General features: G+C 64.7%; 17 protein-coding genes across 19 annotated transcripts in view; 7 read left to right on the top strand and 10 right to left on the bottom strand.

The window, feature by feature from the left end:
- CHLRE_01g053700v5 (uncharacterized protein) overlaps window positions 1–8,861 on the bottom strand; it is a 10,322-nt gene extending 1,461 nt beyond the window's left edge. The window contains exons 1-14 of the mRNA XM_043059011.1: window positions 7,755–8,861; window positions 7,536–7,608; window positions 7,300–7,379; window positions 6,847–7,044; window positions 6,655–6,730; window positions 6,420–6,465; window positions 6,221–6,283; window positions 5,922–6,037; window positions 5,581–5,746; window positions 5,006–5,394; window positions 1,139–4,837; window positions 901–1,015; window positions 210–718; window positions 1–43 (exon numbers count right to left, since the gene is read on the bottom strand). The exon at window positions 1–43 is cut by the window's left edge and continues 1,461 nt beyond it. Coding sequence (XP_042928925.1) covers window positions 1–43; window positions 210–718; window positions 901–1,015; window positions 1,139–4,837; window positions 5,006–5,394; window positions 5,581–5,746; window positions 5,922–6,037; window positions 6,221–6,283; window positions 6,420–6,465; window positions 6,655–6,730; window positions 6,847–7,044; window positions 7,300–7,379; window positions 7,536–7,608; window positions 7,755–8,071 — 5,890 coding nt within the window. The 5' untranslated portion in view covers window positions 8,072–8,861. The remainder of the gene's footprint in view (window positions 44–209; window positions 719–900; window positions 1,016–1,138; window positions 4,838–5,005; window positions 5,395–5,580; window positions 5,747–5,921; window positions 6,038–6,220; window positions 6,284–6,419; window positions 6,466–6,654; window positions 6,731–6,846; window positions 7,045–7,299; window positions 7,380–7,535; window positions 7,609–7,754) is intronic.
- A 4,578-nt stretch (window positions 8,862–13,439) lies between these two features.
- On the bottom strand, window positions 13,440–15,216 carry CHLRE_01g053600v5 (uncharacterized protein). The gene has a single exon (XM_043059010.1). It carries the CDS (start codon window positions 14,906–14,908, stop codon window positions 14,405–14,407), a length of 504 nt encoding a protein of 167 aa, XP_042928924.1. The 5' UTR covers window positions 14,909–15,216; the 3' UTR covers window positions 13,440–14,404.
- Window positions 15,217–15,311: 95 nt separating this feature from the next.
- On the top strand, window positions 15,312–21,187 carry CHLRE_01g053550v5 (uncharacterized protein). The gene is made up of 12 exons (XM_043059009.1): window positions 15,312–15,715; window positions 15,790–15,998; window positions 16,194–16,751; window positions 16,903–17,412; window positions 17,508–17,639; window positions 17,763–18,087; window positions 18,181–18,386; window positions 18,516–18,738; window positions 18,900–19,060; window positions 19,175–20,045; window positions 20,203–20,530; window positions 20,726–21,187. Exons 1-12 carry the CDS (start codon window positions 15,553–15,555, stop codon window positions 20,835–20,837), a joined length of 3,798 nt encoding a protein of 1,265 aa, XP_042928923.1. The 5' UTR covers window positions 15,312–15,552; the 3' UTR covers window positions 20,838–21,187.
- A 4-nt stretch (window positions 21,188–21,191) lies between these two features.
- On the bottom strand, window positions 21,192–24,274 carry CHLRE_01g053500v5 (uncharacterized protein). The gene is made up of 7 exons (XM_001689748.2): window positions 24,053–24,274; window positions 23,624–23,891; window positions 23,391–23,457; window positions 23,021–23,145; window positions 22,747–22,843; window positions 22,439–22,499; window positions 21,192–22,269 (listed from the first exon to the last, which is right to left on the bottom strand). Exons 1-7 carry the CDS (start codon window positions 24,152–24,154, stop codon window positions 21,973–21,975), a joined length of 1,017 nt encoding a protein of 338 aa, XP_001689800.1. The 5' UTR covers window positions 24,155–24,274; the 3' UTR covers window positions 21,192–21,972.
- Window positions 24,275–24,441: 167 nt separating this feature from the next.
- Window positions 24,442–37,831, top strand: CHLRE_01g053450v5 (uncharacterized protein). The gene is made up of 20 exons (XM_043059008.1): window positions 24,442–24,653; window positions 24,782–25,100; window positions 25,184–25,336; window positions 25,401–25,449; window positions 25,785–25,837; window positions 25,930–26,405; window positions 26,564–26,807; window positions 27,006–27,347; window positions 27,602–28,291; window positions 28,419–31,534; window positions 31,754–31,860; window positions 32,007–32,585; window positions 32,734–33,541; window positions 33,821–34,123; window positions 34,342–34,504; window positions 34,678–34,927; window positions 35,095–35,241; window positions 35,404–35,603; window positions 35,841–36,266; window positions 36,433–37,831. The coding sequence occupies exons 2-20, from the start codon at window positions 24,869–24,871 to the stop codon at window positions 36,657–36,659; spliced, it is 8,565 nt and encodes a 2,854-aa protein (XP_042928922.1). The 5' UTR covers window positions 24,442–24,653; window positions 24,782–24,868; the 3' UTR covers window positions 36,660–37,831.
- A 3,880-nt stretch (window positions 37,832–41,711) lies between these two features.
- Window positions 41,712–48,177, top strand: CHLRE_01g053360v5 (uncharacterized protein). Its single transcript, XM_043059007.1, has 14 exons — window positions 41,712–41,851; window positions 42,008–42,074; window positions 42,231–42,310; window positions 42,564–42,729; window positions 43,005–43,137; window positions 43,405–43,591; window positions 43,857–44,045; window positions 44,368–44,503; window positions 44,932–45,072; window positions 45,325–45,501; window positions 45,752–45,920; window positions 46,221–46,825; window positions 47,104–47,215; window positions 47,538–48,177. The coding sequence occupies exons 1-14, from the start codon at window positions 41,744–41,746 to the stop codon at window positions 48,157–48,159; spliced, it is 2,892 nt and encodes a 963-aa protein (XP_042928921.1). The 5' UTR covers window positions 41,712–41,743; the 3' UTR covers window positions 48,160–48,177.
- An 84-nt stretch (window positions 48,178–48,261) lies between these two features.
- Window positions 48,262–51,367, top strand: CHLRE_01g053350v5 (uncharacterized protein). The gene is made up of 2 exons (XM_043059006.1): window positions 48,262–48,333; window positions 48,387–51,367. The coding sequence occupies exons 1-2, from the start codon at window positions 48,316–48,318 to the stop codon at window positions 50,109–50,111; spliced, it is 1,743 nt and encodes a 580-aa protein (XP_042928920.1). The 5' UTR covers window positions 48,262–48,315; the 3' UTR covers window positions 50,112–51,367.
- Window positions 51,368–51,539: 172 nt separating this feature from the next.
- Window positions 51,540–56,071, bottom strand: CHLRE_01g053300v5 (uncharacterized protein). The gene is made up of 8 exons (XM_001689747.2): window positions 56,056–56,071; window positions 55,275–55,896; window positions 54,974–55,072; window positions 54,521–54,658; window positions 53,953–54,095; window positions 53,220–53,550; window positions 52,641–53,003; window positions 51,540–52,426 (listed from the first exon to the last, which is right to left on the bottom strand). Exons 2-8 carry the CDS (start codon window positions 55,878–55,880, stop codon window positions 52,250–52,252), a joined length of 1,857 nt encoding a protein of 618 aa, XP_001689799.2. The 5' UTR covers window positions 55,881–55,896; window positions 56,056–56,071; the 3' UTR covers window positions 51,540–52,249.
- A 140-nt stretch (window positions 56,072–56,211) lies between these two features.
- CHLRE_01g053288v5 (uncharacterized protein) lies at window positions 56,212–60,847 on the top strand. Of its 2 annotated transcripts, none has more exons than XM_043059005.1 (9): window positions 56,212–56,381; window positions 56,712–56,888; window positions 57,244–57,350; window positions 57,683–57,892; window positions 58,219–58,335; window positions 58,888–59,059; window positions 59,250–59,303; window positions 59,753–59,858; window positions 60,155–60,847. In XM_043059005.1, exons 1-9 carry the CDS (start codon window positions 56,354–56,356, stop codon window positions 60,507–60,509), a joined length of 1,326 nt encoding a protein of 441 aa, XP_042928919.1. In that variant the 5' UTR covers window positions 56,212–56,353; the 3' UTR covers window positions 60,510–60,847. The 2 variants fall into 2 exon arrangements, with proteins under 2 accessions (XP_042928919.1, XP_042928918.1); XM_043059004.1 differs by having other exon boundaries at window positions 56,712–56,924.
- Window positions 60,848–60,901: 54 nt separating this feature from the next.
- CHLRE_01g053250v5 (uncharacterized protein) lies at window positions 60,902–77,848 on the top strand. The gene is made up of 40 exons (XM_043059003.1): window positions 60,902–61,250; window positions 61,369–61,397; window positions 61,917–62,022; window positions 62,154–62,241; window positions 62,806–62,999; window positions 63,375–63,476; window positions 63,732–63,852; window positions 64,065–64,090; window positions 64,233–64,333; window positions 64,602–64,636; window positions 64,833–65,004; window positions 65,348–65,476; window positions 65,654–65,807; window positions 66,010–66,183; window positions 66,475–66,564; window positions 66,798–67,190; window positions 67,405–67,638; window positions 67,844–68,158; window positions 68,270–69,113; window positions 69,279–69,580; window positions 69,782–70,134; window positions 70,300–70,599; window positions 70,738–71,032; window positions 71,321–71,443; window positions 71,657–71,787; window positions 71,971–72,043; window positions 72,254–72,333; window positions 72,518–72,628; window positions 72,990–73,123; window positions 73,353–73,431; window positions 73,692–73,791; window positions 74,083–74,145; window positions 74,389–74,488; window positions 74,796–74,923; window positions 75,108–75,236; window positions 75,592–75,654; window positions 75,931–75,976; window positions 76,236–76,325; window positions 76,526–76,620; window positions 76,849–77,848. The coding sequence occupies exons 1-40, from the start codon at window positions 60,996–60,998 to the stop codon at window positions 76,939–76,941; spliced, it is 6,450 nt and encodes a 2,149-aa protein (XP_042928917.1). The 5' UTR covers window positions 60,902–60,995; the 3' UTR covers window positions 76,942–77,848.
- Window positions 77,849–78,011: 163 nt separating this feature from the next.
- CHLRE_01g053200v5 (uncharacterized protein) lies at window positions 78,012–84,834 on the top strand. Its single transcript, XM_043059002.1, has 11 exons — window positions 78,012–78,685; window positions 78,794–79,877; window positions 80,283–80,408; window positions 80,762–80,807; window positions 80,964–81,287; window positions 81,536–82,232; window positions 82,386–82,558; window positions 82,761–82,858; window positions 83,113–83,209; window positions 83,433–83,488; window positions 83,721–84,834. The coding sequence occupies exons 1-11, from the start codon at window positions 78,466–78,468 to the stop codon at window positions 84,217–84,219; spliced, it is 3,420 nt and encodes a 1,139-aa protein (XP_042928916.1). The 5' UTR covers window positions 78,012–78,465; the 3' UTR covers window positions 84,220–84,834.
- Window positions 84,835–84,927: 93 nt separating this feature from the next.
- CHLRE_01g053150v5 (uncharacterized protein) lies at window positions 84,928–90,922 on the bottom strand. Of its 2 annotated transcripts, XM_043059000.1 has the most exons (16): window positions 90,526–90,922; window positions 90,284–90,366; window positions 89,972–90,094; window positions 89,601–89,780; window positions 89,312–89,335; window positions 89,060–89,110; window positions 88,757–88,917; window positions 88,476–88,593; window positions 88,282–88,332; window positions 87,952–88,137; window positions 87,644–87,781; window positions 87,295–87,414; window positions 86,999–87,106; window positions 86,570–86,848; window positions 86,312–86,404; window positions 84,928–86,064 (listed from the first exon to the last, which is right to left on the bottom strand). In XM_043059000.1, exons 1-16 carry the CDS (start codon window positions 90,662–90,664, stop codon window positions 85,870–85,872), a joined length of 2,049 nt encoding a protein of 682 aa, XP_042928915.1. In that variant the 5' UTR covers window positions 90,665–90,922; the 3' UTR covers window positions 84,928–85,869. The 2 variants fall into 2 exon arrangements, with proteins under 2 accessions (XP_042928915.1, XP_042928914.1); XM_043059001.1 differs by lacking the exon at window positions 89,312–89,335.
- A 1,216-nt stretch (window positions 90,923–92,138) lies between these two features.
- CHLRE_01g053100v5 (uncharacterized protein) lies at window positions 92,139–97,291 on the bottom strand. Its single transcript, XM_043058999.1, has 6 exons — window positions 97,075–97,291; window positions 96,604–96,883; window positions 96,378–96,471; window positions 95,760–96,055; window positions 94,870–95,119; window positions 92,139–94,655 (listed from the first exon to the last, which is right to left on the bottom strand). Exons 4-6 carry the CDS (start codon window positions 95,930–95,932, stop codon window positions 94,245–94,247), a joined length of 834 nt encoding a protein of 277 aa, XP_042928913.1. The 5' UTR covers window positions 95,933–96,055; window positions 96,378–96,471; window positions 96,604–96,883; window positions 97,075–97,291; the 3' UTR covers window positions 92,139–94,244.
- Window positions 97,292–97,339: 48 nt separating this feature from the next.
- Window positions 97,340–99,451, bottom strand: CHLRE_01g053050v5 (uncharacterized protein). Its single transcript, XM_043058998.1, has 3 exons — window positions 99,070–99,451; window positions 98,447–98,877; window positions 97,340–97,671 (listed from the first exon to the last, which is right to left on the bottom strand). The coding sequence occupies exons 1-2, from the start codon at window positions 99,137–99,139 to the stop codon at window positions 98,510–98,512; spliced, it is 438 nt and encodes a 145-aa protein (XP_042928912.1). The 5' UTR covers window positions 99,140–99,451; the 3' UTR covers window positions 97,340–97,671; window positions 98,447–98,509.
- Window positions 99,452–99,505: 54 nt separating this feature from the next.
- Window positions 99,506–105,403, bottom strand: CHLRE_01g053000v5 (uncharacterized protein). Its single transcript, XM_043058997.1, has 15 exons — window positions 105,003–105,403; window positions 104,764–104,846; window positions 104,487–104,609; window positions 104,120–104,299; window positions 103,539–103,589; window positions 103,224–103,384; window positions 102,938–103,055; window positions 102,734–102,784; window positions 102,394–102,579; window positions 102,087–102,224; window positions 101,771–101,890; window positions 101,454–101,561; window positions 101,020–101,298; window positions 100,757–100,849; window positions 99,506–100,614 (listed from the first exon to the last, which is right to left on the bottom strand). The coding sequence occupies exons 1-15, from the start codon at window positions 105,286–105,288 to the stop codon at window positions 100,420–100,422; spliced, it is 2,172 nt and encodes a 723-aa protein (XP_042928911.1). The 5' UTR covers window positions 105,289–105,403; the 3' UTR covers window positions 99,506–100,419.
- A 46-nt stretch (window positions 105,404–105,449) lies between these two features.
- CHLRE_01g052950v5 (uncharacterized protein) lies at window positions 105,450–111,761 on the bottom strand. Its single transcript, XM_043058996.1, has 8 exons — window positions 111,179–111,761; window positions 110,863–110,981; window positions 110,456–110,720; window positions 109,992–110,210; window positions 109,312–109,811; window positions 109,103–109,160; window positions 108,853–108,963; window positions 105,450–108,641 (listed from the first exon to the last, which is right to left on the bottom strand). Exons 1-8 carry the CDS (start codon window positions 111,314–111,316, stop codon window positions 106,551–106,553), a joined length of 3,501 nt encoding a protein of 1,166 aa, XP_042928910.1. The 5' UTR covers window positions 111,317–111,761; the 3' UTR covers window positions 105,450–106,550.
- Window positions 111,762–112,013: 252 nt separating this feature from the next.
- On the bottom strand, window positions 112,014–122,281 carry CHLRE_01g052850v5 (uncharacterized protein). Its single transcript, XM_043058995.1, has 8 exons — window positions 121,897–122,281; window positions 121,415–121,540; window positions 121,036–121,164; window positions 120,597–120,753; window positions 120,296–120,333; window positions 119,987–120,044; window positions 119,394–119,640; window positions 112,014–118,768 (listed from the first exon to the last, which is right to left on the bottom strand). The coding sequence occupies exons 1-8, from the start codon at window positions 121,897–121,899 to the stop codon at window positions 114,328–114,330; spliced, it is 5,199 nt and encodes a 1,732-aa protein (XP_042928909.1). The 5' UTR covers window positions 121,900–122,281; the 3' UTR covers window positions 112,014–114,327.
- Between the last annotated feature and the right edge of the window lie 4,712 nt (window positions 122,282–126,993).

The raw sequence follows: 126,993 nt of genomic DNA, 5'->3' as shown, positions 1-126,993 counted from the left end.
CGCCTGTGACGGAGCCGTTCTTGAGGATGCCGTGGACAGGTACCTAGCCGCCGCCAGCAGGGGATTTGCAGAGGATGGAGAGAGTCGGGCGTCAGCATAGCGTCAGCAAGCCGCGCCCCTTCGCTTCACATCCGCGGCGAAAAAGGGCACAGCCACTGGGCCACAACCACACACACCCCACATGCAGCGGCCGCCCCAGGGAGCCTCACCTGCGACAGTGTGGACCCGCGCCGGCCGTTCGCCAGCTGCTGTGGTGTGCCCCTGCGGGCGGGGCTGTTGGCACCCAGCCCCGGGCCCAGAAGCCCAAGTCCACCACCCGCCAGGCTGGATGCAAAGATGCCGCTGCCTGACAAGCTGCCGCGCCGCTCGCCGCCTGCTGCTACCGGCAGCAGCAGGTCCGCCGCACTGCTGCTGCCCATCAGTACGCCACTGCCGCGCCGCGAGGCCGCCTGAAGCCGCGCATGCTGCTGGGCGCCCCACTTCAGCGGCTCTCCCTGCTGCAACTGGTTCTGCAAGGCGCCGCCGCTGCTGCTCCTTCTCCTTGCCGCCGGTTCGGCACCAACCCAATGGTCGATTGACACGCCGAGCACGCTGCTACTGCCGCCGCCACCACCTGCGCCGCCGCCGTCGCCCTGCTCCGCCGCCGCCGCCAGGTCTTCCAGCCGCTGCAGCCGGTCATCCGCCACCGCCACCTGCTGTGTCAGGTCCTCGGCCCGCACTGTACATACGGCGGTACATGGTACAGACAAGGCGGTATGATCGGCATGCGTTGAGCGGCATGGGAGAGCAAGCGCATGGTGAGATTACCATGGTGGAAATGGCAGGGGTGGGCGACGCCCAAACGTGTTTCCTTCCCTGTGCTTCCCCGAACATGCCACCCACAATTGATATCCGGATCACCTGTGAGGTTGAGCATGCTATCCCGCACGCTGGACAGCTTCCCATCCACCACCGCGCACAGCCGCGCCAGTGCCGCCTGCACCTCCCGCTGCACCAGCGCCGCTACCACCGGGACCTGCACGCAAGAAGAAAACAACCGGTGCGGGCTTTAGTTGTCGCCTAAATCTCGCGCTGAACCGGCCCGGGCTATGATCATACATCAAGCTGTAGTCAACCTACTGGGCCCATGCGCGCTTACCTTGCCGGGGTCCGCCCAGAAGTCTGAGAGCTGCGACTGCAGCGCCAACGCACGTGTGTTCGCCGCGGCCAGCTGCCGCCGCAGCGCCTCCACCTCCCGCTGCCGGCGCCGCTCCTGCTTGCGGCGCCCCTTCTGCCCAACCCCAACAGCGCCCGCAGAGGTGTCGGACGAAGATGAAGTGTCCGACCAGCCGCCGTCCTCGGCCGCTTCATCTCCCGACAGGCCGTCACCGATGCGGTAATCGGCTTCCTGGTCCTGTGCCGCCTGCTGCATTCCCACACTGCTGGTACGACCAGAGCGGTTGCCGCTTGGGTGTGAGTAGCCTGCCGAGCTGCGGTGCGTTATGCGGCTGCCGATGCTGCGGCGAGAAATCAGCCCCTGCTGCTGCGACGGCTGTGCGGGATAGAGGTGCGGTCGGTCCATGCGATGGTGGTGGGCGCCGCCGTGAGGCGACGGCAGCGCCGACGTGCGTTGCTGGAGCTGGGAGGCGTGTTGCTGCATCGACGAGGGTGTGGGAGACAGCAAGCCGCCCATATCAAATGCGTACCGTGCGGCGATTCCGGCGGCATCAACACGGCCGCGGCTGTGCCCGCTGGGTGAAGCAACGGGTGCGCCAGCTGGAGGAGGTGCGAGGGCTGAGAGCCCCGTCGCGGACAGGCGAAATTCGAGCGGCGGCGGCCGACTTGACGTGTAGTGCTTCAGCGGGGAAAGGGGAGAGGCGGGCTGCAGCGGGGCCGGCAGGGAGCCGGGCGGCACGTAGCCGCTGCCTGTGGTGCGGAGCAAAGCTGCAGGGGCAGGCTGGGCGCCACCATACGCCACAGCTGCATTGGCTGCGGCGGCGGCCGGTTGCAAATCGGTTGCAATTTCCAGGCCCTCAACGTAAAGCGACGGCAGCATAGAGTTAAGAGCGTCGCTGGAGTTAGCTGCTGTTGCGCCGCCACCGCCGCCGCCGGCAGTAGCATCCCGCGCCGCGCCGCGAGGCCCGGCGGCTAGTTGGGCCCTGCTGCTGCCATTGCCGTGCGCTCCCAAACCGACGGTGGTGGTTGCGGCGGCTGCCGCTGCTGCCTTGATGTGCTCCCATACCTCATCAATGGAAAACGAGGACCGCTGACCTACTGTTGCCCCGGTCCCCATCCCGCTGCCGGTCGCTCCGCCACCGACACGGGGCGACGCCTGCTGTTGCGGGCGTCCGCTACCTGTGCCCATTGGAGACAGTGGCCCGGCTGTCCGTCGCTGCTGCAAAGTCCGCCGTTGGTTACCAGCCCCGTTCCTGGCAGGCGCGTCCTGGCTTGCGCCGCCGCCGCTCCCACTCACCCTGCGGGCTTCGCCTCCAATCGCGTTGCCCTCTCCATCAGCCACCACGCTGTCCGGCTGCGGTACTGACGCAGTGGGCGACTGGATTGCAGCAAACGGCGATGGCATGTCTACTGCTAGCTCGTTTGCCAACGATTCCCAGCTTTTCAGCGCGCCGCCGCCTCCACTTTGCGGCGGCCGCTGAGGCGGTGGCGAAGGCGCTCTTGCTGCCCTGACCAGTAAGGCGGCTTCTTCAGCGCCCAGAGGCGCCGGGGGAACAGCTGCGGGCTTTCGATCCATCTCTAGCTCCTCAAACAAGGAGTCGATCCAGAGCGATGCACGCCGGGGCCGATGGCGAGACTGCTGCTGTCGCAAGCGTTGCTGATGTGCGACACCCGATGTCGGCGAAGCGAGCTGCGCCGCCCCTGCCCGCCCATTTGGGCTCGCCAGCGATGCCGCACTTCCACCAGCTGCTGCCGCCAGCACCTCGGCAATGCCCGGCGCCTGTGCCGTAGCCGCCGCAGGGGCAGCGGCGGAACGCATTGGCACGAACCCGTTACCCGAACCACCAGGGCTTCGCCCGCCCGGGCTGCGACCGCCGCCGCCACTGGCAGGGCCAACCGGCGAGAACGGCCCCAGGTCCGGCGGCGCGGGCGCAGGCGCTGCAAGGCCCCAGCTGCCACCAGCGCCGATCATCCCCAGCCCGCCCGAAAGCGCCATGGACAGAGCTGTCATGACGGATGGCTGCCGGAGCAGGTTGCGCGGCAACTGCAGCATATGTGCTGCTGTAGTCAGGTGCAAGTGCCCGGTATTGCTGGTGGTGCGGCTGCCGCCGCTGCTGTAGATCTGCGGCGCGGGCAGCTGCTGCACATGTGTGAGCGGCGGCGCCACAGCCGCTGGGCCGTAGCTGCTGGTGGTGCTGCCTCGCCGGCTGCGGCTCGACCTGTCCACTGGGCCGCTAACAGAGCCAAAGGCGGCGGCTGCTGTTGCCGCACTCATTGCTGCTGCCGCCGTCGCCGCCGCGTCACGCCCATCCTCAGGTTCGCTTCCATCCGCGCCGCCATCGGCTGCTGCTACAGCTGCCAGCGCTTGCCGCTGCGCCGCGGTGGACAGGACCGAGCCCACTGAGCGCTGCGCCAAGAGCCCTGCTAGCGGCTGCAGCATGCTGGGCTGCCGCCGCGCGAGGCCACTCCAGTTCGACGACGGTGCACGTGAGGCTAGATCAAGACCCAGCGACGTGCCTGTGGCGCTGGCTCTGCTGCCCATGCCGGACAGCTGGAGCTCGTCATCGTCCTCACTGCCGCCACCGTATCCGTCACCCGCAGAGTCTTTGCACTCGGCGGCTGCGGCTGTGGAACTTCGCCGGGAGGAATGGCGGGTGTGGCCGCCGTGCCCCGCGGTTGCGCTGCTGCCGGCAGCGGGATCAATCAGCTTGGTCTGGGAGGCGCGGCGGCGGATGCTGTTAAGGATGCGGGCACCCAGGGACGGCGACTGGGTTGCTGAGGGCTGCTCTTGCAGCGGCGAGGGCTGCTGTACGCTGCCGAGCAGCTGCGGCTCCGGTGAAGGGCCGCGGCTGGGGCGGCCCACAGCATCCCGCACCGCAGCATCAGCCGGCTGGGCGTCGCTCGGCTGCTGGAGCTCCGGTTCCGCTGTGTCCACGGCCGCAGCAGCAGCCGTAGAGCCGCCGCTGCTGGTTGCAGCCGCAGCGGCAGCTGAGCGCGGAGAGCGCTGCGCCACGCCAGCAGCAGCGGTTGCGGCAGCGGCCTTTGCAGCCTCCACCTGCTTCTTCCTCCCCAGGAACGACACTAGATACGTCTTTCCCGACGAAGCCTTGCCAGCGGTGCTACTGCTGCCTTTGCCGCTCCCCTCTGCAGCACTGCTGGGCTGTTCCCTCGCCTCCGCCACAGGGCCGCCTTTGCAGCCGCCCACTGCCCGATCGCTGCCACAGTCATTAGCATCGATGCCGCTCTTCCCAAACGCTGGGCTGACCCAGGCTGCTGCTGAAGGCGGCAGCGGCTGCATCACAGCCCGCGGGTAGCTGCGGTCGCCCGCGCCTTCCTCGCCGCCCTCGTCCGCCCAACCGGCCTGCACTGCACCCTCGCCACGTCGGCCGACCTGCTGCGCCTTAGCTGTCCTAGACAGCAGGGCCTGCCGCTGGCGTCGTCGGAGCACCGCACCGGAGCCGGGTCCAGCACTGCTGCTGCTGAAGTGGTCGCCCAGGCCTCCGCCGCCACCTCCGCCGCCCACGTCCGCATCCAGGCGCAGGTGTCCCTCCTCGTCCGCATAGCCACCCAGCACCGCCAGCGCGAAGGCCCACAGGTTGCCTGCCAGCTCGTGGTCTTCAACCCGGCTGCGAGACCGGTCCTTGACCAGGGCAGCGCTCTCCGGGAAGTCCTTCATCGCCTCCTGTCAAGGGCAAGGGTAATGGGCGTGAGCGGTTAATAGTCTGAGCCCCAAGTGTCGGTTGTCATTTGGAAGGCAGGGCCAGCGGTCATGTCACACGTACGTGCGTACGTGGCGACCAAACCACACACAGACCCACACACACGGGCGGGCACGGGCGCGGACACTCACCTGCAGCTCCCAGCGGCTCAACATCAGGACGTCACAGGGCCGAAGTGAAACCGCCCGGTGTGGCCGGGGGTAGTGCGCAGCCATCAGCCCGAGCTCTCCAAAATGCTCGCCGTCTGTGAGCATCGCCGCCAAAACCCCATCCGGACCTACAAGCCCCACCGCGCCTTTCCAGATGATGTACATGTCGTGTCCCACGCTTCCGAGCTCGTAGATGACGTCCCCGTGCATGAAAAGTGACAGCCGCAGCTTTTGCGCCAGGCGCCAGATGAAGGGCCGCTCGCAGTAGGCGAAGAGCTGCACACGTGACAGCACGGGGCCGAAGAGCTCTGCCATGGCGCTGCCGTACAGCCCCACTGGCAGCTCCTGGAGATAGGCCACGCCCTCGGAGCCTGCACGGGTGAAGCAGCAAACACATGCGTGAGACAGTCATTGTCAGATCCCTGCCGTACACACGCTTGTCCCCACCCGGCACGTACCCTGCCCGGCCTGCATCCCGCCCGACCTTCAACCTCCTACCCACTGAGGAGCCGCGCTCAAGCCGGGCAACCCGCTCACATACAGGCACTGTTGCTTACCGGGGTGGTGGAAGGTGGCGAGGTGGTCGAAGAACTCGCCCACCCGCTCGCGCACGCCGTGATCCACTCCGCTGTAGCGCAGCGCGTCGTTCACCTGCGCCGCCCGCTGCTTGTGCCTGGAGGCTGTGGCAAACATGTTTGCGACCAGGAGCGTCATGCTCCCCACCTGTTTCATGAGGCAGGAAACAGCAGGCGCCAGGCGTGGTGCGCGGTGACAGGCATGCAGCACGTGGCTTCAACATACATTCACGCGACTCACATGCCCGCGGCCAACAGCTTGTGGCTTCCTAGCCCCGTTTCTGCTTAGCTGCACAGTGCCCCACGGCAGTGGCTTCACGCACCACAATGGCGTAGAAGAGCGTCCCCAGGAAGAGCAGGGCGGTGACCAGCACACGCTCGATGTTGTTGTAGGCCTGAGGCTTGTCGCCCAGGAGCAGCAGCAAGGACTGGTAAAAGCCTGGTGCACGCGGCGTGGCGGGAAGGCAAAGCGGTCTTAGGGCGGTGAGGAGCATGGAGCAGAAGACACAGCTAGCTCGGCATGTATGCACGTGCGCTCGCGGCGCTGCCCCTTGCTGTACTACGGGTGCGTCTGGGGTGTAGCTGGTAACAGCCTGCCCAACTACATATTATTGAAACCTACCCAGCAGGTAGTGCATGCCATCTGAGCAATCCTTGCACTCGTTGGAGAACATCCACGGCTCGCCTGCGTTGGCGTGGAGGTCGCAATCATTGCAAAGCAAGTGCCGGCAGGCTCCGCACGCGCAACGTGATTGCTGACATGCCCGGCGGTCACGCTGCTGTGTGCGTCCCGGTGGGCGCCGATGCTCCTCCCGAATTACCTGGGATGGCGTCGCTGAGCAGGTGCCACAGGCAGCAGGACCAGTGCTGTGCGAATCATGAAATGAAGTGGGGTAAGGGCCTAAGGGGGTAAGGGAGCGACATCTTGGAGCGGCGTGTCGTAACCAGTATGTAAGATTGCTACTTACTCCTCCCCGGCCCCAGCCCCGGCCCCAGCCCCGGCCCCCGCCCTGGCCCCAGCAGTTGGCCCTGAACCGAATCCCCGCCCTAGCTCACCGCAATGAACAACATGAACACCACCAGGCGCATCAGGGCCAGCGGGTTCATCAGTCGCCCGCTGCTGCGGATCAACCTGGTGAGGGTCGGCAGGCAGGGTCGCACGCAGCAGTAAACGGTAGCTAACGGTGATAGACCTCATTGCAAGCTGGGCATGCGGCCTACCAGTCTCATCATATAACCCAGACTCACCTGGTGTACTTCATGAGGTACACCAGCTTGAGCAGCACCAGCAGTATGACGTACTGGTTGGCGGGGCTGGACGTGACCATGCGGCCGTACGGCAGGCACGCGATCACGTCAACCGCCAGGCGCCCGCTGCGCGCATAGTGCGCCATCACCCGCCGGCTGTCCCGCACCACATCACCCTGCGCCGTGATGACGGACGTCCTGCAAGAGCAGCATGTATGGTTGTGACGCGCAATCCATCCTGGCTTCAGGTACAGTTCGGTGCGTGTGGCATTCCGCGGCACTGGCACTGCAAGCAGCTAGCGGCAAGCAACAATGAAGATGGCTGCTCATAAATCACACGAATGCAGAGCATGTGCATCGCTCACGCCCAGGGCGCACCCACCTGTGCCAGCTAACCAAGTCAGCTAGCCAGCCAGCTAGCTCGCCCAGTGCAAGGGTTCTGCCGTAACCCACCTGCTTGTGACCAGTATGTCCGTGGCCAGGATCGCCATCACCACCCAGCTCAGGCCATGGATTACGGCGTTGCCCCGCACCTGCAGAATGAAAGAGGATCCTTTGTGACGGTCATGGGGCAATATGTCTTGGAGCGGAGCAGAAGCACGCACGCACTGCGCCGAAATCCCGCCCTGTAGCCGGGTAATCCCGGCCCCGGGTTACCACGCACACACTGGCGTGCAGGGCAGACTCACTTGGCTGAAGGCTGCCTCCATGGGCACACAAGTTGCGATGTAGACCACCGTCACCAGCATTACAGCGTCCCACCTGTGTGCACACGATGGAAACCCCAGGGCGCGTGCGTCGGTCCCGTGCGCGCACAATGATCACCCAGCCATAGAAACGACCCCAGAGACGCCGCAGACCCGAATGCTGCTTAACATCAAGGCACGCTGCGCATGTACGACACTCACGCGACGCGCCCTCGTGATGCCGGGTGCATGACGGGCAGGGCCCAGTCCAGGAAGAGCAGGGGGTTCAGGCCCCGCGCCTTGTGTGCAGCCCATCGCCACAGCTGCCGCCAGCGCCAGCGCTGCGCCACGCCCTCCAGCCGAATGGAGCGGCTGCCGCCTGGCCCTGCACCAGGACCGCCAGCCGCCACCCCGCTGGCCTGTCGGCTTGGGCCCAGCTCAGGCTGGTCGCGGCGCGCACTGGCAGGCCGGAGCGGGCTGCTGTCTTCGACGTCCAACTCCATAAATGGCCCTGCCGCCAGAGCTCCTTGGCGTGCCATATGGCTATGACATGTTTCCCGTCGAAGGCGTCAACCACTGAGCCAAAGCCAGGACCTCATGACCTGCGCCTAGCAACGCAGCGCGGCGCGGGAGGACCACGGGCGCAGCGTGAACTTGCGCGAGGACTTCTTTTGGCAACCTGGGAAACCTTGTGCTGCCGACGCCAGTTGGCACGTTACCCTACAAAGCTGAATGCAAGGCTGCGCGGTATGGCCACAGACGGCGCCAAGTCTGCCCAATGTTGCTGCTCTCCAACGGGCTGCTTTGCTGCGGTGAGATGGTCCAGATTATGCATCCTATATGCGTCTCCATTATGATGCCCAATTGCGGTTAACCGCCCAGTGCACGTGTAGAAAAATAAAGGGACGCCCGCGTGAATGTTGGTTTGCTACTCGGCTTGTCCGAAAGAATTTGAAGCCAAGGCAAATACGAATTCTCACCGTATATATGCGCAGGTCATTTACCAGCGCGCTGCACGGGCTTGGCTGGCTTCGGCTTCATTGACACAGGCGCGGCACCATAGTATTGTGGCGCGTTGACGTCTATTACTTGATCTTGCTGGTAGTTGGAAGGTGGCGCCAAGTTGCCCAGCCAAATCAAGTGGGAGCGCTTTGGTTGAGGCACCCGTTGGGCTTGTGCCTTCACTAGTATTAAACGACAGTAGTCAGGAAAATTAATATGTAAGTTACCACATCAAACCGCACCAAGTAGCACTCAGGCCAAAGAGTGCGACCGCCCATGCGACCGCCCTGCTTTGGCTATGGCACGCTTGCGCCACGTTGCTTGATTGGTGCATCTGTGTGCTCAAAAATGGATCAGCAGGGAAGATAACACCGGGACACAAGTCACGACACAGCGTCGGTTTCCAGCTCGCACCCAGGGGGTTTAGAATGCTCACAGTCGTACCCTATGCTCAAAACTATGGAAATTTAGCGTAGCGCTACGCATGTGTACTTTGAGTTTTGTCAGGGGTGGTCTGGTGAGGAAGTTCTGGGCTGCCACAGTTGTGTCGGTCGGGGTCCCAGTGAGGGTCCGCTAGGTTTCGGGAGCCCATCCTGGCGTGTTATGGGAAGCGCCCCACAAGCAAGACTAGGAGCCACATGTAGCACCACGTGGATCACAGTATGTACGTTATGCCGTGATAGCACAAATAAAGCGGTGGGGGTGCAGACCCTGGTGCAAACTTGTGTGTTCTGTCGTGGACATTTGCACTGCCCCCACATTCGACACGTCCGCACTAACATAGCGGGGCTCTCAAGCCCTGGTGCGCATGCATTCACGCCCAACAAGGCTGCCGATGCACACTGTCCAAATGGCAGAGAGTTGAACGGGGAGTGGGCGGGGTCGAGGGGATTTCCGTGGAGGCAATCCCGCCGTGCGACCGTCCGACCAACGAAGTCTCAAAACCGAATATCAATGGCACAGCGTCATAGCGCTCGTCAAGAGGAGTCGATAGGCACCACTTTGGTAATATACTAAGGGGTTTTCACCCCTGAACAACAAGGTTTTGTCCCAGGTGGGGGCGGTCGTCATGTTGTGCGTTGGTGCTGCCGCCAAAAGACCTAAACGAGATGAGGGGTGTTACGCGGCGGTGGGGCTTTGGCGGGCTTCGGCTTGGCTCATGTGCGTAACACTATGAAGGTCGGCAGCCAACCAGGGGGCGGGTGTTGTTTCTCTGGGTCGCAGATGGCCCTTCGCGGCGTGGGTACGGCGTGCCCCCGCTTGTCGGGCTGTCCCTTCAATTGTAATCCGCATCCATAAGGGGGTTCCCGGGGATTTCAGGGCCTGGGTCTGGCACTTTGTTTTCTACCCCCCCTGTTTTCGACAATTCTTTCATGTTTATGTTTAGCTGTCGTGCTGGTGGGGGGCGATGAGATAGGGTCAAGGGCAGGTTGGTGTAGTCCTGTACTGAGTGTACTCCCCGTAGTGTGCAGCGTATTCCCAGAGCCCCACATCCAACGTGCAACGTCAAGGCATGAGCGCGTGGCTGCCTGGCTGGTATAACACCGGAGTGAATGAGTTACTGTACCGCAATATCGTTGAATTGCTGGCAGGCTGGTAGTTTGCTGGCGCGCATTCCTCATGCTCAGTTTAGCCATCGTGCTGGCGCTGTCATCATACGCACACCCCTGTCAGTGCTTGGGGTACGGGCGTCAGCTGCACCCTATGGGACCTCGCCAACCTGCCTTAAACCTGTCCCATCACACACGCACACCCCTGTCAGTAATCAACGTACGGAAGACATTACCTCCTGTTGCGGTTTATCCGTTCGGGCTAAGGATGCCCGAAAGGCTAAACCGCAACAAAACGTGTACTCCGTGGGGTGGAGCGGGGCGTTGCCGCGTGCTGCTTCGGCGGCGGCGGCTGCGGCGGAGCCCTACCCGGCGAGCTCGGACTCTGACGACGACAGCCCACCGGCGGCGGCGGCGGGTGTTGCTGTACCGCCGGCCGGTCTGCCGCGTCAGGCAGCAGCTGTGCAGCCGGGCGTAGTAGGAGCGCAGGAGCCGGGGGAGGCGCCGCAGCAGGGCATGCCGCAGCAGCAAGGCCCAGACGGCTCAGAAATGCCACAAGCAGCGGCACAGCAGGTGGCGCAGCCGCTATCTAATACCAGCACTGTTAATACTGATATTAATGACTCAGCGCAGCAGACCACCTCAGTGCAGCCAGCGGGCGAGGCCGCGGCGGCGGGTGACGGAGCTGACGCTGAGGGGCAAGCGGAAGCAGCCGAGGCAGCGGCAGCCGCCGCTGCGGATGCGCTGGATCAAGGCGGCGGCGACGGCAGCATCCAGGCGGGCAGCGCGCCGCCGGAGCAGCGGCGCTCTGGTCGCGACCGGCAGGCGCCGGAGCGCCTCACATACAATCGGCTTGGCACTTGCAGCGTGGTGACGAAGGCGCAGCTCATCGCGGTGGCTAGCAAGCTGCCGGATGTGGACCCTAGCTGGCCTGGCGGAGACGAGCCCACGTATGAGCAGGTGCGCGGCCGCAAGGACTTCACTTGGTGGATGGAGGCGATGGCCGCGGAGATGGACCAGCTGGCGGCGCTAAGCGTGTATACGCTGGAGGTGCCGCCGCCGGAACAGAAGGTGCTGGGCGTGCGCTGGGTGTTCAAGATCAAGCGCGACAGTGCCGGGCGGGCGGTGACGTACAAGGCGCGGCTAGTTGTGAAGGGCTACCAGCAGGTGGAGGGACGCGACGTCTTCGAAACCTGGGCGCCAACGGGCAGGCTGGCGTCCGCAAGGATGCTGCTGGCCATCGCGGCGGCGTTCGATCTGGAGCTGCTGCAGCTAGACGTGACCACGGCCTTCCTGTACGGCGAGCTGGAGGAGGGCGGGCCGGTGATCTACGTTGATCAGCCGCCGGGCTTCCAGCTGGGTGGGCCTGGCGTCAAGCTCCGCCTGCGCAAGGCGTTGTACGGGCTGCGGCAGGCGCCGCGGGCCTGGTACGCCAAGCTCAAGGAGGCGCTGGGGCAGTGCGGATTCGTGGAGTCGGACGCAGATCCAGGGTTGTTCGTCAGGCGTGCACCCGCCGGCGACATCTACGTCATCGTGCACGTGGACGACATGCTGGTCGCCGGCAGGTCCAAGCTGCAGCTGGCGTCGTTCAAGGTCGCGTTCGGCAAGCGCTTCGCCATCAAGGACCTGGGCGAGGCGCGCTACTACCTCGGCATGGACATAGTGCGCGACAGAGCCGCCCGCACCATCAAGCTGTCGCAGCGGCAGTACACCGCCGACGTGCTGGAGCAGTTCGGCATGGACCTGTCGGCGCCGGTGTCCACGCCCATGCTGGAGGGCGAGAAGCTGCTGCGGGCGTCCAACACCACGGTGGAGCAGCGCCTGCTGACCAACGCGCTGGCGGCGGTGTACCGCTCGCTGGTGGGCTCTCTGATGTACCTGGCCAATTGCACGCGGCCGGACATCGCGCTGGCTGTGGGCTGCCTGGCGCGGCACATGGCGACGCCGACGGAGGCGCACCTGCAGGCGGCAAAGCGCGTGCTGCGCTACCTCAAGGGCACGGCGACGCTGGGGCTGGTGTACAGCGGGGAAGGGCTGGTGCTGTCGGGCGACGCCCGCTACGGCGAGTTCGTGCTGGGCTACGCCGACGCCGACTACGCCGGCTGCCTGGACACGCGCCGCTCGACCACCGCTTACGTTGTTCAGGCTAACGGCACGGCAACGGCCTGGCAGTCCAAGCTGCAACCGACGGTGGCGGCGTCCACCACTGAGGCGGAGTACATGGCGGCGGCCAGTGCAGCGCGGGAGATGTTGTGGCAGCGCAAGCTGATGTCGGACTTCGGCGTGCTCGGCGACAGGGCCACCATCCTGCTGGGTGACAACCAGGGGGCGCAGGCGCTGATCCGCAACCCCCTACACTCGCAGCAGTCCAAGCACATTGACGTGCTGTACCACTTCGTGCGGGAGCGCGTGGCGCTGGGCGAGCTGGAGGTGCGGTACGTGCCGACCGCTGAGATGGTGGCGGACATCCTGACCAAGCCGCTGGGGCCGGCCAAGTTCCTGGAGTTGCGCGACAAGCTGGGCCTCAAGTGAAGGGGCAACGGAAGGACGGGGAGTCATGCAGGCATGTGTAGATGAGGGGCAACAGGCGACGTGGGGGTTGAGTAGGGTAGAAGAGAAGCAAGGGGAAGCGGGGGAGCTTTCGACACCCGCAGTGTCAGCGCTTTCCGCTTGCTAGGGGCATAACATGCTTGGTCGCATATCGCATGGTTATGTGTAAGGTTACGGACGGGAGGTATGATTGCGTGCGTGCAGACGTGTGCGTAGCGTAATAGGACAAGGTGACTTCAAGTAAGAGGGCGCTATGCGTGCGTGGGCAGGAGCGCCATGACTAAGTGCAATTGTGTGTTATGTGCCGGCGTTAGGTGATCACTTGTTCTGGTGCGCGGAGACGCGACCAAGTTACGCTTCATGAGTGTACACATGAGGGCGTTGCAGGCTTGGAGGTGACGCGAGCTAGCGTACCTGGGGATTCCACAGCATGAGTCTGGTGGACGAGTACGGCAGGGCTTGGAACTTATGACTATGACAGGAGGCAGCTCTCTAAGCTGGTGCAGAGCTGGCATTCATCTTCGATTGTTGCGAGACGGTAGTGTTGCCGTAACGGGGGCCAACTGGTGAGTAGCTGGTTGGGTGAGATTGGCTGTTTGCGTTATCGTTGGCGGTTTTGCCCGTGGTTGTGGTTTGCTTTGTTGATAGGCGCTTCAGTGGCTAGTCAGCTGTTGGTGCTAGAACGCTGCTGTCGCAAGGATAGGCTGTGTTAGGTGCAGCCCGCGGGGGAGTGTTGCGAAGGGGCCGTGGACTTAGAGGGTTTCGGTCTGCCCCTAACCCCATGCGTGTCGAGTGCGATGAGGGCTAAGCCGCTATAGGGCCGAGAGCAGGCCCACCTTAGCTAAGTCACATAGAGACGATCATTGCGAGAGGATACAGGACCGAAGCTACCGTGTCTGTATGCCTGAGCGACTGCGTCCCGTGATCCCACGTCCCAAGTGCCCACTACTGTGCGTATCAGCTATCACACAGCAGTCTATACTACGCCTATTAGCTGCACTAATGACCTAAACGCAACACCTCCCGGCGCTGTTACGCAACGGGCTCGACGTGCGCCTCTGGAAGCCGTATCGAAGGCCACATCGCACACAAGAACTGCAGCAGGCCCGATGGCCATCACGGTACGCGACGCTGCAGCATATGCACTGTTGCAACTGGAATGCCCAAGCCGGCGCAGTACGGTAACCCAGATACGCTCTATGCGTGAGCCTCACCAGCCCAAAGAAGGACCCGCACAATACCAGTCCCCAATCAGGCCAACCCTTCATGTGTAAACGCTCTCATGCCACGACGCGGGCGATGCGTGTAGTCCTGACCAACTCGTACAGCTCGATTGACCCTGTCCACCGTGCCTGTCCCGCCATTGTGCAGGCCAGCCCTGCGCTAGCCGCATTAACAGACCAGCGCTTCTGAGTTACTTATCAGCAGCTCATGAAACAACCTGCAACGCCATTCCCGCACAGTTCCTGACCTGCTTGCAACGATGGTCCTGATAACATGACGCTTGCACCCCGCCTTTGACCCTGCCTATGGTACCTCTAATCCAACACGTGATGCCCGCCAGCGCTATGGATGCGATACTCAGTACCACGCCGCACAACAAACGGAATGGCCTTACTAGCAACAGCACCCACACACGTCAGCAGGTCCAAACAGTGATGGCCTCTTTAGAAAACGTGTCAATGTGCCAGCATTACAGCCCTTATCGCACAGAGTGCCGTGTTCCTCCAAGCTCTGCCGCGCCCAACTCTGGTCTGCTACCTCAACTCTTTACGAAGCCTTCTTTGCTGCTGCCTTCGGCTTCGCTGGTACCGCATCCTTGCCGGCCGCGGCAGAAGGTGTCACCGCCGGGGCCTTGGCCACCGATCGCTCCAGCCACGACAGCTGCCCGTCCGCCGTCCGAGGCAGCGGGAAGTACAGGGCCGGCTCCAGCGGCGTCCGCCCTTGCAGCATGGCGCGCTTGACCTCCGCTCGCCGCTTCACCAGCTCCGCCTCCACTTGCCGCAGGCGCAGGGCGCTGTCTGCATCCGCGGCAGCCCCCGGGGTAGCCGGCGAAGACGCGGCTGCAAGCGCCTCGGGCAGCGGCTCCACGCTGACGACACGCCGCTCGCCGCGAGGCCCGGGCTGGGTGTCGACCCGCACCTTGCCCACACCCGTCGCGAAGATCGTGTGGTCGCGACCGATGCCCACGTTCGCCCCCGGATGGAATTTTGTACCACGCTGCCGCAGGATGATCATGCCGGGAAACGCGAGCTCGCCAGCCGTGAGCTTCATTCCCAAGTTCTTCGGTAGGGACCCAACACTCTGCTTAGCCGAGCCTCCGGCTTTCTTCGTGGCACTACGGTTGTGCTGGAGCTGCGCTGCATTCTCGATGACTAGACCTGAGCCCACGGAAGCCCGATGATGCATCACGAGTCCCGCATCACCGAAGAGAGCAGAAGCGCCGAGGAGCGCATCAGAGCAATGACGGCTACTTAGAAGCATGGAGCGTGCAGCGGATGCGCCATAGAGCATGGAGAGACCGAGCGATGGCCCCAACATAGGTACAGGTTCTGCTATCGAATGTTTTGCTATCGAATGCCCACGTGTTAAGGATAAGCCAGCGTGCGCAGTTGGAGTTGCCAAGTTGGATACAGAATGAGAAACACTGGATTCAGTCTGCAGGGTTTCTCATTCTGTATTCACAGGCTGGGCTCTATCATCCTCATACACACAGTCCGATACGAGCTTGTGGAAATAGCTGAAATGATATGTGAGAGAGAGCAGGCCGCAGTGACAGCCGTTCGCAGTTGACCCTTGACTTGCGAAATTAGCGGCTATACAACATGGTACAAGTAGCACGTAACTGTATTAGTGTCTTAGACGACATCAAGAGGGCTGGCAATGACGCCACGGCTTTTGCAGCGGAAGTGGCGAGCATGGCGACCCAGCTGCGCGAGCTGCGGCCCCTTCTTGTGGAGCTAAGCTTGCCAAGGCGGCTCGTGACAGATGGGGATCACGAGTCCGCTCTGCAAGCGATTGATTTGGCTCTCCAAAAGTTCCTTAAGGGTGCTGAGAGGTGCAGCAGTGCCGGCCCGCTAGGTAGGACTGCCGAGCGTGCACCTGGGGTTACCTTGCAATACACCGCGCTAACCCGTTACACGCCCCAAACACAGAAACTCTACTCACCGCGGGGCCACTGCACCTCGGAATGGTTGACGCTTGCCTGTGCGTGGGCAAGGCGCTCATCCCACTGCAGCGCCCGGAGCTGCCGACAGTGATTGTGGCGCAGGCCAAGCTACTCGCTACCGAGCTCGAAAAGACAACACCGTCCTTTGCATCCCTCCGACGGCTAGCTACAGCGCTCTCTGAGCTGCAGGAGGAGGTGGGTGGGTTCGCGACACAGCTGTCCTGTGTCCCTCCGTGCCGGCGGGCCCCGAGCGGCTCGCAGCCTGAGTCCCAGCCGTCCCCAGCCGTTCCCCGGAACAGGCCCTTATCCTAGTTCGCTACCCGCCACAACATTGGTCTCAACAGCGCGCACCCATGATGCCTTCCTAACCTTCTTCCTGTCGCCCCGCAGGCGGAGCGCGCGCGGCTGGGCGCTGGCGACAACGGTGCCTTCACCGCGCTGGTGACGCGGCTGACTGTGCGCTGCCCGCGCCCCCAGCTGGCCGCCGACGCAGCCTTCCTGACGGAACAGCTGCAGCAGGCCGCGGCGGCGGAGCGCAGCGTGGAGGCACATTTCTTCCGGCTCGCCAGCACCGTGGTTCAGGCGCTGCTGCCGCCCGCGGCTGCCACGGCGTCGCCTGCTGCGCGCGGGGCCGCGGACCGCGCGGCGGCCAGCAAGCGTAGCGGCACCCCGCGCCGCTCGTCAGCGGCGGCGGCAGGCGAGCGTGCGGAGAAGGCGTTAGCGGCCGGTGCGGCGTCGTCCTCTCGCCGGCGGCGGCTGCAGCTGAATGCTGATGAGGGCGGCCAGGCGGAGCCGTGCGCCACCGAAGCAGCTGCAAGCGCCTGTGGTGACGTCGGGGCAATGGTGGACAGGCTCTGCAGCAACTCGGCGTCGCACCTGGAGCGCGTGGCGGCGCTGGAGGCTCTGAGTGACGCGGTGAACGGCCCGCAGCACAAAGAGGCTGCTGAGGTAATGCACTGCTAGGCGGTTCATCTAGCGGCCCCGTGCTGGACAGTAATGTGCGGCGCGGGCCAGGGATGTAGGGGACGGTACGTGCAGGTCCCGCGCGCCCCCTCATGAGGTTGTACACCCTTTTGCCCCCGTCCCTGCCCAACAACAGGCGCTGGAGCGAGCGGGCATGGGGCAGCTCCTGCGCCTGGTGGTGAGCAGCAATCGCGCCGTCCGCGCCTCCACGCTGCGGCTGCTGGGCGAGCTGCTGCGGGCCGACCCGGACGGCCGTGCCCAGCAGCAGCTGGTGGCGGCGCGCGGGCTGAGTGTGCTGGTGCACCTGGTGGTCACCAGCTTGGAGGAGGGCGGCCTGCAGCGCAGCGCCGTGGCAGCAGCTCTGGGCGGGGGCGAGGCGGGCGCAGGCGCGGGAAGCGTGGATGCGCAGCATGTGGCGGTGGTGGCTGCGGCCTCGCCAGCAGGCAAGGGCATGGGCGCAGGCACGCCGAAGAAGGGGCATGGGGCAGTGGAGGCGGCATCACCGCGGCCGGAGCCGGCGTCACCGGGCCCCGCGGCAGCTCCTGGACCCGTGGTGCCCGAAAGGGACGAGTCGGGCGTGTCGGAAGAGGAGCTGTGTGTGCTGGCAATAGCCCTGCTGCGACATTTGCTGTGCGGCCCACACATGGTAAGCACGCGGCCCAGCCGCATCTGTTGCGCAGCGTCAAGAGGACGTCTGCTTAGTATTGAGTTGCTGGACGTGCGTCGCCAAATGGATTGCAGGCGGAGCTGATGTCTGCAGGGGCCGTGAAGGCTCTGTGCCGCTGCGCCGCACTGCCGGGCGGCGGTCGTGTCGCGAGTGCTGCCGTGATGGCTTTGGCCGACGCCGCTCAGGACGGCGCCGCTGCAGTTCAGGTAGGCCAGATCAAGCCAGAGCACGTGCCAGCATGGCCACGAGCAGCCTGTCCGCAATGCAGCAGCGAACGTGAAGTAAGTTCTGTCTGCGAACGCGAAGCAATCCTGTATGCTTGCACGCAGATGCTGCACGAGCGGCTGCTGGTCACGCTTGCGGACCTTGCGCTGTCGCCCCGCGTGTCCGAGGCTGGGCTCGCCTTCGCGTGCTTCGCTTCGCTGATGCAGCACCCGGGCAGGCTGGCAGCCGGGGGAGCAACGGTCGTGTGCAGCAACGGCAGTAGCAGCGCCGCCAGTAGCACGAGCGTTGACGGTACTGCCGGGGGGACTGGCAGCAGCCCGCAGCAGCTCTGCGTGGAGATGGGCCGGGCGTGTGACGCGGCCAGTACGACAGTCCTGTTGGACCTGGTGGCGGGCGACGTGGGCGGCAGCAGCGACACCGGCGACTGGCGTGAGTTGGGGATGCGATCGCGGGTCAGGATCGTGGACATGGTTGCGTAGGGATCACACAGCCACGGCTTGGCATCCTGTTTGCAAACTGCAGGGTCCCTTGTGCCGGCGGCGATATATCTTCTGCCCGCGTGCCTGCACTCGCCCGACAACCGCGCCGCGGCGCTGCGTCAGGGCGGCGCGCTGCGCCGGCTGCTACGACCGCTGGCCGCCGGCGATGCGGGTGCAGCTGCAGTCCTGCGACGCCTTGGGAGCAGCCTAGACCAGACCAAGCCGGCGGTTGTGCGGCTGCTTGCGCAGGTACGCGTGCCCTCAACCTCCGAAGTTGTGACTTGAATCCTGTTGCATGTATATCCCATGTGTACAAGTCCTTGCTGGCCTCTTAAAGTCGAATTTCTAGGTGTACCCTGCATCGGACTTTGTCCACAGGCGCTGGTGGAGAGCTCGCCTGCCGGTGCTCGCAGCGGCGCCGGTGCGCAGCAGAGCGCGCATCTGGCGCTGGCGCTGGCGGATGTGTTGCGGCCGGTGGGCAGCCGCGATCGCGCCGCGCTGCGCTGGGCGGGCGAGGCGTGCAGCGAGGCGGAGGGCTGCGGCGCGGTGCGGGCGGCCATGGACCTCACCACCAGCACGGACGTGTCGTGCAGGACTGCGGGTAGGTGCCACCCCTTGCTGTTATGACTGGGCCCAGCCGGCTGACGCCGTCGCAGCTCTGAGCCCGACCCGCGATCGCTGCTGCAGTAGCCATCCATTGCAGCTTTTTCCTATCGGTTGTGCACCGTGGGTTTCATGTGTCACCTTGATGGCGATGTGCAGGTGTGGCGGTCCTGCATGCTCTGACAGTGTACGGCAGCACCAGCACGCGGGCTGCCCTGGGCGCTGCGGGCGGCGTGCCGGCGCTGGTAGATGCTGTGAAGCTGGAGGCCAAGCCACTACCAGAGCCGGCGCTAGCCCCACCCATCTGCTCGCCGCACACGGTACGGCGCACACATAGCTTCATCCTCCCCAGCACACATCAACTTGCACGTTACGTAGAACCACTGGCAGTGGCGCAAGCTTGTTTGTTGTGTGGTGTGCCGGCTGGCTTGCAGGTCGGCCACGCGGCGTCAGAGGCGCTAGCAGCGCTGGCTGGCAGCGACAAGATGCGGCGCGACATCTGCGTGCAGCTGTGCGCCTTTGCCGGCTCCAGCTCGCTGGGCTTGGCGGCGGCGGCTTGTGGCGCGCTGCTGCTGCTGTTGGCGGAGGTGCCGGCGGCGGGGCCCATCCTGGCGGAAATGGGCGTCATGGAACCGCTCGTGGAGCAGCTGTCACGCAGCCCCGATGCCAGTGCCAAAGGAGGCCGCGACCCTTACCGCATGTCCGTGGCGCTGCAAGGCGGTGCCGTCCGCGGCGCAGGCGGCGGCGCTGGCTCTAGCACTGTCAGCAGCAACAGCAACAGCAGCCAGGGCGCCGGCGGGGAGGATGTGTTGGAGCTGGTGCAGCAGCGTGCCGTGCGGCTGCTGTGGGCGCTGTGCCGTGGCGGCGGCAGTGCGGTGGACGCCGCGGTGGCCGCGCGGGCGGCTCTGCCGCTGCTGAAGCGCGTGGGCCCGGCGCTGGATGTCGCGCTGCGCGTGGAGGCCGCCGCGGCGCTGGGGACGCTGGTGCGCAAGAGTGCGAGCGCGCGCGACGAGGTGGTTGCCAACGGCGGTCTGGCACTGCTGCTGGACCTGGCGCGGGGCGCGCCCACGACTGTGCCGCTGTGGGAGGACGGCTGTGCCGCGCTGGCGGCGCTGGTGGCGATGCATGCGCCCACACGGACGGAGGCGATGCGCGTGCTGCGGCAGATGCTGGTGCGCGGCCCCACGCGGTCGGAGGTGGCGGCTGCGGCGGTGGTGGTGGCGCGCATGGCCACGGGGCCGGCGGGGCGTGAGGCAGCGCTGGCGGAGGACGTGGTGGAGCCACTTGTGCGGCTGCTGGGCCTGGGTGAGTGGGTGAGGGGCTTGGGCTTGTGTGAGTGCGGGTAATGGTTTGCAAGCTGCGCCGCATGGGTAAAGCATAGACTTTGGCAAGCATAGCAAGGACATCAGCACGCGATACTGTTCGCCGTGCGCCGTTCAGTAAGGGGCATGCGCATATGCAGGCGACGACCGCACCAAGGCTGCGGCCGCAGACGCCATCTACCACCTGGCCGTGGCGGGCACCGTGCAGCTGCCGCCTTGCACCGCGCTGCCCAACGGCGGCCCCATTAAACCGCGCGTGGCGCTCATCCGGGCTGGCGCCGTGCCGGCGCTGCTGGCGCTGCTGGATGCGCCTAGCGAGCCGGCGGCCGCTGCTCCCGCATCACCTGGCCCTGCAGCGGCTGCGGCGGGCGCGGAGGCCGGCGGGATGCTGCCGGTTGCGGTGTTGCTGCCGGTGGTGGAGGCGCTTGAGTGCCTCGCGGGCAGCGATGAGGGCGTGCAGGCCATCAAGTGAGTCGTCACACAAGTCGGGGGTGCAGCCTTACAGGGCTCCTACAAACTCTACTCACATTATAGGGTTCGGTGACAGCAAACTGCGGCAGCGCCCCCACTTGCCCATGCGCTGCGCTTTTCTGCTACCATACCGCATTCATAAGGTGTGTTGCCTTCTGTGAACAAAGATCTCATGCTTTGGCTGCTGTGCAGGGCTGTGGGCGGCGTGCAGGTGCTCAAGGACACGGTGGCTCGCGGCAAGAGGCGCCTGGTGCCGCCCGAGGTCGCCAAGGCCGCGTCAGACGCCCTGCTGCAGTGCATGTGAGGGGTGTGACACACGACTGCTGCGGGCTGCTGGCAGAACCTCATTCGCTGCTAGGCAGGCGGTCTCATGCGCATGACACCAATCTTCTGAGCCTTGCGGACGCTCTTTTTCTTAAATGCTAGGCAGGCCCTCGCCCACGGCCCAAGGTGTGACAAACCTGGCGCTGTACTCTGTAACAATGCATATGCAGGCCAGTCCGTCACAGGGGTGGTCTGTCAGTATTGTACCGCTGGCATGAAGCATGGGATCTGCTGCCTGGTGTGCCGCCGGGTGTCATGCGTTGATCCTTAGGGTTGGAGAAGACCGCCCATCTAAAGGAGCCTGGAATGGCGCAATACTGAGCACGATCCGCATTGCCGTGGTCCATTACCAGTACCGCCTGATGAACCATTGACTTGGATATTCTTTCGACAAGATTCCAGGGAAAAGAATGGGCTGCGCCCGAGCCACGGTTCCCGTCCAAGGCCGCAAGCGTCTACCTCATCAGCCTTATCTCCCGGACATCGATTTGTGCAGGCACCGCCCACTCCAGCCGCGTCCCGCTGTCAAGCACAAGCGCAGCAGAAAGCAAAGCAAACAGCCAAAACTCGGAGCGTCGGAGTCATCACAATGCCAAACAGCGGCAGCCACTCGATTGACGAGGTACCCCACCCCGTGCCATGCTGTGCTCGCCAGCAAAGGCTGCTACAGGCCGGGCATCAACCTGTCGCTTCTTGGGCGGCGACGTGCTATCCTCCTCCACGTGGCCTTGCCTGCTCCATCTATTTATCACTTTATCTGCTACTCACATGCACGCCGCCACTGCTTTGGCCCGGGGCCGCTCGTTTGTATACATGTAAAGCAAGCCCCATTATTAGATGCCCATAGTCTTCGACCAAGTACGGTACCCAGTGGCCACAGTTCAGCACCTACGCCTAATGCAAACCGAAGCGTGTGCAGTGTGTCCCAAGCCCCGTGCGTCCGCCCACCAGCAGCGTTGCCAACTACGCCATGGCTCCTTCTATGCACGGTATTGGGTTGATTCCAACCTGGCAATGCGCCAATGCCCCAACCTAGCCCGTTTAATTTATCGTCATCTACATCAATCCTCATGCTTCAAACAAACACAGCATAACCCGCTTTAAACCCATCACGCTCATTTCCCACTCGCACTCGCTGCCGCCTCGTTCCGCCGCTTTATCCGCTCCACCACCTCCACCGGCAGCGCCCACGTGGGGTCGATGGCGGCCAGGTTGGGGTAGCCCATGAGCGAGAGGCCGGCGATGCCGAAGAAGGTGTGGTAGACGTCGGCCATGTCGTCTGGCCGGTCGCTAATGCCGCCGTCCTCCTCATCTTGGCAGTCCAGGATGAAGGTCGTCAGCGCGGAGCGGTCGATCCAGTGCAGGCGGCCCAGAATGCTGAGGCAGGACAGGCACCACCAGGAGTAGCACACCTGTTTGGTGGAATGGTGGGGGAAGATGGGCGTGTTTGAGGTTGCGGCTTTGAGAGGAGGTGCGTGGGCTTCACCGCAGCTCACAACCGCAGACATGTGTCTGAATTAAGAGCGTTGGCAGCTGCTGCCGGTTATGACAGAGCTTTGCGTGCGTGGCGCCACGACTCACGTCCTGCAACTTCTCCGGTCTGCCGTTCAGGCCGCCCGACTTGGTCTGCCGTTCGCACAACCTGTGTGTACGGACAACACATGCGCATGCGCACAATGCTCGGCTGTCACAGCAAGGCCACTTGGCAAAAAGCAATTGCTGCTGAAAGCTCACGGCCCGTACCCAATCCAGACTCGGCACCCCGTTCACACATTATCTACCCGAAGCCTCCTTCCAGCGAATCACACGGTGTCAGAGAACGCTGCATTTTGGACAGTGCGACTTAGTGACGCGGACATCAATCACGGTGCCCGTCCCTTGTGTCTTACCACCAGCAGAACAGGTCTCGGTCCACCAGGTGCAGCGCGTTGGCCAGCGACAGCGCGCCAATGCACGTAAACACCTGGCCCGCATGCGACTCGTTGCCTGTGCAGTGACGGCGGGCGGGACCGGGCGGCGGGCGATGCATGGAAGGCATTGGAGGCGGCTGAGTTGAGGGATCTCGGGCACCAGCTGACCCGCTAGGGCTACACAGCTGACCAACAGGCGCTGCTTGCCGCCAGCTAAGGGTCCTGCAGCGGCCCCGCCCTCCACAGCCCGCACCTGGCGTGCAGCCGAACCCGCCATCGAAGTTCTTGCACTTGGCGATGAAGTCCAGCGCGGAGGGCACGTTGATGGCGGCGGTGCGGCCCAGAATGGACAGGCACAGCAGCGCGCAGTACGTGAACCTGTTGGCGAGTTGGAGCAGGTGGTGGTTTGTGTCCAGGCTGGAGTAGAGGGAGCACGGTAGCTAGTCTGCTCTGAGTCGGGCAGTATGGGCACGTCCGGAGAAACCGCAGGGGCAGCAGTACGGTAGTCGACACAACGATTGTATGCAGATAGGGTAGAGACTGAAGGAGCTTTGGCATCACCCATCTGCGTACCGTCTAAAGGGTGACATTAACGCATGCTGCTCTGTTGCCCGGCTGCTCACCTGGTGTCGATTTCGCCCCAGGCATCGCCTGCGAAGGAGCCGTCCGGTCGCTGCAGGCCGGCCACGTCTGCGCGTTGTCGCCCGAAACAAGGGGACACGGTCACGTTGCCGCGAGTGGTGCACACGGATACCTGCCGACATCCGCTCAGCGCGGGTTATTTATGGAGAGCATGGCGCCGCCTCCTTTTCGCAAGACCCGCACGTTCCCCAACCCCGAACCCGGGGCTACGCACATGCCGCAACCTTGTCCGCGTCCACGTCATCCAGCCTGTCATACAGCGCCAGGATCTGTACTGCGCTGAGCGTGTACAACAGGTGCGGGTCGTTGCGCTCGCTGCCGCCGAAGCCGCCGTTCGTGTGCTGACAGCGCATCACCCATCCCAGGATGGCGTCGCGGTCCATATCTCCTAGCCGGCCCATGAGGTACATGGCAGACAGGCCCCAGTACATGCCACTCATCCAAAAGTGCTCCGTGGCCACGAACTCGAGCTTGTCGGGGGTCTGCAGAGCAGCCACCAACCAACAGGTGCCATTTGTTGGCACGTCCCAGTTCTAGCACACCCGACCAGACACGGCAAGGCAGCCAGCACACCCCTTGACATCCCCAGGCACAACTGTGACTTTTGATGTTTGCCTCAGCTTGTTACGCGAACGAAGCTTACATCCCAGAGCCGGGAAAAAGACTTGATGTAGGTTGCATGTTTGTCGACGAGAAGCGTGCTACGTGGTCCCGCCTCAGCGGGACCAGTGCCAGCGGCTTTCATTTTCTCCTTGCACACGATTAAGATCGTTGCCGTAAGGGCACGTTGCGTTGGCTTCACCTTCGTCACCGTCACCCTGAATGGTCTGTGCTTTAGGCACTAAGCCCTCCCTAGCGTCTCATGTAATTAATACCTGGTGATATATTTTGATAAACGCGGTGAAACACCGGGGAAGTTCCCAAACGCAATGAGGGATGGGCTCACCTCGCTTCTGCCAGTGAGGCCTCCGAGGCGCAGGGGCATACGAATACATTCATAGTTTGCTGCAAGCACACAGCTGAGTAGGAGTTAATTTATTGAGTGCACGGACAAGGCCAAAATGCCGCTGCGGAATTGTTAGCTGCACCTCACATAGACAACTCAATAACGGCTGAGCACGAAACGAGTTGATCAAAAACACGTTTGCTTGTGTAAAGCGAAAACTTGAGGGCGAGCACTAACCGGCCGAGAGCGTGGGATTCGCAGCGCGAGCACGCTAAGAGTTCAATTCAGCTTCTCTCAGGTCTGGTATCATGGAGCTCTTGACTTTTTGGTCGCCGTGTGCCCATTGAGTTGAGACTGCATCTGATAACCACGTCGTTTGCCTTGTCTCTGAAGGATTGGCCTTTCGTTGCTTTGACTTGTGCATAGGCCGATCAGCGCTGGCTCAGAGGAGAGGGTAACACGACTTCGGCTTTTGGCTGGGAGCATGGCACCGGGGTGACTTCGGCTAGGAGCATGGCTGCTTCTCAGCCAGGCGGACTCCCGCGCCAGGGCCATGTCCCAAACGGGGTGGGCTCTTTCCGCAGAGATGGAGCCGACAGGCCTCCTCCAGGGGCACCCGCAGACACGGACGTGGACGCTGCAAATATTCTTGAGGCGTGGGACAGAGCTCGAGCAGCAGAGGATGCCAGCGTTCATCGGGGAGGTGTTCTGCACGAGCAGGCGCCAGGGCCGGACGGCGCAGCAGGTGCGCCCGGGGTGCCTCTACACAGCGGTTGCACACAGTTTTTTCAGTGTTCCAAACTGGCTTTATGGCTGGATGGCTTGCAGGCTCTGGAGCGGACGAGGACGGGCTCGGGCAGCTGCGAAAGCATGGTCCTGGGCCTGAGGACTTAACCAGGGGGCTTCTCACGTCAGTGCGGCACGTTCACGCATCGAATCAGGCGGCTAAATTGCGCTTGACATCGATCGACGGGCGGAAAGGTGCGCACAGTTTGTGAAATAACTGTTACACATGTCGCTCATTTCCCAGCTTTGTGGGGCGCAGGGTTGCCGTCCGTGGACCCCTCCAGCTCTGAGGCGTCGCCTAGTGACAGGTGCGCACAACCGTTACGCCCGGGTCGTAATAATGGGGTCAGCGGTATGTTTGGTGAACGATGGGGCCCGATGGTATTCGGAGTTGCTTTGCGGCCTCTCGTGCGCCCTCGTCAAACGTTGTCCTGGGCACGGGTTGGTGCCACTCGTGTATGCTGGGGCGGAGGAGGAGGGCTGACCGGTAAGAGTCGGCGCAGGCAGAGCCCGGGGAGTCGGGGGGGAGCAGGTGCTGCGGTACCACCCGGTGACCGCACCCTGATTGACGACACGCATTCCGGTAGCATTATCGCCATTGGATTAAATGACGCTTACCGACCCTCTCATTCTCTACGTACAGGGTCCGGCAAGCCAAACAAAGACGGAATAGTTACTCTGTGCCGCAAACGCCGGGTGAGTGCTGGCGCGTTACAAGCCGCCGAGTTTCTCTAGGACCTCGCTGCCCCCAGGCCTCACCGCTCCTCCGGCCCTTGCCTTGGTCGCAGGCCTGCCGCTTGACTTGCTGCTGGGGCCGGGGCCATCGGGCTCCGTCAGCCAGCAGGGGGCGCCGGCGCTACGCGGCGTGGACTCGCCGCGCACGGCGCGGCGACCGCCGACGCGGCGGGCCACGTTGATGGACCTGGCGGACGCTGCAGCGAACCCCACAGCGCTTGCGCACCCAGTGCCCAGCATGTCGGGCCAGGTTGTGCAGCCGGGCGCGGGGACGCCAACTTGGGCATCGCCAGGCGCGCTGTCGCGCGGCTCCAACCAGCCCGGCTCGCCGCCGCCTGGCTTTGCAAACGGGCGGGATCAGCCAGCAGGGCCCAGTGGCCAGCACGGGCCAGCAGGCGGTGCAGGTGCTGCAGGGGATGGGGCGAGCTCGGATGGTGCCGGCATCCGCCGCAAGTTACTCCAGATGATGTCACTGCAGCGGACGAAGCAGCGCTCCTCGGCGCATCCTGCAACAAGATCTCTGGGGCAGGTGGGTTGGAGTCAAAGCTGCTGGACTGTGAGGGCTGGTAATGACGTGTGTGTTGGTATTAGGGCGTCCTAACAGTCATGGTGCATGGTGGGTATTGTTGCCGGGTCTTGCTTGGCCTTCGCCATTGCACATTGATGTTATGTTTCGTGTGTGCACAGGATGGCGTGCCGCATGAATCCGAGGATGAGGAGGACCCCTTGGCAGCAACGGCGGCGGCGGCGGCGGCAGCAGCCAACGCTGCAACAGCAGCGGCGGCAGCATCCGCAGCCGCAGGTGCTGCAGCAGCGGCGGCGACAGCGACAGCGGCAGCGGCGGCAGCGGCGGCAGCCAGCAGCAGCGGGGCGGCAGGGAGGCAAATGCCGCACGACTCGGACGAGGAGGACGTGGACGTGCGTGCTAGCGGTGAGCGGGCAGTCTCATTCGGGCAACGTCCGATGGACAAACTGTACATCTAGCTACAGCTATGCCATGGGGCGCGTTGGGAGCTTAATTCTTGGGAGGACAGCGTGAGCGCAGCCGTGGCGATAGCATGCTAGCCACGGCGCATTCATGTGGCATGACATGATTGTGTTGTAACCGCCTCTTTTCCCACACCCGCAGGGTCAGCAGCGGGCGTGTCGTGGGGCATGGGCGGCGGCACGGCGGGACCCAGTCCCAGCGAGCTGCGCATGATGGGCGCCGCCACCAGCGTGTCGTTCAAGAAGAGCACCATGAAGCAGGGTGTGCTGCGGCCGCTGTCCACGCTGCCGCCATTCGTGCCGCGACTGTTCATTGAGGACATCACGCTCAACCACGAAAAGTACCGGGGCTTTGACGCGGCGGGGCGAGACCTGACGGCGGCGTCGAAGACGTTGCAGCCGTCCATCATCGAGCTGCAGGCGTCGGTCATGATTGCGGATGTGACCGGTTTCACCAAGCTGACGGAGATCCTATCCAAGAAGGGTGAGGGGGAGAGCGGGGGGCTATGGGCAGGGGGGGGCGGGCGGCTGTGACGAGCGCGCACGCGCAGGGCCGCTGGCGCTGGTGCTGGCGCTGGTGCCGGCGCTGGTACTGGCAACGGCCCTCCCTAGTATTGATGGCTTGGCGGCGCGGTCGTGTGGTGTGTTGGCACGAGCACTGTGGCAGCGGTCGGCGCATCTTGCTTGGCTGCGTCCCGACCCCGTGCCCTGTGCCTGTGCGTGTTGACACGTGGACAGGCACGTCGGGCGTGGAGCTGCTCACCACCTGCATGAACAACTACTTCACGCGCGCCATCAACATGATCATGGCGTACGAGGGCGACGTGGTCAAGTTCGCGGGCGACTCGATGATCTGCCTCTTCTACCCCAACGAGCACGAGCGGCGGCACCCCGACAAGGGCCTGCGCGCCTGCACGCTGCGCATGGTGGCCTGCTCCCACCAGCTGGCCACCAAGCTGGGCCACATGCGCATGAAGATGAACGGGCAGGTGGAGCCGGCGCCGCCGCCCACGCCCGACCCCACGCCGCCGCTGCCGGCGCAGCCATCCAACCTGCTGTCTTCGCCGCTGTTGTCGGCGCCGCCGGGGCTGGGTGCGGGGCCGTCAGGGGAGGCGGAGCCGGTGGACGGCGTGGCGGGGACGGACGGGCTGCGGCACAACAGCGGGCCGATGAGCGGCGCGGCGGCGGCGATGGGGCGGCGGCTCGGGAGAGACTCGCCGCGCAGCAGCGCCACCAACCAGCCGCTGGGGGTGCCGGGGGCGGGCATGGGCGATGAGGGCAGCCCATCCACGGCGGATACCTCTGGGCGGGGCGGGGACGACGCGGCGGCGGTGGCGCGCAAGCGCGGCAAGAGCTGGAGCCTCATGGCCAACCTGCTGAAGGGCACTCGCGGCGGGGGCCGGAAGAGCGAGGCGGCTATGACGCCAGGTGTGTTGCCAGTGTGCTCGCAGCCTGTATGAGTTGCATAATGGGCCGCGCATGCTACTTGCCATCCAGGCGCCGCTGTCCTTTTAACTCGTGTGTACTGTCGTTTGTCATGCCTTCCTGTGCGTAGCGTCCATGTCGCCAGCTGGATCCAGCGGGCCATCGCGCGCGTCCTTCGATAAAGGGGAGAAGCCTGGGACCAGCCGCATGTCCGCGCGCGAGCGCGCCAAGACGGAAACGGGGCTGGGGTTGGCGCTCCGGGGCAGCGCGGGCGGCGGCGGCAGCGGCGGCGGGACGGACAGCAGCGTACAGGGCGGTGCAGCCAGCGGCGCCGCGGCGTCGTCGCAGCCGGCCGGGCTGTGGGCGGGCGGCGAGGGCGTGGTGCGGCGCGAGCTGTCGGTCGCTACCAAGCTCAACCTGCCGCCGCCGCTGCGGCCGATGCAGGGGCGAGCCAGCCAGACGCTGTCGCCGCTCAACGTGGCGACCAGCGGCGGCGCCGCGGCCCCCAGCAGCGTGCCGCTGGCGCAGGGCGTGTACCCGGGCAGCGGCGGCGCCCTGGCCAGCATGGCGCTGGGCGCCGCGGCCGGCACCGGCGCCGGCACGCCCGGCGGCTCGCCGCGCAGCTTCACGGAGCAGGCGGCGGGCAGCGGGGGGTCGTTCCGGAAGCCGCCGCTGGGCGCGCGCAGCGAGCGGCGCATGGCGGGCAACCCGCCCATGGTCAGCAGCAACGCGCCCACAGGCGACTGGCGCTCCAAGCTACAGAACCTGAGCACCGCCATCGTGCAGGCGCCAGGGCGCTTGGAGGAGGACCCGCTGGCGCCGCAGCGCAGCCGGCTGAGCGAGAGCGCGCGCGCGGTGCGCTGGGACACGGTGCAGGAGGAGGTGGCGGCGGAGTTTGCGGAGCAGGAGGAGGCGGTGGAGGAGGACGAGGACGAGGAGGGCGAGGGGGACGAGGGGGAGGAGGAGCCGGAGGAGGACGCCAGCTACCCGCCCATCCAGGCGGAGGCGGCGTCGTCCATGTCGGTGGCGGGGCAGCCCATGAAGTCGCTCATCCTGGGCTCCAGCGGGCCGCACACCGCCAGCACGGACGGCAGCAGCACCCCGTCCGCGGCCGAGCGCTCCTACAGCCCAGTGGGCAGCCAGAGCTCGGGCGGGCTGGGCGGGGCGCGTGCGGCGGGGCACGCGGTGGACCTGCGGCGCAAGCTGCTGCTGCGGGCCAGCCACTCGGAAAAGGATGAAGCCAACGGGCGGCGCAGCCTGGGCGGCGTGGGCGTGCCGGCGCAGCCGGAGGCGGCGCTGGGCGCGGGGCCGGGGCCGGTGGCGGAGGGCGCGGAGGAGTACCGCGCGCGGCACCACAGCGAGGTGGAGCACCGCGAGCGCGACGGCGGCGGCGGCCGCTTCATGAGCAAGGTGGTGAGCTGGTTCAGCGCAAACGCGCGGAACCGCAACTCGTACGTGGACTCCTTCTCCAACGTGGCGCAGCACCAGGCGTCGGGGCATGGCGGGCTGGAGGGCCACAGCGACCCGCAGGCCGGCGCCGGCAGCCAGCCGCCCTCCGCGCCCGCCTCCGCCTCCAACTCGTTCAACTACACCACCGGCCTGGCCTCGGGCATTGCGCGCGTGCCGCCGCCCAACATGGGCGTGGGCAGCGGGCCGCTGGGCAAGGGCCCGCGCGGCGACCCCATCATGGACGAGGTCAGCAACTCGCGCCTGAGCCTCAAGGTCATGACCAGCGCCGGCAGCGTGTGCGTGTTCCACGTGGGCGGCGGCGTTGACGAGGTGACCGACCCCACACTGCCCGAGGTGCCGCGCTGGGAGTTCTTCATCGGCGACCGGCCGCTGGCGCCGCTGCTGGACGTGAACCAGCGGCGGCGCTGCGTGAGCCAGGTGGCGGCGATTGAGGACCAGGCGACGGCGGGCAGCGTGGTGGCGGGCATCGAGGTGGTGGAGCTGATCCAGGGCGAGTGGGAGGTGGTGGCGCTGCCGGACAGCGTGTGGCGGGTGGTGGGGCCGTCGGCACCGGGCGCGGCCGCCAACATGCGGTCGAGCCACACCAGCGTGCGCACGTCGCACACCTGGCACACGCGCGCCGCGGACGTGGGGCCTCTGGGCAGCAGCGCCATGATGGCGATGCCAGCAACGGTGGAGGCGGTGCCGGAGGGGGGGGCGGGGGCGGAGGGCGGCTCGATAGAGGACCTGAGCACGCTGCACGGCATGCGGCAGGCCAGCTCGGGCACGGGCCAGAACGGCCCCGCCTCAGCGCTGCTGGGGCCGCACGCCCGGTCGCTGGGCAACTCGCAGAACGGCAGCAGCGACCGGCCCACCAACGGAAGCGGCAGCGCGCAGGCGCCGCCGCTGCCGCCGCCGCACCCCTCCCACCTGCAGCAGTCGCTGCTTGCGATACGCAACTCGCACTCGGACCGGCTCGCCGCCGGCGACGGCGCCACCGCGGGCGCCGCTGCCGCCAACGGCGATAACATGGAGCGCACCAACAGCGGTCCGGCCGGGCCCACCGCCAGCAACACCAGCCAGCGGGCGTCCAACTCGCATGGGCAGCTGGTCGCGCAGACCAGCGGCTCCCACACCGCGGGCGCGCCGCCGTCGGGCGCGATCGTGCCGGCCGCCGCCGTCACGCCCAACGCCAACGCGGCTGGGCTGGCGGCGGCGCTGGCGGCGCTGCCGCCGCGTCTGCGGCACGAGTTTGTGAACCAGCCGGAGCCGGTGCAGCGGCGCATTGCGGGGCTGCTGCGCATGCACGTGCTGGGCAGCGTGCGCGTGCGCGTGGAGGCGGGGCACCTGGACTTCATCAACGAGATCCGGCCGCTCACGTGCATGTTCCTGGGCTTCCCCAGCCTCATGCAGCCGCTGGACGACGTGAGCCACAAGGACCAGGTCAGCTGCGTGCAGTTCGCCTACACCAGCGTGCAGGCGGTCATGCGCAAGTGGGACGGCTCCTTCCTGCAGTTCCGCAGCGACGAGAAGGGCTTCGTTGGCATCTGCGCCTTCGGCCTGCCGGGGCACACGCACGAGGACAACCCCACGCGCGGCATCCGCGCGGCGCTGGAGCTGGCGAGCGTGATCAAGGCGGGCGGGCACCGCTGCAGCATCGGCGTCACCACCGGCGACCTGCTGTGCACGTGCGTGGGCGCGCGCAAGCTGCGCTCAGAGTACACGGTGTTCGGCGACGCCATCAACCTGTCGGCGCGCCTGATGGTCAAGTGCAAGAAGGACGCCTCCATGGGCGACGTGAGCGCGCGGGCTTGGGAGCGGGCTGTGCCGGGGACAGGGCTGCGCTGCGAACGGAACGGCGGAGTAGCGGTTGGTTGCTATTGCCGTCAGGTCCACCGCTTCACCCCCTACTTCACTTGCTGTTAGGACCCCACTCCGCAAATCCCATGTCCCCACCCCCAAGATTGCCTGCCGTCTACCGTTTCCTTAGCTAGTCGTAATGCAACCCCCCTGCAGATCCTGTGCGACGAGCCCACGTACCTGCGTGCCAAGTACCAGGCGTCCTTCATCGAGCTGGAGCCGCTGCCCGTCAAGGGCAAGGCGCAGCCGGTGCAGGTGTACCGGTGAGTGCGGCGCCTGTTTTGTGTGCGTGTGTTTCCGGTTTGCTGGTTGGCTGGCTGGCATGGCGACCAAGCGCAGAGAGTCCTGGATGGACAGCAGGCAGACGCGGTGGGTAACGTGACAAAATGCGCCCTTCGTCACCTCACAGGGTTGGCGCGCACGACGCCACGGCGGAGGCGCAGGCGGCGCAGCAGCGGCGCGAGGCGGCGGAGGTCAGCAGCGGCGAGCGGCCTCTGATTGGGCGCGACGCGGAGATGACGCTGACGCTCAACCACGCGGCCAGCATGATCAGCGGCATGTCGCACGGCGGCATCATCATCATTGAGGGCAACACGGGCATGGGCAAGACCAAGCTGCTGATGGAGGTGCGCAAGAGCCTGGAGCGCATCAACGCCGACACCTCCATCTCCAGCCGGCCCGCCTTCCACATGGTGTTTGGCATGGCGGACACAGCCAACAAGTCGCAGAAGCTGCACCCCTGGCGCCGCGTGTTCCAGGAGCTTTTCAGCCTGGACCTCAAGCTGAAGAGCCTGGGCTCCGGCAACTCGCCGCCCGGCTCCGCCACCAACGTGTTGGGCATGAGCGGCGGCAGCAGTCAGCAGAAGCGGCTGGGCGCCGGCACCAGCGCCTCGGGCCAGCAGCAACCGCAGCAGCAGGGCCGGCGGCGCGGGACGGAGGACGGGCCGGGGCATGCCATGTTCACACCGCTCGGCGAGCGGTTGAGCAAGTGAGTCAGCCTCGCATGCGTCTGTCGCCGGATGTACTGCTTCGCACTGTTCCACGTTGCACGTTCGCATGAATGGGTTGCACATTGCTGTCACCATCGTCTCAACCGCCCCGTCCTCAACTTTCCCCACCTCCTGTTTCACCCCCAGGGTGCCCAACTACGACACCGAGTGGCGCCAGCACCTGGCCGAGCTGCTGGACCTGCCGCTGCCCTCCATCCCGCTCGGCAGCCTGGAGGCAGAGCAGGTGCAGTACGTGGCGGCGCTGGCCGCACCCGCGCCGCAGAGCGCCGGCGCCGGCGCGGTGCAGACCACGCTCTCCCTCCCGAGCCATCCGCCGCTGCTGCTGGGGCGCGAGTCCACAGACGGCGAGACGGGCGACCACCCGCTGGCCAACGGGACGGCATCGGGCGCCATGCCCCTGCTGGGCGCCGTCAGCGACCCGGCGCCGCTGGGACCGGCGGCGACGGCGACGGCGCACGCGGGCAGCATGCTGCGCGCGCCGGGGCCCTGGAAGTCACCCAGCGTGCGGCACGGCAGCATGACCGTGTCCGGCGCGCCGCCGGTGCTGCTGGACGCGCACGCGCACGGCAGCACCATCAACATTGCGGCCGCGGCCGCGGCGGCCGCCGCCGCGAACGCCGAGGTGCCGCCGCCGCCGCCGCACGCGGGCACGGTGTCGGCGGGCGGCACGCACGGCGGCGCCACGCACAACAGCCAGGTCGGCGCGCCCATCCGCAAGAACAGCCTGAACTTCCTGGTGCACGTGATGCAGGAGTTCATCTCGCTGTACGGCCCCACGCTGGTGCTGCTGGAGAACCTGCACGACTTTGACACCTGGTCCTGGCAGCTGCTGGTGAAGGCGGCCGAGGTGCTCACCACCGACTGCATGATCCTGGCCACCACGCGCCCCAACGACCTGCCCGCCGTGGGCGCCAGCCACCACCTGCATGGCAAGGTAGGCCAGCGTGCAGCCAACGGGCGCGACGCGGGGTGCGGGCGGGCTGTGTGCCATCGCACGTTCGGAGTATTGTACGTGTGGCCCAGCACAGCTCCAGCCTCCGCATTACGGGCCGGCTCACCTTACACCTGACCGCAACGTGCGGTGCTGTTCTCCCCGCTCCCGCTTCTTCTGAGTTAACCATAATTGTACCCCCGCTCCGCTCCGCGAGTTTGTCTTGGTTTGCTTTAGTTTGGGCTGATACCAATGCTTGCAAGCCACCTCCTCCCGCTGCAGGCCGCGCTGTACCAGAAGGTGGCCATGATGTACCGCCACCTGCTCAAGCTGCCGTCCGCCACGCGCATCGTGCTGGAGCCCTTCAACTTCCACCAGACCAAGAGCCTGATGCAGGTGGTTGCGGACATCAACTACCCGGACCAGTACGTACTGGCGGTGATGGAGAAGACGGGCGGCATGCCGCTGTACATCGAGAAGGTCACCGAGTTCCTGTGCCAGAGCCAGCGGCCCTGGCTGCCGGAGCAGGGCGGCGAGTTCTCCGCCAACGTCAACAAGATGATCCGCAACCTCAACTTCCAGCAGGTGAGCGGCGGGTGGATGGATGTTGGATGGGTGAGGGCGGGATGAGGCCGGAACAGGCTCGGCCAATCCAGCAGCGGTTCCAACTCAGGACTCTCAGCCCATGCGGCTGGGTGCCCGGTGCTGTTGCACCGTGCTCGCGTGTGTGTGTGACCTGTCTCAGCGGGCTGGCCGCCTCACTCTTTTGTCTCTCCGCCCGCCCGCCCGCCCGCCTGCCGCAGGTGATCATCGAGCGCATGGACCGGCTGAAGCCCGGCATCCACCTTACGCTCAAGGTGGCCAGTGTGATGGGCCAGTGGGTGGACCTGGACATCCTGCACAAGTTCTACCCCATCAACAAGAGCAAGGAGGAGCTGCGCGCGCACCTGCAGGAGCTGGAGCGGGGTGAGTGCTGTGCAGGATTGTAACTGGGAGGAGGCGGCCAGGAAGGGCAGCGGGGTTCGTCGCTTTTGAGCGTGGCGCACGCAAACGCGCTGCAAAAGCCCACAGTGCTACTGTTCCATCCGACGCCAAGCCTGACCTCGACCACCGCACGCCGCCTCCACCAAAACGCGCAGGCAACTTCCTGAAGCCCACGGACGCGGAGGGCGTGTGGGAGTTCAACATGGTGGAGCGCGACATTGTGTACGAGGTCATCCCGCACTACCAGCGCCGCCGCCTGCACGCCAAGCTGGCGCAGGAGCTGGAGAAGAGCCTGGAGGAGCAGCACGTGGCCACCCTGACCACCATCGCCTACCACTGGAACCAGGCCTGCATGGGGCACGAGGTGACGGAGGTGGAGTGCTCGCTCAAGGCCATCGAGTTCTGGTGCGTGGGGTCCCGGAGACTGGGAAGTAGGGGAGAGGTCTGGAACGAGGGGTACTGTGTGCATCCGAGAGTCACGGATCCGTCCGCCAGCCAACTAGTGGCCATCGCTCACACGCACCCGCTCCTCGCTGCACCGGCTTTGCTCGGCTCTGCTTGGCTCGCTGCAGGCACCGCGCGGCCGAGGCGGCCTACAGCGGCAGCAGCCTGATGGAGGCGCTCAAGCTGTACCAGAAGGCGGCGCAGATCGCCGAGATCCTGGCCGAGAGCATGGGCGGCTCCGTTACTAACGGCAGCATCAACGTCATGCACAAAGGGTGAGGAAAGGAGCGCATTTGAGAGCAGGAGGCATCGGGCAAAGGTCTCGGCACAGCTTCGCGAACTCCTCATTGCCCAGAGAAGATGTCCTTTCGGGTACCAAAATTCCTTCCCTCCTACTGACTAACAAGCACGTGTGCTGTTTCCTCTTGGCCCTGCAGCCGCGACCGCCACGGCGACGGCGGCTCGGGCGGCAAGGACGCGGACGGCGGCACGGGCGCCAGCACCGACGGCCGCATCGACGGCACGGACCAGTCGTTCACGGCGGTGGGCAGCGCGTTCAAGGGCGCGCTCAACTGGGCGCTCATCAGCCGCCTCAGCCGCAGCCAGTGGGAGAAGTCCATGGCGTCGTGCTGCCTGGGTGAGTGGGAGCGGCAGGAACGGGGCGCAGGCGGCGCCCAGGGCCGATACCACGACTGGGATGGCGCGGCGTCTTTGTCGTGGGCCGCGCTGTGCGTTGTGTCACGCGCGTGAAATGCGTTTCGTGCTTCGGTCATCGTGCTCGTCAGCCCAGACAGCCCGCCGCTGTGCCGTGTCTAACCCCAGTTCTTCCCTCCCCTCGCACCCTTTGCCCCCCTACCCTCCCGCGCTCCCGCAGGCATTGTGCTGCAGCACCGCTACGAGTTCAACACGCAGCTGGAGTACTGGGACACGGAGGACTACTTCCGCCTGCTCACCGAGCACGCCATCCGCGGCCTCATGCTGCTGGGCGCCCCCCACCCCAAGGAGCTGCTGTCGGAGGCCGGCAGCCGCAACACCGCGCTGCTCAGCCGCGTGTTCTGCTGCTGCAGGCCGGGCGGCAGCGGCCGCGACTCGCCGGAGCGCGGCGGCGGGTCGCAGGGCGGCGGCTGGGCGACGGGGCTGGTGCTGGCGGACAGCGAGGTGCAGGAGATCCGGGACATCCTGCTGGTGCTCATCATCGCGGCGGAGCACTACAGCCTGCAGCACGACGGCGGCGAGTACACGCGCCTGCTCACCTTCTGCAAGCGCGTGTGCAAGTTCTTCAACAAGTGCAGCGACTCGGGTGCGTGCGTGGCTCACCTTCGGGGGGGTTCGTCCTGCCGGTCCTCAAATGCTAGCCGCCTGGCACACGCGGCCACGCACAGCATGCTATGCTGCCACCCCCTGTCCAAACCCGCCTTTTTGCCAACCTTGCATCTCCCCATCTCTCCCCATGCACCCGCGAGCAGGCACGGACCCGTTCCACGACATCCGCGACGCCTGCTCCAGCCGCATCAAGAACTACAAGGCCAGCCGCGCCATGCAGAGCACGCTGGACTTCGGCATCAGCCAGGAGCCGGCGCTGGAGGCGGCGGCGGCGCGCAACGCCGCCGGCGGCCCCATGGTGGGTCCCGAGCTCAGCCGCGCGGTGCTGGGGCTGCAGCGCCCCGGCACGCCGGGCCGCTCGTACGCCTGAAAGCGTGTGCGGGCGGGCACCTGGGTTGGTTGGCCCCCAGGAGGAGCTGTGATGGCACCTGGGGGCGGAAGAGGGGGGAGCGGTAGCCGCGGTGAAGGCACAGCCGTGGCGGCGGCGGCGGCGGGCGGCGGCGGCAGTGGCGCGTGGCGAGGATGGGGTGCATCGGGCACCAAGGAAGGGCGCCCGGGACGGGGGGAGGGCATCAGCGGACAGAGCTTAGTAGAGCGTGCCTGCGGGCCGAGCAGCGGGAGAGGTAATGAGCGATGCGCGGTGATCACGCATTTGAGTACTTTAAGATGGAGGTTGCGCGGGTAGCAGAGCGCGCGTAGATTTGCCACTTCATGAAAGCTTGAACACACATTGTAGGCTTGTAGCCCAAAGGGGCGTGCTTGCGCCGCAGGACCGATGTGCTATTACAGTGAACGCCAAATGAATCATTGTCGGGTCGTGACTTTGGTCTACCCCATGACTACGCTGTGTGAGCGTGCGTGCGCGTGATGTGTATCTGTGTATGTGTGTGATGTGTATGTGTGACGTGTACTGTGTGTGTGACGCTTGAAACGGCCGTGCGCCAGGAGTGGAATGCATGTGCATTGCGTGGGAGGTGGAATGGCGGGGTCTGTGAGCACCTCTGCACATTACAATACTTGCAGGAATGGCCGCGAGTGCGGAATGACCCCGCGAGTGGGGGCTTCGACAGGGCGCCGCAGGAAATGGGGCAGTCATCATGAGCTCGATATAACTGTGTGGGTGATTGAGTCAGGCCCGCGGCTGTATTGGGAAGCCGCTAAGCGCAGACGGGCGGCAACTACGCAACTGATTTGGGCGCGCGTGCAAGGGGTAAGAATTGATTTGGGGAAACGGCGGGCGAGTTCCGCTGCTTTCGCAAGATGGTGTGTGCGGCGGCGAAGACCTCGCATGCCTGAGGCGGCGCCCGACAGGCCACTCGGGGCTCAAGGGGCTTGGCCCTTGGAGGTGTGTGTGTAGGTGCGCGCAGTAGACTGGCGCGCGTCGGACCAAGCGCGCGTATGCAGGCCTAGGAGCAGAGGGGGTTACTACCGGCTTTTACGGCTGGGCCTGCAGAACACAGAACAGGGGGCCCGGCTGTAGCTGGGCCGTGTGCAAGCGCAACGTCGCTATGCCTTCGCAGGCTGCTGTAATTATGCTGCCGTGCATACGGATTGGGGTTTACTCGTCCGTGTTTTGCAGTAGGCGACTCAACTACGGTACTCATGCTGCGCGCTTCGGCGTCACTCATGGGCGCTGTAGCAGCGGCGGTAGTAGGTATCCGCGGACGGCTGCAGCCCTGTTGACCCCACCCCCACCAACCCACCCACGAAGCTTGAGCGTCCTCGTCAGGTTAGCGTAGCGATTGAGGAGCCTTGGACACGGGTCTTTTTGGATTCAGGTCATGGAACCCTGTTGCAGGCGCGATGTGGAGCACGTGCGTGCGGTACCGCGGCCGATCCAGCTGGAGGGCTTGCGGCATCCCCACGGCCCACGTAACCCACTACCCAGTGCCTCCTAGTTGCGTGGGACGACCAGGGAGACGTGCCGTTGCACAAGGCCCCCCAGAATCTGGATGCAGGCCGTGCAGCCACGCCACAAGACATGGTGTGTGCAGTGGCACCCCTGGCCTACACGGCATGCCTCACTGTGCAGCACCGTGGGCCTCGCTGCGGGCCTTCCGCCTTCAGTCTCTGGACATTGTCAGCTGGATGCTGTTACACGAAGGTGAATAATCTTAAATAATATGTTGTTGTACGGTCAACATGTCAAGCCCGGTTGTGGGGGTGGACCGCCCACAGGCGGGGGCATGCGGCGGGTAATCGGGGGGGAGGAGCCTGGAGGAGTGAGCTCGAGGGCAAGGCGGCCATGGGTAAGGGGCACAGCAGGGGTGCGGGGTGGCCAACTCGGCCCATGTGATCGGCAACGGCCGGCAACCGCCCCCAATTCCCAGTTGCGACCAGGCCCCGGCCCGATTTCTTTGCATAGACCAATAAGGGGCACCTCATAGAAGACCCCTGGCGCGCCGGGCGACTAGTTTACTGGCCTTTGACCGACGTTTGAAATTCACCAAGCAATTCTGCAGCCTTTCCCTTTTTGGAGAGCCCGGCGCGCCAGGAGCCCTCCATGTAATCATATAAACTAGATGGAGCCATTATCTGGTCGCGGGCGGGTCCTAACACTCTGCTTGGCGCTACTGCTGCCGGTGGGACGTCGGCCTCATGCTAAGTTGCCGGGATAACGGAAATGTCCTACTGGAGCCTGCATAACTAGGATGGGCTGCGTCTCATAACAATATGTGGTGTCAACGCGACAAATCAAATGCGCATTCGGGTCAGGACACACACGGAAGCTTGCACAACCCCCGAATAGGCATCTCAGATACATATGGTAGCGTATGAGCCAGGCACGCAACATGCAGCGGCGCCAACGCGTATACAACTCTGTGGCGTAGAATTTCAATGCGCGGGATCAGCTGGGGCTGCAGCCCGCGGCTGCCAGGTGCGCCATATCTGCTGACAAGGTTAAGAATGAGAGGTCCCAGGGGTCAGGGTCTTCGATACTAGGATATTGGGAGACATGCACGATGCATGTGTGCATTTGCGTGCAGGAGAAGCCCTTTTCCCGTTACACTGTCCAAATAGGCATCTACCATATTGTAGCAAGTGTCAAGTTGTATTGTCCTGTCCGGAGCGCGGGCGAGTGCTATGAAAGGCTGTGGCGTAGGTGCGGGGTGCTCGTTCGCACCTGGTTTCCGGTGTTCCTTTGACGTTTGTTTGGCCTCCTGCCCCCCGTCTACAGGTCCTGGTATGCAGTATGTCGAAGCATGGTGGCAAGAAGCACAATTGCTGCCCCACCTGCAACGCCGCGGCACCGGTAGCGTGGACACTGGCCGAGGGCGGGGCCGCGGACGGGGCGGGGGCCGGGGTGGAACAGGCCGACAGGACACCAACACCCAGCCCATGGATGTTGACGGACCTGGCGACGTGCTCATGGCGGCAGCGCCGGAGCCGGAGCCCGAGCAGCTGCGCACGCAACCTAAGCGTGTGCGCTCTCAGCCCAAACGCCTTCAGGCCATGTCTCCTGTGAAGCCGGTTGACAAGCGCAAGCGCTCATGAGCATAGGTCTCTCAAATGCATACGCACCTGCAGTGCTGTGTTCTTGTGCATTTATTCGGGATGTGACGCAGGAGCCGCAATGTGGTATGCGCACATACACCACAAATAAGTAACATAGTAGTGCGCTGTACGCGATATGATGACTAATACTGGGTCGGGTCTGGCATGAATCAACCGCTGCAGTGAGTGCATGACAAGCAGGGTTGGCGCACGTCTTGATGGCGGGGGCGTGCACGTGATTTCGACGGGGTTTCTGTTACGCAGCTGTACATGTTTGCTGCCATTTTTGCACGCGGCGTACTAGTGGCCCCTCTGTACATCTGGAATGCAACCGTGAACTGGTGATGTGGGCTGTGTCAATCGTAGTGGCCTGACCATGTATGTACACGTACGCGCTGATTGCGCCCCGGATTCTAATAAAAGTGCCATCATGCTTTTTCATTGCAGTAGTAACCCAAAGGACGCACGATGTGGTCTGAGGAGTGAGTGAGGCGTAAGGGTGTGCCCCGTTCGAGGTGGGGAGGCGCTGGAGGGAATGGAGAGGTTACAGGGCAAGCAATAAAGATGTATGGGAGTGTGTTAGAGCTATGTGTGTGGATGCATGCAAAGGGCGCCTGCTCGCCTGCAACGAGAAGTGCTACGAGCATGGAGTGCAGCATGGGCAAGGCGCCCAGGCACCCCTGCTGTGCAGGGCACGCAAGCAACGGACCTGGTTTGGGCGCTCAACTTAGCAAGCCAGCACTGTGAATCCATTATGTAACCAACAAGCTCCAGACGCATCAGCCGGGTGCGCGGGGATGGCTTTGTCGGTCTCGGGGGAATGAGAGGGGCACAGTGCCCAGCGGGTAACACAGCCGGCACAGGGGGGCGCGAAGTTGGCGACGTCCGGCAAGGCCGTCCTGAACCGGCCCCACTTGTTTTATGCGCCCAAATTGATTATTACATGCCAAATATCAAAGCAGCGTCGGCGGCTGCTATTGCGCAGTCTTGCTTTTGAACTCCGGCTTGAAATTGCACCTCGCCGGTCGCATGGAAGCCCCTCCCTGCTTGTAGTAGGCCCCCGAAGTCCTGGAACAAATCTGATTCAGACCTCCAGTACATAACAGGTCCATAGGCTGCTATCGCGCAGCTCTCCCTGCCTCAAAGCCGAGGTTCCAACTTGCGTCGGCAAGCATGTCGACCAAGCATGTCGACCACCGTCATATAGTCGCCCGGCGCGCCAGGGGTCTTCTATGAGGTGCCCCTTATTGGTCTATGCAAAGAAATCGGGCCGGGGCCTGGTCGCAACTGGGAATTGGGGGCGGTTGCCGGCCGTTGCCGATCACATGGGCCGAGTTGGCCACCCCGCACCCCTGGGGCACAGCGTACCTGTATCCCTTAGACCCTTACCGCCTTACGCACGACTGGCTTCCCGTCATCTACACTCGCGCGGTTCCTAGTCCCACGACTGGATAGAGGTCCCCCAGCGTAAATCGAGGCAATGGCCACCTGGGACTGCGCCTACACTGCGGGCCTCACTGCGGGCCTTCCGCCTTCAGTCGCTTGACATCGCTCATGATTGTCAGCTGGATGCTGTAACACGAATGTTAACATTCTTGAGTATCATGCTCACATCGTTGTCACACATTCAAGCCCTGGTGGATGGAGCGCCCACAGGCGGGGGCAGGCGGGGTGTAATCGGGGGAGTTCGGGGGGGAGGAGTGAGGGCAAGGCGACGCTGAGGTGCATGGGCAAGTCAACGCTGTGATTCCACCCCCCATCAAGTACTGCTCTGTACTCACGTCTTGGATAAGCGCATGATCGCTGCGACGACACAAGCGTGCGTGCAACTTCGCAATTGTTATTATCGCGTCGCTGTCACTGTCGGCGTCGATTGCGCTGGACGGGGACATCAATGTCAGCATAAATCAAACTCTACTCGGCTGATCGCTGTGCATCCTGTGCACAACACCCAGCGGGATGAGAACGGGCCGGGCGCCTGAAATTGGGGGGCCGAAGCCCAGCCCGCCGCGTCAAGGAGCTATTTGGTGGAGTGCAGCACCGCCGCTGCCATCAAATGCGGACGAGGTGTGTGTGTGCGTGTGGTGCGGCACTGGTGACACGCCTTGGTGGCCGTGTTCAGCCCATGCCGCGTGCCGCTCCTCGGCGAAGCAAGCTGCACGCGCGCCCCTCAGCAGCTACGCTCTTGCAAACTACGCTGCTACGCTATCCCCCGTGCGACAGGCTGCTTCGTCGCAGGCCAGCCGCATCTCTGACGCGCAGCTGAAGGACTGGCTGAGCTGCACAGCAGGTTCGGCGCTGGGGCAGGGAGCCTGGGCTAAGGGCTGGGTGCTGATGGGGTCTGGTAGCTAGGTGCACGCCTTCGTGGTGCGCACAGCTACTTCCTAACACGGGCCTTCCTGACACGGGCCTTCCTAACACCGGCCTTCTTAACTCTGTCATGCAGGATGGAAGGCGCTGGAGCTGACCTGGGGCGCACTGCAGGGGTGTGAGGTGACGCACGAGCAGCTCAAGGTGGCGCTGCAGGTGGGTGTGTGGGGGGTGGGGGTGGGGTGGGGGGCGGGGACGGGGTGGGGGTGGGGTGGGGGGTTACTCCAAACCCCGACTTAGGTAAGAGTGAGGGGATGGGGTGGGGTTGTCTTCACATTCTCAGTCAGACGCCTGTGACACGAAGTGGGTGGAGACAAACAACGACGCACATCCGGCACTGAGACCCCTGTTGGCTTTACTTAGGCGCTGCCTCCACCCCCTCCTCCCCCTCCTCCCCCTCCCCCTCTAGGCCTCCATGGCCGAGGCCGCCCGGCTGGGCGCCCGGCGTCTGGTGGTCCGGCGGCTGGACGTGGACGAGGTGCTTGGGCGCTGGGGGCTGGGGCTGGCGCTGGCGGCCTGGCCCTGCTTCGGCGCCCTCAAGCTGCAGGAGCTCAACCTGTACGACGAGGCCATGGGTGAGGGGGGGGCTGGGGCGGGAGGGGGGGGGCAAGGGGGGAGGGGGCAGGGTGTGTGTAGATACCAGCCCAAACTAAACCGAAGTGGGGGGAGTTGGGTGCAGAGTGAGGCGTGCGGGGTGAGCGGTGTGGGGCGCGGGATGGGGGAACGGGGGTAAGTGGAGAACGTGATCGTGTCGGTGTAGCTGGGTTGGAAATGACGTGCATGATACACCCCTCCCTCTCTTTGCCTCCTGCTACTTTCAACCCCACCCCCACCCACACACACACTGCAGCCCACCTGTGCGGCGCGCTTCACTCCGCGGAGCACCTGCGGCGCCTGGTGCTGGACACGGTGTGGGCCAGCGCGGGCGGCTGGGCGGCGCTGGGCGCGGCGGTCAAGGTCAACACCAGCCTCACCAGCCTCAGGTGTGGGGGGCGGGGGGGGCCGAGGGGGCAGTGGGTGGGACCGGGGGTGGAGTGTGGGTTGGGGTGGGGTGGGGGAGGGCGTAGTTCAGTCCAGAACCCAAAACAACCCATGGCCGACCCAGAACGTGTGGGGTGGTGTGGTGTGGGGTGTTTGCCAGTCCCAACCCGACGCAAGTGGGGGATTCGATTACCGTTGAATGAGGGATCGGGCCCACTTCTCTTCCTTGCATTCCCCCCGTCCACACCCAAACGCGCCACTGCCTGCAGGCTGCGCGACTGCGTGGCCTCGGAACCGGGTGGCGGCGGCGGGGCTGGGGCTGGGGCGGGTGGTGGCGGCGGCGGTGCGCTGGGCCCTCTGTGTGCGGCTCTGTCGGACCAGCAGGGGCAGCTGGCGGAACTCAGCCTGGCACACAACCCGCGGCTGGGGGAGGCGGGCGTGGCGGAGGTGTGCAAGGTGCGTGTGGGGCTGGCAGTGGGTGCTAGGGTGTGGGGTGTTGGGGTGTGGGGTGTGTGGGGTGGTGGGGTTGGTGGTCTTCACCATTCGCACCAGGAAACATGAGACGCGCAGGCCATGGCAAGGGGGGGGGGGTGATGCGGACAGCCCCATTCACCCTTCCTCCCACCCCCGTCTGCAGCCTTCAGTGCGTCCTGTACCGCTTTTCCAACCAATCTTTGCAACCCCCCCTCCCTCCCACCCCTCCTCTCCCGCCCCCCTCCAGGCGCTCATCCGCAGCATGTCCCCCGGCGGCGGCCCCGCTCTGCGCCCCACCCGCCTGGCGCACTTGGACCTGTCCCACACCGGCGCCGGGCCGGGCTGCGTGGCGGGGCCGGCGGGGCTGGCGGCGGCGGTGCGGGCGGCGCGGTCGCTGCGGCACCTGGACGTGTCACACAACCCGCTGGGGCCGGAGGTGGGGCGCGGGCGGGGCTGGTGGGTGTGGGTGGGTATGGGTGTGGGTGGGTGTGGATGGGTGTGGGTGGGCGGGTTGGTGGGGTGCCCCAATAACCTCGCACCCGGCCTTGTTGCCCGCACCGCTGCCCCTCACTTTCTTTACACGATGACGGTCTGCCCAATGTGTGGTAAAGCAAACATAAGCGAAGCCCGCCAAAGTGTGTGTGTATGTATATGTGTGGGTGCGCTCTGTTCCCGGTTTCCGTCTCTCATCCCGTGTGCAAACGCAAACGCTGTGTGTCCCCGGTGTGCAAACGCAAACGCGCGGCCCGGTGCCGCAGGCGGTGCGGGAGCTGTGCCGCAGCCTGTCGTCCGCGCCGCACCTGACCCGCCTGCAGCTGGCGGGCACCGGGGCGGACGACACCGCGGCGGAGGCCCTGGCGCGAGGGGCGCTGCTGCTCAACGTCAGCCCCGCAGGTGTGGGCTGGGTGTGTGTGTGTGTGTGTGTGTGTGTGTGTGTGTGTGTGTGTGTGTGTGTGTGTGTTAAAGAGAACAAGTAAAACATTACGCGTAGGACAGTGTGTGTGTGAGAGAGTGTGTGTGTGTGTATGTGTGTGTGTGTGTGTTAAAGAGCACAAGTAAAACATTACGCGTAGGACAGTGTGTGTGTGTGAGAGTGTGTGTGTGTGTATGTGTGTATGATTGTGTGTGTATACCGGGGAGGGCACTGGGGAGCTGTCTAAGAGAGCCGCCTGTCGAGTATGCCGTATGCCGCGCGCAACTGAGGCCATAGGTCGAGATGCGTCTTCATGATGTCAACTTGTGTGTTATGTACTGGTGGGGCGTGTGTGTATACGTGTGTTATGTACGTGTGTACGTGCGCCCCTTTGCAAACGCCCCCGCAGGCGCCTGCCTGTCCTGCCTGGGCCTGGCGCACAACCGGCTCACGGCGCGCGGCGCGGCGGCTCTGGCTGCGGCAGCGCGGCGGCCGGGCTGCAGCCTCACGGACGTGGACCTGGGCCACAACGCGCAAGTGGGGGAGGCGGGTGAGAGAGCGCGGGGGGCGTGGGCGTGGGGGCATGGGTGGGGCGTGGGTGGGTGTGAGGTGTGGGGGTATAGGGTCGGGAACGCGGGTGTGGGTGCGCGTGCTGCCCCCACGCACCCACCACCCACCAGGTGCCATCCGTACGCAGTTACTTTCACCCGCCTCGACTGCTGCTGCCTCCCTCTACACCCGCTACACTGCGCCTCCACCTCCTCCTTGACGCAACGCAACGCAACCCCCCTAACCGCCGCAGGCGCCCGCGCCTGGGCCGAGGTGCTCACCTCCCCCGGCGGCGGCTGCCGGCTGCGGCGCCTGGTGCTGTCGGGCTGCGAGGTGCCTGACGCCGGCGCCTACTGCCTGGGCGCGGCGCTCAAGGGCAACGGCTGCCTCGCCGAGCTGGGGCTGGCGGAGAACCACATCTCCACACGGGGTGCGGGGGGAGAGGGAGGGAGGGGATGGGTGTGGGTGGGGGTGGGGTTTGGCGGTACAGCATTCAGACATCAAGGGCAGGGGGAGGTGCGATGACTTGACGATGTGTACGCCTTGTGTGTGTATATGTGTGTGTTTGTGTGTGTGTGTGTGTGTGTGTGTGTGTGTGTGTGTATGTGTGTTGGGTACAACGAAATAGCAGCAGCTAACCAACCGGTTTGCAGCCTAACCACCACACACTGCCTACGCAGGTGTGGCTCTGCTTGCCGAGGTGCTCAAGTCCAACACCTCCCTCAAGCTGCTGGACCTGGGGCTGAACGCGGTGGGGCCGGTGGGCATGACGCCCTTCGCACAAGCCGCCGGGGCTGCAGCAACAACAACATCAGCGCCCGCAAGTGCGGCCGCCGCGGCCGGCAACGGGTGAGCGGGGAGAGAGGGCAAGCAAGGGGCCGGCAATGTTTCGTGCGGTAGTTTCGGGGCTTCGCACCGCAGCCCACCCCGCTGTGCCTCCGCTGCTCTTGCGCGTGCCTCATGCGTCCATGCTGTGGCGCCGCCTGCCCACACTGCGCCGTCTTGCTGTCGCCCTCACCCGTCTAGGCATGCCGCCAAACCCCACACACTGACCCGCACCCGGCCCGCCGCCGCGCCTACCCCCGTCGGCACTTTCATCCTTGATACACAACGTTTGCATGAATGGCTACCCCCATCCTCACCCTGCAGGCACGGCGCCGGCACCACTCACACCGGCAGCACCAGCAGCTGCGTGGTGAAGACCGAGGTGCTTCGCGAGTACCGCGCAGTGGAGGCGGTGAAGAACAGCGACGGGCCCTGGGAGGCCGAGCGGGCGGAGCGCCAGGCGGAACGGCGGCGCCAGGCGGCGGCGGCAGCAGCCAACCCCTTCCTGGACTCGCCACCGGCGGCAGCCAGCGGTACAGGCGCGGGCGTACGGCAAGCGTCGAATCCGTTTCTGTCGCCGGCGGCGAGCTACGTGAACCCGTTCCTGGATCCGCCTTCGGCGGCGGCGGCGGCGGCGGGGGTGGCGGGCGGCGTGGCGGCGGCGGCGCTTGTGGGCGATGCGGAGGCGGCGGCGCGGAACCCGTTCCTGTCGCCGGAGGGCTCCTACGTCAACCCCTTCCTGTCGCCCACCAAGCCCGGACCGGCGCACTCGGAGGCACACCTGGACGATAACCCCTTCCTGTCGCCCGCGGCCACATCGCCCGCGGGTGATGGCGGGCCGCTGGAGGAGGGGGAGGGGGAGGGGGAGGTCGGGGGCGGCACGGCGGGCCGGCAGCGGGCGACACGCGTGGTGACCCGGCTTCAAGGAGGTGGGTGTTGTGCGGGGCCCGCGGGGCGGGTGATGGAGGCAGTGGGGCGGGTGAGGGGGATGGTGGGTTTCGTCCTGTGTGCGTGCGTGCGTGCGTGGCTGTATGTGTGTTTCTGCATGTATGTGTGTGTTGCGTGGTGTGCACATGCGTATGTTTGTGTGTGTGTGTGTGTGTTGTGCGGGTGTACCGTATGTGTTGATGATGCAGTGCCTCATCGCTGGCAGACCCTGCGTTGCATATGTGCCTGTGTGTCTGTGCGCCTGTGCGCGCCTGTGCAGGCAGCGGCGGCGGCAGCCGGGGCAGCCGGGACAGCGGGGTCACGGGCGTGTACGTGAGCAGTCGCTCCACAGCCGACTCGGCGGACCTGGTCACAGACACGGACATGCGCATGTGAGTGAGGGATGGGGAGGTTGTGTGCCCAGCCCAACGAAATACGGTAGTCTCAATTGTCGAAGAATCGCCGCCAGCTGGAGGGGGGAGAGCTACGGCGGGCGCGGGAGGGAGGGCGATGCCGGTTGAACTATGGGGGCAACGCGTGCCGACGTGCCGTCGCCTGCTGAGGGTGGCTGGGGAGGGGGTTTGCCCGCTGCGTGCGGGCCGCGCCCGTGTGCGCCCACCCATCCCTCCCTCCCGTGTGCTCCCACACGCACCTCCGTGCCGCCCTTCCTTCCCACTCCCCCTCCTCGCCTCCTCGCCTCACCCCCATTGACAGGGTGGAGTACATGCTTGAGACGATGGGCTTTGCACCGGGTGCACCCCACCTCCACCACCACTATCAAGATGACCTGAAGCAGGAGCAGGCGCTGCAGGGGCAGGAGCAGGCGCTGCAGGTGCAGGGCGCCGCGCCGCCGCAGCAGCTAGAACTAGCGCCGCCGTTGGCTCCTGGACCCTCCGCGGTCCTGCCGCCCCAGCCGCCTGCGGAGCAGCAGCAGCAGCGGCCGGAGCAGCAGCAGCAGCAGCCGGTGCAGCAGCAGCAGCAGCAGCAGCAGCAGCAGCAGCAGCCGGCGCAGCAGCAGCAGCAGCCGGTGCAGCAGCAGCAGCAGCAGCAGCAGCAGCAGCAGCCGGCGCAGCAGCAGCCGGTGCAACCAGCCGAGCCCGCAGCAGCAGCGATGCCCCCATCGCACTCGGCGTCAGACAACCCCTTTGCCGCACCACCGGCGGCAGCCGACCATCCGTTCGCGAGCGACAACCCGTTCTTTGCAGGCGTGCCACCGGCACACGCGGTACCCCCAGCCGCCCCACACCTGGCGCCGCCGGCACACCACCAACACCACCACCAACACCAGCACCACCAACACCACCAACACCACCAGCACTTCCTGCTGCGTCAATAGCCCCTGTGCCGGCTGTGCCAACACCACCGCCTGCACCGCCGCCTGCGCCCGCGCCGGCCCTGCAGCAGTCCGAGCCATACGCCATTTTGCCCGCGCCCCAGCCACCGAGCAGCACCGGCAGCACCGGGAGGAGCGGCGCTGGCGAGCATGGCGAGCATGGCGGCAGCGGCGCTGGCGAGCATGGCGGCGGCGGCGATGTCGGGTCCGGCGGCTTCCGGTCGCTGCAGGCTGCGGCAGCCGGCGGGGCGTCGTCAGGGCTGGGCGGCGCGGCGGCACAGCAGGACGGCGGCAGCAGTGGGGGCGGTGATGCGGGTGCTCTGCAGGGGCACGGGTACGGCAGTGGGGCAGGGGCAGGAGCTGGGTGGGGCGCCGGCAACGGCCTGGGTGGCGCCAGCAACGGCGCCGCAGCTACCGGCACAAGCGTGGTTGCTGGATCCCTGGGTGGGAAGAGGGTGGAGGCGGCGGGGGCGGCATGGGAGGCGAGCAGCTTACAGGCTGGCTTGGGGGCCGTGGCCGGCGCCGCGCCAGAGGCGCTGCTGACAACACCGGAGCTGCAGCCGACGAGTCAGCAGGAGCCGGCAGAAGTGGCGGCGGTCGACAACCCCTTCGCCGGGTTCGAAGTGGGGGCCTCGGTTGCTGGAGGCAGCGGCGGCGGCGGCAGCAGCAGGAGCCAGGGGGCCGTGCCTGCCACCACACCAGAGGCCGCGGCGGAGGCGGCAACGCCGGCTGCAGCGCAGGAGAAGCAGGAGCAGGAAGAGGAGGAGGACGACCTGTTCTTCGGACTTGGGGTGGGGCGGCAGGCGTCGTCTGTGTCTGTGACCGACGAGGCGGCGGCCGAGCTGCGGCAACAGGTGGAGCTGCCGCAGCCGGCGGCGCCGCCACCAGAGGCGGTGCCCAGCGCTGTCGATGCGGCGATTAGTGGTGGGCCCACTGGAGGGGCTGCTGAGCAGCGGCCACAGCAGGCGCAGCTGGAATCACCCCAGGCGAAGGCGGGGCCGACGCAGGCGCAGGCGGGGACGACGCAAATGGAGGCTGCAGAGACGGCAGCAGCTGCTGATGCGACTGCTGATGAGGCTGCGGCGGCGGCAGTGGCGGAGGCTGCTGCTGAGGCAGCTGCACAGGCTCAGGCGGCGGCTGCTGAGGCGGTGGCGGCTGTGGCGGCGGCTGAGGCGGCGGCGGCGGCTGAGGCTGCTGCTGAGGCGGCGGCGGCTGAGGCTGTTGCTGAAGCGGCGGCGGCTAAGGCTGCTGCTGAGGCGGCAGCGGCAGCTGAGGCTGTTGCTGAGGTGGCGGCGGCTGAGGCTGCTGCTGAGGCGGAGGCGGCGGCTGAGGCTGCTGCTGAGGTGGCGGCGGCTGAGGCTGCTGCTGAGGCGGCTGCTGCTGATGCGGCAGCAGCTGCTGCTGCGGTGGTTGAGGCTGACGCGGCGACAGCAGCCGCTGCTGCTGCTGAGGCTGTTGCTGCTGCTGCTGCTGAGGCGGAGGCCGAGGCGGAGGCGGCGGTGAGCGAGGGCGCCATTCCGGACCTGGACGACCTGTTGGGCCTCAGCTGCCTCAGCGGGCCACCCGCAGCAGCGGACACGCAGCAGCAGCAGCAGCCACATGGCCCTGCGGCTACTGCTGCTGCTACAGCCGATGCGGATGCTGCTGCGGGTGCGGTGGGCCCCGGGGCGTCTCCGATGGGAGGCGGGTTGATTGACGATGATGACTTCTTTGGACTGGGCGTGGCGGCGACTGCACCGGCGGTAGCAGTAGCATCATCGGCAGCGGCAGTAGCGCATTCGGCTGTGGCGCCTGGCGGCGGCGGCGGTGCGGTGGAGGACCCCTTCCTCGCCTTCACAGACGACCTGCTAGGCGGGCTGGTGAGCTCGCAGCCCCAGGGGCAGGGGCAGGAGCAGCCAGCGCTGCCTGTGGCGGCACAGCCGGCAGCACTCGGGGACGATCCATTTTTGTTGTAAGGAAGGCCAGTGTATGTAGAAAATGCCTGTACGTGCCGCTGCGAGACCGCGGGTGATGCCCCGGATGGGAGGCGAGCCAGGAGGGCATCCGCCGGGGCGGCCGCAAGCGCCTGAAGCAGACCAACCGGGTCTACCACTCGGGACGCGCCATACACGGGGGGTGCGGGAAGTTGATCACCATCAAGGCGGCGGTCTCGCAGCCCAGCAGCGGGAAGGTCGCGGTGCGGTGCAAGCACTGCCACGCGACCTCCTCGTTCAGCAGGCCTGAAGAAGGTGAAGGAGGTGATCGACCTGTGTGACAGTGAGTAGCGTGCCGGCCAGTGGGCGGCTATGGTGAAGGGGGTGGGGAGGGATATTGCAGGGACGGGGTAGGGGGGCATGGGGTTTTGAGGAGCGAGGCAAGGGGTATTCGGATGCGGGATCAGGTGCGGGATCAGTGGCAGGACAAGCAGGTGCGTTTCGACGTGGTTCTTGCGTGATTACGGTACATGGTGTAGTGTGAGATTTGGCTGAGGTGTGAGGCCAGGCAGGGATGTCGATGAGCTTCGGGCGCTTGGTTAGGGCTCGTGTTCGACCCTGGTGCGTGCTGCCATCTGCGGGCGTGTGGGCTTTCATGCGACTTCGGGTAACCCTTGGGGTGATTACGTATATGCAGTTACAGGGGGGGCGCGGGCGCGCAGCGGAGTCCCAGCGGGCAGGTTGTGGTGGCTACTGCTGCGCGCTGCTGTGACGAAGCCGCGGTTCCAGCCCTTCAGCGCGCGCTAGGTCGTAGGTTTGTGCGCAGCGGAATGCGGGTAGTCGCTAAACTGGGGCCGACTGGGGTTGCTGTAAGATGCTTAACAATGTTGGTGCATTGTTGGTGGGATGTTTCTAAAAGCTCTGCCATGTCCGGCACGCACGCCGCGGAGTGCGTGCATGCGGGTGCCACGCTCCCGTGGAGTGGGCTGGGCAGGGGACTAAGTGTGTGTGTGTATCACGCCGACGCCGCCCCGCAAAACCAAGCAAGGGCAATCCGCCCGTGCCGCCCTCTCCAGCCCCTCCGCGCCTGCCCAAGCCAGCTGCAAAGCCTGGCGGCAGAAGCCCAGCCAAACTCCCATACACAAAACTTTCTGTCTGATCAGACGAGTCGGGTCGTGGGGCTCGTTGCTTGGTCCTGCTCTCGGAGTGGCATGGATTGGCGAGGACGCGAGGTCAAGAGGCAGGCTTGCAGGGGCTTGGAGGCAGCGGAGGGGAGTGCTGAGCTGAAGGGTAACTCACTGGATGGCGGGGAGGGGCGGAGGGACGGGGTCGGGCGCACATGCACGCGACGCTCCCATGCGCCGTCCTGCAAACCTGCCTGCCATGTCCATATGCTTGTGAGGGTGCTTGGTGCAAATATATAGCGCGAGATGCAAGTGCTCGTCACAAACTAGTGAGTGCTGAGGAGGAGGGAGGGGTTTTCACGGTATGCCCCTGCCCCACAAACAGGTCCCAACTCGCAGGGAACCGTCGCCCGGAACACGGCGCACCTGCATCTGAGTGTTGCAGAAAGAAGGGGTGCACGTGTGCAGTCGCAATACGGCAGTGCCTGTCCTGATTGACGGCAGAGACCTCCGTTCGTGTAGCAGACCGTTAAGGTGCGTGGGCTACAGCACGCCTGGTCAGTCACCAAGTCATACACGGACTCATCACGTGTTCAGGGTGCAGTGCTAAGCACATCTCGGGCCCCATGTATGGACGCCATGACGCCCCACGCTGTGCCCAAGACACAAGTAAGCATCCGCTCGCTCGCTACGTACTGGATAACTCCTGCTTGTTTGAAGGCAACCCAACTCCCTGTCCATGTGTTGCATTACGCAAGCCTTCAACGCAAGCAACTCAACGCACTCCCAACATGGGCCAGCGAGCGCCAAGCCGGCCTTGTCCTCTCCTCGCTCAACACCACTCGCTCCCACCATGTACTCGCCTTCTGACCCCCAGGTATCCCTAACTGCCCATAGCTCGTCTGCCTCCAACCACAACCTCACCAACCCGCTTCCTGCGCCACCACACTCAAATATCACGCAGCAGACTGCCATACTACTTACCCCAATTGCCAGCCCTCACAGGTATGACACTACCCCACCATTAACGGTGCTCCCACGCTATCCTGCTACCTACTACCCCCAGGCCGCCGGCAGCTGCTGTGTGATGCAGTGCACATTGCCGCCGCCCAGCAGCACCTCACGGCTGTCCACACCCACCACACGCCGCCCGCCGCCGCCGCCGCCGCCGCCGCCGCCGCCGCCACCGTACACGGCCGTGAGCACCTCCAGCGCGGCGTCATCGCTACGGCGCTGCAGGTGTGTGTACACACACACACACGGGTACACACACACACAACATGGGGCGGGCATTCGTTTTCTTTTAACACAACACACACAACATGGCAACATCAAATGCATGTGCAGGCACACTTCAAAGGATTGCTTCAGCGGAAATGTAAGCAATGAGCAGTGCAATGGCCCCACCAAGGCTCCGACAACCCAGCACCAAACTGATGCCGCTCACCTGCTCGCCGCCAAACAGCGGCACCACAACGCCGCCATTCACAATGTAGTGGTTGATGTACGACGCCGGAAGGCGGGCGCCCGCCGCCATCCTGCCGCCGTACCCGGCAGCCGCCGCCGCCGCCGCGACGGCGGCGGCGCCGCCCGCCTCCTCCCTGGTGACCTTGAGCACAGGCAGTGGGCACGGCACGGGTACGACACGCAGCTTGCGGCCGCGGGCGTCGGTCTGGTCTGCCAGAGCCGCGAGATTCTCGGCGGCTAGTCTGGTCTGGTCTGGGTCCTGGTCTGGTGAGTCGCACCAGGCCAGCAGTACCATGCCGGGCGCGGCGAAGGCCGCGACGTTGTCCACGTGTCCGTTGGTGCCCTGTGGCAGGTGGTTAATTGTTGAGGGCGGGGGGGTTGGGGGCTTTGACGATGTTGTACGTTTACAATGTCAATTCGCTCGTGCTCCCCCCCTCCCCCCCTCTCCTCACCTCCCCCCCCTCCACCCTCCTCCCCCCCCCCACCTTCCCCCCCTCCCCTCCCTCCCCTCCCACCCTCCCCCTTCTCCCCCCATCCCCCCTCCACCTCTCCCCCTCACCTCCTCGTCTCCCGCCATCCCGTGCGGCAGCCACAGCACCTTGTCCGCCCCCAGCCACTCACACAGCATCTCCCCCACAGCCGCCTTCCGCGACTCCCGCTCCACCCGCCGCCCCAGCCCCGCCTCGTCAGGTGCGCCGCCGCCGCCGCCGCTGGTGGCCTCTGCCGCTGCTACAGCCGCTGCTACAGCCGCTACGGCGGCAGCGGCGGGTGCGTCTGCGGGTCGGCCCAGGGCCAGGCTGTCCAGGGGGTGGGGGTGGCGGCGGCGCCAGGCGGGCGGGGGCAGGGCGCGGGAGGGGTGCAGCAGGCACTCCTCCGTCACCAGCAGCGTGCTGTGTACGGCGGCAGGCGTGTGTGTACGGCGGCAGGCGTGTGTGTACGGCAGGTGTGAGTGTGCGTGTGTGAGGTGGGGGCGCACATGTACGGTGAGGTGCATGTGTGGAGACAGAGAAATGGAATACGGCCAGAAGCAAGCAAGGCGGCGCCACCGCAGCACCGCAGCAGCATGCACGGGCACCGGGGCTCTCAGCACGGGCAGGTCCACACGCGACCTCACACCCACCAGACCACGTGCACCGATGTACGGCGTGTGGAGCAGGTCCCCAACCCCGCCACCCCAGCCATTGCGCCCGGCCGCATCTGCTGCCGCGTCCCCCAATCCTCTGCCCCTGCCCCCCCCCTGCCTCCCCCCTTGCCTGCACCCCTGCCTGCCACCCTCCCCCCCGCTGCCTCACCCCTCTCCATCCGACAGCACGGCGCCGCCCTCCAGGTGCAGACCTGGCGGCGCCCGCCACACGTGCTCGCGCCGAACCACGTCCGGGTGCCGAGCCGGCAGCGCCCGACCCGCCGCCCGGTCCAGCGACCAGTCCGGCATCAGCTGCAGACGCGCGTACGCGTGTGTGCGTGTGTGTGTGTGTGTGTGTGTGTGTGCGTGTGTGTGTGTGCGCATGTTAGGAAAGGCACATCGGATGCACACGCGTGTGCACCAGCCGCCAACCCCCATTGCGCATGCCATTCGCATGGGGGGGGGGTAGATTTCTGAAGTGAAGGCGTAAGGGGGGGGGGCGCTGTGGGCCAGACTAAAAACATATGCCCTTCAGTACAAGTGGCAAGAGACATTGCGTACATACACATACCGTACACACACACACGGAATAAACTCATGACGACAAACGTGTCGAACCCACGGTGGGGCTGGATGCGACACACAAAGCCAAGCACACACGAGGAAGGGATGGCAGCCAGGCTCACACACGCGAATGCAACACCCACGCACAGACAGCCCCGCACGGTGGCACGCACCGGGTGTTCCTTCAGCGGGGAGCCGTAGCAGTTGTAGTCAAAGTGCAGGGCTCCCACCTCCCGCCGCCGCCGGCCGCCGCCACTGCTACTGCCACCGCCGCCGCTGCTACTGCCGACGGGCACATCCCGCACCAGGCACTGGGGGCGCGGGCACAAGGGTGGTCCGGCCTCAGCCTCAGGTGCTAGATAGAATCGTTCGACGAGGAGGATGTTCACGCTATCATTAGGTAGTTGCTGGTCCCGCACACCTAACACATAGCCGCACCTCACATAGCTCCTGCATCAGTCCATCACACAACCGCCTGCCTGCCTGCCTGCCGCCCAACTGCCCCAACTACCCCAACTTCCCAACTGCCCCGACTGCCAACATGCACGCGTGCTCCTTCCTTGTTGCTCCTCCCTAACACACGTGCACACACACGCGCGCACGCACCCGCCCACCCACGCACCCACCGTGGGCCCCCAGTCCCGAGTCCACACGTCGTTAGTGCGCGCCTCTACCAGCTCCACACCCGACACGCCGCGGAAGGCCGCCCGCGCCTCCGCCCGCACCTGCAACAACCCACGCAACACGACGCATGGGCTGATGGGAGTACACACAACTCAAGTGACGCCACAGCTGCTGCGAGCTGCTTCTTCCCACCCAACCCACCTGCATCCACCAGCACCCATCCACCCAAACCCACCCACCGCCCCACCCACCCACGCCACCAGCACCCAACAGCATCCACCAGCACCCCCGCCCCCACCTCACCTTTGGGTCCACCAGCATCCACACCTGCTCGAACTGCGCCACCGCCCGCGCCACCGCCGCCAGCTGCTGCTGCGCCGGCCGGGCGGCGGCGCGCCACAGGTGCGGGTCGTGCGGGAAGGCCATCCACGTGCCCGCGTGCGGCTCCCACTCGCCAGGCATGCGGAACCCCTGAGCCTTGGGCGTGTCCCGGCCGCTGCTGCTGCTGCTACTGCCGCTGCGGTCGTCGCTGCTACTGCCGCTGCTGTAGGGTTGGCCGCTACTGCCGGCATAGGATGCAGCGGATTTGAAAGCGTGTGTCGAAGACGCGCGTGATGACCAGTTGCCCCTAGTGCCGCTGCTGCCGCCGGTGCTGAAAATGCTACTGCTACTGCAACTGCGACTGCCACCACCGCCGCCACCGGCCCGCAATGCGCTCAGCCCTGTAGCAGCGCTGTTGAAGCTCCGTGTCACTGGCATGGCCCCCGCCTGTCGTACATGTGTCGCCGCCGGCGCCGCTGCTGCATCGGCAGTAGCAGCCGTGCTGCTGGCTGCTGCACAGCGGCTTGTGCTACTGCCGCGTGCCGCCAGCGTCTGAGCATGCCGCAGGAACCGCGCTGGAGCGACCATGCTGACTCAGCTGCTGCTGTGATACAAGAGGATTATTGTGTCTTGTTAGATTGATGCCGAAGAGTCAGATTGGGCCAGCGGGTTTCGCGTCATCAAGAGGCGAGCCGGCGGGACAGGTAGGGGCCCAGACCGAACCCTAGCCCGTAGCGTTGCGAGCAAGCTGTCTAAAGCTTACCGCTGTAATGATGCACCAGTTAGCCACCAATGCAACAATTTTAGAATGATTTTGCTACACGAGAAGCTGCGCCCGGCCTGGGGCCTGTCTGCAGCTGCAGCGACCGCGCCCGATGTTGCTCTGCTCTCGCGTTCAGCACTACTTTATATCATCGGAACGCACTTGATATACTCGCTTGGACGTGCACTGTATTTACAGAAAACATAGCGTCAGCGTGCAAACTGGCGAGCGAGTGATCAACTCAGCAAGTCTTAACCGTAATCGTATGCCTTATTTGTGTAAGCATCAGTAACCAACAATGCCACCAGGCGTGAAGATGATTGACGGTGCGTATCAGGGACGAATTGCGTGACTCGCAGCCCTGGCCGTGCCCTGCTCGCTCTCCGACCAGCTCCAAGTTCAACGCATCTACAGCTATTCAATACCCTACGTGCCACTACTTAGACTGGCAAGGGTTGGCTTCTGAAGTATCCTCGGCAGTTGGCCCCGGCACGCCCAACACAGAGCGCTCAGCCGCGCAGCCCCCCTTTCCGTTTCCCTCTCCAGCCCCAGAACCCGTCGCCCATCGCCCCCACCTTTCTCCCCCACCCAGCCTCCTCCACCCAATGCCGCCACCTCATCTCCTCCACGTCATCTCCCACACCTCTCCCCCCCAGGCAGCATGCTGGAGGGCGGCGGCCAGATCCTGCGCTACTCCGCCGCCCTGTGCGCCATCACCGGCCAGGCGGTGGGCGTGGAGCGGGTGCGCGCCAAGCGGACGCGGCCGGGGCTGCAGCCGCAGCACCTGACCTCACTGAGGCTGGTGGAGGAGCTGTGCGAGGGCAGCCTGGAGGGTGAGGGGGAGGGGGCGGAAACGGGCAGCCTGGAGGGTGAGGGCGAGGGTGAGGGGGGCGGCAAGGGGAAGGGCGTATATGCCCAAGCCCAAAGAAGTAGATCCCAGTTATCATGGGTGAGTGCGGGGAAGAGGGCTGATAGAGAGGGGGAGGGAGGGGGGAGGGAGATGGTGGTGGATGGGCTGACCGAGAGGTGGCTGAGGGACTGTGGGGGGGGGGCAGGTTGTCTTGCCACACCACGGACACAGCAACCGCCACCCGCCCGGCCGCACAGCTCCGTCTGACACGCACGGCCACCTCACCTGCACGTTCCCCCCCGCCCCCACCACTCCCCACACACACACGTGTGTCCCAGGCGGGGCGGTGGGCAGCAGCCACGTGGTGCTGCGGCCGGGGGCGCCGCGCTGCGGGCGCTACGTGGCGGACACCAAGACCGCGGGCAGCTGCACACTCATGGTGCAGGTACCGTACGGGGCGGGGCAGGGGGCGGGGCAGGGGGCGGGGGGCGGGGCGGGGGGCATTGGGGCTGTTGATGTGGCGCGACACGTTGAGACACAACACCCAAGCACCGTGCCACACCGATGCAAGTGCTGGTGATGAAACGTCTGAGAGGGCTGTGGGGCGCTGGCAAGCATCGGAGCCCCGGAGCGCCTGGAACACCCGGCAAAGCAGGGCATGTGGGTTGGGGGTGCTTCGCGCCTTACGGGGCGAATACCGGGAGGACACACAGCAGCCCCAGCTCCGTCCTGCTGCTGCTGCTGCTGCTGCTGCTGCTGTTGTGTGTGTGCCCGCAGGCGGCCATGCCCGTGTGCGTCTTCGCGCAGCCGCCACCTCCGGAGGCCTCGTCCTCCGCCTCCGCCTCCTCCCCAGTCAGCACCCACCTGGAGCTGCGCGGCGGCACGGACGCGGACCTGGCGCCCCCCGCCGGCTACCTGCGTGAGGTGCTGGTGCCGCTGCTGGGGCGGCTGTACGGCGGACTGATGGGCGGCCTGGCGGTGGAGACGGTGAGGGGGAAAGGGAAGGGGCGTCGTGGGGTGGTGGGTGGGGAGGGGGTTAACTTTGAACCAATCCCGTAAGGAAACAGTCGCGTGGGGAGTGGGGATGAGGAGGGTGGGTGAGGAGGGGGGTGGGTGAGGAGCGTTGAGGGGTTCCGGCCGGTCAGCGGGCCAGCCAGCCGGGGCTCTTGGCGCCGTCTTGGAGGGGGCATGGAATTGGTGGCAAAGGAACGGGGCTGCAGAATCGTCGCTAGGGGTTGGGGCCTCCTGACGTCAAACCGAGCCCCTCCGCACCCCCACGCCCCTTTCCCCCACCCCATATGCTTTGCGTCCAGGTGCGGCGCGGCTTCTACCCGCGCGGCGGCGGCGTGGTGACAGCTGTCATACCCGCCCTGCCCCCCGGCGTGCCGTTGCCCGCCTTCGACCTCACACGCCGCGGCAACATCACGCAGGTGTGTATGTGGGTGTGTATGTGTGTGTGTGTGTGTGTGTATGTGGGTGTGTATGTGTGTGTGTGTGTGTGTGTGTGTGTGTGTGTGTGTGTGTGTGTGTGTGTGTGTGACTATGTGTGTGTGACCGTGTGTATGACTGTGCACATTTCCATACACGCTTGCTGGTCTAGTCGAGGGCGGACTATGCTACTCCCATGCACACCTCACCAGCAGCACGTTGGGCGCGCGGAGAAAGGCCGGGGGGTGGGGATGGAACCGCGGGGAATTCGTGGTCGTGGCTCCAGCAGTGCAGGGCAAGAAACACAAGGCGAAAAAGAACGGGCAGCAGGGTGGGATTCGCAGCAGTTAAGTGGCGGGGCAGGTGTGATGGAAAGATGAGAACTGTTGGCATTTCCAGGCATCTTCAGGCATCTTGGTCCTGAGGCCACTGCGCAGTGCGTCAAGGTGAGGCAGCTTACTCAACCACCCTCCTTGCCGTCTTACCCTTCTTGCTCATCTGACCCTCCTGCTTCTGCTCCTCCTCCCACGCATACCCCGCACCACCGGGCGCAGGTGACGGTCAAGTCCTTCAGTGCGGGCCGCGTCCCCGTCACCGTGGCGAGCCGGCTGGCGGCGGCGGCGGAGGCGGCACTGCGGCGCACTCTGCGCAAGCTGCCCAACGGCGCGGTGGGGGTGCCGCCCATCCTTGTGGAGGCGACTGTGGAGACGGCGGAGGCCGCGTTCGGTGCGGTTGGGGTGTGGCCGGGTTGTGGGTGCGGTGATTGCTTGGGGTGAGATTGGCTGGCAGCTGCAGCCCCTGCAGCACCTGATAACGTGCCAGAGGGAATTGTGTTGTTTATGTTGTGGTGCTTGTTGATTGCCGCCACATTGTTTGCATGCCAGTAATTCTTCGTTCTACGTCACCACGCACACAGGTGACGGCTGCGGCGTGCTGGTGTATGCGGACACCGACACAGGCTGCCGGCTAGGTGTGTGTGTGGGGGGGGGGGGGGGGGGGGCTGCGGATGGCTTCGCGTGGCTTGGGAGGGGGGTATGGGCGCAGGTAGTTGGCGCCGCTGGCGCCTTGTCCGGACTCGGGAAGTTGTGTACCGTACAGGAAGTCATGTACGGTGCTCCCTGCCTTGCGGTGCTACAGCGCTGTGCACATCACGTGCGGCCATGATGACACCAGCAGTCGCCCCCCAGTCCACAACCCAACTCCGCACGCCCCCCCCACCCCTCGGCGGCAACGTCGTGTCTCGTGTTGTGTACTGGGAATGGTGCAAACAACCACCCCTCCCTCCCTGCAACGCCCTGTCAATACCCGTCTCACCTCAACTAACAATGCATGGAACCCCCCACCCCCCCCACGCACACACACACACACACACACACACACACGCACACACACACACACACACACACACCTGCACACCAGGCGCCAGTGCCAAGGGCGAGCGGGGTGTGCCGGCGGAGGAGGTGGGCGAGCGCGCGGCGGCGGAGCTGGCGGAGGCGCTGGAGGCGGGGGCCTGCGTGGACCAGTGGTGAGAGGGGGTGGATGGGTTGGGGTGGGATAGAAGGGGGCGCTTGGGTGGTGCTGGTGGTGGTGTGGGCAGAGGTGAGCTAAACTAGAGGCAGGTGGAGGCAGAATAGTTCACCGCTGAGTGATGTTGCGGAAAGGTCAGGTAGAGGTGGGTTGAAATTGGGCAGGGCCTGTGGCCGCCCATGCCCGTGCCCCTCCTCGCCCTTCACCCACCCCGGCGCGACCGCCCTTGTGTCCCTGTTTGCTGCGGGGAATGGCGACAGTAACCCCCTGCCTCTTCCCCCCTTCTCCCCACAGGATGCAGGACCAGCTGATCATCTGGATGGCCCTGGGCAGTGGCGTGTCCCGCCTGGTGTGTGCCGAGCCCACGCTGCACACCCGCACCGCCATGGTGGTGGCGGAGCAGCTGCTGCCCGGGGTCAAGTTCACGCTGACTCGGCCGGCGGGGGCGGCGGGGACGAGTGGGGAGGAGGGAAGGAGGGGGACGAGCGGGGCGGAGGAGGAGGAGAAGGGGCGAGGGAAGAAGCAGGAGGGTGGCGGTGGCGGAGCCGGGCAAGGGCTGTGGCTGATCGAGTGCCAAGGCGCGGGCTGGACGGTGGGGAGGACGCTAGAGACGCCTGAAGGGAAAGCGGGAGGTTCAGCCGAGCGATGAGGGGTTGGGGGCGCCGGGAGGTTGTGGGTCTCGCGTGCAGGTGTCGGTTTACGGGGTCGGGTCTTTTCTTGGACCGGGCAGTTGCGTCTGATTGTGTGTCGGTGGCGCCGCGCGTCTGACGCGCTTCAACCGCAGGCGATTTATGCTGACCGTGTTAGAAGACTGCAAAACTTTAAATCAATTGCTTGGGCAGCGGACTGGTCGGGCCAGAACGCGCCTGTGCTGGCGTGCTGTGCCGGGCACCCCCGCGCGTTTCATGCTGGTGAACCGAGTTCGCCCCAAGGCAGCTTGTTTGCACATACTTTGCCTTCTGTCAACATCGCTTTTCCCCTATGGCACGACGAAACCAACGCTAGAGCCCCAAACCAAACTGAAAGAGAGATGGGGCTCGATTACCAAATTTACAGCTTGCCGGGGGGCCATCAAGCTTACCATGCGCTCAAGAGGGAGTATGAGATTCGGTATGGCAAGAACGCGGGGAAGCGGATGGCACAAAACGAGGCAAACAGACGCTTTCGTGAGGGGACTCTCGTTCCAAACCAGCCTCGGCCCGCAGCAGGTGGGAACCCTGCTGCAGGTGGCGCTGGTGCTGCCGGACAGGGCGCGAACCAGCCAGCTTACCGTCAGGCAGGGCCCTCGGCAGCAGAGCAAGAGGCGCGCAGGCGGGAGGCACAGCTGCTGGAGCAGCAACGTGCGGAGGCGGACGACGCAAATGCAGCTCAAAATGAGGACGAGTCTGGGGTAAGAGTCTGTTCGCGTTCGGGTGCCTCTGCGGGGAAATGTTTCAAACGATTTGTGACGCCTTGGCCACGTCCCCGCGAGCTGACAACGTTGTTTGTGCTTACTTGCTTCGAAACAGGACCAGGAAACCATCTACAACCTCTACAGGTGCGCCCTTCGCAAGGCGAACGGTTGCATTGCCGAAGTTTGAGCGAGCTTTGCCCTCGGTCGTTAACCAGCACTCAGCATAAGTGTCGCAACCGTCTCCGTCTGCAGCTGCCTCGGTCCGGGGAGGCGGAGGGGCTGACACACACAACGCGTGGGGCTGCTGCTGCCTCACACGCAAGCAGTGCACTCGCGCGCGGGCCTCTGCGGGCCTGCCGCAGCCGATTCCACAAATTCCTTCCCCTGCCCCTGCATGCTTACATACACACAAACATAGCTGCGGCATAGGCGCCTATGCCGCACCGACCGGGCTCGACCACAGCCAACCCGTCACCGCACGGCAGCGTGGCTGTCTAAAACGGGAACGAGGCGAAACCGCATCCCCACGCCACCCCGCCCCACTCCCCCCACCAAACCGCATCCCCACGCCACCCCGCCCCACCCCTCCCACCAAATCCTCCCAAACCCCTGCCTCCACGCCGCCTCCACGCTGTCCCTCCATAACCCCCCCGCACCCATCAGGCCCGCCAAGGTGACTGAGGGCCTGCCGCACCCCGACCCCATCGTGGAGACGGCCTCGCTGGCCTCCGTCACGCCGCCCGACATCACCTACACCCATCACCTGCAGGTGAGAAGGGGCGCCGCGGTGGATGAATTCTACACCAGTCCCGCTCCCAGCCCCCTCATCCACTCCTCTCCTCCCTATCTGCGTATCTGCCCCCCGCCCGTACCCTCAACCTGCCGCCCTCCTGCCCCCAGTCCAACGTGGCCAGCGGCCAGGTGTCCAATGCGCAGCTGGAGACGGTGCTGTACGCCTTTCAGCGCTTCGAGCAGAGGCTGCCGGACGGTGAGTTAGAGGAGAACTGGAGGGGAGGAGCTGGAGATGGGGATGGGGGTGGGGGTGGGGATGGGGGTCGGGTGGTTGGCCAGAAGAGCGGAAGCGGGGCGGCCGGGTACGGTGCGGGTTGAGGGGCATGTGTGGGTCAGAAAAGCTCAGGTGCGGGGGTCCGGGGGGGGAGGGGTAGGGTTCCGGACGCCGGGGATGCCGTGGACGAGTAGGGGGCTACAGCGGGCCTAAACCCTGTGGGGCTTGTGGGTGGCTACATGGCGGCTCACACGGGCGCTCTGATGTATGGGTAATGGATGAGCTGCGACCTAGGGGCATGTGGGTCGGGGCCGAGGGGGTGCGGAGTTGGGCCTGCAACGCGACCGGCCACTTGCTGCGGGCGATGCCGGAAGGAGGGGGAGTGAGGTCAGCGGGGGTAGGGATGCTGGCCCATGGGGCCCGGTGCTGTGGGCCCGTCTGGCGGGAGGCGGCGGAGGGTGCGGGCACGTGCGCACACATTATCTGCACCCGCAGCGTGACCGCCCTTCTCACGAGTCACCCCCGCCCCCGCCCTATCCACCTCAGGCGCCCGCGCTGGTTTCTTCCTGGGCGACGGCGCGGGCGTGGGTAAGGGCCGCCAGATCGCGGCTGTGATCAAGGAGTTCTGGGCCACGGGCGGGCGGCGGGTGCTGTGGGTGTCCACCTCCAACGACCTGCGCTACGACGCCCGCCGCGACCTGGAGGACCTGGGCGCGGCAAACATCCCCCTCAACCCGCCGGTAGGGTAGGGCGGGGGCTTGCAAAGATGGTCAGGAAAAGCGGTACAAGGGTGTGTGTGTGTGTGGGGGGGGTGAGGCGGGGTTAGGGCAGTGGCAACAGCGCAGCGGGAGCAAGGCACAGCAGGTGGCAACACAGCAGGTGGAGGTGAGTCGGTGTGTACCGATGATTGGTGACCAACATGAAGCTGCGTGCTTTTCCACGGCGTCGCCGTTGATGTGTTGACGAGGAAATACTGCGGGGTGGTGGTGGCTGGGTGTGGACCCAATACACAGCCAGCACGCGTGGGTGTGGTTTTGTGTGGCTGTCCCAACTGCCTCTCCTGCCCCTGAGCTTGTTTCGGCGCCCCTCCCGCCCCCCCAAACACGCCCCCACAGAAAAAGGACAATGTCCCCGCCGGCCCTCTGGCCCGCGCCTACCCCAACGGCACCGTGCTGTTCATCACCTACTCACTGCTGGTGTCCCGCGGCACCTACAAGGTGGGGTGGGAGGGGGCAGGAGGAGGGCGGGAGGTGTGTGTGTGTGTGTGTGTGTGTGTGTGTGTTGACCCTTTCCAATAGAGCGAGAGAGCAAAGACTCTGGGGGGAGTAAGTGTACGCGCGTGCGCGCGCGTGTGTGTGTGTGTGCAGTTGGCCAGGAATGCTCCCCGTCAATGTCCTCGGTACCTCCTCGCCGCCGCGTCCTCTCACCAACCTGTGTCGGGCCTCTCACCCGCGCCCCTCATCACGCTGCAGGCGCCGCCGCGCGCGGCGGGCGAGGGCGGCCGCGGCCGCGGTCGGGGCCGGGGCCGGGGGCGCGGGCGGCGGGGTCTGGCGGCGCTGGTGCACAACGAGGAGGGGGACATGCTGGCGGAGGGTGCGTGGGGGAGCGGGGATTGGGGCTGGGTGGGGTGGGGTTGGGATAGGGATAGGGGTAGAGGTTGGGGTGGAGTGCTCAACTGGGCTAGGCTGCTGTCGCCGGTCTTACGAGCACAGATGCGGGGGTAGGCAACGCCAAAATGGCCGAGACACGTGCTGACGTATGTCCATCGCTGCTCCTGCCCCCACCCGCCCTGCACCGCACCGCAGCCGCCATCGAGGCCAAGCGCGCCGAGGTGAGGCGCTTGGTGTCCGCCATTACTGCCCTCTCGACCTCTGTCTGCACTGCTTCTCCGCCCTCCCACACCCCTCCCACACCCCTCCACCCTCCCTCATCCTCCTCTCCTCCCCTCCTCCCCTCCCTCCGCTCCCCCCCAGGCGCGCTACCTGTTCGGCCCCGGCACGCGGCTGCACCAGGTGGTGCAGTGGCTAGGCGGCGGGGACGGCCGCGGCGACTGCCTTATCGTGCTGGACGAATGGTGGGTCTGGGGAGGGTAGCAGGGGCACGGGGTGGGGGTTTCTGGAGGGTGGAGGGTGAATGGGGGCAATGGGTGGTAGTGGTGGCAGTGGTGATGGTGGTGGTGGTCGTGCTGGTGGTGGTGGTAGGGTGGCGCGGTGATGAAAGAGGGGCCCTAAAGCTACGGCACGGCGGCGCCCGCCCCACTGCGCTTCCGCAGGCGGCATCGCTTCCCGTCCCCACTCTACTGCTCCTCTGAACTCGATGCCCTTGCCTCTTGCGCTGCGCAGCCATAAGGCCAAGAACCTGCTGGACCTGGCTTGCTGTGAGTGCGGCCACTGCCGCGTGTGCTGGACCCGTGCTTTGTGACGCCGTCGTGTGGTGGCCCCCTGCCTTCCTGGCCGCCCGCCGCCCCTCCACACCCATACCCTTACCCTCCCTGCTGCCCCCTTCTCATGCGCCCCCCTCTCCCCTCCCCCTCCTCCTCTCCTCCTCCCCTCTTCGTCCCCTCCTCCCCTCAGCCTCCACGCGCACCGGCCTGGCTGTGGAGGCGCTGCAGGACCAGCTGCCCAACGGCCGCGTGCTGTACAGCAGCGCCACGGGCGCCAGCGAGCCCGACAACCTGCGCTACATGAGCCGGCTGGGCGCCTTCGGATACCGCCACATCGGCAACATGATCGACGTGCTGAAGAAGTGAGGGTTTTGGGGGGTGGGGAGGGGTTGTAAATACCAGCCCAAGCTAAACCAAACCAGCTAGGATGTGGTGGAGATGCGGGGGAAGGAGGAGAGGGCAGGAGAGGGGAGGGGAAGGAAGGACCGGGGCTGGGAAGTTATGGGGTTCCAGGATGGGAAGGGAAAATACTGCGAAGCATTGTTCTTCCTGTTGCCTGAATCTTGACTGTTCTGTTATGCTGCATAACTCTCCCCTTCCCTCACCACCTTTCATCCTCCACATCCTTCCCTCACGCCACTCACAACACCTCTTAGTTAGCCACGCACCACCTCTTATGTCCTCCCACACACACCACCTCCACAGGTCCGGCCTGGGCGCGCTGGAGATGTTCTGCATGGGCCTCAAGGCCACCGGCACCTACGTCAGCCGCACGCTGGCCTACAGCGGCGCCGAGTTCAGGATGGAGACGCTGGACATCGACCCCATCTTCAAGTGAGGAGGGGCCCGTGTTGGGGGTGGAGGGATTCGGGGGCGATGGGGAAGGTGGTGGTACATTCAAGGAACCGGGAGGGTGTACTGTGCTTGTCACTCTGTGCTGGTATTATGCCATTGGCTGCTCGGTCGGTTGCACTCATCCCACCAACGCAATCCCTCCCCCCAAACCCCCAGGGTCATGTACGACCGCTCCGCCGCGCTGTGGGCGCTGGTGTTCAACGTCATGACCGCCTTGCCCAAGAGCAGCGGGCAGGGCCGCGAGCCGCGCTCGGGTCTGTTCTGGAGCGCGCACCAGCGCTTCTACAGGCAGATGCTCATGGCCAGCAAGGTACGGGGTGGGGGAGAGGTTGGGATGGGGTGGTGGGTGTTTGGGATGGCGTGCTAACCGGCTCAGGGTATGAGGGTGATGTGGGCGGTCCTAAGGCAGGCGGGTTTACAGCGGAGCCCCTGCTGCCTCCCTCTCACCCGGCTTACCCACCTTACCTTCCTCCATCCCTCTCCCTCCCTCCCTCTCCCTGCCTGGCGCACAGGTCAAGCGCTGCGCCGAGCTGGCGGACGAGGCTCTGCGCGACGGCCTGTGTGTGGTGATTGGGCTGCAGAGCACCGGCGAGGCCAACATGGCCAACGCGCGCGAGCTGGCGGCCAAGGAGGGCGAGGGCGAGGAGATGGACGACTTCGTGTCCGCGCCCAAGATGGTGCTGCATGTGGGTGCGCGTGCGCTGAGAGAGAGACAGCGTGTGTGTGTGCGTGTATGCGTGGATGGGTGGGTGGTAGCCGTTCATGTGGAGAGCGGAGTGATTAATTGGGAGGAGGGATGGAGTGGTTTTGTGATAGGGGGGGCCTGAAGGGGAAAACGCTTGGCCTGGGCTGGGGCACGCTTGAAGCGCATCGGAATGTTTTAAAACCAAGAAGCAGCCGTGTGAAAGAAGCCTGCCTCATGCCGGGTTAACGCCCCTCCTGCTCATCCCCTGCTCCTCCTCCTTCCCTCCTTTCAGAGCTTCATCTCCCAGTGGCTGTTCAACTTCCGCGGCAACGATGTCGACAACATCATGCCGCAGCGCGCCCGCCGCCGCCTGCAGATGCACGTGAGCGAGGGATGGAGAGGACGTGAGGGAGGGGTGGAGAGGTGGGGAGACAAGTAGCAATGGGCAAGGTGCTGAGAGTGCGAGTGGTGCGACAATGCCGCGGTTCCGTCCAAGCGCATTTGTTTGAAACGCAACCTACGCGCGAGCCTCGCTCCCCGCCTCTCGTTGCCCCCACGCCGTGGCCTTCTCACCCCGCATGCCCCCCCCTCCCCCTCTCTCTCCCCCCTCTCCAGATCTACCGCGCCTGCAAGGCCTGGCAGAAGCTGCCCAGCGCCGCGGAGGAGGCCGACCAGCGCATCAAGCTCGCCAAGCGCCAGGCGGCGCAGGAGGCCCGCGCAGCCGCACGAGAGCAGTCGCAGCAGGGCACCGCTGGCGGCGCGGGCGTGGTGGTGGGCGCCTACACGACCAAGCGCGCCGCCATCGCCTCCATGAACGTGCAGCTGCAGCCGCAGCAGGTGAAGGCCGAGGCGGCCGGCCGGGCGGCGGCGGGGTTGGCGGCGGGCGCGGGCGCGGGCCCCAGCAGCGGCCGCCCCAGTGGTGGCGGCGGCGGCGGCGGCGCGAGCGCCAAGAAGGTGGTGCTGGTGCTGGACAGCGACGAGGACGACTTTGTCGAGCTGGTGGAGTCGGTGAGAGTGGGGGCAGTGAGAATGTCTTGGAAAATGGGATGGAAATCATGGGATAGGCTTTGTGCGCTGTTCTACATGCGCATAGGTATAGGTACAGGATGCGTGCTGCGGGTGGACAAGGGTAATTGCCCGATCGGCCTGTGCGCAAGCGCCGATAGTTCGACCTGATTGACCCGTATGACACAGCGTATCGCATGTGTGACCCGCTACGCAGCCCACGGAGCGGACCGCGCCGTTCCCTCTGCCCGGCGCAGCCGCCGGCCCCTCGAACGCCGCCGCCGCGGCGGGTAGCACCGCTGCTGCTAGTGCCGCCGCCGCCGCGCCGGCGGTGGCACCCGCTGCTGCTGCTGCTGCTGCTGCTGCTCCTGCGACTGCCGCCGCCGCCGCTGCGGACAGCGACGACGAGGTCCAGCTGGAGGGCGAGAAGACCATTGACGAGATCCTGGAGGTGCGTGCGCTTCCTCCTGTTGTCATAAGAGACGCCTTTATTTGATTGTGAGGCTCTTCGATTGGTAGTAGACCTGTCGCACGAAGGAGCGGCTCCTAGCCCGGACCGTCAGCCCGTGCTCCCGTATGCGGGCCATGCTGACCGGTTGCTGACCATTACCGGTGCTGACTGCTAACCATCATCTCTTCATTATCTCTCTCCACAGGAGAAGCGGCTGCGTGCGGTCATGATGGGTGACATGATCGACCTGGCAGACGACCTGGAGGAGGCCGCCGCCGCAGTAGCAGCAGCAGCAGCAGCCAATGGCGGCGCTGGCGGCTCCGCCGCCGGCGGTGCGTACGGCGGCGGTTTTGGCGGCGGCGCCGCCGCCGTACCGCGGCCGCGGGACCCGGCCAAGGTGGCACGTGATGCGGAGTTGGACCGGGAGTATGCGGCCATGGAGCGGGAGGAGGCGGCGGAGCGGGCGGAGGAGGAGGCGCGCAAGAGGGCGCAGCGCCGGGAGCGGCTGGAAGCGGCGCTGGTGAGGGAAGGGGTTGGAAGGGGTGTGTGGCGACTGTGAGTGCGCGTTTGTGCCGCCGGCGGCCTGGCGCCCGTCCGCATGTTCACGAACACTATTACCACATCTCTACAGGCCACCGCCAAGTCGTTTCTTGAGTCCAGCCGGTCCGAGGTGGCTCGCCTGGAGGCGCAGGAGGCAGAGGCCACCGCCGGCGCCACTGCCGCCGCTGCCGCCACCGGCGGCGGCACCGGTGCCTACGGTACCGCCGCCCCGGCCGCCGCCCCGGCGGCGGCGCGCCGCGGCCGCGGCCGCAGCGCCAGCGCCGGCGGCGCCAGCGCCAGTGCCGGCGGCAGCGGCAGCGGTGTGGTGGTGCTGACGGCGACGTCGGGCTCCTCGCGCCGCTCCCAGGGCGCGCAGCCCGAGCAGCCGGAGGTTGCTAGCCCGCTCAAGCGTCCGTCGCGCGGGCGCCGCGCGGCGGGAGCGTCAGGCGCGGGCCTGCCGCCCAAGGCGCCTGTCGCGCCTCGTGGGGCGGCGGCTGCCGCAGCGGGCGGCAACAGCAGCGACGCGGAGGCGGAGGTGGCCGAGCTGGCGGAGGCGGAGGCCGCCGGCGGCGCCCACCGCCTCCTGAAGCGCAAGACCTCGTCGGCGCCGACCACACCCGAGGAGGCGGCGGCGGCGGCCGCCGCGGCCGCTGCCGCCGCGGGTCTGGAGGACCTGGAGGATGCAGATGCGGACGCGGGTGCGGCGGCGGGCGGCGCCCAGGCGGCGGCGGCGGGCGGCAGCCGGCGGCCGGCCAAACGTGCCAAGGCCGCTGACGGCGGCGCCCGGGCGGCGGGCGGCCGGCGGCGCCGGCAGGCGGTGGTCGATGACGACGAGGAGGCGGAGGAGGAAGAGGACTTGACGGAAGAGCCGGAGGAGGAGGCCGATGGCGCGGCGGAGGAGAGCGCGGCGGACGATGAGGACGAGGACTTTGAAGGTGAGGGCGGCCTTGCAGGGGGCACAGCAACCTCGGGGTTTGCAAGGAAATGGTATGCCAAGTCCCTGTGCGCTGCGTCATGCACACGGTACGGGTTTGCACGGACAATGATCAATTTGTCATGAAGGGTACTTAACAAAGCCCCTCGCATTCTTGCATCTGCAGCTACGGTAGTGCCATCACGGCGGTTATCACGGCGATCCACGCACGTGGCCGCCGGCGCCGCGGCACCTGCCGCCGGCGCAGCAGGCGCCGGCGCCGCGGCTGGCGCCGCTCGCCGGCGCGGCCGCAGCAGGCTCGAGGAGCTGGAGGAGCAGCAGGCGGCGCAGGAGGCGGCGCAGGCGGTGGAGGACGCGGCGGCGATGGACGCGGCGACGGCCATGGACGCGCAGCAGCAGGAGGGCGACGGCAATGGCAATGGCGGTGATGAGGGTACGGCGGCGGCCAACATGGCTAGGCTGTTTAAGGCGAGTCGAAAAGGATCGCGCGGCCATGGCCTACCTGCATGGCTCGGTGAAACTTGTGCTCGTCTCTTGGCTGTTGCCGTATCAGCACAGCGGCCATCAGTTGTTACTGCTCATGCGTTATTGGCACGCACTGTTAGTTCACGCCGGTGTGTGAGTCTGGTCTTAGCTCCGCCGCCCTCCTCCGCTCGCTTCCTCTCGCAGATCCGCATGCAGCTGCGCGCTGCTCGCTCCAAGCTACGTGACGCCGAGGCGGCCGCCGCCTCCGCCGAGCGAGCCATGGCAGACCTCAACCGCAGCAGCGGCGGCGGAGCCGCCGCCGCCACTAACGGCGGCGCCGGCACGTCCGCGGGCGGCCGCGCGCGCGGCAGCAGCGGCGGCGGTGCCGCGGGCACGTCGTCTCTGGGCCGTGGGGTCCGCAGCACTCGGTCGGGTCGGGCGACGCGGCAGGTCAACTACGCCGATATGGAGGACGAGGAGGACAGCGACGGCGGTGGCGGCGGAGGCGGGGACGAGGAGGACGACTCGGACGATGACGACGACGACATGGACCAGGAGTGAGCGCGGGCAGTGTGTCGCAGTGCTACCCTGTCAAGAGCGTCGGCATCGGCTCAGCCGTGTGTGCGCACTGCCAGAACCCACCCTCGCCCCAACCGTAGCGCGCTAACAACGGTACATTACCCTAACGGCCTGTATCCCTCCTGCGTGTGTGTGCATCGCAGCGGCCCGGGGCCCTCCAACCGCCCCGCACCGCGCGCCGCCAACCCCGCCGCCTACAAACACGCCGTCAAGAGCCGCCCACTGATGGAGCTACCTAGCAGCTGGAAGGAGCGCGGCGCGGCGGCAGAGAACGGCGGCGGAGGTGGCGGCAAGAAGGGCGGCGGCCGCGGCGGCCGTGGCGGGCGAGGGGGGCGGGGCGGGCGAGGAGGCCGCGGCCGGCGCGGCGCGGGGGCACCGGACGATTCGGATGCGTCAAGCCCCGACGATGATGACGACGACGACGATGATGACTTCGCCATTGAGTGAGTGTGACTGTTGGCCGTCAGAGCAGCGACTAAACCTACAGTCCTGGCTGGCAGCGCGTGATTCCAACCTGGTCATTTTCAACCCGATTGGATTTTTAACGAACCAACGCGTTTGCACCCGTCACCGTAACGCAGGATGTTTGGCGCCTACGGCGGCGCAGGCCCCGCCGGCGAGGACGACAACGGCGGCGCCGAGGAGGCGGAGGAGGTCGCGGACGAGGACGATGACGATGACGGACTGATGGACGAGGCGGAGCTGGAGGAGGCGGCGGACCGCAGCGGCGGCGCGGCGGCCCGTCGTAGTGCTGGCGGCGGCGGGGGAGCCGGGCGCGCCCGCGGGCGGTCGGGGCGGGACTTCGACCCGGCCAGCCTGCCGGTGGAGCTGCGCAAGTGCCGGGAGATGCTGCTGCGGCTGCTGGATGCGCAGGAGGTGAGGCGCGGCGGCGGCGGTGGTGGGTTGGATGGGAATGGTGGAGGAGGAATTGGTGGCCCGGGCTGTTGTGCTGGGGTGCGTGATGGGGCGGCGGGCGGCTGGGCAGATTGTCAGCCCCGACGCGCTGCTGTACCGAGGTGCTCCAATGCCCTTGACTCCACCCATACTCGCAACTTCCCTCACCCCCCTGTTGCATTGGGTTTGGTTTAGTTTGGGCTGGTATCTACAACCCCCCTCCACCCTCTCTCACCCCCTTCCCTCCCTTCCTTCCTCCCTCGCGCCCAGCTGCCCTGCAACCCGCTGGACCAGCTGACGGAGCTGCTGGGCGGCGAGGGCGCTGTGGCGGAGATGACGGGGCGCAAGATGCAGCTGGTGCGGTGCGAGGCCACCGGCAAGGTGGTGGCCAAGGTGAGACGGGGGGAGGAACATGGGAGGGAGAGGGGGAGAGGGAGAGGGAGCTGCGGAGACGGAGAGGGAGAGGGAGAGGCTCCGTTATGTGCGTGCGGCGCACACGCTGTGCTGCGCCCTGCACGGAACCAGCGCACCGGACAGCAACTGGTGTCACCCACCTCTCCCACACTGCTTTCCTGACCCTACCTTCATCCCGGCACCCGCCCGCAGCAACGCCGCGAGGACGAGGCCCAGAAGATGGTCAACATGGCAGAGAAGGACGACTTCATGGCGGGGCGCAAGAAGATCGCCATCATCAGCGACGCCGCCTCAACCGGCATCAGCCTGCAGGCCGACCGCCGGTGAGGGAGGGAGGGGCGGCTGGGAGAGTCGGAGGCGTGAAAGAGTCCCCCTGCCCATCCCGATCCCGATCTCCCGCGCTCTTTTGCATTGGGTTTGGTTTAGATTGGGCTGGTATGTGTAAACCCACCCCGCGATTTCATCTCTCCGCCTCCTCATGAACGGCAATCCCCCCCTCGCTCCAGTGTGGCCAACCAGCTGCGGCGCTTCCACATCACACTGGAGCTGCCCTGGTCGGCGGACAAGGCCATCCAGCAGGTAAGGGGGAGAGGAGTGGCTTTGGGGGGGGGGAGGCACGCAGGCGGGGTGTCGAGGTGACCATGGGGCCGGGCGGCGAGTGAGCAATGGTGGGCTGCAGTGCTTGGCATCCGTGTTTCTTTGTCCGCCGTTGCCTCGCCCCCTGCGCCGATTCAGCCTCCCGCCTCCTGCCACCTGCCCTGCCCCCCCCCCCTCTCCTTCCCCCTCCAGTTCGGGCGCTCCCACCGCTCCAACCAGTCCTCGGCGCCCATCTACTGCCTGCTGGTCACCAAGTGCGGCGGCGAGTACCGGTGAGACAGGAGAGGAATGGAGTGGGGAGTGGGAAAGGCTGCCTGGCGGGGAGGTGGGCGGGGACGTGGGCTACGGATTGTGCTCCTCGGGCTCCTCGCGCAGCACACCACATGACCACAATATCCAGCTTACGTCACGCCGCCGCCCGCGCACCCCCATCCATCGCCGTTCCCACCGCCACAGTTTCGCGGGCGCGGTGGCCAAGCGCCTCACCAGCCTGGGCGCGCTGCTGCGGGGCGACCGCCGCGCGCTGGGCGCCAGCGCCGACCTGAAGCCCTTTGACGTGGACAACAAGTGAGGGCGGGGGGGGGGAGGGGGAGCAGCGTGTGGGGGAGGAGAGGGCGGAAAGGGCGGAAATGGAGGTAGGCCGGTAGGGATGGAAGTGTTGGGAGGGGGGTGGGGAAGGGAAAGGCGGGGGGCTTGCAGCAGTTTAGGTAGCCGTGTGGTGTGGCAGCCAGCCGGTGCCAGCTCCGGCCCGCGTGGTTTGCCCTACCGAAGCGCTCGCTTCCCAACCCAGCGATGCCTTCAAAATAACACACGCCTACACATGATCTGCGTGTCCTGCCTTGCGCCTTCTAAGACCCACCAATACACACCCGCTAATACGCACACACACGCGCTTCTGCACCCCCCTCCTGCCTACCCACGAACGCAGGTACGGGCACCAGGCCGTGACGCGGCTGCTGTCCTGTGTGGCGGCCGGCTACCATGACGTGGCGGGCGCAGTGCTGCCGCCCCTGCCCGCAGAGCTGCTGCCGCCGGGGGCGCCGCCCGCAGCCGCCGTACCAGGTGGGGCCGCAGCCGCCGCAGCCGCCGTGCCGTGGCGGCATTTCCCACCACTCCTCGGCTGTCTCCTGCCCTCCTCCATCCCATATCCACACATGGCCACAGTAGCGCCTGCGCATGTTTTTGTGTTGCGGACGTGTGACCTGATGCGCACACGCTACCGCCACCCACCTTCTCCCCCCACCACACCTTCCCTCCTCCCCACCCTCACCGCTCACCCCCCCCCCCCCAGGCACTCTGGCCAGCAAGGACGCGTTCATGGGCGTGATGCGCTCCGCCCTCAAGACCATGGGGCTGCTGGAGGACAAGGGGTGAGGAGACCTAGGAGGCAGACAGGAGGGGAGGGGAGGGGAGGGGGAGGGAGGTTTGTCCTCGCCCATTCCCAGTAAGAGGTCAGAGGCTCAAGGCTGCAGGACGGGGCTGCGCCCATACCACTCCCGCCTCCTGCCGCTGTGTGGCGCTCTCATCCTGCACCTCCTGTGCCCCCCGCCTTCCCCATACCTCCCTCTCCAACCGTTTACCCCCCCCCCCCCCCACACACACACACACCCGCTCCCGCCTCCCCCCCCAGCGGCTTCTGGGTTGTGGCCGGGTCTGACGGCATGCGCGCCAAGAAGACCGGCAACGCCGTGGACGTGCCCAAGTTCCTCAACAGGCTGCTGGGGCTGCCGGTGGGTCAAGTGTGTGGGGGGTGGGGATGGGGGGGGGGGGAAATGCCCGGGGCATTGCCAGGGCTACAGCTTTGCCAGTGGCTGCCGTCGCGGCAGTCGACACGGCACTGGGTGTACGGACTACAGACGCGCACCTCCACCCGCGCCGGCTGTGCCGAATCTACCTGGTGCGCTCACTATTTCGTTGGGCTCGGGCATAGAACACCCTCACCCCACCCTCTCCTACCGACATCGTTATCCAATCTCCCCCCCTCCCCACCCTTCCCAACCCCCCCCCCCACCTACCCGCAGCTGCTGCACCAGGACGTGCTGTTCACCTACTTCAACAGCATCATGGAGTCGCTCATCAAACAGGTGGGGTTGGGTGGTGTGGGGAGGGGAGGGGGGATTGCAGGGGAAGTGTAGGGGGAGGACGGGTGAGGCGGGGAGAGGGGAGAGGGGCTTGTTTTCACCGTTTCCACTCATCATCCTCAGGAGGGGAGGGAGCAGGAAGCAGGAAGCAGGGGGCTCTGAGAAGGAACGGGAGAGGAGCGACCCCGCCTCTCCCTACACACGAGTATACACACACACACACATCTCCGTGTGTTTCCGCCGCAGGCCCGCACCGCCGGCACGTACGAGGAGGGCATGCTGCAGCTGGGCGCGGGGCAGGTGACGGTGACGGAGGAGGAGGTCATCCACACCGACGCCGCAACACGTGAGTGGAGGGAAGGGGTGGGAGCAGGCGGCGGCGGGGGTGGTGGTGGGCGCAGGCGGCGGTTCATGGGGGCAGCCATTGGGCGTGGCGTGTTGGCGGCGGTGGGAGCAGGCGGCAGGGGTTGCATCCCGGGGCGAAACTTGGGAGCGGCACGTTTAGGCGCGTGTGCATAACCCCGATCCCGCCCGCCTACACGCACCCGCCTTCCCAACCCGGCCTCCCTTCAACCCGCCCACATGCGCCCCCTCCATCCCCTCCATCCCCTCCATCCCCTCCATCTCCCCTCGTCCCTCCCAACCCCCTGCAGAGGCCACCACCAGCTACATGGAGGTGGAGGTGGACGACGGCCTGGCCTGGTCGGCGGCGGCGGCGGCGCTGGAGGCGGCGCTGGCCGACATGCGGGCGGAGCAGGCGCCGGAGCAGGCGATGGCCAAGGTGGGGTAGGGCTGTGGTGGGGCTTTGGTAGGGGGTGGGTGGGGGTGTAAATACCAGCACAAACCCAACCAAACCAGGGGGGCGGCAGAGAGGCTGATGGGGGCTACAGTGGACGGAAACTGTTTCTGCAGTCTGTGAACCCCGACCCACACGCTCGCCCCGCTCCTATGCCCCCCCCCTGCAGGTGGGCTTCTACCTGTCCAAGCGCAAGGCGTCGGGCGGGCGGCCGCTGGTGATACTGGCCACCGCGCTGCGCCGCGCCACGCTGGGCGGCGGCGGCGGCCTCAGCTTCCGCATCCAGCGGCCCAACCAGGTGGGGAGGGGAGGGAAAGGGAGGGGGGGCAGGGGAGCGGAGCGGAGGGGGCTCGGGTGGGCACTGTAGGTAGACGCCTGGCGGCCACTGATGACGGATAGGTGTGAAGGGCAGTGCGGCGGCGGTGCACGACACACACGGAGGGGCTGGCATTGATGGCTCCCTCCCTCCCCTCACCTCCATTCCCCCACCCCGGCTGTGCTGCCCGCCGTACCTGGCGCTCCCCACCTCATCCGCAAGCACCCCACATCCCCAGCCGCCCCCCCTCCCCCCCTCCCACCCTCCCATCCTCCCACCCTCCCACCCTCCCGCCCTCCCGCCCTCCCGCCCTCCCTCCCGCCCGGCCCCCCTGCAGGTCAAGACCTACATCTTCTCCCAGACGGAGCTGGACGACAAGTACGTCAAGACAGACCTGCAGGTGCGCGGGGGAGGGGGGCTTGCAGATACCAGCCCAAACTAAGCCGAGCCCAATGCAAAAGAGCGAGGAGGAGAGCGGGGGGGGGCTGTAAAAGAGTGTGGGCGGGTGGGTGGTCGATCGGTCGCTGGGTGCCTGTTTGGGTGGAAGGGAAACGCGCCCGAGCAGCTCTGAGGGCTGTGTGCATGCTGGCATACGCCATTGTGCCACTCACGCCCCCAACACGCTATCCCTCACTCCCCACCCTCGCCCTTCCACGCCTCCTTCCCATTCCCCCAGACCGCCAAGGACTGGTGGGAGCTGTGGTACAACTACCTCAAGGACGGTGAGCGAGAGGGAGCGGGATTTGCTCGGAATTTGGCTTGGGTGTCTATTTCGTGCCGCATGTGCTTGTGTACTACCCGTAGAATGGACTGGTACGGACTTCGGAATGATTGTGGCATTACAAAGAAGGGACAGTCCGACCAGCAAGGGTGCCGTAATGCGGGTGTATGTGCGGGTGCCTGCCGCGGCCTGCCGCTACCGCGCACGCACCCGGCTTGTCGCTCACCCCCTCAACCCCACCCCTGCGGCGCTGCCCCCAGGCTGCCTGCACGGCGACGAGTGTGTGGTGCGCCGCCGTACCGGCCGCTGCAACTTCGGGTCGCGCAAGTACCACCTGTGCCTGGTGTCGGGTGAGAGCGAGAGCGTGCGCGGCGGCCGCTGCGCTTGCTGACCCGCCGAATCCCTTCCCTGAGAAACCAGCTTTGTTTGTGCATGCACACCATCCTCTACTACACCCCCAAGCACAATTATTAGCACCTCTCCCCTGCCCCCGTACGGCTTCACTTCTTAGATTACCATGAATGTAACCCACCCCACCCCACCCCTACAGGCGCCACGCTGCCGCTGCTGCGCCAGCTGTTCGACACGGTGCTGGGCAGCAACTGGGGCCGCAACGCGCAGGGGCACAAGCCCATGCCGCGAGTGGTGAGCGCGGTTGCGGTGCCGGGGTGCTGGGAGTTGCCCGGGCCTTGGGTGTGGGTCCCACTGCCCCGCCCCCTCTGTCTGCGCACTCAACCTTCCTACCTCATGGGCTGGCTGGGTCTTGGTTTAGTTGGGTTTTGGATAAAATGCCCCCCCTCCTCCCCTTGTCAACCTCCTGTCCTGTCAACATCATCTCGTCCTGATTGAGTCATGCATGGCATCCCCCACCAGGTCCGCTTCCCGCTGGAGGACGGCACGGTGCGCATCGGGCTGCACCTGCTGGACAAGGACGCCGAGGAGTTCAGGCTGCGGGTCACCACCTAGGCGGCGGCGTGGTGGCGTGGTGGCGGGGCAGGGGCAGGGGAGGGGCACCACCGAGCGGCGCAGGGCGCGTGGAGCAGCGCGGTGGGGGGCGGTGGGCGGGACGATGGGCCTGGCGTGGCGCATGGAGCGCGCTGCACGGGCGGCGCGGCTGGCACCACCGAGCGGCGCGGGGGGAGCGCTGCAAGCGGGTGGTGCGAGCAGGGAGGGTCTGAGGCGGCGGCGCTGTGTGCCGGAGGTTGTGGGCGTCTTAAGGCCAGGGAGATGCAGAAGTGCTGGCTTTGTGCTCTGGGTTGGTGGCGCCAATTCCTTACCCTACGAATGAGAGAGGACCTCGGACCACCCTTCATGGCTTATTCTCAGCTTCTGTGAGATGTGGAGTGGTCGGCTTGAGTTGTGGGGTTCGAGGCATAAGTTCGAGGGTCAAGGCACGTGGGTGTTGTGCTCATTTTACATTATTCGACATGAGCTTTGTGTTTCTGTGTGTGCGCTCCAATCGTTTTATTGTGTGGCGTTCGATACGATACGATGACCTGTCATGACGGGGCCATGTGTACGCGAGTGCGAGTGCATGTGTGTGTCCGAGGCCGCAGACTGGCCAGAACGAGCCATGGGCCATGGCCCGAAACAAGAGCTAGCAGGGTGTTTGCTGCAGTGCAGGCCTGCGTGTACCGTTATGTGCTGCTGCTGTAGGCGCCGTGGACGCCTAAATTGGTCGTGATGTGCGAAGTTGGTATCCGGGGGAGCTGCTGTGTTTGTGTGTGTATGGTGTGTAAGTGTCAACAGCACTCCGGCCGTGGCTGAGTGACATGTTATTTAAGGGACGGCAAGGAGGCAGGGGCGAATACACGAAATGGGTACCGTAGGTGCCAATTGATAGCATGGCCGCAGGGTGTAAAAGCACGACACTGCCGCGCACGCCCGCGCTTGCACAGGCCCTGCAGAAATTGGCTCACAAATGGGCACGATGCCACCCAAGGCCATGCCTGACACTCTCACGCTGGACCACTGTCATGCCCCCGGCATGCATACCATACCCGTCGTCTAGAAAGCCAATTCCACGCATGCCTTAACCCCCGGCTTGGCATTTGTTCCCGCGTCCGGGCGGATAAGTTCAACACGTGTACGATGTAGCAGAGCTCAAACCCCCGATGGCATTGAAGTGAGGGTGCCGAGCACAATATTGAGCTGAGGAGGGAGCGCCAAAGCACTCGCCGGCCTGAGCTCAATAGCAGATGCTTGTGATTTCATGCGCTATGATAGAAGCTGAGAGCATGTCTAAGAGCTGAGTCCTTGGTTATACGTGCGGACGGAACTGCTGACAGATACTGAGGTAGGAGAGTAAGCAGCAGCTGCGTGGTGCGTTATGTTCGTTTTTGTTTGTTCGCACGGTGTTGAGTCTGAAATCCGCGAGACGACAAGGTGCAGAAACGGGAAAGTCGTGGATCCAACAGCATGCGTGTCAGCTCGGGAGTCGGGAAACTTGGGAATGGCGCAGAAATAAATTCAAACGCAGATGACTATGTCATGGATATGATATTCAACCGCTGTGGCACCGTGCTGCACCTGCCGCGCGGCACGAAACAAGTTTTAGGTCGCCGGAGGCCCGTTGCCGGCTGGGACGACATCTCTATATCGCGACAGCACATTGAAGTAGGCCTCAATGCAACGGGGGAGCTGGAGCTCAAAACGGTCGGGCGCAATGCCGTCGTTCTGGAGCGGCGGGCGACATCACCGATTGGTCCCGGTGCGCGCTGGGCCTCTTGCCCTTAACCCGCGCCGGCCAGCCTGTCCCATCCCTCCCAACCTCCAATCCTCACTAGCCTCTCGCCCCGTCCCTGTGTTCTGGCGATAGGTGCGAACCAAAGCTGGGACCTGGTGGCGGTGGTTGACCCGGGCACATCCACCGTGCTGGCACTGGACTCCCCCGACCCCATCACCACCACCTCTACCACCACAACCACATCCACCCCTGGAGCCCATGACGCCAGCGTCAACGCCGTACAGGATACTGCTGCGCCGGGCCCCGGCGCTGGCGCCGGGGTAGGTGCGGGTGAGCCGCTGCCTCCGCGACCGCCATCGCCGCCGTCGCCGCCGCCGCTGCGCCTGTTCGTTCTGGGCGCCCGCGACAGCACCCTGGTGGGGCTGCGGCCCCGGGAGCCCCCGGATGGAGGCAGGGGAGGTGGGGGAGCAAGCAGCTCTGCAGCAGCAGCAGCAGCGGCAGGAGGGGCAGCGGCGGCGGCAGGAGCAGCAGCAGCAGCAGCAGGAGCGGCAGCGGCGGCAGCGGCGGATGATGCGGGGATGGTGGTGGTTGGCAGCGGGCCAGCCCTCACAGCGGCGAGCGCTGGCGCTGGCGCTGCTGCCAGCGGCTCCGCCACCCCCCTGTCGCCGACCCCCCACTTGCACTCCCATGCCCACCCCGACTTCCAGGCAGCATCGCCGCAGCCGGCGTTGCTGTCTGCAGGGGGCGGGTCGGGCGCAGCTAGGGCCGCGACGCCGAGCGCCGGAGGAGGCGACCGCAGCGACGCCAAGCGCGGCGGGGCTGTGAGGCGGGAAACACACGACGGCGATGACGATGACGATGATGATGAGGAGGAGGAGCATGCTGATGATGCTGATGATGAGGATGTGGTTGTGGTGGATGAGCAGCCCCCTCATAAGAGGGCCCGCAGTGACCAGGAGCCGCACCGGGGGCAGCAGCTTCCTACTCCTCCGCAGCAGCAGCAGCAGCAGCAGCTGTCACCGAAGGCAGCGGTGGTGGCCGGCGCAGCAGGATCCAGGGACTTGCCAGTGGGGCTGCTCGGAGCCCGGACGAGAGGAGGTGCAGCTGCAGGAGGCGGGGGTGGAGGGGCGGGAGGCACGGCAGCGGGGTCGGGGGCGGGGCTGAGCGTGCCAGCGCCGTACGACGTAAACACACCCATGCAGCTGCTGCGTGTCAGGTGCGTGTGTGCGGGCTGTTGCTTGGAGGTTGGGTAAGGGGAGGGGCTGGTCAGGTTTAACCCGGATGCAACCGAGGCCGAGAACCCCGAACAGCCAGCCCACAGAGCGCGCGGGAAAGGGTGAGTGGGGATGCGACGTGGGCGTAGGCGGCGTCGTGCGGGAAGGAGCTAGACACGTGCATTGCAGGTTCTGCCGTGTCAGTTGATTCCGTGCTTGGTTGGCGCTGGTGGATCAACACCCGGCCAAGCCCCGGCCAAGCCCGTGTGGCCACGCCTGGCTCAACGCCGCAAACCCCCCTCGCCGCGACTCGCATTGACTGCCGGCTTCCTGCCTTCAACGCCTCCTTGTCCCCGCCTCTGCTGCCGCCGCCGCCTCTAATGCTGACACCGCCGGTGCCTTCGCAGGGGTCTGTCTGAGCGCTACAACGCGGGCTGCCTGGGCTGCAGTCTGGGGGCCCTCACACGCGCGGGCGGCGGCGTCAACGACTCGCCGCCTGCTGTGGCGCTGGTGTCCAACTACATGGTGGACATGTGGGTGTGGGGCGGTGGGCATGTGGGGGTGGGGCGGTGGGCATGTGTGGGTGGGGCGGCTGGTTTCGGCACGTGGGGGGGGCGGTGGACATGTGGGTGGGGCGGTGGACATGTGTGGGTGGCGTGGTTTCGGCACGTGGGTGGTGCAGGCAGTGCAATGAATTGCAGTGGTATCACCATTGAAATGATGGTCAATGGCCGTGCCTTGTACTCATGCGTGGTGCAGAAGTGTCCAGGGCTGTGTGCTGTGATGCTTACCGCTCATATGTTTGGGTTCGGCTTCCGTAGGGAGTGCAGTGAGCCACCCCTTGCTCACCGGTGCTCCACGTCCTTGCTCATGCCTCCGCTTGCAGGGGCTGGCTGCTGTCTGCGTGCCCCGACCTGGCGAGGGCGCAGCAGGTGGGGGCACAGGGATGGGGGCGAGGGCGAGAGAGGTGCACACGCGCATGCATCAACCGCACCTGTACCGTCGTTCAATACCCAACTTACATTCCATTTCCACAGCCTTGCACTTTGGCACACACACTTCCACATAGACATTTCCTCCGCCCCCAGTTCTTCGTGGTTCACGGCGAGCCGGCCGAGGCGGAGCCCGACATGCGGGCCGAGGCGGCGGCGGCGGGCGCCCGCCACGTGGCCCTGCACCGCCCGCCACTGCCCATCGCGTACGGCACCCACCACTCCAAGTTCATGCTGCTGGTGTTCCCGCCGGCGCCGCGGCCGGGGGCTGTCGGGGGTGGAGGAGGGGGTGGAGGAGGAGCTGGGGAAGGAGGAGGGGGTGGTGGTGGTGGTGTGGGGGGAGGGCTGCGGCTGGTGATACACACCGCCAACGCCATCTACGCCGACTGCAACAACAAGAGCCAGGGCTTGTGGGTGCAGGTGCGGCGGGATGGGGAGGGGAGGAATTGAGGGGAGCAGGCGGGCGGGCGGTGGATTGGAAGCAGGAGGGGATCAATCATCGTAGCGTGCGGGCGCCTAGATGCCCCCACCGCCGGACTCTGCACAACAGAGGTGATGGGGGCGACGGCTTCACCACCTGTGCTGACCATTTCCCACCTGTGACCTATTCACGCCACTCAAGCCACCCCATCTCCTCCGCTGCGGCCCCTGCCCCCTGAACCCGACAGGACTTTCCATTAAAGTCTGCCACCGCCGCTGCCGCCGCCCGCTCAGCCGCCACGCCCACCCACAACCCCAGCCCCGCCAACCCTTATGCCGCAACGCCCACCCCAACAGCCCCACAACAACCCCAGCAGCCCAGCAGTCCCTTCGAGTCCTACCTGCTCGCCTACCTCCGCGCCCTCGCCATGCCGCCGGCCATGTCGGGACCGGTGCTGGCGGCGGTGGCGGCACACGACTTCACCGCGGCCCGCGGGGCGCTGGTCGCGTCGGTGCCGGGGTACCACCGCGGGCCCACAGCGATGGCGGCGTGGGGGCACGGGCGGCTGCGGCGGCTGCTGGAGGCGCAGGTGCAGCTGCCGCCGGGGTGGCGCCGGGGCGGGCCGGCGGGCAGTGCGGCGGCGGGGGCGGCGGGGCTGGCGGGCGATGCGGGTGTGGGAGGAGGGGGCGGAGGAGGGAGAGGGGAGGGAGGACAGGAGGGGCTGTTTATTCAGTGCAGCAGTATGGGCAGCTTCCAACAGGAGTGGCTTCTCGGCGAGTTCGGTGCAGCGCTGGCAGCACACAGCAGCAGTGGTAGAGGGCAGGCGCTGGGACAGGGGCGGGCGGCTCCTGTGGGTGGTGAAGGGAGAGGGGGCGGAGGTGGCGGAGGAGGACCAGGAGCAGGAGCAGGCGGAGGCGCGAGGACTGCGGCAGCTACGTTCGGCGGTGAGAGCAAAAGCACTCGGGGTGGGCGGGCGTCCAGTGCGGTCACCATGACTAGACCAGCCAGAGCTTACACGCGTGTCAGTGCCGCTTACCCCCAACACCCCGCCCAAACACCTAACGCTCGGATTGCCCCCGCCCCCTGAATTACAACAGCCCGCTCCACCACCACCAGCAGCAGCTCTCTGCTGCCGTCGACTCCGTCGCGCCCCAGCGGCCCGCCAGGCACGCAGCCGCTGCCGCTGGCGGTGGTGTGGCCGGCGGTGGCGGAGGTGCGCAACAGCAATGAGGGCTGGTTCGCTGGCGTGTCCATCCCCGGTCCCGCCAAGGTGTGAGCGGGAGGGGGCGGATGTGTGTGTGTGGGTGGGTGTGGTGTGGGGTGCGGGGGCGCGTGCGGGGGCAGGGCCCAGGTGAGGTTTGCTAGGGTCGGGGTTCTTCGCTGGTGAGGTTCGCTTTTGGCCCAAAGGCACTCAAAGAGGTGACACACACAAACACATATACATTTATACATGCACACGCATGTTCACACAGAACGTGCGCAAGCCCTTCATGTCGGCGCACTACTGCACCTGGGGCGGCGAGGTGCTGGGTCGGCAGCGGGCCATGCCGCACATCAAGACCTACGGCAGGTGGGCCAGGGGCGGGGGTGGTATGGGGTGGGGCGGGGGGGCGGGGCGGGTTTGGGTAGGTGATTTTTGGGTGGGTGGATGGATGGGTGGGTGGGTGGGTGGGTGGGGCGGGGTGGGGTTGAGGAGGAGCAGGCGGCAAGGCCCGGGCATGACTGCGACACGCGCACCTCTCCTCCCCTCTGCCTCTACCTTCATCACCCCCTTGGCCGCCACTGCCTCCACCGCCACCGCCTCTGCCCCCCCCCCCGGCGCAGGTACTGCGGCCGCCACCTGGCCTGGCTGCTTGTCACCAGCCACAACCTGAGCCAGGCGGCCTGGGGCGGGCTGCAGAAGGGCGGCTCGCAGATCATGGTGGGAAGCGTGTGTGTGTGTGTAGAGAGAAAGTGTGTGTGTGCGTGTGTGTGTGTGTGTGTGTGTAGTGGGGGGGGAGGATGGGGGGGGGGCGCGATTGAGGGGATGGGTGCAGCGGTGCGCGTGTGTGCGTGTGCGTACGGGGGCGGGGACACGGGTGTGTTTCGGTTTCATGCATGTGTACCGTACCGCAAGCACAGGACGTGCCAATCGCTGTTCACAGGTTCGGTCGTACGAGTTGGGGGTGCTCATCACGCCGCAACTGGAGGCGGCGTACAGGTGGGGTGCAAGGGGGCGGCATTGTGGGGGGACACATACCCCAGCCCAACGCGATAGGGGGAAGGGTGACAGGGGGCCCGGATGCGGGTGCAGTTGTGGGTGCGGGGAGGGCGGTTGGACATCGGGAGCATTTCGGTACATGGCTAGCTCCTGCAGGCGGAAGGGCCAGACGCTTCTCATGCCGACATTGCGGTACGCGTTCTCCCTCCTCCGCCTTCTTCCCTCCCCACAGGGCCTCGCCGCAATTTGGCTACACGTGCGGCGGCGGCTGGCTGGACCCCGCCGCCGCCGGTACCACCGCTGCTACTGCTGGTAGTGCTGGCGGTGGAACGGGTGGTGGTGCGGGTGGTGGGACGGGCGCTGGCGCTCCGCCGCTGGTGCGCCTGGTGGCCATGGACGGCCCTCCTGTGCCGCAGCAGGCACAGCAGGACGCGGCACGGGCGGACGGCTCAGCCCACACGCCCGAGGTCGAGGTGGCGATGCCGCTGCCGTTCAGACTGCCGCCCGTGCGCTACCGGACCGCGGCAGGGGCGGCCGGTGGGGCGGCGGGCGCGGGGGCCGCAGCAGCAGGAGGAGGGGGTGGTGCGGGGGCCGCAGCAGCAGGAGGAGGGGGTGGTGCGGGGGTGGACGTGCCGTGGGCTGTGGACGAGCCGCAGGTGGGGGTGGATGCGCTGGGGCTGCCCTGGGGACTGAGGCGGTCGCACTACGGGCACCGGGAGCCAACGGACTGATGGGGGGGGTTGCCGGCGTGTGAGGGGGTGCCGGCGTGTGAGGGATTGGGCGCGTGGTCAAGATGGAGGCTGCAGCTGTTGTTGTGGTGCAGAGAGTGGCGGGCGCGGGTTCTGCAGGATTGAGAAGGCGGAGCGGAGCGCTAAGGCAGGCGGGCGTTCAGGCAGGCAGGCAGACAGGCAGGCAGGTAGGCGAAGGCTGGGTAGGGGCGGCAAACACGTGCCTGCGGGCTTGGGCCTTGGGGCGGTTGAGAGCGTTGGCGTGCTGCATGGGTTGCGCGTGCCCTCACGGACACGTGTGTGTGGATACCAGTGCTGCAATGGCCACCGCGATCGTTCGTGTCAACTCATGTGACGGGGGTAGCAGCGGGGCTGCAACAGTGGCAAGTGGAGCAGCAGCAGTGGCAGGCGTGATATATGGCCAAGCTACTGGGGGCCGCTGGGCATGCAGGGTCCCGCAAGGGAGGCGGGGGGCGGCAGCGTGTTGGGGCTGCGGCCCCGAGTCAAGAGGTACGGCGAACCCTGCTGCAGCAGGGGCCGCAAGGTCCAGACACGAATGCTACAGCTAACGTGCGCGCATATTCTGTCCAGCGTCCACGTGTGTAATGTGTGGTGTGTTGGGGACGGCAGGTGGGAGCCACTCAGGACTCAGGAGGCATGAGCCTCCTCCGGAGGCGGAGGGGTGCGAGGCAGCAGGACGACTCAGGTTAGTCAGGTGTATTATTACATTGGCACCTGTTGTGGCAGTGTGCCGCTCCATCTTTCATGCTCATGCCATCCAGCCCACAAGGCGCACTGGTCGATTATGGACGCAACATCTCCAGGCTGTGCGCTGTCCCTTTCCCAACGCTCCCTTGTTCAATGGCCACGCCATGCCACCACAAAGCGGCGCATGCAGCTATCACTGTTTCTCAGTTGCATCTGGACTTTGCCGCAACACACTCGCCTACTTATAGTACAGCTACAGTTCGCGGCAACAAACAGTTCAGCACAATTGTGTGTTTATGGGTCTGGGTCTTCTCTTGCACCCATGACACACCTCCACACTTCCATTATCAGGTACAGGGCGACACGCGCAGAATGCCCGCGCAGTGGATATAGACCACATACGAGATTCCTCACGGGATCGTTTCTATCCTAAGGGATAGATGACATCCCCAAAGCAGGGCACTTTCAAACGGCCTGCCACTGCTCCTGCTCATCGGTGACACTACGCTGCGCACACCTAAGCAAGTCAATCCTGGGCAACGCTGGCTGCACAGTCGAGTACACGGCGCGACGGCGCCCGATAAAAAAACAGACACACAGTCACAAACACACACACACACACACACACATGTCGATCTATGCTACCAGGGAAAAAACACGCGGTTGCAAAGCACCCGCGGGCCCTTAGCTCACAGATAGATAGGTGGCACAGCATGCCAATACATCTGTTCACTTAGTGCTGCTCGCGCCAGAGCCGATTGACCACAAATACAAAAACAAATAACGGTTGTGTACACCGGCCCACGCCATGCCATGCCAACTCCGTCCAAGCACCCCGCCCAGCTCTGCACGTACAAACATTGCGAAGACAGACGCTTACGTACGCAGCTCGGCGCCCCTCCCTCGCGCGCGATATCACAGCACCCATTACCACAAGGAACGTCTTTACACGCTGTTGCTGGCAGCGCCCGCGGCGGCGCCTGCGGCGGCGCTGGCGGCGGCGCCGGCGGCTGCTCCTCCCTGCTGCATGATTCCGCCGACCAGCTGGCCGAATAGGCGGGCCATGGCGGAGGCGGGCTGGCGCGGCAGGGGCACAATGTCCTCCTCGACGTCAACGGCGATATCGGCCTTGGCGCCCTCCTGAAGGCGCGAGCGGAGGTTGGCGGTGTGTGTGTGTGTGTGTGTGTGTGTGTGTGTGTGTGTGTGTGTGTGTGTGTGTGTGTGTGTGTGTGTGTGTGTTTGTCAGCGGTCGCGGGTGATTACGGTTTGAGGCGCAAGACACGGCGCGTTGCAGGACGGACGGGCTCCCTCCCTAGGGTTGGGTTCGTGCGTGTGACTCCCAACCCCTCCTCCCACCCCCCGCTCCGCCACCGCCCCTCACACCCACCAGGTAGTCGACCACCAGGTGCGGCGGCAGGTGGCCGTTGACGATGCGGTTGATGGTGGTGAACAGCGGGTACTTGCTCTCCCAGCCGCGGGTCTGTGGGGAGAGTGGAAAGGGTTGTGCGTGTGGCGGTCAAGGCCGGGTGCCACAAGAAAATACCGTATGCCAGCTGCCGCAGAACTGTCAATGCGCCCCGTACCAAGACCAGCGCAAGCATATCGCAAATCACCACCATCACACACACACAGATGTTTCTCTTACCCTCAGGATCTGCTGCACCTCGTTGCTGGTCAGCACGCCCTGCAGCTTCTGGCCCTGCAGCAGCTCCTTCTCCAGCTCAGCCCAGCTGCGGCCGGCACCGTTGCCCTCGCCGGCCACGGCGCTCTCAATTGCGGAGCGCGTCCAGGCCTCGGCCACGCGGCGGTGACGGCCGCCGATGCAGGTGGCGACCAGGTCGCCCACGCCGCAGCACTCGAGGAAGGTGTCGTCGCGGACGGAGGGGTACAGGGCCTGGCAGAAGTCACGCATCTCAAGCAGGCCCTGAGGGGAGGGGGGCCCCGGGAGGGGAGGTTTGAGAAGTGGATTGGGATGTACGGTCACGGTGCCAGACCTCACTCCTACCATGTAGTAGAACCCGGACATGTGCACCTGTGATTTGAAAACCCAAAGGTCTGCAATTGTCAAGCTCACCTGGCGGATAACTGCGGCCTTGGAGTTGGGTCCCATCCCCATGCCGTCCACCATGCCCACACCCAGGGCCACGATGTTCTTGAGCGTACCGCACAGCTCAGCACCCACCTGCACGTGTTGCCAGTGAGCTGCGTATGTGAATGACCTAACGAGGGCATGCATGTCAGCATGCACGCGTTCTCGCATCACCCGTCCACGCACAACCTCAGGCAAGCAGGCATGCCTCTGCCTATGTAAGATTCCCGCGTGGCAACTACCCGACAGCCGTTGCCGGCAACCGTAGGCTCCTTACTCACCGGGTCGGGCAGCAGCGTCACGCGGAAGTAGGGGCGCCGGAAGAGCTTCTTGAAGCGCTGGGCGTGCTCCAGGTTGTAGTAGCCGATCACGGCCTCAGACAGCTGCTCGCGACCCACGTCCTGTGGAGAGAGGTGGGGGAGGTGGGGGAGGGGAAGGGCAGGGTAGGGTTAGTGGTAGAGAGTGGTGGTGGAGGAAGAGGCCTGGCCTTGCGGGGTCATCAGGGTTCTGTTCCACGCGATACAGTTTGTAATGAAGCGTTGCAGACAACAGGACAGTCGTCGCCGCCCAAGGATTGCCGGCTCCGACTTCCTTATCCGCCCTGACCCGCCCCGCCCTCAAAAGACCCACCTCGGCGATGTTACCGCCCATGAGCACGGAGCAGTCCACGCCCAGGGTGCGGCGCACGATCTGGCTGATGAGCTCGGGGCCCTCGGGCGTGACGCGCATGCCCTTGGTCAGGCTGATGGCGGCGGCGCCCGGCTTGACCTGGGAGTTAAGTGGGGGGACAGGTAGGCGGACGGGCATGGTTAATTGGTTGTTGACGAGGCTGGTGCTAATTCGGTTCAGGCGCCTTGTCACGTATGGTTTTGCCTCGCAGGCAAATCACGAACCCATGCAAAGCACAAGCAATCAAGCACAATGGCACGGGGGCGCACCTTGCCCATGAGCTGCTTGCAAATGCCGCGGATGTACTGGTGCGGCGCGCAGAACACCAGCAGGTCGGCGTCCGCCACTGCCTCCGCCAGGTTGCCGGTGGCGATGACGTTGGGGCCCAGGGGGATGCCGGGGAAGTAGGCCGGGTTCTCGTGCGTGCTGTTGATCGTGTCGACCAGCTCGCCGCCCTGCAGGGGAGGTGATGTGGGTCGGGTGGGTGGCAGAGCATGGGTTTGGGTAAGGAGAGGCGTGAGGAGAGGGGAGGTGCGAAAATGAGGATCCAAGCGCAACACGACGGGGGCAGCATGGTGGCACGCGGGAGGCGCTCTTACCTGGTGCACCCACATGCGGACGTCGTCGTCAAACTCGTCCTCGGGGTCGTCCTGTGGGGGGAGCGAGCAAGCGGGTTGGGTATCGGTTCGGGTTGATTTGGGTTGATTTGGGTCGAAGCCCAGGGACTCGTAATCCTTCACAGCAGTGCATCAGCGCCTAGCCCCGCCCAGCTGCACACCACTGCCGCACGCACCTGGCTGGTGTTCTGCGCGATCATGCGCACCGCCGCACACGCCCAGGCGCCGCTGCCCAGCACGGCCACCTTGTAACGGGACAGGGCCGACACAAGTGCCTTGTAGTCGTACACATACCTGTGCGAGGGAGAGGGGGCGAGCACGTGTGTTTTGGGATGCAGGCGGCGGGAAAAGGTGAGAGGGGAATGAGGAAGGGCGGGTGGCGGTCGTGGCTGCATACCCCACACCCCTCAAATGCCTCACAACCTTGAATCTTCCTACGCCGCGGCCCCGGGCTTACCACTCGGCTTCCGCCACCACGGCCTCGCGCTCCACCACCACGCCGCTGCCGATGAACAAGTCGGCGCCGCCGCTGGTCTGCACCGCCTCCAGGTCGGTGATGCCGTCGCCGATCATGACCACGGTGTTGTAGGGGTTGTTCTCGCGGATGCGCGCGATGGCCTATGTGCGTAAGTGGGGGTGGGAGGGGTTGGGCGGAGTGGACAGGAGGACTAGGAGGACAGGACACACGGTGCCTGGGGCATAGCAGTACAGGTGGTGCTGCATGCAGGTGGTCGCGCTCTCGATGGTCTCCATTCCTCACCTCGGGCTTGCCCTGGTTGCGGGCCGTGGGCTCGGACGTGTCAAAGCCGACCTGAGTTGGCGAGAGCGAGGAAAGCGCGAATGTGCAGCAGTGTCTGGTTAGCAAGCGAGGCATGCACACTCCGCGTTCCGCGAGACATACTCTGAAAGTCATTGGAACAGCAGTCATGGATACCGCACAACAAGCCCGGATCCATCTATCCCTGAACCCCAGCCAGCCGCTCACCAACCCCAACCCCACACGCTCGCGTGCCTGCTGCTGTTTGGCGTCACTGCCCTGCCCACAATGTGTCAGCGCGCGCAAGGGACTGCGCGGGGCCCAAATGTGCAGATCTACGGCTGCGAGCGAGACCAGGAGCGGGAACGTCAAAGTCCCCAGCGCGTGTGTCTACCAGTCCAAAGGCTCAGGACGATCTCCAGTCCCATCAGCGCAGCTCCCCAATGCTCCCTAACCCCCTTCCCTCTTTCTTTTCTCCCCCCCCCCCACACACGAACACAAAGCTAGCGGCCTCTCCCATCACGGGGTTCGTCACGGGCCTCACCAGCTTGGTGGGCATGCCGGTCTCATCGTCCCACTGCCAGTGCATGCGGTTGGCGAAGACGCGGTCCTTGGGGATGCCCAGGTGCGCCGCGATGGGCAGCAGCAGCTCGCGGAAGCCGCCGCTGATGAGGTACACCGCCACGCCGCGCTTCTGGAGCGCGTTGATCAGCTCCTTGATGCCCTGTGATAGGAGGATTGGGGTGTTTGGGGTTGCGGATTGATAGGGGCACACATGAGGGGGTGGGGTAGGGAGGTCGGGAGCGCCACAACTCGAAGGCGGCACGCACGGCCGCGCGAGGCCGCGAGCAGAGCATGCCCACACACACGCGTGCCACACAAGCGTACACACGCGCGCCGCACGCGGCAACTCACGGGCGCCAGGCGGGACTGGGGCGGGTAGGCCTTGATGAAGCGGCGGATGTCGTCTGGCGAGCAGTTGATCAGGTTGAGGCGCTCCTCCAGAGAGCGCGTCAGAGACATGGTGCCGTCCATAGCCTGCGTGTGTGTGTTTGTGGAGGCAGCAGGGTTTGGTAGGGGGAAGGGTTGGAATGGGGGGGATGGGCAGCTGCTGCGCAGTCGGCCAACCTTGACTTGCGCATAGGGCATGCACGAGGGATAAGGTAAGGGAATGGATTGGAGGAGGGGAGGGGCCGAACAGCAGGCGCCTTGACGGCGCGCACCCACCTTGTTGGTGAGCGCCTCCACCTCCTCCTTGACGCCCATGAACTCGGCCAGCAGGTCCAGGCCGTCGTTGACGGTGATGGTGCCTGAATGGGTGCGAGAATGCGAAGGACCGAAAGAAGCGAGTTGAAAAGTTTGACGGGGATGACGTTTCAAGGCCGCGCGGCCACAGCTTAGGCAAGCCGCATACCACGGCGGGAGAGCCTAAGGACCTACATGCCCACAAGTATTAGGACCCCACTCACAGTCTACGTCGAAGCAGACGGCGTCGGCGGAGCGCCAGATGGTCAGCGCGCGCTCGGAAGGGACAGTCCGAGCCTCCAAGGGTGTGACATTGCCGTTGTTGGAAGTGGTGCCGGTCTTCTGTTCCACCTCTGTTGGCATGAAGATGGCGCTGGGCACAAACGATGCGCGACGGCAAGTGGCCGGCGGCCGTTGAGGTACCAGCCGCGCCGATTGGAAAGCGAGCGCTCCGCGTTGGAGGCTAGTTCGACGAGCACTGAAGGCGCAATTGCAGGTGCGGCCTGACAGCATCATGGTTGCAAACTCGGCTCAACGACGCTCGTAATTACGCAGTCGAACCCCCGCGCTGGGATGTTGCAACTGCCGATATAGGGCTGTAGCTTTGTTGCTTGGCGATTGAGTTTATGTATTCTCAAGCTGTGATTCAGGACCGCCAAGTCTGGCACATCGGCTATTTATGGAGTCCGCGATCCATGCAGTCAGACCACCCCATGCAAGCGGGATCGGGCTAAATCCGCGGGAAGCGGGTGGGGTCCAATCGTGACGACAACAAGGGACACGACTAATACCTGGCGCCGGAAGCGTTGTCATTCGCCAGTAAGATGGCGAACTTCCCGAAACTTTCGCGCGACTGCGACGGGCCTTCAACCAATTCAGTCAGCCTGTCTGACAATCGCCGGGTCCACCTCAGTTCGCATAGCTCCAAGAATCCTTGACGTAACCCATAAACGACGGACCCGCGGCTAATCGGCGCTTCATGTCGGCCGGCCTTGCAAAGCTGTGACCAGCGACCGACACCAAGCATGGACGGCCTAAACGCGGAATCGGGACGGGGCCGGTGGGACGATAGGGAGTTTAACCCGTGAGGCTTACGAGGTAGAACCGATCGGCAGCTTTCCTTGGTTTCCCACGTCCCCACCGACACCGCCCCCCTCCCCCCTTACACACACGGGAGGGTTCTGGGTCTTGATTTCTTTCCGAATTTGACGTGGACCAACGAAGATTGGCTACATGCGGAATCCGCTGACGGATCTCACGAGCCAGCGAGCACGCAATAGTAGTATGGACGCCCGCAAGACCTCAGCGGCGTGCCATCAGCAGCGCTGGCAGCAACACTCTACGCCTGGCTGAACGACGGCTAGAGTCCACTCATAGCCATAACTCCGGGCTTGGTGTGGGCGACAGGGCTGGGGTAGGTTAGGGGTTCGGGTCCGTAAGGGCTGGGTTTGTGTGCTCGGGTGGGGGCTTTGTGGGTGGATCGGGTGGGTTTGGGTTCTGGGGCGCTTTGGGTTGGGTCTCACCTGGTGCTAGGACTTTCCTGCATCCTCGATAGCTGGACTCTCTTGATGACACGACAGGTTGGTTTGCCCCTTGCCCCGAAGGGGGACGGGCAAGAGCCTTTGCGGTCGCATCGAGTTCCCGAGGGAAAAGGGGCTGAGCCTCTCCGCAAGTCTGAGGCCGAACTACCTCATCGCCCGGACATAGCCGGGGTCGCGACCTAGCGCGTGCAGGTTGCGCTGCCTCTCAGCCTGATGAAAGCTCTGGTGGCGTGTGGCTGCCGTGCAGGCTGCTAACAACTAGTCATGAGTTCACGTCTCAGGCGGAAGGCAGAAAGCTACTCAGCATGTTACAGTGGCTGGCAGGTCCTGACAGCGGAATCGGTCTGAACAGGCACGTAGCCGAACCCAGCAGGTGCCCAGCAGTGGTCAAGCCACCACAGCAGAGCCAGCCAGGACGACTCAGCACATGCGTCGCTGCCACACTACGTGTCATGCCGCTGCTGCCGCTTGGCACACACGCCTTGCTCGCCCCAATGCGGAGCGCTACCCAGACACCGGACAGCTCCTCGCTCAGCCTGCGCGCCATTGCTATCAATAGGCTTTACCAAATACTGCTTGTTCCCATCCACTGCACCAAGAAAACGTCACAATGCAGCCTGTCGCGTGGCGCGCAAGGTGTTTCAGGTGGCTCCACCGGCCGGCAGTTGGGTGCACACGTACCCGCCTACACCGCAGTGCTGCCTTTCAAGCCGCAATGTCAAACACCAAACCAACGCGCCAAAAATATAAGTGGTTAAAAAATGTATGCCCGGCAGTTTGCACTGGATGCTTAAGACTTGCCCCCTCCCCTCCCCTTCCCTCTGCACCCCGTCGTTGCAAAAACCGCTACATGACTGGGGCAATCTGGATTGCACGGCCGGAAGATTGCAAACGGCACGGGGGGTAGCCAAAATTTTAGCGTGCTACGAATCACCAAGCACACTTTGCTGGGGCCTCAAAGTTGGGGGGTTACCCATAACCGCGCGTGTTCCCCGTGTGCCGTTGCCCTGTCAAAATAAAGCGCCTGTCACGAACGACCTCCACGCCACCTTGCTTGCCCATCCTGTCACCATGCACACACGCTCTCTACACCGTGTTGCGCCGGGCGGGCCGGCGCCAGGACTACTGACCCAGGCGGGTCGTAGATAGTCCGCACCCAGTTTGAGATAACACATCAGTTAGACGTGAGCTGGAAAGCATTACGCACGGTATGCGGGGCTGCCTCCATACGTACGGTACGCACGGCACCAACCCAGGTATGCCTAACGCCCATGCTCGGAAACCCCAAACCCCGGCACACCCCCAGCCGCTGCAGAAAGAGGAAACGATTTGATCAAAGAACACGCACACCCTTCCACCAGTCCCACCTCACCCAAGCCCCGTTGCTCCATGATTGAATTTCCATTTGACAACATGCAGCAAGCGTTTTGTGTGCAATCATTGTCATTAGTGTTTCAAAAATGTGCACCTACCCCACTGTGCAAGCCTTGAGCATCATCCGGCATCAGCCCGTCACCCACTCGTGATTCTACTGTACGCTGGTCTAAGACCTGCTGCCAGTGCGCAATTGTTGAAGCTCTCAAACAGCTTGTTCCAGGAACGCACCCGGCCTCAAGCAAGCATAGAAGTTGGCGCATAACAACGCCTTGGCATTAGAACATACATTCTTGGAAAGGGTTGGGCAGTTCATGACTGCGGTGAGACAAAAACGCATACACGCAAACGCAACACTCTCACTTGGTCGGTATGCACCGGCACGCACAGGCTACATATAGCAGCTTGCAAGTTATTTGACATGGTCAGGTTGCGACATGTGGATGTGTGAATTGCGACATACGACATTGCGACATAATGCACATATCGCCCAAACGCATCCAAACCCGCCAAACATATTGTGCATGCATTCAATATGCCTCTGGTAAGCGTGGAACGCCGTGGCACACAACAAAACGTGTCTCGGTTGCCACGGTGGTGGTGGCGTGGCGTAGGGTGCGGCCAGTGGGAGCAGCTTGTGGCTACGCTAGCGCAATACACCGCCGCAAAGCTGGGAGATGTTACTTAAATGGGCTCCAGGACGCGTAGCTATGCAAATGTGGGCGAGTCTTGGTATGTCGCAATGTTGTATGTCGCATTTCACATGTCGACATGTCGCAACCTGACCATGTCAAATAATGTGCACACAGCCATACACTCTCGGTCAGGCGCCAAACGCATAGCCGCACGAGTGCCGCCAACTACAACACGGGCAAAGAATGGTACACCGCAGTAGCCGCGGAACCAGAGCCCTCGCCTAGCTGCTGCCGCCCCGAACCCGCCCAGCTCTCAGCCCGGCCCGGGCCCCGGCACGCATCCCCCTTCGGCGCTCCACCTCGCCAGCTGCTGCCCAGCCCAGCGCGCTGCAGCTACAGCCGGCGTCCGCTGGGCATGCTGTAGTGGTGGTGGCACGGCGGGTGCATGGGCGGCGGGTGCAGGGGGCGGCGGGTGCAGGGGGCGGCGGGTGCAGGGGGCGGCGGGTGCAGGGGGCGGCGGGTGCAGGGGGGGGGCGGGTGCAGGGGGCGGCAGACTAGCGCGACGCGGCGCTGCAGCCAGGCGCCACTGGTGGCACTGAAGGGGTCGTGCGTGCGCAGGTGGTGCGCCGGGTGCGCCGGGCTGCAGGCCGCCTGCTGCCTGCTGCTGGCGTGGCGGCCGATGCCCACCGCGCTGTTGGGCCCCGCCGCCCCGCCGACCCCGCTGCTCCCGCTGGCATCCGTTGCGGCGCTGCTGCCGGACCTCTTTGGCCGCAGGCGTCCCGGCTTGTTGTTGGCGAGAAAGGTCTGTGTCCGGGGTGGGCGAGGCGTGCCGATGTGTTTCAGGACGTGTTCAGCAATTGTATGCCAACGGCGGTCCGGGCGCATGGGCTTGGCACGCACGCACGCACACGCTGCGGTACAATCTACCCCCAGCAGCTCATCAACGCGCAGCAAAAGCCCATGGATGACGCCATAGGGATGACGGGCCCATTCGAGCGCGATGGCACGCACACCGCACCTGTCCGCGCCGCCGTGTGCCGTCGTCGACTGGCCACCGGCCGCAGCTGTCGCGTGCATCGTAGCCGCCGTCGCCAGTGGGCAGCAACGGCGCAATGCCCTCCTCCTCCATGCGGACTGCGCACGCCGCCGCCTCGCCAGGGTCGTCCACCCAGCCGTCCGCCATGAGGAAGACCTCCAGGGGCTTGATCTCCGGCCTGAAGCGGTCCCGCAGCATGTCAGTGTTGGGCGCGCCGGCCGCCACGAGCTTCCTGCGCGGATCGTATGGACACACACATTGTGGTCCTGGTGGCGCGAGTGCTCAGCAGTGGTCAGGTGCGTGGTCAGATGGGTGCGCGCTGGCGGCACAGTGCGTGGTGGGCTGGTGGCTTGAGGCCACTGTTGACTGAACGCTGCCACCGCCTCTGGATGCAAAGCGCAGCAATAATAAGGCCTGTAGTCGCGTGGCTGCTGCTGCTGTGTGCGTATGCGCTTATGCCTGCCTAGTAGCGCACATGTCCTACGCAAGCAACCATACTTCACAGGTTTTCCGCAACGATCACGAGGGCCGTGTAGCCCTTGCGCCGCTCCTGTAAAGCACTGGCCCTTTAGCCAAGGCGTTGACGCTGACAAGCTGAAGATCGAGATCGACGGCATGGCCTTCTCCCTGGAGCGGGTGGTCTGGTGGAGCGCAAGCCGCGCATCAAGCTGATGTACGTGCAGGAGCTGGCGGTCAAGATGTTGAAGCTCGTGTAAGCCCGTGGGAGGCTAGGATCACGAGGGCCGTGTAGCCCTTGCGCCGCTCCTGTAAAGCACTGGCCCTTTAGCCAAGGCGTGCACACACAAGCCGAGCCTCCCACGGGCTTACACGAGCTTCCACATCTTGACCGCCAGCTCCTGCACGTACCGTACATCAGCTTGATGCGCGGCTTGCGCTCCACCAGCACCACCCGCTCCAGGGAGAAGGCCATGCCGTCGATCTCGATCTTCAGCTTGTCAGCGTCAACGAGGCCACTGATCTTCTTGAAGCACCACCGGCTGGCGCCTGCTGGCGGCATCGCGCAAGAGGTGGAACATGCCGGCATTGCAAAGCCGGCATGTTGATGTCACGCTTCCATCCGGTCAGCCCAGCAACTAGGCAGGTGAACCCACTGGCGCTCCACCGTTGCAAGATGCCCGGTGTTTGGTCAGCTGACTGATGGGCGAACCTGGGCGTGCGAAACGTTATGCAAGGGCATGGTCGTGATGGTTCAACTCCCTCACGTGCGCATAGTTGCCTAAATTACTTGCTGCAAAAGTAAATAAGCCGCATGCATGCTTCAAAGTGAACGAGTACGAGTGAAGCAATGAGTCCAGCATGGACATGTGGCCACATTAGTTTGAGCCCTGGGCGCCCTCCTCCCAGCTAGCAGCAGCCCGGGGGATGCTGTTGTAAACCCCAACAAGTCCATTGTGTAAACCTCGCTCGCTTAACGACACCAATTGAGGAGCAGAATGCCGACCCCGTATGCTGAGATGCAGGACCCTCACCCTTATCGCCGGCGATGTGCACCGTGGCCCACTCTGCAGCCTTGTATTCGTCTTTGCTGATTCGGCCCTCCTTCCAGCCCAGCATCACCTCCACCTGAAGCAGTCAGGTCGGACAGGACACCAGCGTGCTGCGGTCAGGCATGCTGGCACAAAGCGGTCCACGCTCAATAAACAGACAGGTGCCCGTCGAGAGCGTGTGCAGTGCAAAGTGAACCAATCAACTAACCTGCTGCTGAACCTTGTGGCGCGCATGCTCCGCGCCAACCACCACGGCCAGCTTCACATCGTCCTGCAGCCGCACTTCGCTAATGTCCACAGAGTTGGCGGCGCACTACTCCAGCGCCAGGGCTGGGACGGTTGCTCGGCCACCGTCACCACGCGGAAGTAGCGCTCGCGCTCCATCTGCTTGACGAATGGGTTTCTGGTGAGGTACTGATAGTCCAGCTTTGCGTAGGGTGTTTCGTAACCCGGCACGAACACGGTGACGTTATTGTACAGCTTCGTCTCTGCAGGGGTCGGGTATACACATAGGTGCGGAGTCCCGCTACACCGACAGGGGTAATCAAGACCCCGAAACGTGGCACCTTCCCGCGCACGCCAAGCGCCTCCGCAGCGTTGAAAGCCGCAGCCACCTCCTTCATGCTGACCACGACAACCCGCTTTCACCGCCCCGGCGCAGAAAACCAGATGCGCTTACCTTGCATGGGCTCATTTAGAAAGTCCACCTGCTTACTCTTGTGCGCGTGACCGCGAATGTGCGTGCGAAGTTCAGGCACCGCCTTGGCGAATGCTGTGACAGCCCTTAGCTCCCATGCTATGTCCAGGTTAAATTCAATTGCCAGGCTGCTGATAAACTTGGTGTCGGCCATGGAAAGCGCAGACGACGAAGCCACGCAGCTCAAGATATCATGGGTGATGCTAGCAAGTAAAGAAGCAGTGCTGTTGATATAAAGAACTTTAACATATAGAAACTTTCCTACTGCTTCCCGCCACAAAGGTTCAACTCCGCGTGGTCGGCATGACCGTTGCCTCCCCATGTTCCCACGCACAACACCCTGCCCTACCCTGCAACATGTACACCTGCACAAGTGAAACCCACGTACACCGCTTCACGCTCAAAGGCTTGCAGACGCAACACTTGACACGAGTAGCCCGCCCCGCGCCCGTGTTGTCGCAGAATGAGGCGATGATGAGCTCGGCGCTGGCGCTGGTGCCGACTTGTTCACAAGATTCTCAGATGCCTCCTGAGACTTTTGTGGAACAGCGAAGAGGTGCAGAAGCAGGCGTACAAGTACTGCGTGTGCGGCAAGGCAAGGGGAGACGAGGGGCATGTATGGGGGCGTCAGGGCAAGCGAATACACCGCAGCAGTACTACCAGCCGCTGCGGCAGTGCCCCCACCTCGTGGCGCACTGGCCCACGGAACCGGCAGAAGGGTTCCCCAAATCAAGTCCCCTGATGCCCGCACGGGGCTCCCCGCACGCTCGGTGATCGAGTGGTTTCACGGGCTGTACAACGCTGACAAATGTATGTCCCTGTACTCGGTGAGCGTGGATGTGCGGACGACCAGCCAGCAGGGGTTCGCAAAGGGGGTGTTGCGCTTTGTTTCCTGCTTTGGTGTGTGTTTGTGGGTTGGGGGCTTCATTCGCCAGGGCCAGCGATGCAGGGTGCGGTTTCCGCCAGAGAATGGCCCCTGCTGGCCCTTTGTAGGGGGGGTTGGTTAGCCTGCTTTATGCGCCCTTTAGGTGCCTTGCTTTTCTGTGCTGTGCGTGGCTTAGGGGTGCGGTATGTTGGAGCGGCCCTGTGTGTGCTTCGGTTGTGGCGGGGGTGTTTGCCGTTATGCGTTTGTGTGGTGTGAGTTGTGAGAGCGTGTGCCTGCCTCCCTGAGGCTCTGCTGGTTTGCTCTGTGTGTTTAAAGGACGCGTGCGCCTCGTGTGTCCCTGATGGTGCGTGGTTGGCGTGTGAGCCCGGGTTTCTCTGTTGCCTTGACCAGGACTGGGGCCTTCGCCCCTGCTGTGTCGGGCGTGCCTGTGTCGGGCGTGTCTCGGGGTGGGCGCGTGAGTGCGCTCGCCTAGCACCATCCAGGGGCTTGTCAGCCCTAGTCGCCAGTCGCCTTAGCCACTACCCTTGGTTGCTATTCAGTGACCACCACCACCACCACCACCACCACCACCACCACCACCACCACCACCACCACCACCACCACCACCACCACCACCACCACCACCACCACCACCACCACCACCACCACCACCACCACCACCACCACCACCACCACCACCACCACCACCACCACCACCACCACCACCACCACCACCACCACCACCACCACCACCACCACCACCACCACCACCACCAGGTGACCGAGGGGGCTAATAATATAATTCCGGCCCGGCTTGTATGGAAAGCAAAGTTTGTCATAGCCGATCAAGTGCTCTGGACCTAAATGGTGGGGTCCGGAGCAGCTCATGTTGACGGCAAGCAGCTCGGCGGCAAGAATGCCTGCAGTTGATGGTTGGGCAGGTGGCAAGCCATCACTCTCTCCCACCGGTGTCGTTGTGCTGGTGGGGTTTGTGCGGCTGACCCTGCTGCTAGCCATACTGTCGCGGGCTTGCAAGTGAAGCGTCAGGGGGAGCTGCCTGAAACCGTCAATTGGTAGGGTCTGAAGTAGCTCGTACTGCTGGCTGTTCTTACAGCTGCCAGCTCCCGCTCGCTCAGCTGCCCAACTTCCGGCGCGACTCCTGTACGGCGGGTAGGGCTGCATTTTTTAGCGGAATCCCTGCATAGCTAACCTTGATGAGCAAACCGCTCAGCGCGCTGAGTTGCCGGGTTCATCGGCTATCCGGCTGGGCGGGCGACTCAGCGCGCTAAGCCCGCAGACCCCTTCACTGAGCCTAGGCTCTCATCAGCTGAGCCTTCCGCTTGTCAGCGACCGGAGCTCGCTGACAGCAGCCGAAACAGCCCGTGTCATCCCTCTAGCTGCCATGTGGACCTGGTTGCGAGGCATACGTGCGCATTGCCTGTCCACGTGTGATGTGTCGTGGCAGCGGCTGGGGCCGTCCTTGGGGCCGGCATGTGGAAGCCACTAAGGAAGCATAAGCCACAACCAGAGGTGCGAATGACTCAAGTGTCAGGTGTGTTATTACAGTGGCACCTGTTGTGGGAGTGTGCCGCTCCACCTTTCATGCTCACGCCATCCAGTCCATCAGGCGCGCTTGTAGATTCTGGACGCAACATCTCCAGACTGTGCGCAATCCATCGCACAGAAGCATCGTCGATCGCACGGCTTTCCAAATGCTCCCCATTCAGCGGCCGCGTCATGCCACCACAAAGTGACACCTCCAGCTCTTACTGTCTCTAATTCGCATCTGAACTTTGCCGCAGCTCACTCGCCTAGTTATGATACAGCTCCAGTTCGCGGCAACCAACAGTTCATCACGGTTGTGTTCTTTATGGGGTTGGGTTCTCTGGTACCCATGACACCTCCATCAGGTACAGGGCGACACGCGCAGAATGCCGGCGCAGTGGATACAGACCACATACGAGATTACTCACGGGATCATTTCTGTCCTAAGGAATAGATGACATCCCCACAGCAAGGCCCTTACAAACGGCCTGCCACTGCTCCTGCTCATTGTGGAACTACGCTGCAAGTCAGTCCTGGGCAACGCTGGCTGCACGTCGAGTACACGGCGCGGCGGCGCCCAATACACACACACACACACGTGTCGATCTATGCTACCAAGACAAAACACGCGCTTGCAAAGCACCCGCTGGCCCTTACCTCACAGGCAGATAGGTCGCATAGCATGCCAATACACCTGTTCACTTATTGCTGCTCGCGCCAGAGCCGATTGACACAAGTACGAAAACAAATTAAGGTTATGTACACCAGCCCACGCCATGCCATGCTAACTCCGTCCCAGCATCCCGCTTGGCTCTGCACGCACAAAGATTACGACGACAGAAGCTCACGTACGCAGCTCGGCGCCCCTCCCTCGCGCGCGGTATCACAGCACCCATTGCCACAAGGAACGTCCTCCTTTACACGCTGTTGCTGGCAGCGCCGGAGGCGGCGCCTGCGGCGGCGCTGGCGGCGGCGCCAGCAGCTGCTCCGCCCTGCTGCGTGATGCCGCCGACCAGCTGGCCGAATAGGCGGGCCATGGCGGAGGCGGGCTGGCGCGGCAGGGGCACAATATCCTCCTCGACGTCAACGGCGATATCGGCCTTGGCGCCCTCCTGAAGGCGTGAGCGGAGGTTGGTGGGATGTGTTTAGGGTTAATAAGGCGAAGGACACGGCGCGTTACAGGAGTTGGGTTCGTGCGTGTGACTCCCAACCCCTCCTCCCACCCCCCGCTCCGCCACCGCCCCTCACACCCACCAGGTAGTCGACCACCAGGTGCGGCGGCAGGTGGCCGTTGACGATGCGGTTGATGGTGGTGAACAGCGGGTACTTGCTCTCCCAGCCGCGGGTCTGTGGGGAGAGTGGAAAGGGTTGTGCGTGTGGCGGTCAAGGTCAAGGTCTGGTACCACAAGTACATGACAGCTGCCGCAGAACTAAAATAGTGAGCCCCGTAGCATGACCAGTGCATCATTCCTGCAAATCACCACCACCATTACACACGCACACAATCTTTCTCTTACCCTCAGGATCTGCTGCACCTCGTTGCTGGTCAGCACGCCCTGCAGCTTCTGGCCCTGGAGCAGCTCCTTCTCCAGCTCAGCCCAGCTGCGGCCGGCACCGTTGCCCTCGCCAGCCTCGGCGCCCTCAACTGCGGAGCGCGTCCAGGCCTCGGCCACGCGGCGGTTGCGGCCGCCGATGCAGGTGGCGACCAGGTCGCCCACGCCGCAGCACTCGAGGAAGGTGTCGTCGCGGACGGAGGGGTAGAGGGCCTGGCAGAAGTCACGCATCTCAAGCAGGCCCTGAGGGGAGGGGGGCCCCGAGACGAGGGAGGGAGGCAGAGTTGGGATGGGATGAGGGGGTGAGGGGAGGTGGGAGGAGTGCAGTCACGATGCCAGAATCCCCTCTTCTTGAGCTTCCTATATGACATGCACGCACGCACACACACGGCACGCACCTGGCGGATGATAGCGGCCTTGGAGTTGGGTCCCATGCCCAGGCCGTCCACCATGCCCACACCCAGGGCCACGATATTCTTGAGCGTACCGCACAGCTCAGCACCCACCTGCATGTGTGGGGTGAGTGAAGCGAGTGCATGCGCCAGTGAGGACATGGGCGAAAAGGTGCTCGGCCACGTTCGGGCACACAGGGGCCCGCACCACACCGCTTCTGCCAACAAGTCAAGCAGCTGTCCACATCCCTCACAGCGGTGCAGCCTCCTCTCAACCACCAACTGCTGTAACCGCCATCCTCACTATACTGAGTCAAACTCACCGGGTCCGGCAGCAGCGTCACGCGGAAGTAGGGGCGCTGGAAGAGCTTCTTGAAGCGCTGGGCGTGCTCCAGGTTGTAGTAGCCGATCACGGCCTCGGACAGCTGCTCGCGGCCCACGTCCTGTGGAGAGAGGTGGGAAGAGGTGGGGCAGGGGAAGGGCAGGGGTAGGGCAGGGTAAGGATGCAGGTGGCGGAGAATGGTGGTGGAGGAGTAGGTCAGGCCTCGCAGGGTCATTGTTGCACGTGATCGCCGCCCAAGGATTGCCGGCTCCGACTTCCTTATCCACCCCGCCCCGCCCCGCCCTCAAAAGACCCACCTCGGCGATGTTACCGCCCATGAGCACGGAGCAGTCCACGCCCAGGGTGCGGCGCACGATCTGGCTGATGAGCTCGGGGCCCTCGGGCGTGACGCGCATGCCCTTGGTCAGGCTGATGGCGGCGGCGCCCGGCTTGACCTGGGGGTGAGTAGGGGGACAGGTAGGCGGACGAGTATGGTTAGTTGGCTGTTGACGAGACTGGTGCAAATTCGGTTCAGGCGGTTTGTCGAGTATGGTTTTGCGCCTCGGCCAAATCAATCATACATGCACAGCACAAGCAATCAAGCACAATGGCACGGGGGCGCACCTTGCCCATGAGCTGCTTGCAAATGCCGCGGATGTACTGGTGCGGCGCGCAGAACACCAGCAGGTCGGCGTCCGCCACTGCCTCCGCCAGGTTGCCGGTGGCGATGACGTTGGGGCCCAGGGGGATGCCGGGGAAGTAGGCCGGGTTCTCGTGGGTGCTGTTGATCGTGTCGACCAGCTCGCCGCCCTGCAGGGGAGGTGATGTGGGTCGGGTGGGTGGCAGAGCATGGGTTTGGGTAAGGAGAGGCGTGAGGAGAGGGGTGGGGTGAGGAGGTGCGGAAATGTGGATCCAAGCACAACACGACAGGGGCAGCATGGTGGCACGCGGGAGGCGCTCTTACCTGGTGCACCCACATGCGGACGTCGTCGTCAAACTCGTCCTCGGGGTCGTCCTGTGTGTGTGGGGGGGGGGAGCGAGCAAGCGGGTTGGGTATTGGTTCGGGTTGATTTGGGTTGATTTGGGTCGAAGCCCAGGGACTCGTAATCCTTCACAGCAGCGCATCAGCGCTTAGCCCCGCCCAACTGCACACCACTGCCGCACGCACCTGGCTGGTGTTCTGCGCGATCATGCGCACCGCCGCACACGCCCAGGCGCCGCTGCCCACCATGGCCACCTTGTAACGGGACAGGGCCGACACAAGTGCCTTGTAGTCGTACACATACCTGTGCGGGGGAGAGGGGGCGAGCACATGTGTTTTGGGATGGGGGCCGCGGGAAAAGATGAGAGGGGAATGAGGAAGGGCGGGTGGCGGTCGTGGCTGCATACTATGCATCCCACATCCCTCCAAAGCCTCACAACCTTAATCCTCCTACGCCGTGACCCCGGCTTACCACTCGGCCTCCGCCACCACGGCCTCGCGCTCCACCACCACGCCGCTGCCGATGAACAAGTCGGCGCCGCCGCTGGTCTGCACCGCCTCCAGGTCGGTGATGCCGTCGCCGATCATGACCACGGTGTTGTAGGGGTTGTTCTCGCGGATGCGCGCGATGGCCTATGTGCGTAAGTGGGGGTTGGGGGTGGAGGGGAGGGGGCAGGGAGCGAGGGGGCGTGGGCGTTGGGGATAGGAGAAAGGACGCACAGTGCCTTGCAGTTCAGGCGGTGGTGACAGGCAAGTGGTCGCACTCTAAATGGTTTCAATTCCTCACCTCGGGCTTGCCCTGGTTGCGGGCCGTGGGCTCGGACGTGTCAAAGCCGACCTGAGATGGAGAGGGCGAGGAAAGCGCGGGAAGGCGGTGTTTTAGTGTTTTGCTGTTTGGCTGCCCTGCCCACAAAGTGTCAGAGCGCGCAAAGGACTGCGCGGGCCACTCGCCCGCCCCCCCTATGTGCAGGTGTATGGCTGCAAGAGAGACCAGGAGCGGACACGTTTCCCTCCCCAGCAGCGCGTGTGTCTGCCAAAGCATCAGGACAGCCGTCATGCAGAATGCGGACCCAGCCAGGTTAGCCGCGTTACTAGATTCCATTTGGGAGCACAGGAGCATAAGCACCCCCATTCGGGGACCAAACTAGCTGCATATATAAGTGTTGCAGGCGTTATAAGGGCCCCCCGGCCCGGGCCTAGGTTTCTACAAGGACAGGAATGCACGTCGTGCTCACCACCTTGTAAACACACACAACAGGACTCCACACCCTACCCTGTTCCACTTTCTCCCCTCCCCTACTCGTTGGGCCCCCCAAGAAGTGCACACACGTGAGCAGCTAGCAACAGATTCACACGGAGGGGCCTCACCAGCTTGGTGGGCATGCCGGTCTCGTCGTCCCACTGCCAGTGCATGCGGTTGGCGAAGACGCGGTCCTTCGGGATGCCCAGGTGCGCCGCGATGGGCAGCAGCAGCTCGCGGAAGCCGCCGCTGATGAGGTACACCGCCACACCGCGCTTCTGGAGCGCCTTGATCAGCTCCTTGATGCCCTGTGATAGGAGGATTGGGGTGTTTGGGGTTGCGGATTGCTAGGGGCACACATGAGGGGGTGGGGTAGGGAGGTCGGGAGCGCCACAATTCGAAGGCGGCACGGCGGTGCGAGGCCGCAAGCAGAGCACACCTACACACACGCGTGCCACACAAGCATGCACACGCGCGCCGCACGCGGCAACTCACGGGCGCCAGGCGGGACTGGGGCGGGTAGGCCTTGATGAAGCGGCGGATGTCGTCGGGCGAGCAGTTGATCAGGTTGAGGCGCTCCTCCAGAGAGCGCGTCAGAGACATGGTGCCGTCCATGGCCTGCGTGTGTGTGTGGAGGCAGCAGGGTTTGGTAGGGGGCAGGGTTGGAATGGGGGGGATGGGCAACTGTCATGGGCGGCCAACCTGGACAGGGCGTGCACGAGCACCGCGGAGGGCAGGAAGGGGGAGACGGGGGGAGATGAAGAGCACCCACCTTGTTGGTGAGCTCCTCAACCTCCTCCTTGACGCCCATGAACTCGGCCAGCAGGTCCAGGCCGTCATTGATGGTGATGGTGCCTGAATGCGTACGAGAATGTGAGGAAGGCAAGCAGCGACATCAAACCCTAAGGATCTTCCGGCGGCGTTCCAAGATATTTTGAGGACATTCTGCGGCGCGAGGGCCTCAAGCCACAGGAACGTTGTGGACCCACAACAATTGGGTACCCCACTCACAGTCTACGTCGAAGCAGACGGCGTCGGCGGAGCGCCAGATGGCCAGCGCGCGCTCGGACGGGACGGTGCGAGCCTCCGAGGGCGCGGCATCGCCGTTGTTGGCAGAGGAAGCGGTCTTTTGTGCCGGCTCTGACTGTAGGAAGACGGCGCTGGGCACAAACGGTGCGCGACGGCAAGTGACCGGCCGTTGAGCTACCCGCGCTGATCGAAGCGCGAGCGCTCCGCGCTGGTGGCTCATTTGACGAGTGCTGAAGGCATGGTTGCAGGTGCGGCCTGACAGCATCATAGTTGCAAACTTGGTTCAGCAACAACGCTCGTTGTGACGGAGTCGAACTCCCCTGAGATGTTGCAAATGCGACACCGGCTCTTGTAGCTTGAGTGCTTGGAGATTGAGTTGAAGATGTTCTGTAGTTGTAATTGGTTACCGAGAAGATTGGCGTTTACGACCATTTATCGAATTCGCGCTGCATGCAGTCGAGCATCCCATGCTCATGCACTTTGCCCAGGGACGTCGACACTCTCTCCAAGTAAATGGAAACAATACCATGTATTAGCCCGTATTGTTTGATAGAAAGCTTGGGGCCAAAGCGGCTGTGTACACGAAGATGTATCAGGAGTTGAAGTCGTGACGCAACTGCCCCCTGACTGACACGGCGCCGCTCATCTCAGTTCGCGCAGCTCCAACAATCCTTCATTGACGTAATATGAAACCGGCGTACCTGCGCCACAATCGGCTCCTTATGTCTTCCGGCTTCGCTAAGCAAACCAGCGATTGAAAAGGCGTTGATCGCCTGAGCGCGGAAGTTGGGCTTGGCCAGCGGGAAGATAGGGCGTTTACCTCGTGAGGCAGAACCAATGAGCCTATTGGCACTCCTTGAGTTCCCAAGTCCCAACCGAAAGGTACTCGAAAGGGCCCAGCCCCCTCACCAAACACCGATGTGGACAAACGTGCTGCACCACTAGTTGGAGCATAGAACTACAAGCGCACGCTGCACCGTAAACCGATCCTCCGCTGGTGCCGACAGCGCGCGTGAACGCGGCTCTCCCCTGGATGTGTGCGAGGGGTGCGTGGTGCCGGCAGGCGTGCAGCCCACGCGTGCACTCTGTGTGTCCGATCACCCCGTGCCAGGAAGCCAAACAGGGAAACCCCAACCCCCTCACTAGCACACACTACTGGCAACATGTCAGCTGAACGGTGTTCACTGCGCGCTGCCAGTGCATTGCCAAACATGCTTTATCATCCGCCGCTCACCAGAGTGTTCCACGCCTACCCACGCGCACCCTGCGTACATGCACGCATGCTGCGAGACGCGCAGACGCACACACACATAGCCCGGCACAATGCCCACCCCATCCTGCCGTCTGGCCCTCCTGCAAACACCTAGATCACCAGCACCCATGGACCCATCTCAGTCCCCAAACAGTCCCAATCGCCCCCACTCAGTGCCCGCACCAGGGCCCCGCATGCCTGGCCCGCACTCATGCGAGGTATTCCTCTGGCATCTGCCCAGCCGCCACACAAGCCCAGCTCCCGCCTCTGCCTGCCGGCTACTCATCCTCGTCACTACTGCTGGCCAGCAGACCTGCCAGATAGAAGCTGGCGGTCGGGTTGGCCGCTGCGGCGCCAGCGGCGACGCCTGAGCCAGCGGCTGTGACGGGCGGCAGCCGCGGCCGCTTGCCGCCGCGCATGTCGCTGCTGCAGCGCCCGCCGTGTTGCTCCGACCGCAGAGGCGCGATCAGGCCACTGCAGTCGCCGGTTGCTGTTTCCATTGCTGTTGCTGCCCAGTCCCGCTTGGAGCAGGGTGGCACTTGCTCCTGATCCGCCACAGCACTGGCGTCACGCAGATCCTCCGCCGAGCCCGGCCCCTGGGCGCACAGGTCCCAGCCACACGCCTGCCGTCGCTGCGGTGTCGGCTGCTGCTCCGGCCCACAGTCGCCTGGAGATGGCAGGTCCAGCAGCGCCCTGGCCGGCGACTGGCGCCAGCCGCGCTGGTGCTCACTGCCGGGCTCGGGGCTGTCGGGGGTGGTGAATAACCCAATGAATCCTGACAGCCGCCTGCGGCCTGACGCCCGCTGCCCAGCGCTTGCCTCTCCTCCACTGCCGCTGCCGCCCCCGCTTGATGCCCCCATCCGCGGGCTTGCGTGGGGCGGCGGCGTCACGCCCGCAGCCACGTCACAGGGTCGCTGCGGTCTAGGCGCCGCACCCGGCCCGGCCCGGCCGCCCGCTCCGTGCTGCTGGTGCACGTGGTACCCGCGCCCGTGCCCGCGTCGGTGCGGCGGCGAGCGCGGTGAGGGCGGGTCGGCGGACAGCGGGCTGTCGGCCTGCAGGATGAGGGACAGCAAGCAGCTGGCCCTGGGGGGCACAGCGGCGCCAGGCGGAGCGGCGCGACTGCGCGCTGGCGCGCAAGTGGCTTGGGCCGCGCTGCCTGCCTGGTCGGCGGGCCGGCCCCCCGGTAGCGGCGCAGCCTTGTCACCTGCTGGCCGTTGCGCCTTCCCCTGCCCCTGCGGCTGCTGCTGCTTTTCGCCTTGTTTTGACACGCCTGCGCCAGGCGCGGTCATCGGCTGGATGGGCCGTAGCGGCGAGCGCAGGGCCGGCTGCGGCGCCTGCAGCCCGTCGGCTGGCAGCGCTGGCACAGGCCCGGGGCCGTCGCTCTGCGCACCCGGCCCGGCCCCAGCTCCACGCAGCTCTTGTGCGCCAGCCGTCGCCCCGGCCTTACCCTGGCCAGCTGCCCCCTCAGCGGCTGATGCGCCCGCGCGGTCTGTCGCCGCTCGCGCCGTCCACATCAGGCCACTCAGCGTTGCCACACGCGGGGGCGGGCTGCGCGCCAACTCGTCCGCCGCTGCAGCCGCCGGCGGCGCCGGCAGCTCGGCGCCATCGCCAGCGCAGCAGCGGCAGCCCTGCGCGCGCAGCCGGGCGGTAGCTGAGGCGCACATGCACGTCAGCGTCGCACACCGGCGCCACGTGCCGCCCCCGCCGCCGCCTGCAGCAACTAGCCACCCCGCCTGCTCCTGCTGCTGGCGCCGCCGCGCGGACACAGCCTCCACGTCGGCCGACGCAATCGCGTCACGCAAGGCGTGCGCGTAAGCCAGCGCAATGGCAGAGGCCCCGCCTTCTCCGCCTGAGCCCGCGCCACCACTGCCGCTGCCAAGGCACAGTGGAAAGCCCAGCCGCTGCAGCAGCACGCGCCGACGCTCCAGAGCGCTCACGTCCCGCAGGCCGCCGCCATCGGGCCCGGCAATGGCCACATGTGGCGCAGGCGGAAGCGGCGGGCGAAGCTGGGGCTGCTGGCTTTCGTCCTTTGGAAGGGACCCGTGCGCCCTGGCGGCGACATCAGCTCCGAACGTCACCGTCGCCACGGCATCCACGATGGGACCAGCGTGACCGGGAAGGGCCTGGCGCGCATCCTGCCCCTTTCCCAGCTCTAGCGCACGACCCTCGTTCACATGCTCTGCCTCCTCCTCCTCCTCGTCCCAGTCCCAGCTGTCAGCGTCCGCAGCCGCCCTCCCTGCTGACCGGCCAGGAGCCGCCGCCACCGCCGCTTCAGCTGCCCAACGTAGCCGCGCCTCGATCTCCGCCTCCACGCGCTCCGGCGGGTCGGGTCCGGCGCGCTCCGCCACCACCGCTGCCATGCAGCCGATCTGCGTCGTCGCGGGGGAAACACGTGGGACCGTTGGCGACCTGCACCGGAGCCCCGTGAATCCAGCCCTACGGCCAGTCCTTGGATGCAAACGCCAAAGCTGCCGTGCGCCCATACGTCCGCCCAGGACAGGCATTGCACATTGTTCGGGAAGACCTTGGCCCTCTCTCAAGACCCGCATTTGGAAACCTGTACACGGTGCAATTAGTCACCTGGTCCTGGTTGATGGGCCGCACCGCCCGCGGCCGCAGCGCCTCCAGCGCCGCCGCCAGCTCGCCGCGGCTGCTGTGCTGGCTGAAGAGCACGTAGTGCACCGAGCGCTCCTGGGAAGGCCGGAGGCAGGAGGCAGGACAGGGCGGGCGAGGGCGGTGCTTGGTAGGACGGCAAGGCAGGACCGGCGATGCTGGTGACGGGTGTTGCTGGGGAGATGCCGGCGCAGGGATGTTGGCTCCCCGGCCTCACCTGGATGGCCGCTGTGGGTGCGGGGTGCGCGGCGCGGACTGTCAGCATCTGGCCCTGCCTGCTGGCGGAGGTGCGGGTGGGTGCGGGAGATGGTGAGGACATGGGCATTGCATAGGGTTCGTCGCGGCTCGGACGGGTCGGGTCGGGGCGCACGCGCGCACGCAGCCTGCTCCCATCCCCCGCAGCCGCGCGTGCAGTTCTCCACTCACTTGCTGTACTGGGCTCGGACCTGCTGCGCGAAGGCCTGCGTGGATGCCCGTATGTACAGGCAGGGCCCGGCAGCTCCCGTCTCTTCGTCTCCCTTCGTCCCCGCCGCTTCATCTCCCCTCGCCAGCTCGGCCGGCGCATCCGCCGCGCCGCCGCCCTCTCTGACCCCACCACCATCTGGGTCAGGCAGCACTGCACCAGCATCACCGCTACCCAGGCTGCTGCTGAGCTTGGCAGACGGAGCCGTAGCTGCAACCCCGGCCCCAGCTCTACTGCCGCTCCTTCGCAGGCTGCCGCTTCCGCTTCCACTTCCACTTCCGCTGCCGGTACGGCCGGCGCCCTTGCTGCCGCCGCGCTGCGCGAAGTTGCGCACGCCGCACAGGTGGAAGAGGCAGGCGGGGTCGTCGGACAGGGTCAGGGCCGCCGCCAGGTCGGGGTGGCGCCGCAGGGCCGCCAGCGCGTCGCGGCGCTCTCGCAGCAGGTCGGCGTTGTCAAAGCCGTACTGCGGCGGTACAATGGGTGCGAAGGCACGGTGAAAACAGCCAACCGCATGGAAGTTTGGGGCCTATCTCCCAGCAGCATGGCACTGACAAGCCATGATTCCCTCCCTCCTGCCTGACTCCCTAGATTCCCCTCGCCCTTGTGGCCTCCACCCCCTCCTGACCCCCCTTTGGTCCCTCACCTCCCTGTGCCGCTCCGGCGGCGGCACGTACACGGGCTGGCCGAACTCCGCCCCCACCAGCGCCAGCAGCGGCTCCTGCCCCAGCATGTCGGCGGCCAGGTACACGTGCGGGCGGGGGCCGGAGGAGGAGGCGGCGGCAGCGGCGTTGGTGGTGGTGGCGGCCCAGCGGCGGATGAGTTGCCCCGCCTGACGCACGGCATCCTCGCGGGTTGGGAAGTCCTGGGTGTCGGCAGGGTTTTGGGCGTGTGTGGATCAAGGGCGGCGGGTTACACAAGGGTGAAGAGTGGCGGGGCCAGCAGGTGAGACACGTTGGGCTGGCAAGCGACTGCTGGGGGCCCCACCCCTGAAGGGGGACGTTACTGACCTTCCCATTTAGCCCATGCCCTCGCCAAGCCCGCTCTCCCTGGACTTCCTCGACCTTGAAAACGCCCCCCCTCCCTCTCAAGCTGATGGCGCGCACCCACCAGCGGCAGGTCGGCAAATGTGCAGTCAAGGTAAACCAGGTCCAGCCGCTCCTGGTCACCACCACCACCACCACCACTATCACCGCCCGCCTCGCCGCCATCTGCGTCTATCGTGCAGTCAAGCGGCGCTGCTGCTGCTCCGCTCGCCACCGCTCCTGCGCCGCCTGCCACAGGACCGACCCCGCCGCCGCCCTCGCCGCCCCAGCCGTGCTCGTGGCTGCGGCCCAGCGCCTGCCGCACCGACCTCACCACATCGTCCGTGAACCTGTTTGCGTGCGGGCAGCAGTCGAACGCGACAGACATGTAAAGCGACCACAGCACAGGGCCAGGGTGGGAGGTTCCACGTGTCGCGGAGCAACCATGCGCCCCCAGCAGAACCGTCCTTCCACGACCGCAACGCGCCGCACCTGCAGTCGCCCGTGTGCAGGATGTTCCCGAACGCGCCCTGGAACAGGAACATGGCGCTGCCGGGGCAGTGGTTGGCGTCCAGCGCCGTCACGTCGAAAGTCGTGCCGCCGTACGACACCTGGCATTGACAGGAGGTGAATGGGGGCAGGGGAGAACGGAGGGGGGCGCGGGTGCCGTGTGCCGATGTGGGTCGGGCCCATGTGGGTCGGAAGCAGGACAGGATCGGCGCAGGTGGCGGTGAGCACTGGCCGGGGGCTCACATAGACAGGGCATGCTTGTGCGGGATAGTCTAGTACACCTGTAAGCGTTACATACCTTCGTCCGGACACCGAGCTCCAGCGTGTGGAAGCGGTTGCCCTGTCCCGCATTGTGGGGCCCCGCTTGTTGGGCGCCAGGGCAGCGCAGCAGCAACAGTCGGCGGGTGAGGTCGGTGCAGTAGACGTCCACCGACATGGCCTCGATGCCATCGGTATGATCCTGTGATATATCAAAGGCCAAGTATCTTCCAGACAGCTTTGCCAGGTTTGCGAGGGTACGCTCGTAGAGGGTCGCACGGGCATGCTCGGCGAGTTGGTCATGGATACTTGAAACCGAGCTGAGTCCGACGAGAGCCACCGCCGGACCCTGTCATAGTCTGAGCGTAATGACAGTGTATTACCTTGTGAGCATGCGTAAGGAAATGCGGCTTGCCCGATGCGCTGCTAGTCGGCGTCCAGGTGTCCACAATGAACGGCAAGCAGTCCAGTACCGTTGAGCGAGCATATCGAGCCATTAATTTCACCAGGTGTTTATCAAGGCATCGATGGGGGCATTTCCGCTTGCCTGTCTTGTAGCAGCTGTCAGCCTAGCACGAATTTCCCTTCACAAACCGATCAACACGACTTGACTATACAATTGCGAGTAAGTATTAAAATTCTATAATAAGGAGCCCTAATGGGTGAAGCAGCAGCAGGCCTCAAACATCGACCTCGCACACCTAATGCAGTGCACACCGCTCCACTCGCACGAGGTCTGCCGCGGTTGTGCACCACGGGGCGCAACACCGGCTAAGCCCTCCCAGCCCCAGATAGTGCCCATCTACGGAAGTCCGCAAATTTTGGCCTACACACAGCCATATACATACAGAGGAGCCATCCCCAGGGGCGGGGGTAGATTGCATTGGTTACAAGAGGGACCTGCTGACGCAATTCACGAGCCAGTGGGTAGCGGAAAGCCACACGACACGTACATACGTGATCTATCACACGACAGCCCATACAGCTCCCTTGCCAGCAGGCAGTCGCAGGCAGGCCCGCTTACGGCGTCACAGGCGATATCCGCCATGCCCTCACAGTGGGGTATCCAGGGCTCTCGCAGCGTGATCTCCACGCTCCCTCTCACTGCACTAGGCCACGCGGACGACGCCCTTGCTACATACCGTGACCTCCACACTCCTACTCGCTTGCACTAGGCGCCCGCGAGGACGCCCTTACTACATGCCGTGTGTCGTGTGGGTACTGACGAGTTCAGTAGGGTTCTCTGTTAACGTGCCAACCGGCACGCATGCACAGCGATGCCGCCGCAGCGGTTGCATCCGCGCTTGCTCTCTGAATCCCACATGCTACATTTTGTTATTTTGTATTTATTAGTGCGCATGCGTCGAACCCACTGCTCATGCATTCACGCACCGCACAACAGAGCAACCCATGCTATCGCAATGAGCCAGCCTCACGCGCCGGTCTCCCACAGCGTTACCGCATCCGGCATAGCGGCGTGTGTGCGTGAATCGCACAGGACGCCCCTCACAAACCCAGGGCCGCCGCACCGCTGCCGCCGCCACACACACACTGCAATAATAGGTAGGGTGCCGCCTGGCTTGTGCAGCCGCAGTACCCGAACGTCCTTCCCAACAATAATTGATGGCTTATTTATCCAGAACAAGCAGCAGCTATTGTTTATCAGCTGCGCCTCATGAACCCAGGTGATGGTTCCACCGCGCTCCCAAATTGTGTAGTCGCGGCACACCACGTGCATCGAGCGCCCGCCAACCAAGCCTTGACCAGCATGAGTCTAATATGGAACTTTGTTGTGTTGGTTGAGCTCAGCAGCCACCTTGCCACTAACAATTACCGTATCATTATTAAAACAACATGCGCACAGCTTGCGATAGCAATCTCGCTCAACGAATGTATAGGATGACGTGACACCGCCTCTCGGGGCCCCCCTGAATGCCAAAAGGGCTTGCCATGCCGCGCACGCCGTCTCGGGCCCTGGTGTTAACGTGCTCCCGATAGCAAATCACATCCTACACACATGCGGATGAACCCATCCATCTGGCACGGCGTGCCTGGGATGTGTTTGCAGGTCCGCCTACCTGCGAATCCCCATCCATCCATCATCCATCCATCCATGCACGCACGCAAGGCCGCCGCAGTCCGCAGCAGAAACACGCACTGCTGCATTTGGGCACTTCGAGTCTGTGTAGCCAAAAGCAAGGGCTGCACGGCCTCACACGGTAGTAGTTTACTTGCGATGTCTCATAGGCACGCGGCGCGTTCTCAAATATCTCACGTGGCTTCACCGTGGGCCGCGCCTGGTCCTTGCAGGTGCCGGTACGTGTTCCTAATGCCTCTACTGCCCCATCGTCGCACTACCTTGCACGCTTTCACACCATCTCGGCGGCTCGCTCGCTCAGGCGCCTTAGGGGGATGCGATCCCTTTGCCACCAGGCAGCAGCATCAGAGTGCCATGCAATAGCGCAGCACGATTATTGGTACGGGCTGGTGTGCGGCGAACCTTACACGATGTTTTGGGCTTTCTTGCCTTGCCACATGTACCTACGACTACTGCAGGCGGGCGAACCCAACCATCCCTGATGCCTCTTGTACCATCCACCACCATGTATGGGCCCATTAAGAACCTCTTGTCCCGAAATTTTGTACTCACCGCGGCTGTTATCAGCCTGTACTTTGAAGCACCTGCAGCCTGTTTCGCAATACCGTGTTTGGAGTTGAATTCAACAACATCCGGACCACGCCCTGCCGCATCACCACCCTTGCAAGTAAGCTTTCATGTACCCGCCAATTACTGGCGACAGCAGGGCGCAACCAGTTTCTTTTGCTAGTTTGTAAAATCAGATCACGGTCCCTCAGCAATCACCCCGACTGCACGTACGCAAGGCAACACGCAGGGCGTCACGCGCTAATCGAGCCCATGGCCGCCGCCACGTGCCCCGATGGTGAGCTTGTGCCGAGCAGCTTGCGCACACACGCGCGCGAATCATACATACAACCAAGTGAGTCCAACCGACCACGCACAGCCATGCACCGCATTCCTGCGTGCCATTTTTGCTTGGGCGTACCCCGACGGCGCTTCGCTGCCCTCAGCCCTCATTGCGGCCATGCTAAGTATCTTGAACTTCAGCGTGCATACCGTGCATTGCGTGCATTTCCAGCCTCTACTTATTACGGATACCCTATCACAATTTAGCTGGTAGACATTTTGTCCATGGCACGGCGGAGCGCCTTAACCAATCCGCCAAAGCCTTTGGCCTTCTTTTTGGGCACGGACGGCAACGACGACGCCGTGTCGCCGCCACCGCCCCCGGCCGCCGGCGGCGCAGATGGCCTGCTGCCAACCAGAACGACACCGGCACTGGAACCAGTAGCAGCAGCGTCAGAGGCAATAGTGGAGGCTGGTGCGAATGCAACAACCTTGTCAGCAGCATCAGCGGCGGCGTTTGCACCGCCGGCGGCCACGACTACCGGAGGCGCGGCCTCGGGAGCCGCCGCCTTGGCATCCGTTGGGGTGATTGGGGCCGCAGACAGCATGGGTTGAAGCGGAGCGCCAGCTTTGCACGTGACGTTCCCGTCGCCGCTGCTACTGCCGCCACCGCCGCCGCCACTGCTGCAGCTGCTGCCACTGACGCCGCCAGCGCCAACCGGCCTGCTACTGCCCACCATCACAGCGACCACCTTGCCGCTGCTGGCGCCATCCTCCGTTGCCGCCAGCAGCAAACCCGCTGGTGCTGCGGCCGCCGCCACAGACGCCGACATCTCTCCACCAAACGTGTCAGCGCGGTGCACCGGCGACACGGCGGCGTGACCACCGCAGGCGCTGTTGACATTGCTGAGTCGAGCCATCGACGCAACGCTGATCGGCGTCGGGCCGCTGCCGCCACCTCCACCGCCGCCGCCACTGCCCAGCAGCATTGTCGCCGTCATCGCGACACCCATCCCATCGCCGCCGCTGGGAAACGCTCCTGAAGCAGTGCCGGCGCTGGAGGCGGAAGCGACGGCGGCTTCGATGCCACCGCTGGTGCTAACGAAGGCAATGCTTCCCGAAGGGATGGGCTGCACACGGCTGCGGCTGCGGGCACGGCCGGCGGCCACCGCCGCCAGCGCCACCAGGGCGTTGGGGCTGGACGGCGTGGGGCTGCCACTGCCGCTGCCACTGCCGCCGTCACGGTCGCCGTTTCGGCCGTGGCTGCCGCCTCCAGCCGTGCTCAGGGCTTGCTGCATCGCAATGGAGCTGGCGGCATCAGCCACGCGCACCGCCATGGCCGTGGTGGCGGAGGATCCGCCGTTGCCGGCTGCGGCGGCCGCCGCACGCAGCAGGCTGCGGCGTGACCTGTCGGACTGCATTCGCTTGTACATATGCATGGCCGCACCGCCGCTGCCGCTGCCGCCCTGGACAGTGCCCTGCTGCTGAACAGCAGCGGCGGCGGCTCCGATGACACTGCCTCCTCCAGCAGCATTACCTAAGGCGGCGGCGGTTCCAGGTCTGCTGCCCATCGCGGCCTGCAGAGAACCTTCATCAAGCGTGCTGCTTAAGGTGCCACCGCCTCCGGGAGTAGATGACGAGGCCAGCTGCGTCAAGCTGTTCAGTGCCTGGCTGCTGAAGCGCGAGGGGCGCAGTCGAGGCATGGAGGAAGACAGTGGGGCGCCCGACAGCGCCTGCTGCTGCTGCTGCTGCTGCAGCGGTACGGCAACCATAGCACTTGAAGCAGGCATAACCGAGCTCAGCAGGTACAGGTGCAGGTTGCTTGTAGATGCGGGGGGGCTTTTCACACGGCCGCCGCCGTTGATGCTGCCGACGGCGGCACCGCTGGCGCTGACGGCGCCGCCGCTGGCAGACACCGCCGCCGTCGCAGCAGCGGCTTCCATCGCCGCCGGCGCCGCCGCCGCCGCCGCCAGATGCAGCTGCTTGCGATGCAACTCCTCCAGGTCGGATTGGGACATGCTCTTACCCAGCCCACCGCCGCCGCCGCTGCTACTGCCCATGCTGGGAACAACGAGGCCGCTGCTGCTGCCAGCAGCCATACCAGCGCTTGCGCCCAGTGACTGAGGCGGTAGCGGCTGCTGTCTAGCCCCCGCCGCCAGCGGCGGGACAGCCACTGCCGCGCGCTGCAGCTGCGAGCTGTTGTTTCCGTGGCTGTTGCCGCCGCCCCTACCAGCGGCTGTCGGGGATGCTCCGGTGCCGGTACCGTTGCTGGTGTGGGCAACAACGCCGCTGCCACGACTGATGCGACCCAGAGCCCCGTCCTGCTGCTGCACTTGCTGCAGCTGAGCCAAATGCAGCGGCGGAAGCGGCTGCTGCAGAGGCCGCTCGGCAGCGGCTGGCAGCGTCACCGTCATCTGCTGTGCCGCCACCGCCGCCGCTTGGCCACTTGAGTCACTGCTAACGCCACCGACACTGCTGCCGCCGCCGGCCGCTGCGCTGCTTCTGCTGCGGCCTCCGTTGCTGCCACCTCCCAGAAAAGTCGCCAGCTTTGCGGCGGTGCTTCGCAGTGCCGATCCCCACCTGCCGCCGCCGCTGCTGCTACTGCCGCCGGCGGCGTGAATGCGTTTGTCATCCACTACACGGAGACCAGTAGTGGCGTTTGCGCCGCCGCTGCCTCGAATGCCCATGGCAGTTGCTGCGCGGGGCCCCACAGTCGCGAACAAACCCCCCAAGCCCAGCCGCCCCTCGTCGTCGTCCTCCTCATCCACTGCGTAGATGCCCATGCCCGCCGTCGCCGCCAGCGTGGCATCGGTGTGTGAGCGCAGCAGCCGGTCCGGGCCGCCGCCACTGCCGGGGTTGCCGTTGGCGGCATGACGCGACATCAGTATCGGCAGCATCTGGTCAGATCCGCCCTGAATGCTGCTGCCGCCACCGCCGCCACCACCGCAGTGGCGGCCGGAGCCACCGCGCCCAGAGCCGCCGCCGCCGCCGCCGCCACCGCCAGACTGCAGCTGCGGCAGCACGCCACTGTCGTACCCACTGGCCCATGGGCCGTACGGCGCCGCGCCCTGCTGCCGTACGTCGGCAGCCGCTCCCGCCATTGGCCGTATGTGCGGCAGCATGGATCCGGGCTGGCAGTACAATGACGGCGCGCCCATGGGCGTTACCGCCTCCTCCCACACCTCCGTGCCGGCGTTACTGCAGCTGCCGTAGCGGTACATATGGTACAGCCTTGCAGATTGGCTGCCGCCGCCAGTGCTGTTTGCAGTGGTGCCGCCGCCGACGCCGCCGTTACCGAAGGAGCTGGGGGCGGCGAAGCCCCCTGCAGTGGAGGTGATGCAACCCGAGCTGCCGCGTACAAACCAACCGCCACCGTGCCCAAATAGGCTTGCTGAGAGGTGGGCGACGGAAGTACCATCCACAAGACTGCCGCCTGCACGGCTACTGCTGTAGAGGCCATCCGGCTCATCAGCAGGAGAAAGAGGGCCGCCGGGGCTGTTGAGGATGGCGGTTGACGGCAGCATCACTAGGCCTGAGACACTGACGAAGCTGCTCGTGGTGGCATGTCGCTGCTGCTGCGTGGCCCCGCCGACGCAGTTGACGCCAGAGCCCAGGCGGCGGGCGCCGGCACTGGCGGCTGTTGAGCTGATGGCACCGCGGTTGAGGGCCGCGGCGGCGGCGCGCACGCTGTCCGCGACGGCCCATACGGCGCCGCCAGCGGTGACAAAGGAGGACGGCTGTGTTATTACGCCGCCACTGGTGCTGTTGTTCCCACCATCGACAAGTCGCAGGCGTGTGTTGCGACTGGCGGCGTCGCCTGCTGCTGCGCTGGCGCCACCGCGGCCGTCGGCCTTGCCACAATCGACGTCGTCACTGCTGGCATCATAGCAGGCGGCGGTGGGGTCGCCGGCGGCGGCGGCAGCGGTGGCGAATGCAGCAGCAGACGGCCGGGGCCCGCCGCCGACTGCTGCACTTGGAGCCAGCCCATGCTGCTGCTGCTGTCCGTCCTGCTTCTGTGGCGGCGGTGGTGTGGCGGCTGCCGCCGGTGGCTCACTCAGGCTTGGTGCGGATGGCAGCTGTCGCAAGTGGGACGGCGGCGGTGCACATGCGGCGCCCGCTGCGGGCACGCGCACGGGCAAGGCTGCTGTGCCCGTGCTAATTCCGCCGCTCCGCTCCGAGCTGTCCTTCATCAACGCCAAAAGCGGTGCCACCGGTACCGCCGAAGCGGCCTGCGACGCGCCACGCGTACGTTGGTCTCCTGCTGGCGTCGGCGCGGCGATGGTGGCCTGCTGATGAACAGCAGCGGCCGCGTCATCAGCAGTTGTCGCCTCTAAAGATGCCGACGTTGCGACAACGGCAGCGTTAGCAACCAGCAGCGTCTGGTGCTGCTGCGGCTGCGATGACGCGAGCTCAGCCACGGTGTCGTTATTGAGGGCTTTGCTCGGAGGCACGGGGCCCAGCCGCGGCCCGCCGCCGTCGTCGCCAGCAGCAGCGACAGCTGCTTGACGCCTCGTATCCAGCAGCTGCAGCTGCCACGGCTGCTGCTGATCATCCACCCGCGGCTGCGGCTGTTGCGGCGGCGACGGCTGCTGCGGCGGCACCTTGCCTGCCTTGGCAATGGCGGCGGCAGTGACAGCGGCGGCCTGCCTGGCGGCCGCCAGGGCCGCCTCGGTGTCCGAGCCAGCCAGCAAGCGTGGCACATCCCTGGTTTGCGAGCGAGGCATGCGGATTAAGTACGACCAGGCAAGCATTAGTTATGAGTAGCCGACACCCACGCCGCTGCAGCCCGCTCCTATCTAACCCATTTCAACGTTGAAATGGGTTAACCCCACGCATGTATGAACCCGAGCCCCAACCCAGACCGACCTGTCACGTGTACCAAATACCAGCGCCCATCCACGCCCACGCCCACGCCCACGCCCACGCCCACGCCCACGCCCACGCCCGCGCGCACGCGCACGCGCACGCCCAACCCCACGCCCACGCCCACGCCCACGCCCGCGCCCGCGCCCACGCCCACGCCCCCACGCCCACGCCCACGCCCACGCGCCCACGCCCACGCCCACGTCCACGCCCACGCCCACGCCCGCGCCCGCGCCCGCGCCCGCCCACGCCCACGCGCACACCCACGCCCACGCCCACGCCCACGCGCACACCCGCGCCCACGCCCACGCCCACGCCCACGCGCACGCGCACGCGCACGCCCACGCCACACCTCCTGGGCGCTTGCATGCTGACTGGGCCAGGCCGCGTAAAGCCGTAACCCGCGTTTCTATGTACGTACGCATCTTCATCACCAACACATCACACATCCATCCCTTGCTCTCACCAGAAGTAGGGCATCTGCAGCAGCTCCGCCGCGGTGGGCCGGGCCGCGGGGTCCAGGCGCAGGCAGGCCGCCACCAGCTCCAGCAGCCGCGGCTCCACCTCGGGCAGGCGCTGCCGCAGGTCCTTGTGCAGCGGCGGGATGGTGGCGCCGCGCAGTCGGGGGTCGGACAGCAGGCGGGCGGTGTGCGCGGGCGGCAGGGGGCCTAGGCACCGCATGATGCGCCACAGCTGGTCGCTCGTGGAGTTGCCTGCACAGCACGTACAGCAGTATGTCAAAGCGGGCAAATTTTGTTGCCGCCACTATCGCCGCTCGGATTTGCAGCTATCTAGCTAGCTAACCAGCCGTAGCTAGCAATTAATAGCGCCGCCAGCTACCCCGCCCTGTCCTGAATGGAATCATAAACAGCGAAGGGTGATGCTTTTGCTGGTCGATAGGTGCAGCGGCAGCACGCAAGATAGCACAACGCAGCACAACGCAAGGTAAAACACATGCATGCACCTGACATATGTGTGTATGTGTGTGTATGTGTGTGTGTGTGGTTACAAGGTGCCTGGTGCGCCAAACGCAAAAAACGTCCTACGTACTGCACCTACCAGGGAACAGGGCTCGGCCGGTGGCGATCTCGGCAATGGTGCAGCCGATGCTCCAGATCTGCGTGGTCATTTGCCGGGCGGGCCGCCGCGGGGTGGAGCGGTTACTAGATGACGTCAATGCGTACACTATGCTAACTGCGGCCGCTGGCTGGGCCGTCCTAATCCCAGCCAGCCATACAGCCATGCATCAACAACATCACATCCAAAATACATCCTGCGATCCGTTCACGCGCGAGTGCGTGCGTGCTGCCTCGATCGATCGCTCATCGCGGTAGCCGCGCGCGCGCGGCCGCCATCCACCAAACTTACGTCCGCGGCAGCGCCATAGTTGTCAGATACCAGCACCTCTGTGCATGTACACGGACACAGACACGAGCAAGCGCACGGGTATGGTCGGTGCAATCAACAACCAAGCAGTTTGATTGGCGCTTGCACAAGCATGTGGGCCCGCGCGCCATCCACACCCCGTGTGTGCGAGCCTTATCAAGGCAGCGCATGTGCACCCTTACTTGCAGCGTTTTCGAAAGTGCGCACTTCTGTATGGTAAGTCGTCCCCGGTCGTGCATGCGTCATTAACATGAGTACATCACGCTCTCCCGCCCGGCCTCACCCGGCGCGCGGTACCAGCGCGTGACGACGTAGCTGGTGCAGCGCTGCGCCTCCCGGGGGCCGCACCTCACGGCACGCGCGAACCCGAAGTCGCACAGCTTGGCCACTCCCGAGCTGTCCACCAGGATGTTGGCGGGCTTGATGTCGCGGTGCAACACCTGAGAGGGCAAGATGGGTGTGTGGTGGGAGGGTGTGTGGTGTGTGTGGGTGTGTGTGGTCTGTGGCTGGGTGTGTGGTGTGCGGGTGTGTGCGTTGTGTGCGCACGCACATGAGAGATGGGTTGCGATTGGGCATGGCGCGTAGCTGGGTGCGTGAGCTGTATATATGTAGTTGATGCGCGGGTCGTGGGAAATAAACACCATACTACATAACGCACATCAGAAGCGGGACTCGATCTATCTGCCGGTGTTTCATATTGCGCCTGCGTGCGACGCCCGCACCTTGTTGCCGTGCAGGTACGCCGCCGCCTGCAGCAGCTGCCAGCTCAGCAGCTTGGTGGCGGCAGCGCCCAGGCCAGTGGGATACCGGTCCAGCTGGTCATGCACCGAGCTGCCCGCAAACTCAAACACCTGCACGTACGCACGCCCGCCGCCGCGTGCACGCAAAGTACGTAAGGGCCATAAGGACAGGAGAACAGCGACAGGACAGATTGCATGCATTAGTAATGAGAGGAAACTGCTCACTAGTGAACGGATATGCGATCGACGCACACGGCAGCATTCTCCTTCTCCTCTGCTGATAACACCACAAAAGCCCCGCACGCTACCGGTACGCAACCGCCAAGCAATCCGCGCTACCTTACCGACCACACACACGCACCATGTAGACGCGGCCCGACTTGGATTTGAAGGCATTGATGAGGCGAACCAGGTTTTCGTGGGACACGGCCTGGAGCACTTTGACCTCGCGCACCGCGAGGCGCATGATGTCTTTGTCCTCATGGGCCTGCGTGTGTGTGTGTGTTTGTGTGTGTGTGTGTGTGTGTGTGTGTGTGTGTGTGTGTGTGTGTGTGTGTGTGTGTGTGTGTGTGTGTGTGTGTGTGACTACGGTTTCCACGGTTATTCTGCCAGATCACGTGAATCGTGTATCTGGTATAACCAGCGACAGGGCTCTCAAACGAGGGCTGCCGTGACCTGGCGTTTCCCCGGCAGAGCGCAAACAGCTCTGGAGTGTGTGTGTGTGTGTGTGTGTGTGTGTGTGTGTGTGTGTGTGTGTGTGTGTGTGTGTGTGTGTGTGTGTGTGTTAAAAAACGAAACGAAAGCCCGCCCAATGACGCGACGGAGTTACTTACCGATACCCACCATTTTACCGAGCGTCGCGTGACTGTCGTGACCCAGGTAGTCATACTTACCCGCGATAAGCCTGGAACCCCACGGGCGACCATTCGGCCTGACCCCGCGATGCACCTGTATGCGTCCATGCTCCGCACCCTGGGCGCGCTAAACAACGTTTACCCAGCACGCCTAATTCCCGGATTCCCGCCCGCTGGTCGTAGTCGAGCTCACCTATAGGCAAAGGTGGAAGCATGGGCGTAGGGCGGCAGCGAGGAAGTGTCACGGGCATGTGAATGGCAACGGCGATAAAAGAGAGGCGGCGTGCAGCAGACAAGCTAGGTATCACGCGTCCCAAATGTGTGTGTGTGTATGTGTGTGCGTGTGCGTGCGTGCGCGCGTGCGTGTGTGTTTGTTGTGGATGTGCGGAAAGACTGGTCAGACTCAAGGCGTAGTCAGGCGGCTCTGCGTATGTGTGCGTGCAATCATGGCAAGCCATACGGTACGGCAGATGCAGCTTGCATCCATCTTCAGTTGACGCCGTCACTAGTAACCACGCACCAATGGCGCGTGAATCTTCTGAAACTCCCATGCAATTACATACAGAACGCGTGCACAACCAACGAAAACTCTTCTCACCGCTTTGAAGCCCTTGACTGCGACGATGCGTCCCGTAGCTTTCTCCCTGCGTTTGTTTGTTTACCCGCCGCCGGGAGCGCAACTGGTCAGCGTGCTTGGTCACATGATGTACGGCGTGTGCGTGTGCATGTGTGGAAAGTAAGGAAGCGGCAGACCGTGCAATCAAAGGCGTGCACACGATTAGATAGATAGGGCAAGAATGCGACGAACGGATGCAATCAGCAAAGACAGCGCGCGGTGAGCCAACCAGTTGATTGTGCTTGTGTCCGTTCCTCCACCATCCTACGTACATGCTTAGCTAGGTAGGGTTAGGTGCGCTACTTCGTTCCGCACTGTAGTACGTTAGATAGGGGATAGGTGATAGATAGGACGCAACTTTACATGACTGCCCTGACCCGCACAGTCGCAAAGTGCGCCTGTAGCTGCAGCATGCCGCGCTGGAGCCCCTCACCACTCACCTGCATTGCCAAACCTCGCCGTAAGCTGCGTACGCGAATTGGCGCAAAAACATATGGTAGTATGAGCGCGCCATCAAGTAAAGAAACCTATGCGAGCTATGCAAGGTATCCCGCCGCGTCCATCCGTGTGGCCCATATATACCACTGGCACACGGCTCTGGCACCAGCACGGCGGTAACAACCAACACAGTTCGTCGTACGTACCTCCCTCGCCAATAGTTGACACGTACTCATAGTTCTGCATGAGGGTGGAGTGGCGACAGCGAACATGTGGGGCCGTGTCTGGGTTTCCTGCTGGCTGCTGGTAGTATGCACTACGTCCGAATGAATCCACACCGTGCATGCACCAGCAGCTAACTGCACGCACGCAGCAGCCTGCATTCAAATGATCGTCATGCATTTTCTTCATGCATGCCGTATCAGCGATGTAAAAGAAGTGAGGGGATTTCCTGCAAGCAAGAATCGTGTTCGAGTCCACGCGCGTGCGTGGCACCACGCCGCAGGTAGGACGGGGTTGCACCACTACTGCGCCGCGCGCGCGCTTCGTTTGGAGTTGAAGCAACGAGCTGCAACTAGATACCTATATGTCACCAAGCAAGAGAACTGTTTGGACAGGCACACCAGGCCAGTTCCGTTGAAGCAGCATTGCGAATAGAGGTTACATGTGGGATGACAGCCACGGGCAAGCCAGGGCTCCATAAGCGCACGAGACACGTACGCACACTCGAGGAGGGAACCTCAAATGACCCCCATGCTCCTCGCCTCACTAAAGGAGGGGAGGAACCCCGAGCAAGGCTCACCGCAAACGCTAGCGCTGCTCACCTAAGCCGCGGGTCGGCGTCAGACTGACTGCCACTTTGCAAAGTGCAACTCCTACCCCAAAACACCAGCACCAACAGGGCAGGGCCCTCACACTGTTGGGTGCAGCCCGAAGCTGCATCCTGTAGACGGCCTAGGGCCGTGCAAGTTCGCTGAACCACGAGGATCAGCCGGTCCGACCCACCAGACAGCACAAGCCACAGCGCCCGCAACCTAGCGCAGGCGGTGCAGGCACGCCCACCGCCCAACCAAGTCCACACAGCCTCGCAACACCCTAGCACAGCAGACAGCGCCAGCCAGCCTTCGCTTAGTCGGCCTGCGCCAGCCAGCCTTCGCTGGACTGCCTTCGCCAGACTGCATTCGCCAAGCAGGTCTCTCCACTGTGTAGATGCGCCCACAGCTCCAGCCGCCGCCGCCCGGAAGACGCCGGTCCTGGCTCCCGCCGCAGCGTGCCCCTGTTCACGCGCAGCGAGCCCGGCGCCACGTCAGGCCGCGGCAGCAGCCCACAGCAAGAGTCGCCAGCAGCTCCAATCGGCCCTCCGTTACCGAAAGAGCCGCTCAGCGACACGCCACTGCGAGCCCGGCAGCAGCGAGCGCCCCGCCAGAAGCATCGCGAAGCCATGAGGACGAGGTCGACCGGCGAGCAGGCGCGCCACCCACGCTAGGTCGCGAAGGCTCCACGGTGTGAAGTCATGATGTTCGGCAAAGAGTGCCAGAGCGGGGGCCGCTCGGCAGGACGGCGACGATGATGTCGCCGACTGAGTGGCGCGCCGCAGCCAGAGCAGCACTGACGCACTACAGCTGACCTAAGCAACGCCAGGGACGCCATGGAGGCGCCACAGGGGATGGGCGCGGCCACAAAGGCCGGCCAGGAACTACTACCGACAAGGAGGGTCAGGGCGCCGAGGCGCCCTAACGCAACCAAGCGGAGTAGAACCAATTAGCGAATTTGGGGGACCTCCTGCCCCGGCGCATCAGCGCCAACTGGCTCGCAGACCGGCTTCTAGAAAGCAGGATAGCTCTCGCGGGGAAACCATCAGAACCCGCCGCACCAGCGTCCTCACCCGTAGAGCAGCGACCTAGGAAGGCCGAGATGGCACTCTTTCGGGGAAGTTCGGCACAAGTATGTTCAGTGCCTACACAGGTAACGGAGCAGCATTGCCTCCAATAATGTAAGTAAGCTGGCGTGCGGCGCGCGTGCGTGCGCGTCCAACCAGAGTGACTGCAGCGCTGACCTTCCAGCCGATTTAACGGGCTGCATGTCAAGTACACACGTTTTTTGTGCAGCTCGCTGAAGCCTCCTTGGCTGGGAAGTCATAATGTTGATTCGTCGCGGCGCTTTGGCGCCACTTTGGAAGTCTCGACCGGATGCGCAAGCCGCGTGGCTGAATTTCTATATGCCACCAGTACATCGACACGCTCAGAAGTACAGGGATGCACAAGGCCTGCTGGCTATTCTAGGCAGGACACCCGGCCAACAAGAACGCACGCGTGCGCACCTGCATTGCTGGTCGTCAGGTTCCTTCTTACTCCTGATTCTAGCGCATTAGCTAACGTCGGCCTAAAGTGAAGAACTAGCACGAACTATAGCTCGCAAACAATAAAAGTGAAGCACTAGTGCGCAAACAGCTCCTGTTCGATGAAAATCAAACATTGCAGCAATGCAAGCGCTAATCTGCTGCGTTTGTGACTCCAACTGGCATTTGTGACTCGAACTAGTCAAACAAGTGCTGCAGCGGCCTGATCGTTGTTAGAAGGTATAATACGTGTCCCGAGTATTTGTTCTTGCAGTTGTGAGTTTTATGGAAGCTTAGGCTAGGTGCCCGTTTTTCCACCCTCGCTCCCGCCCGATCCCGGGGTTCAGCGCTCCCTGGCCGCTTGAGCCGCGAGAGCAGTAGTAAGTGGAAGTGCTTATTGAACGCGTTGAGGTCGCGGCGCTCCTCCACTTCATCCATCACCCCGCCGCCCGAACCATCGATCCTCTCCGTGCGCAGGTTCTGGGTCGCCAAACCGCATTCGACGGCCCGGGCCCAGTGGTCCCCTCCCTTGAGTGTCACAGAAGGATAAATAGCAGTCGGATTCTATTGTGGCAGCACAGTAGTGCGCAAGTGCGTGCCGGAACCCCCAGGCATGCTGGCATCAGGAAGTTTACCATGTTTTACTCTGCACCTTGCCCTGCACCACACGCCCACCCAGCGGCCCATGCTACTGTGGCGCATACATATCTGCCGAACCGCGGTATAACCTTTCAGGCCCGCGGTACCTACACAGCGTACGGGAGATCACCCCTTCCGCGCCGTCTAAACGCCCTCAGTTCTCCCGGATTTCAGCCGTCCCCGCGTGCGTGGCAACCCATCCAACCTCCCCCCCTTTAAAATCCCCTCAAATCCGCGCCAAAACGTCTGCGCTCCACAGAAGCTACCCAAAATATGTTTTTCCGTAGTCTGTGCACCACCCTATCGGCCTCGCTTCCCATCCGTCCTTTCGCGCTGGCATCCTACGTACCGTACTTGGCGTCTGCGTGCCTGTGGCCTTGCCGACGGGCCTGCGGAGCTCGAGAAGCTACAATTCAGTAGCTTGTGTCCAGCAGCAGCAACGTGGCTATTACCGTGAGGCATGGAGGGGGGGACAGGGGCTTACTTCCCACCGCTGCAATAGCTGCAAGCGAAACGGTTGCGGCGGCTTCCACCGACTGTGATCCTCCTACCCGTGCCTCCTACCTTGGCCTGTTATATTCCAAAGTACCTCGCAATCGTGCACAAGTGCGAGCCTTGACGACAATATGTATGGCTGTCTGACTGCATTGGTTTTGGACGGAGCCGCGCTAGCGGCGCTCAACGCGTTACTAGTGTGTCATGTACACCATGTTGTCACCACGCCATCTCTGTCACCCGTCCTCTTTCCTCCATAAACGTTCAGTCCATGCTCACTCCACGTGCGCCCTGTTCATGAACCTTCTTCATTTGCCAAGTCATACACCACGCATCCTCGGCTCTACAACGTCATGTTCGCTTGTGCGTGTTGCGTTCTTTCAAGCACGTCCATAATCCTCTGTATGCAGGGGTCGTATCTTGTTTTTGGGGTAATGTCTAGCTCCAGACAAAAACGGCCGGGTGGCCGCCGTCTTTTGTCTGGGCACATGGCGGTTTGGGGGCTTCTCCATAGGAATTCGGACAAAACCCGCCCCAAACCCGGGCCAACAAAGTCTCGC

The sequence above is a fragment of the Chlamydomonas reinhardtii genome, chromosome 1, assembly GCF_000002595.2.
Source record: "Chlamydomonas reinhardtii strain CC-503 cw92 mt+ chromosome 1, whole genome shotgun sequence".
NCBI classification, from domain to species: domain Eukaryota; kingdom Viridiplantae; phylum Chlorophyta; class Chlorophyceae; order Chlamydomonadales; family Chlamydomonadaceae; genus Chlamydomonas; species Chlamydomonas reinhardtii.
This window is presented reverse-complemented; position numbering and strand designations above follow the sequence as displayed.

Bases quoted from the DNA above. Each gene is read 5' to 3' on its own strand.
- CHLRE_01g053600v5 (XM_043059010.1), bottom strand. From the start codon at position 14,908: ATGAAGCTCACGGCTGGCGAGCTCGCGTTTCCCGGCATGATCATCCTG.
- CHLRE_01g053550v5 (XM_043059009.1), top strand. From the start codon at position 15,553: ATGGCGACCCAGCTGCGCGAGCTGCGGCCCCTTCTTGTGGAGCTAAGC. The intron at 17,413-17,507 runs GTAAGCACGCGG...AATGGATTGCAG, and splicing joins TGCTGTGCGGCCCACACATG to GCGGAGCTGATGTCTGCAGG. The intron at 18,739-18,899 runs GTAGGTGCCACC...GGCGATGTGCAG, and splicing joins CGTGTCGTGCAGGACTGCGG to GTGTGGCGGTCCTGCATGCT.
- CHLRE_01g053500v5 (XM_001689748.2), bottom strand. From the start codon at position 24,154: ATGAAAGCCGCTGGCACTGGTCCCGCTGAGGCGGGACCACGTAGCACG. The intron at 22,844-23,020 runs GTGCGGGCTGTG...GTCACTGCACAG, and splicing joins CGGGTTCGGCTGCACGCCAG to GCAACGAGTCGCATGCGGGC. The intron at 22,500-22,746 runs GTAAGACACAAG...CCGTACACACAG, and splicing joins CGAGACCTGTTCTGCTGGTG to GTTGTGCGAACGGCAGACCA.
- CHLRE_01g053450v5 (XM_043059008.1), top strand. From the start codon at position 24,869: ATGGCTGCTTCTCAGCCAGGCGGACTCCCGCGCCAGGGCCATGTCCCA. The intron at 25,337-25,400 runs GTGCGCACAGTT...TGTGGGGCGCAG, and splicing joins ATCGATCGACGGGCGGAAAG to GGTTGCCGTCCGTGGACCCC. The intron at 28,292-28,418 runs GTGTGTTGCCAG...TCCTGTGCGTAG, and splicing joins CGAGGCGGCTATGACGCCAG to CGTCCATGTCGCCAGCTGGA.
- CHLRE_01g053360v5 (XM_043059007.1), top strand. From the start codon at position 41,744: ATGAGAACGGGCCGGGCGCCTGAAATTGGGGGGCCGAAGCCCAGCCCG. The intron at 43,138-43,404 runs GTGTGGGGGGCG...CACTGCCTGCAG, and splicing joins ACCAGCCTCACCAGCCTCAG to GCTGCGCGACTGCGTGGCCT. The intron at 47,216-47,537 runs GTGAGTGAGGGA...CCCCATTGACAG, and splicing joins ACAGACACGGACATGCGCAT to GGTGGAGTACATGCTTGAGA.
- CHLRE_01g053300v5 (XM_001689747.2), bottom strand. From the start codon at position 55,880: ATGGTCGCTCCAGCGCGGTTCCTGCGGCATGCTCAGACGCTGGCGGCA. The intron at 54,096-54,520 runs GTGCGTGCCACC...GCGCGTCTGCAG, and splicing joins CCCCGCTGAAGGAACACCCG to CTGATGCCGGACTGGTCGCT. The intron at 53,551-53,952 runs GTGAGGCAGCGG...CGCCGTACACAG, and splicing joins GTGCTGTCGGATGGAGAGGG to CACGCTGCTGGTGACGGAGG.
- CHLRE_01g053288v5 (XM_043059004.1), top strand. From the start codon at position 56,354: ATGCCACCAGGCGTGAAGATGATTGACG. The intron at 57,351-57,682 runs GTACCGTACGGG...GTGTGCCCGCAG, and splicing joins GCTGCACACTCATGGTGCAG to GCGGCCATGCCCGTGTGCGT. The intron at 58,336-58,887 runs GTGTGTATGTGG...CACCGGGCGCAG, and splicing joins GCCGCGGCAACATCACGCAG to GTGACGGTCAAGTCCTTCAG.
- CHLRE_01g053250v5 (XM_043059003.1), top strand. From the start codon at position 60,996: ATGGCACAAAACGAGGCAAACAGACGCTTTCGTGAGGGGACTCTCGTT. The intron at 67,639-67,843 runs GTGCGTGCGCTT...CTCTCTCCACAG, and splicing joins CCATTGACGAGATCCTGGAG to GAGAAGCGGCTGCGTGCGGT. The intron at 72,629-72,989 runs GTGAGGGCGGGG...CCACGAACGCAG, and splicing joins CCCTTTGACGTGGACAACAA to GTACGGGCACCAGGCCGTGA.
- CHLRE_01g053200v5 (XM_043059002.1), top strand. From the start codon at position 78,466: ATGGATATGATATTCAACCGCTGTGGCACCGTGCTGCACCTGCCGCGC. The intron at 79,878-80,282 runs GTGCGTGTGTGC...GTGCCTTCGCAG, and splicing joins ATGCAGCTGCTGCGTGTCAG to GGGTCTGTCTGAGCGCTACA. The intron at 82,859-83,112 runs GTGGGCCAGGGG...CCCCCGGCGCAG, and splicing joins CACATCAAGACCTACGGCAG to GTACTGCGGCCGCCACCTGG.
- CHLRE_01g053150v5 (XM_043059000.1), bottom strand. From the start codon at position 90,664: ATGCCAACAGAGGTGGAACAGAAGACCGGCACCACTTCCAACAACGGC. The intron at 89,336-89,600 runs GTGAGGCCCGTG...CATTGTGGGCAG, and splicing joins CCGGCATGCCCACCAAGCTG to GGCAGTGACGCCAAACAGCA. The intron at 87,782-87,951 runs GTGCGCCCCCGT...CTTAACTCCCAG, and splicing joins GCAAGCAGCTCATGGGCAAG to GTCAAGCCGGGCGCCGCCGC.
- CHLRE_01g053100v5 (XM_043058999.1), bottom strand. From the start codon at position 95,932: ATGCCGGCATGTTCCACCTCTTGCGCGATGCCGCCAGCAGGCGCCAGC. The intron at 95,120-95,759 runs GTACGGTACGTG...CGATCCGCGCAG, and splicing joins AAGCCGCGCATCAAGCTGAT to GAAGCTCGTGGCGGCCGGCG. The intron at 94,656-94,869 runs GTGCGGTGTGCG...CCCCGGACACAG, and splicing joins GCACACGGCGGCGCGGACAG to ACCTTTCTCGCCAACAACAA.
- CHLRE_01g053050v5 (XM_043058998.1), bottom strand. From the start codon at position 99,139: ATGCAGCCCTACCCGCCGTACAGGAGTCGCGCCGGAAGTTGGGCAGCT. The intron at 98,878-99,069 runs GTAAGAACAGCC...CATCAACTGCAG, and splicing joins GCGAGCGGGAGCTGGCAGCT to GCATTCTTGCCGCCGAGCTG.
- CHLRE_01g053000v5 (XM_043058997.1), bottom strand. From the start codon at position 105,288: ATGATGCTGTCAGGCCGCACCTGCAACCATGCCTTCAGCACTCGTCAA. The intron at 104,300-104,486 runs GTGAGTTGCCGC...CTCCTATCACAG, and splicing joins CCCAGTCCCGCCTGGCGCCC to GGCATCAAGGAGCTGATCAA. The intron at 101,299-101,453 runs GTGCGTGCCGTG...CCCTCCCCTCAG, and splicing joins AGGCCGCTATCATCCGCCAG to GGCCTGCTTGAGATGCGTGA.
- CHLRE_01g052950v5 (XM_043058996.1), bottom strand. From the start codon at position 111,316: ATGTCGGTGGACGTCTACTGCACCGACCTCACCCGCCGACTGTTGCTG. The intron at 110,982-111,178 runs GTATGTAACGCT...TGTCAATGCCAG, and splicing joins AGCTCGGTGTCCGGACGAAG to GTGTCGTACGGCGGCACGAC. The intron at 110,211-110,455 runs GTGGGTGCGCGC...GCCGACACCCAG, and splicing joins CATTTGCCGACCTGCCGCTG to GACTTCCCAACCCGCGAGGA.
- CHLRE_01g052850v5 (XM_043058995.1), bottom strand. The intron at 121,165-121,414 runs GTGCGTGTGTGT...GCGTACGTGCAG, and splicing joins AGTCGGGCCGCGTCTACATG to GTGTTTGAGTTTGCGGGCAG. The intron at 119,641-119,986 runs GTAGGTGCAGTA...CGTGCTGTGCAG, and splicing joins CGGCCGAGCCCTGTTCCCTG to GCAACTCCACGAGCGACCAG.